This window comes from Pygocentrus nattereri, chromosome 17, assembly GCF_015220715.1.
Source record: "Pygocentrus nattereri isolate fPygNat1 chromosome 17, fPygNat1.pri, whole genome shotgun sequence".
NCBI lineage: Eukaryota > Metazoa > Chordata > Actinopteri > Characiformes > Serrasalmidae > Pygocentrus > Pygocentrus nattereri.
Genome location: NC_051227.1, coordinates 40103753 through 40246903, shown reverse-complemented (window position 1 = coordinate 40246903; position 143151 = coordinate 40103753). Strand labels below are relative to the sequence as shown.

Genomic DNA, 143151 nt, shown 5'->3' with positions numbered 1-143151 from the left:
GCGGGATTTAATGAGTAAACTTGGTCTATCCCTATCCTTTTCTGGTTCGCGCATGACCGTGTCCACGGGAGATTTCAATCGCGATCTCAACATCGCCAATAAATCCTTTAAATCACCTGTGTCTGCTCTGCTGTCTGTCTCACACGCCACAGTGGTTCCTGAGCCTCTGCGTTCCATACCACACACTGTTTGGGCTGCACATAGGGATGATGTTGGCAGGGTTGACTGTAAACCATATGAGGCTACTCTAAAAAGCCCCACTCCTGTTTTTGTTAAACAATACCCTTTGCCCGAGCACAAACTGTGTGGTATAGACTCTATTCTACAGAAACTTCTCTCTTTAGGTGTGGTTGTCCCATGTCAAAGTGCGTATAACACACCAATTAACCCAGTCCCCAAGCCGGACGGTTCTTGGCGATTCACTCAAGATTTTCAACGCCTTAATGACGCCATCGTGCCTATCGCCCCAATTGTGCCTGATGTTTCTTCGATATTGACCTCCATTCCGTGTCAACACGCATTTTTTACTGTTTTAGACGTTAGTTCTGTTTTTTTTTCAGCATTCCTGTTGAACCTGACACCCAGCCGATTTTTGCTTTTACTCATCGCCAACGCCAATACACGTGGTCTCGTTTGCCGCAAGGTTTCTGCGACTCGATTGCGGCGTTCGCCGCGTCGCTCCGAGACCTCATTTCTGACCTTTCCCTCCCTGGGGGTGCTGTGCTCCTGCAGTATGCAGATGACCTTCTGATTTCGGCCCCTGACAGCTCCACGTGCACTGAGGCATCTAAACTGGTCCTCATGCGCTTGGCTACACTGGGCTTCAAGGTTTCACTAAAGAAACTGCAGTTCTGCCTACCCCGGGTCCAATATCTGGGTCATGAGCTATCTCAAGGTCAACGCCTCCTCTCCGCTGACCGAGTGTCATGCATCACGCAGCTTCCCAAGCCCGCCACCAAGCAGGCTATGATGTCTTTCCTCGGCCTTATCAATTACTGCAGACAGTGGATTCCTGACTGCTCCGCGCATGACAAAACACTGCGTGCCTCCTTCACTCACGAACAGGCCATGACTCATCGTCTCACATGGACTACAGCCATGAACTGTGCATATTCTGCTCTACTGTCCTCACTGCAGTCTGCACCAGCCTTGGGCCTGCCCAACTACGCTCTGCCATTTCACCTGTGGGTGTCGGAGTCGGGGGGCACTGCTGCTGCGGTTCTGGCTCAGCCCCACGGGGGAGGTTTGCGCCCTTGCACATATTATTCTAAAACATTGGACGTTACGGGCCAAGGCCTTCCGTCCTGTCTCCGAGCGGTTGCGGCGTGCGCATTAATGGTACAGGATGCTGAAAAAATCATTTTAGGTCATGACTTGACCTTACACACCTCTCATCAGGTCTGTCAGCTCCTAAATAAGTGTTCTACACAGCACTTGTCTGCTCAGCGGCATGCAGGCTATGAAAACATTTTGTTGAACACCGAAAACCTCACTGTGCGTCCGCACTCCTCACTAGATACTGTCTCTTCCACTTTAATGCGTTTACTTCTGTTACCACACGACGCCTCCAGTCCCACTCTAGACGTGCATGACTGCGAGACCCGTCTGGCCGGTGAAACTTCTATTCGCCCTGACGTGTCTTCCACCCCGTTGCCTTCTGGCCTAGCATTTTATGTTGATGGATCATGTTTCGAGCCATCATCGGATGGCTCAAGACCAAGATGTCACTATATACACGGACAGCCGTTACGCTTTCGCCGTAGTTCATGATTTTGGGGGAATCTGGCATCAACGCGGTTTCGTTACTACTGATAACAAACCCATTTCCCATGCGTCGCTTATCGAGGACCAGATCAGGGCTAGCTTCCTGGTCTTGATCTTGACTGTATTCAGGCCACCGCCTCGGACTCTGATATCAAGCATTGGCTGTCATCTGGCTACGATCCAGCCGTCAAACCGCTGCGCGACGCCCGCATATTGTGTTCTGTTCCTCGTTCCCGATTTTCATGGTATTTCGTATCGGGAACGAAGAGGGGTAAAGCGTGACATGTCCGAATAGTTTTGCATTCACAATTTGAACTCTGCCGTTGATCGCATATTAGACCGTTGTCTTACATGTGCACAGAATAACCCAAAACCGGCCGGACCGCACCAAGTTCTTCCTAAACCGGAAACACCTTTCCAAGAATGGCAAATCGATTTCACACACATGACGACTGTAGGGCCGTACAAATATTTACTGGTCTTAGTAGATAAATTTTTGGTTGGACAGAGGCGTTCCCATGGAATAAAGAAAATGCAAATACAGTTGTGACAAAACTATGCCAAGAAATCATACCGCGTTACAGTGTCCCCTTAGGAATAGACTCCGACAAAGGCACACCGTTCACCTCCAAAGTCACACAGATGCTCGCGAAGCACCTGAGCATAGAGTGGGCTTTCCACATCCCCTATCACCCTCAATCCTCGGGTATGGTCGAAAGGGTTAATCGGACTATAAAAGGGCGGTTATGAAAGGCCATGCAGACGCAGAACACTACTAATTGGGTGAAGGTTTTACCTGTAGTTTTGGCCAAACTGCGGATGGCGCGCACAGACACTCTGGGTGGACTCTCGGCGGACTTGGATGTGCGTCGCAGCGAGTACACCGCAGGGTTGTTAACTGTTCTGAATGAATACTGGGAGAGGGTCAACCAAACTATCACAGACCCTCCCAAGGTCCCAACCCATGCTTTTAAGCCGGGCGATCAGGTATTGGTCAAGAAATTTGAGAGAGAGGGTTTTTCAGACTCCCCTTTCTCTGAACCCACTACTGTACTCGCTGTCACACGCACGGGGTATTAACCGATCTTTTTCCACAGTGGATTCATGCCTCCAGATGTCAGTCAGCCCCGCAGTGATGTATATACATGTTAGACGTCTAACTATTTTTGTTTCCTATCTCTAACCTGTCCTGTGTTACAGAAGTATGTTGCAACTAATATTAATCCTGTGCCTGGTGGAACGTGCTGGCGGATCCCCCATGGATAACGTTTTCTGGCAGTATGCTAACTGGACAGCCAAGCAGTACACCAATGACTCCTGCTACGTGTGTCACCTGATGCCCTCCAGTGTGAACAAGCACTCCATGGTCACGGCCCCTCAGGATGTCTCTGCTACTCTGCAGGCGGTAGCACACACCTGTCTGTCTCCTGACTGTTTCAATGTTACTCATTATGATTACCCTCACATTAATTATTCTTTCTTTATCGCAGGATTTTTGTCCTAAAACTCGCAACACTACAGATCTTGCTACATGTTTGCAGTACATTCTTAAATATGTCCTTACTAACTCCTTACTAACTCCTTATTAACTACTTACTCCTTATTTTGCCATGGCTGTCCCCATTATCTGTATGGTTTTGCTGTTGTTGTGTTTGGGTCCTTGTTTTTCCAGATGCCTCATGGAAAGGGTCTACGCGCTGGCCTCTGCGATGTGACCCCCGCGGCCCGTATACCAGCCTCTCATCTCCAGCACCAACCATATGTATGTGTGTTCTCACGCACCACAGTAACTAGCCCTGTTATGTCTCACCAGTTGGTGAGGCATAAAAGAGGGGAATGAAAGGGTTAACTCTGCTCTAACTCTGCTCTAAGCAGACTTTGCAGCAAGCATAGCTACTGTCCTTGGCAGTTTTGCACAAACAACTTGCTCCTCTTATCGGGACAACATTCTGTCCAGAACCATTTGTTCTCTTTCGTAGGTAAGATTATCGTACACAGAACAGAAGCCCCCCTCCTTTGGGCAGTTCCGGTGGTCCGTGAGTGTCAGCTTAGCATTTCATGACTGTTAGACAACTTATTTGGGTCCACCCTGTTTGCTTGTACGCAACAGGGCAGGACGTGTTTGTATAAAAGAAGGAGTGCCCTTCTTTCTTTGTGCAGAAGACTTAATAAACTCTTTGATTGATTACGAGAGTGGTTCTGTCTTTCTGCACCGAGCGCTCTTGCTGCAACTGAGACTTTCCACAGGACAGGTGATCCACTCTCTGGTTCCTCTTCATGAACGGACCAAAAACGGCCGGTCCTTTCAGCACAGAAGCTAGTGAAAATTAAAACACATTGTGATCTTTTCCAGTACACAGGACTTGCCTGCTTGTGTTATTTTCCAAAGGTAATGGAAGGGTTGCTAGGAGGAATGGATCATGTCACTGTTCATTTTGATAGTGACATGTGTGGTTGGTTAGTGTAGTGGTTAACACCTTTGCCTTCTACACTGTAGACTGGGGTTGAATCCCCCACCAGGGCAAGCACCCTCCACTATACCAATAAGGGTCATTGGGCAAGAATCTTAACACCACCTTGGTCTACTTGTGTAAAAATGATCAAATTATAAGTTGCTCTGGATAAGAGCGTCAGCCAAATGCCATAAATGTAATGATATCCTTGTGATGCAAGTCAGTTAGGAGCAGCAAAACCTTGAATAAGGTCCTGTCTAAATTGGAGGAGACTGGTCTCTGATTGAAGACGTCCAAGTGTGTCCTTATTGCATTTCGGGTGCAAAGTGACGTCGAGAGGCCTCTTACTGGAGAGAAAGGTGCAGGACCTCAGAAATGCTCCAAAAGACACCAGTGACCAGTGGGTCTATCTGGCATGTTGAATTATTACAGCTGGTTCCTTCTGGGTCTTTCCACCATCCTGGCCCCTCACACATACTGCAGAAGTCAGCACAAAGTGGGTGTGGGGCATGCTACTTTTAGGAAGTCAAAGATTCTGCTGTCATGGGAGACACTGCTGGATCACTATAATCTATCGCTTCCACTGATGATTGCTGCAAATGATTTAGCATTCAGCCTGGAAGTTGCAAGATGGTACAGAGAATCCCATCTGTGGCTCCAGCTGAAAGAAAATATGCTCAAGTGTAAATGGAGTCCTTGGTGGTAACGTTTGCTGTGAAGAAATTCTACCAGCATGTACAAGGGCATCATTTCATTGTCCAGACAGACTACAAACCTTTCCTGGGGCCACCTGCAATGCTGATAAACATTACAGCATTGCCTGCAGAGATGGTCTTTCTTTTTCATGCAATACCAGTATATTCTAGTGTACAAGCCAGGCTTCTCTATTTTCCACACTGATGGTCTCAGTAAACTGCCCTTGCCAGATGCTTCCTCTGACCCCAATGCCCCTCACAGCCCTGCTACAGATGTTATGCTTGCTAAAGCAACTTTAAACTGCATCCCTGACAAGCGATCAGCTTAAATTTTTTATCAAGGTGCCATGAAGGCAACAGCACAAGCCTAAATGTAGTGGACCAGTTTGAATGAGGCTCTAGAAGATCAGGTAAAGTCCTGTTTTGCCTTTCAGCAGATTAAAAACGCCCCTCCTGATGCACCCTTATGTCCCTGAGAGTGGCCAGAAAATCTCTGGAAGAGTCTGCACATAGATTATGTTGGCCTTTTTATGGGATAATGTTCCTGCTGGCTGTGCCAATTCAAATTTGTTTGTACTGCCTTTAGCAGCAACAGCTGCACCTAAATGCTTCCTATAACTGGAGATCAGTCTTTTTTGTCCCCGTAGAGTAATTTTGGACTGCTTGTCTTTGCAATGTTGCTTTAATTCAGTAACATTGGAGGGTTTTCAAGCATAAACTTCCTGTTTAAATTCATGCTACAGCATCTTAATGAAGTTTGATTCAGGACTTTGAGTACACAACTTCAAAACCCTAATTTTTTGTTCTTTCAAGCCATTGTCTTGCCCTGTAACCTAATTGTGCTTGAGCTTCATATCATGGACTGGTAGAATTCATGGTTGGAAAACAAACTAGAGCTAAATAGCACTTGTGATGTTCGGAGAGGCCTAAAAGACACCACTGGCTTTAACCAGTGCAGCCCTATTCCAGTGGAGGGTAAGCGTGAATGGATGAGTAAGTAAACCAGTTATTTGTGCGGTTTGACAATAGCTCCTCTCCTGCTCCATTGTGTCTGTCTCTTTTGTATATCATCAGATGGCCAACTCAGTGCCATGCAGCCACACCTTCGTCTCTGGTCCCAAGTCAAAGAGGCCAGCTTCTGAGGGTGGGCTGTAGGGGGCAGCCGGTGATAATGTGCTCGGCCGTCTGTTCAATTTCACCACACTTGTATGCTGTACTGTCTGACAGGCCCCACTTCTTCAGTGATGACCTGAAGTGGTTGACTGCAGTGCGTATACGGTTCAGCAAGGTCCACAGGTGGTGTGGGAGCTCTTCTCCTTTTAACCACCTCCTGGGTCCCTGATGTTTTGTTGGATGCGGGATGTCTCCCACATCTGTCTGCCAGCTAAGCATCCCTGGACAAGTCCTCAGGAATAAACTGTAGCATCTCTTGTACTGCCTTGTTGTAGGAATGGTGAGACTTGAGCCTGCCTGGTGGAGCACATGTTATTGTGGCTTTGTGCAGGATGTGCCAGTCATACTTCTAGGCTTTTCTTGCCAGGGTGAGGGTAGCTGCATCCTGTCTGAGACTAGCTGGGGCGATTCCAGCAAGGACTGGTAGGTATGACATAGGGGTGGGTTTCAGACAACCAGTTACTATCCGGAGGGCGCTGTTGATGGCAGTATCTACCTTGTTCACATGTTGCCTTTTGCTCCAGGCAGGGGCACAGTATTTGGCTGTGGGTAGGACAAGAGCTTGTGTGGATATGCAAAGGGTCTTGGGGGAAGCTCCCCAAGTCGATCCAGCCAAGCAGTGGATAAGAGAGACCCTTGCAGTTACCTTGGCCTTCACATCATCTAGGTGTTGCTTATAGGACAGTGTCCAGCTCAAACGCACTCCAAGGTACTTGGGGGCTTGCTGGAACTCTAGGCAGTTCTTGCCAACATACATGTCCAGCTCCCTTCTTGCTTCCCGATTGTTGAAGTGGTATGCTGTAGCCACTGTCTTGCCCATGCTGAGCTGAAGGTGCCACTTCTGGAGGTAATCTGCCAGGATGCCCATGTATCAGTTGAGACCATCTTCCACTGCCTTCCATGTTGGGTGTCGAAGCATGATGGCCAAATCGTCCACATATACACAGATTTTATATCCGGTGGGTCACAAATATAAGTGAAAAGTGATACTTTTTTGATCCCACAACCAGGGAAATTCCACCTCCGCATTTAACCCATCCATGAAGTGAAACACCACATACACACTAGTGAACACACACACTAGGGGGCAGTGAGCACAATTGCCCGGAGCGGTGGGCAGCCCTATCCACGGTGCCCGGGGAGCAGTTGGGGGTTAGGAATACTCAAGAATACCTCCTTCATGGACTGTCAACCCTGGGGATTGAACCGGCAACCTTCTGGTCACAGGGCCAGATCCCTAACCTCCAGCCCACGACTGCCCCCAACATATAGATGTTGAACAACATTGGTGAGAGGACGGAGTCTTGCGGAACTCCATTTTTCGGTGTCTGTCTCCTATACAGATTAACACACACAACAATGCCATGAGCCATCCACAGCCTCACCTTTCTCCACCTCAGCCATTCACACCTGTGACCATCAGCGACCCCTGTCTGCAATGAATGCTTCACCTACCCCCCACAATTGGAATGCCCAGTGATAGTACATCCACTGCTGATCAGGTGAAGAAGGAACTGAAAAACCTGAAGCAGAGCAAAGCAGCAGGGCCTGATGACAAGCAAGAGACTCTGCTGTATGGACGGCCAGTGGGAGTTCATTCCACCACTTGGGTGCCAGTACAGAGAACATTCTCAATGTGTGTCTTCCAGGCGCCTTGAAGGATGGCGGGTCAAGCTGAGCTGTACTCGAAGCTCAAAGAGCTCGTGGTACAGTTCAAGATTTCACCATTGCCATCAAGTCGGTAGGAGCTGGTCCATTTCTGGCTTTGTAGGCCAGCATTAGGGTTTAAATCTGATGCAGCTACAGGAAGCCAGTGAAGGGAGCGCAGCAGTGGGGTGACGTGGTTGAACTTTGGCAGAATGAAGACAAGCCGTGCTGCTGCATTCTGGATGAGCTGCAGAGGCTTGATGGCCTGCATGGGAAGACCAGCCAAGAGAGAGTTGTAGTAGTCAAGCCTTGAGATGACCAGAGACTGCACTAGCACCTGGGTGGCCTCTCAGGTGAGGAAGGGTTGGATCCTACAGATGTTGTACAGGAGAAACCTGCATGACCAAGACCGGTTCATGTGAGTTGAGAGTATGTGAACCCTCTCTATGTTACCTAATAAGAGCCATCCTCCAGATAGGACTTGAACCACTTCCACACATAGCCAGTGATTCCAAGGTTGGTGAGTATGTCCAGAAGGATTGTATGGTTGACCGTGTCAAAAGCTGCTGAGAGATCAAGAAGGATCAGGACACATGACAATTTGGCTGATCTTGCAGATTGGAGGTTCTTGGCCATTGTGATGAGGGCAGTTTCTGTAGAGTGTGCTGGTTTGAAGCCAGACTGGTTGGGGTCCTGGAGCTGGTTCTGTGTAAGAGAGAGAAAGCTGATTATAGACTGCACGTTCAAGAATTTTTGAAAGGAAAGAAAGAAGTGATACCTGTCTGTAGTTGATGACATCAGAGCTGTCCAGCATGGGTTTCTTCAAGAAAATAATTATTGACCGGTTGCACTGACATCCCGATTAATATAGACACTTGAAAAGCTGATGCTAACGCATCTGAGACTTCTGGTCAGAACAGCTCTCGACCCTCTACAGGTTGCAGGAGGCTAAGATCTTTTGATGTGTGCATGAAGCTTCCATGGCATTCTACTAGTCTGCTGCAGTGAGTGCTTTATTCTATGCTGTTGTGTTGTGTGCATCAACAAAAGTGCTCTGAGCAAATGTAACAAACTTACTAGAAAGGCTGGCTCTGTTGTAGGAGTCATGCTGGACTCTTTGGAGGTTGTGGCAAAACAAAGGATGCTCAACAAGCTGTTTACCATCTGGGACAACACCTCACACCCTCTGCATGCTACACTGGATAAACAGAGAAGCACATTCAGTGGCCGACTCTTACAGCTGCTGTGTTAAAGAGCCTTTTGAGGTGTTTCTTTCTCACTGCTATAAAGCTCTACAATGAGTCTCCTTTCTGCACAGATAGGATATGGATATGTTCTTATTGTGGAATGTTGCATTAACTATATGGCAAAAGTAATGGGACCCTTGTCTTTGAAAAAGTTCTGCTATTGGCTCATCTGTCTTTTTTGCCCATTTTGCCTCGCTGTAATGGTGAAATCATGGATGTTGACCTTATCTGAGCCGAGTGAGGCCTGCAGTTCCTAAAATGTTCATCTGGATTCTTTTGTGAGACTCATTGCTGTTCATTTGGAGGAATTCTGGTCAGCTGGCCACTTCTGGAAAAATTCACCACTGTTTTCTCCATTTGGAGATAATGGCTCTCAATGTGGTTCACTTAAGTCCCATAGAAATGGCTTTGTAGGTACATACAAATATACATTGTATATGCATTGTATATACACACATACACACTTTCTAAGCTGCTTCTCCCTCAGGGTTGCGGAAGGGTGCTGGAGCCTATCCCAGCTGTCATCAGGCAGAAGGCAGGATACACCCTGGACAAGCTGCCAGTACATCACAAGGCAGACAGACAGACATACACATTCACACACATTGTATATACATACATTTAATCATATATATACACAGGAAGATTCACTCAAAAGAGTCCCAGAATATTCTGTTATAACTCTATATGATGAAGCAAACCTTATCTTGACAACTTAAAGGATTATTTTTCTCATTTATTGTTGTACTAATCTAGATGAGAACTGTTAAAGTCTTCAAACTTCATTCATGGGTTATAATACTCTCAGTTTATGTCCAATGTAGACTCAAAATGTTCAGAAATACACAAAACTGTATGGAAACACAAAAAAATGCCATGTAGGTGTTTCTATATGAGTTCAAAACAAAGAAAAGAAGACCGTAACAAATCAAAGATCAGTTTTTGTCCCACAGGCTCAAGGTAAACAGGCTATAGGACATTTCTGTAGCCTGACAACTATAATAATATCACATTGAGAATATTACATGTTACACATCACTACACTTTGAGTATGATTATAAGAGGTGTCATAACCAATGGCAAGGTGTTATAACCATTTTTTTGCTATTATAATGGAGGATTTCATGTTGTATACCACATTTGCTTCATAACATAAGTTGCATCTTCACCATCCAAAGAAAAACAAAAGAAATGGCAACTGTGCAGATGAGAGCAGAAACATTCTTTAATTTTAATGCAAGTTAATGTAAGAATATTTTATTCCAAGCAATTCTGGATCCATTCCATTAGTCTAATCACAGTGAAATTTTCACGCAGTGTAAAGCACTGTGCTGAAAATATGCAGAAAAAAAATTTGACTTGCAAAACGTGGATATACTTATTTTTTTGGACAGTGATAAAGTAACTGTAAAAACCACATATACAGATGCAAATATAGTACATGCTCAAAAACAATTATGAATGAGGAAAGACAGTTGCAGGCAATGACAAACACAAATTCAGGGTGGGAATGCTTCAGAAGGATTATTTTTTGATCAGGCACTTGCAAGATAATTTAACAGTCCCACTTCAAAGACCCAATTCACTGAACTGCTAACATGTAGGATAAAACACGGTTGATTGTGGTACATGTGTTTCATTGTTTCATATTTCTGGAAGGTTGAAGCAAATTATACAGTAAATGCTAATTTACCATTAAAAACCCTTCTAAATCTGGCAAACTAATGATATGAAATTCTGTTTCACACAACAGGTCTATGCATATTCAATTAAACGCTTAGGTAAGTATTTAACAAGCACAGCAAGTACATTTCTAGAAGGCTCACAGTCTTACAGCAGTTTGTTTTTGGAGGGCTTTTATGGATCTGGTTCTCTGTTTTCAGAGGAGATGTGATTTTGTCTACATCTGACATAGTATGAGAGCGCAGCATAAAATTTCTCATCTCTTAGTCCATAGACAAGTGGACTGACAGCCCTGGCAATGACATTAAATGTGAAAAAGTTGAAAGAGCGGACTGACAGATATAACTCAATATCTATCTGTATGACTACTGCTTCAATGTAGGGACAAATAATCTCAATTGTGCAAAGGATAAGCTGAAGCATATGCAGTGAGATGGTGCGCAGACCTTTGCCTGCTGACTTCTTGTCAACAGAGGCCGCCCGGGCAGCGAGCACAATCATCAAATAGCAAAAGAACTCAATGAATAAAATTATGCTAAAAGAAATAATGTACAAAATTCCTCTCATTAAACGGTGCCATTGCTCTGGCGTCATGATCTCATAATGGCAGAAGGTAGGCTCTAAAAAATATTCCTTTGAGACTGTTGCAACAAGGATAAACACATCCACAAATGGCTTTATGGAGCTTATGATCCAGATGATAAGGATAGCAGTAAGAGTTCTGCTGGTGGTGGATATAGCACTGTGTCTCAGTGGCATGCAGATGGCCACATAGCGCTCCACACACATTGCAGTGATGGTTAGAGGTGTGCATGATGAGACCGTCTCCATGAGCATGCATAATGGAATACAGAATGCCATCGGCATCAGCACAGAGCTGTAGGAGAGAATGACCACTAAATCTGTCAGTATAAGAAAAATCACATCAGTCAGTAAGGTGTGGGCGAACAGTATGTAACGTGTCTCAGTTCTGAAGGACTGTTTGCTGTAGAAGGTGAAAAGCATGAGGAAGTTGATGTAAACAAAAGGCCACACAAAAATCTGAGTCATGGCCAGGGACAAATCCTTCCGCAATGGGACAGAACTGACCAGTTGCAACTGGTGACTGCTGCTGTTCGTAGTCTGACTGCTGTTACACTCTGCTGTGCACATATCTAGAAGAAAAACGAAATGCTAAAGAGGAAAAAAATTGAAGGCACCTCTACCAGCAATATAAACCATTAAACACTAGAATGCACAAGAATTACAGCTGAAAATATGGTATAATTCTGAGAAATACCACTTACGTTAGCATAACCATATATACATTTATGTTATGAAAGTACGTTAATATAATATCAAAGCTCTTTGCTTCATTAATGCATTACCTGCAGTAATAGAGTTTGCCAAATAACAGATTTTGGATAAGCGCATATATAAGGTTAACTAGACTCATTTTAATATTCAATTGTTGACATCACTGACTCGTAAGCCTTAGTGTGTGACATGCAACAGGATGGTGGGGGCAGTCATGCATGAATTTGTATAGTGCATTTGATAGTATTACATGCTATGTGATAGTCAAATTATGGCAGACATGGTCCATTTTTGAAATCTTCTATCTGAGGAGTCACTTGATGCATTACTGTGAGCTGCCTTGACTTGTCTTAATGTTTTGCTAAACATCCTGTATTAATTCAGTCTAAATCCTGGCTACTGCTTCCAGAATGTGTGAAGTGTTTTCCAGTGTTGCATGGCCAAATATAATTTACTATCATATGTCAAAGAAAACCATGCCCAAGTCTGCAGCTAATAAGAGCATTACGGATGAACCGACCAAAGAAAATCTCACTCCAGATGCTCTGGGAAGTGATAAACATCATCAGAAGGCTTGACAAAGCGAGTAGGATAATCAGAAGACACTCAGTGGCATTCATATTGGAAAAGGAGCTGGCTTGCCCACGGGAGAGACACCAAAACCTGGAGGAGTGAAGTAGGAAATCCAACGTCTAAATTGTGTGACAATTGTGAAGGTAATCATGGCAGAAACGTGAAGGCAATGATATTGTTTCTTTCCTGGAGTGGATAATTCCTGAAGCCCTTGAACATGATAACTCCATTGCATCTCCAATCATTATAGAAAGAGCCCGCAGAGCAGCACCTGCAGGTGATAAACCTCTCTTGACAAGCAAAGAATCCTTCCTGTGGTGAGATGGCAGGGAGAAGTTTACTACAAGGAGTGAGATCCACTTCTTATTGGACTTCAGCAACGAATTATGAAAAACCTTTTTTGCCACATAAAGAACTCAAAGTCAGGTGAATGGCATTCTGAAGCACATTTATACCTATGAACAAAACAGCTGTGCTGTGTATTTCAGTTGACTTCCATATTTTAAAAGTAATTACGGTTACATTGCTGTATCGAAAAAGCAAACAAGCTGAATCTCTGTGCTAGATTTTAATTTCCTGTCCTCTGCCAACAGTGATGAATTAAAAAAAGTCTACAGCCTTTCCAGCTTTTACTTGTACGGGAATTTTCAGTAAGACATCTCGGCATTTCTTATAAACAGTTATTCTTGTTTCAAGTGTGCAATGGCAGAGTGGAATGGCATTTTTGGACAGTATAAACTTTAGAAACTTTACCCTTGTGCCAGTGCCATCATTATGCTACAGCTTTAGGGCAGTCGTGGGCTGGAGGTCAGGGAACCAGCCTCATGACTGGAGGATCGCCGGTTCAATCCCCAGAGCCGACAGCACATGACTGAGGTGCCCTTGAGCAAGACATCCAACCCCCAATTGCTCCCCGGGCGCTGTGGATTGGGCTGCCCACCGCTCCGGGCAAGTGTGCTCACTGCCCCCTAGAGTGTGTGCGCTCACTAGTGTGTATGTGGTGTTTCACTTCATGGATGGGTTAAAGGCGAAGGTGAAATTTCCCCGTTGTGGGACTAATAAGGGTCTCTTAATCTTTAGAAGTTTTTACATGTATTAACATTATCACAATTCCTGGCACTAAAAAGAACCTAGTTGAATCGCACTATCAAGAATTGCTGTGGTTTCCAGGCTAGTATTTACATAGACACTAACAGAAGCCTTCAAGCAGCAAGCAAGCAAAAATGCACTGTCTTTACAATATCTATGGATTTTGCCCTCAATTAGTGAAGACAAGACTGGTGCTGTAATGTACATACATACTTTTTTTCTCTATTTTCTCTATTTTTCTGCTCCTGTCAGACCAAATAGTTTCCTATTCTTTTATTTTTTGAAGAAAAGAACTTTGGCCACACCTGTTATATGTGAAAAAGCAATTGCTCCCAAAACCGGTTGTCACAACTGCACCCGGACACTTTCTAAATCTGGGCATCAGTCATTTTTCAAAGCTGTGGGGAAATGTAGGCCCACTCTTCTTTGCAAATTATTTTTTATTCAGCCACATTCGAGAGCTTTCAAGCATGAGCTTATTTAAGGTTATAACACAGCATCTTCATGAGGTTCAAGTCAGGACTTTGAGAAGGCCACTTAAACCTTTTACTTTTTGAGCCATTCAGAGGTGGACATGCTTCTGCTTCAGATCATTGTCTTGCTGTATAACCTAGTTGCACTTATGTTTCAGATCACAGGCTGATGATGACATTCTCCTGCAGGATTTTTGTGAGAGCGCAAAATTCACGGATCCGTCAATTATGACAAGTCACCCAGAACCTGAAGCAGCCATGCAGCCCCACACCATCACACTACCACTACATTTGACCGTTGATATGATGTTCTAATTGTGGAATGTTGTGTTAGCTTGATTCCAGGTGTATCGGGACCCCTGTCTTCCAAAAAGTTCCACTTTTGACTCATCAGTCCACAGAACATTACAACCCCAATTCCAATGAAGTTGGGATGTTGAGTAAAACATAAATAAAAACAGAATACGATGATTTGTAAATCCTTTTCAACCTACATTCAATTGAATCCACTACAAAGACGAGATATTTAATGTTCAAACAGATAAACTTTATTGTTTTTTGCAAATATTCACTCATTTTGAATTTGATGTCTGCAACACATTCCAGAGAAGTTGGGACAGGGGCGTGTTTCCCACTGTGTTACATCACCTTTCCTTTAACACTCAATAAGCGTTTGGGAACTGAGGACACTGATTGTTGAAGCTTTGTAGGTGGAATTCTTTCCCATTCCTGCTTGATGTCCAGCTTCAGCTGCTCAGCAGTCCGGGGTCTCCGCTGTCGTATTTTGAGCTTCATAATGTGCCACACATTTTCAATGGGAGACGGTCTGGACTGCAGGCAGGCCAGTCTAGTACCCGCACTCTTTTACTACGAAGCCACGCTGTTGTAACACGTGCAGAATGTGGCTTGGCATCGTCTTGCTGAAATAAGCAGGACGTCCCTGAAAAAGACGCTGCTTGGATGGCAGCAGATGTTGCTCCAAAACCTGTATGGACCTTTCAGCATTAATGGGGCCTTCACAGATGTGCAGGTTACCCCTGCCATGGGCACTAACACCCCCCCCCCCCCCCCACACCATCAGAGATGCTGGCTTTTGAACTTTGCACTGATAACAATCCGGACAGTCCTTTCCTCTTTGGCCCGGAGGACACGACGTCCATGATTTCCAGAAACAGTGTGAAATGTGGACGCGTCAGACCACAGGACACTTTTCCACTCTGCGTCAGTCCATCTCAGATGAGCTCGGCCCAGAGAAGCCGGCAGCGTTTCTGGGTGGTGTTGATATGTGGCTTCGCTTTGCATGGCAGAGTTTTAACTTGCACTTGTAGATGGAGCGACGAACTGAGTTCACTGACGGTGGTTTTCCGAAGTGTTCCTGAACCCATGTGGGAATATCCGTTACAGAATGATGTGGGTTTTTAATGCAGTGCCGCCTGAGGGGTCGAAGGTCTTCAGTATTCTGTTTTTATTTATGTTTTACACAACGTCCCAACTTCACTGGAATTGGGGGTTTTATTCCAAAAGGCTTTGGGGTCAAGATGTTTTCTGGCAAATCTTCATGTTTGCTAGCAGTGGTTGTCTTACTACTCTTACATGGATACCATTATTGTCCAATCTCTTTCTAATGGTGGAATCATGAAAGCTGACCCTTTCAGAGTGGAGTGAGGCCTGCAGTTCCTTAGATGGTAGGCTGGGTTCTTTTGTGACTTCCTGGATGAGTCATTGCTGTTCTCTTGGAGGAACTCTGGTAAATTGGCCACTTCTGGGAAGATTCACCCCTATTTGGATATAATAGTTCTTACTGTGGTTTGTTTGAGTTCCAGAGCCTTAGAAATGGCTTTTGTTTATTTTAACCAGACCATTATACACCGATCAGGCATAACATAATGACCTTCTATCTGTGCTCATCTTATCAGCTCCACTTACTGTATAGCTGCACTCTGTAGTTCTACAGTTACAGACTGTAGTCCATCTGTTTCTCTGATACTCTGTTGGCCCCCTTTTACCCTGTTCTTCAGTGGTCAGGACCCCCACGGAGCCTGACAGAGCATTTACTAAGTGGGTGATTCTCAGCACACTGACGTGGTGGTGGTGTGTTGTGCTGGTGCAAGTGGATCAGACACAGCAGTGCTGCTGGAGTTTTTAAACACCGTGTCCACTCACTGACCACTCTATTAGACAGTCCTACCTTGTCAGTCCTCTTTGTAGATGTAAAGTCAGAGACGACAGCTCATCTGCTGCAGCACAGTTTGTGTTGGTCATCCTCTAGTCCTTCATCAGTGGTCACAAGACGCTGCCCACAGGACGCTGGTGGCTGAATATTTTTCGTTGGTGGACTATTCTCAGTCCAGCAGTGACACTGAGGTGTTTAAATACTCCAGCAGCACTGCTGTGTCTGATCCACTTGTACCAGCACAACACACCAACACCACGTCAGTGTTACTGCAGTGCTGAGGATGAACCACCACCCAAATTCTTCTCAAGTTTTTATTTGGTCTTGGCATCGTGAACTCCTTGTTTAGCCATTTTTCACATTGCTGGAAAGGTTATGTTTCAGTGACGTTGATATTCAGCAGGGTTATCAGTAGTAATCAAGCCTGGGTGTGTCTAGTTTAATTGATCCTAATTATCAACTAAAATATGCTAAAGGGGTGTCCACCTATATTTCTCTGCCCACATAACCAACTAACTGAGTTTTAGTGTAAGTGTGGTGGCTCTCAAAACAGCATCAGAAACCTAGAAGAATATTTAAACCTAAATGTACACAATTAAAAACAATTAAAATGACATGAATTCTTTATCTGTTTTAGGATTTTGAAGAGAGATCATGAGAATGGTAACCTAGTACTGAATGATCAGTGCATTTTGAGAAATCAGTGTAAACGTATATAAATATAGTGTAAAAATATACCAGCAGCCAGCATCAAAAACATCATAGCACCCATCATTTTATAAGTAAATATTGTACATGGATTGTTTTTCTAATGTAGATGATTATTTTAACACTTCAGTAGATTAAAATAAAAAAACAAACAATATCTGTAATAAACACTGTTCTGTCTAGAGGATTGCAAGATGTTCTGTGAGCAAACAGTGCATCAACATGTTTACAAGAGAATTATGTAATGTTGATAAGAGATGTGGGGTTATTCTCCTTGGGGTCTAATCAGAGCAAAGAGTCATTAAATGAGCATTTGTTATGTATTCTGCTTTCGTCTAATTATCAAAGGGAAACAGATGGTGTGCCGAGTCTCATATTACCAAGCAATCCTTAGAGGCATTTTCCACATCAGTGGCTTTCCAAACTGTAAATAGAACATCTAATTATATATTTGCATAAGAGAGAGTTTGTTTAATAATTTAGAGCCTGCTTAATTACATGTAATTAGCCACACAGGACATGCTCAACTAGCCATCAGTAGACTACAGTCTGAACGTTTTGTTCATTAGGTTTTATGCTTTTGATACAGTCAAAGTTGAACAAAATTATGAATAAAAACTTCAGTATTTACTGGTTGTGACAGCACAACACCACGCATTTTAGGATCATTTGAACTGTATCACAATGTATTCTGAACAGCCCGACAGCACGGCAGGGTGGCAAAAAGGAAATGCCACAGTGTGTCAAAGTCTGTATGTCTAATCTTAGAATTAGAACTTCACCTGCATGTTAAAAGGAAAACTAAGGTGAAAACTCAGTAAAGTGGTAATTAACTTAGTGGTAATTATAGACATCCATTGTCCAGTAATGGTAACTTGTCCGGCTTTAAAACGTCCATCACTAACAGCAGACGCCAAAAACATTCTTGACTTAAGGCCCAATCCCATTTCTTCTTTTTACTCCTACCCCTTGTTCTCGAGTGTCACCCCAACCCCTTGGAGCTGAGTTACGAGGGGTAGTGGTTGAAATCTTGAACCCTATGAAATGGGTCAACCCTCAAATAAAAAACCCAACAGCATCGCTTCATTAACAGGCCACTAGCGGTGCTCCGTAGGCGACCGACCCGTCTTCAGTGACGGCAATGGATAAAGTTCAGTGACCTCACTGCTGGACTTTATGGACATTTAGGGCATCATATGCTTTCAAAGAGGGGGTTTAAGACAATTATTTACCTTCACCCACCGCTAATTATTTGGTGATACAAAGCTGAAGTCAGCTATTCTCCAGCTTCTCGTTTCTTCCCGCTCCACCTTAAATGGTGCAGCAGTTACATTCTGGTGCTTCAGGCGTCTGAACTGCTGGACCATTTAAGGTGGAACAGGAAAGTTAGCTAGCTAGCTACCAAGACTTTAGCATGCTATTAGCAATTGTTTGTGCTCGTTTTCTTCATAATGACCATAATTCATTGAAACAACATTAAACTAAGATAAAACAGTGGTTATCGTAATTTAACAGAGAAAATTCGCACATTCGTGGGTTACTTTGGTCACAGCCATCTTACCGGTTTTTCTTGTTTTCCTGATAACACTGTTCAAGGCAAGGCAAGTTTATTTATATAGCACCTTTCATACACAACGGTCATTCAAAGTGCTTTACAAATGAAAAAATACAGAAAAATGTAATTAATGTAAATAAAATAAAATTTATGTAAATAAAAAAAAAAAAAAACAATTAAAACAATAGATTTAAAAGAAGTTAATCAAATTTAAAAGAAGGAGATAAAAAATTAGAATAAAAATAAGAAACATGATTAAAACAATAGATATAAAAGAAGTTAAATGAATGAGGCCGTTACAGGATAAAAGTGGATTAAACTGAGCTAAACAAACAATACTAGAAACAAAGGCATGGATGAGTTTCTCCAGGTCTGCTTTAGCCAGAAAATCTCTGAAAAGCTTCTGAAAAACCTCCGTTTGGAGGCCATATAGCCGCAACACTTCACCTTAACTACCCCTCTATCTCAACAAAAACTGGGGCGCCCCACTCCTAGACGTGTACATGCAAAACAGAGGGCTCAGGGTTAAGTGGCAGGGGCAAGGGCTGAAACGGGATTGGGCCTTAGCGTAGAGATTTTATTTCCAGCAATTCTGTATTACGGGACGGCGGGGAGGTGGACCCAAGCGCAGAACTGAAGCCCAGCAAAAACAAAAACGTAATGCAAAACAGTCGCCGCCACCACTGAAGAAGCGCCCGCACCGAGGTTCGAACCGGCACCGTTAGGGTCACTGCGCCACGTGAGCGAGTGACGATGGGCAAGGCGGCCTGAGGAAGGTGGAAAGGGACCCTGAAGTAAAGGGCAAACCAAAGAGACGTCACGGACAACGAGCTCCAACAAAAGATACTGAGAAAGGTGAAATCGGGCATTGCTTGTTGTGTTTGCTCGTAGAGTAAACACCTTTTGAGGCTTGGATTTCTTTTCTTTTTTTTTCTTGATCTTTCTCTGTTCAGTTCTTTTCTTTCCTTTTCTGTTCTTTTCCCTTTGTTAATTGACTAAGAGCCGTACCGGTCACCCCTCTACAAAGGTGGGACAAACATTGGTGTTTGCCAGAACCTTATATAACCTACGAGGGCTTTCAGGTGCGTCAATTTAGTCTTGATTGCCGGCACCTTGCCGCTGTCGCCCTCTGCTGGCCGCAGGTGGCGCGGGCTGGGTGCCCTGCTGCCGACGCCCTCTGCTGGTGGCAGGCGTTGCAGGCTGAACCCTTACATTCTGGAACATTTCAGTCATGAAAACGTTCACAAAATGTAAAGGACTGCTGCTGTGCTCAAATAATGCAGCAAAATAAAAAGTCAAGTTTCTTGGGGTGTTTGGTTTGCTTGGTTTGTCTGGACACTGACAATATTTAAAATGTAATTCCTTGTAAAAGACCTGCAAGACTTCAGTATACATTAGTATGAAGACTTGGCAAATACAAAAAGCATACAGTTTTTTCTGGTGACACAGAAGCAGGTTAGCTGACTATCAACTTTCTTCTGTGAGTAGATTTGATTACATCGTCTCCATTCTTGGCTCAAATGTCTTTTTTCTCCTCTGCCAGCAGGTTCAACACACTACAGCAAACTGGTGGTTGTGTACAGCATCGCTTTCTGTCCTCATGAGTGACGCATAACAGACTGGACAAGCTTGTTTCATGTCTAAAGCACGGTCTAAAAGCAACCCTGTTTGCCACACAGAACAAATACTGCAGTTAGGCCAAACCACAGAGGTGTCAGTTAATAATTAATGACCTCGGAAAGACGTTTACTGCCCTCTTCAGAAACTTTTCACTTTTATTTTGCATGTTAAATTCTTTACCATGATTTTTGAGGACCATACTTCTAAATGGTGTTTAAAATTTAAAAAATGTTTAAAAAGAACATTTTTAGAAGTATTCAGACTCTAGATACTTACAATGATTATGTTATGATCTGTTTCAACTCAAGGCAGTGACTGCAGCTAAAATAAGCTGCAAAATCACTACTTATGATACTTTGTGTTGGAAGTTGTGGGTCCCAAACCCTAACCTTTAAATTCCAACTTAAATAATATTGAACTTGTTTCTGTTTTTTTGTTTTTTTTTTGCTCTGTTTAACATTTAAATGAAAAAAAATATATATCCAAAAAAAGGGTTTCCCATGTTTTCAGGTCACTACTGAAACACAAAGACTCCATAGTCCATAGTGCAATAGTCCACAGGTCCCCGTCTTCCCTCCTGGCTACATGACGAGCAGTTAGATCTCACTGTTTTATAAATATGTAAATCAAAAAATCAGTATGTAGCATTTTGTAACAATTTTTACCACCAAAACACATTTTCTGCAACTGTTTTTGTGTTTTAAAGAAAATATTATTATTTTATGTGTGTCCAACTGTTCAAAGCTGTGTTTGCTAGACATGTACTGGCTAAGGTCTTTGAGTTCTGCTTAAAATTAGGAAAAAATTGTCACTTCCAAAAACTGTGTTATTATAACTGTGTTTATTTCTGCATTTGTAGTGACAAAATGGAATAATCAATAATTTATTTAAAGAAAAATATTACAGTATATAGTCACTCAAAGCAAAAAGATTTTTAATCTAACGTCCAAGTCAGGTAAAAATGTCCAAAATACGTTTTCAGACTTTGAACCAATTCAGTTGAATGATTCATATCACAATGATTCAATGTACAAACATGATCTCTAATATGACCAAAGAGTCCATATCTAACATTTTAAGAATTAATGTTGAGTAATCATAAACATCTGATGATTGTAGATGAATGTCCCATAATACCATTCAGTGCATGTGTTCATAATTAAAAATAAAGGGGAAATCTGGATTTTCAAAATGTCAGGATGTAAACAAAGTCATTCAGAGTGGTTTGACATGAAATGCTGCATTTCAGAAAAACTCAATAAAGTTCATAGTGGCAGTGATAGGAACCAGATATCCAAAGTGTGTTGTGTCTTTAAGAGCTCCTGAGAAGACGTTACCTGAAATGGTTATAAATACAGTGTGTGATGCCTGACAAGGTGTTTTTCAATGGTTTTCAGGTAAGAGTTCAGCCTAATTTTTTCTAGGTCAAAATCCTCCCCAAAAAGGATTACCTCACTTATCATATTAACCACCATTTTACCATTATCAGTATAACATACTGATAACATATAACATACATATAACATAAACTCAGAAGATATGGTTTTAATGCTTGTTAGTAAATAAAATGACTAAATTCGTGTTGAAGACATCACAACTCCTGGTTCCTAGTTTTCCGCTGTAAAGAAATCTGTGGAACCGTTTTCTACAATGAACCAGTTTTACATCAAACCACTCAGAATGACTTTGTTTACGTCTGAACGATTGAATCATGCAGGTATTTTGAAAAATCGGTCACATTCCCCTTTCAGTGGTATTTGAATAGACTGTATCTTACTCTGCACATTACTGCTTTTGAATTTCAGATCTTAATACTGATATATCTACATTAACCCTTTCAGACAGCCAGGGCATATCTTTGTATTTTTGAATGTAACTTTATGTACAGTCTATATATATAGGGCAGTAGTGGGCTGGAGGTTAGGGATCCAGCCTCGTGACCGGAAGGTCGCCGGTTCGATCCCCAGAGCCGACAGCACATGACTGAGGTGTCCTTGAGCAAGACACCTAACCCCCAACTGCTCCCCGGGTGCCGTGGATTGGGCTGCCCACCGCTCCGGGCAAGTGTGCTCACTGCCCCCTAGTGTGTGTGTGCTCACTAGTGTGTATGTGATGTTTCACTTCACGGATGGGTTAAATGCGGAGGTGGAATTTCCTTGTTGTGGGACTAATAAGGGTTTTCTTAATCACTTATATATACAGTTTATATACTGCATGGTCACATCTGATTCAGTAGAAAAGCTTCTCAATTGTAAGTTAATTAACACAAACATTCAATATGAAAGACCAAAATAGTGTGCAAGTAAAAGAAAACACAAAAAACAACTAATATTTACACGTCTTAATGCAAATAAAGGTTTACAACCAAGCAACACCCACGTGACCACTGACTGTTGTTCTACATTGGCTGTCCTCTAGTGGTAAAATGCTGTACTGCAGAGTGTGGACTGTAGTGCATATTAAGCCCAGGATTTCGCAGGGAAGTGAGAAATGCAGTAACACACACAGTCAAAGAGCTCTGCTTTTCTAGTTGTGGAAAAAATGTGTGTTCCAGTGTAAATGGAGTTCATTTCACGCCACAATTTTCAAATGAAAAAATTAAATCCACAAGCAAAGTGTGGATAATAAAATGTCCTGATGGTGCAAATGCAAATAGAGTTAAACTAAATTTTTCAGAAAGATTATTACTCATTCCTACTCATTTTTATATAAAATCTTAACTCATTTTGCCAGTCTTTGATTTCATTGTTTCCTTTTTGCTGATATATTTTTTGCTTCTGGGCTCTTTCAGCACATTTCCTGCTTCTGATGACCAATAGCCCTGCATGATTAAGCAGTTCTTTATCTTCTTCTTCTTTCAGGTGCTCCTTTTAGGGGTCGCCACAGCGGATCATCTGCCTCCATCTCGCCCTATCCACTGCCTCCTCTACTTTCACACCAACCATCTCCATGTCCACCTTCACTACATCCATAAACCTTCTCTGAGGTCTACCTCTTCTCCTTCTGCCCAGCAGCTCCATCTCCAACATTCTTTGCCCAATATATCCACTATTCCTCCTCAACACATGTCCAAACCATCTCAACCTGGCCTCTCTGGCTTTATCTCCAAACTGCTCCATCTTCACCGTCCCTCTGATCTGCTCATTTCTAATCTTGTCCATCCTCGTCACCCCCAACGAAAATCTCAGCATCTTGTGAAAAAAACCTGTGAAAACATGTCAGAGCAAAAAATATCAGCAAAATCAACTAATTAAAAAAAAATCTAAGCAAAACTAGTGGAACATGTCATCCATCCATCCATCTTCTAAGCCGCTTCTCCCTCAGGGTCGCGGGGGGTGCTGGAGCCTATCCCAGTGGTCATTGGGCGGAAGACAGGATACACCCTGGACAGGTCACCAGTCCATCGCAGGGAACATGTAATATATTTACACTAAAATGAGTGAAAATGAGTAGAAATCTTTTTGAAAAAGTTTATTTGAAACTTTTGACACAAAATTAACTTGATAAACGGAAGCTGACGTTTCCAAAAAAGTTGGGACGCTGTACCAAATGTAAATAAAAACAGAATGCAATGATGTGCAAATGATTTAAGTCCTATATTTATTTGAAAATAGTACAAAGACAACATGTTAAATGTTGATACTGAAAAAATTTACTGGTATTTGGAAAAATATATGGCCATTTTTCAATTTGGTGCCATTTTGGTAAAGGGTCAAAGAAAGTCTGAAGCTGTTTAATGCTAAAAAACACTGGATAACCGGCAACAGGTCAATAACAAAAAACATCCTAGAGAGGACACAGAGAAGGGGTTCATCACTCTTTGAAAGACTGCACGAGCGAATAGTATAACAACGTTTCTCAATATAAAATAGCAAAGAACTTTTGCTTTTCATTCAAGATTCAAGAGTTTTATTGTCATGTACACAGCAGAACAGTCAGTTGCACTGTACAATGAAATTCTTACTTTGCTGTTCCTCCGTTCACCATATAAACTCTTAAGAGAATAACAAAAAGAAAATATAAGAATAACTAAAAAAAATCGTAGTAAAAGGTAAAAGCAAAAAAAGTGTACAGTGTACAATGTTGAAATAAGATTAAAGTTACACGTGCGTATGTACAAATAAGTGGAGCAGCTGTTCATAAAGTGCATCAAGTGACAGATGAAAACAGATGTAAACAGTAAACAGTAAACAATATTACTCTGTGTAGTAATAGATGTAAACAGTATTGTTTCATCATCTACGGTACATAATCTCTCTAAAAGATTCTGAGAATCCAGAGAAATCTTTGTATGCAAGGATCATGGCCAAAAACCAACATTGGCCACCTGTGATCTTCAGGCCCTCAAGCAGCACTGCGTTAAAAACAGACACAGCCCTGTAGCGGATATCACTGCATGGGCTCAGGAATTCTTCCAAAAGTTCAGTCATCGCTGCATTCACAAATGCAAGTTCAAATTCTAAAATAAACCGGATGCCCGATGAGGTTCCTTTGTACATGCCACAATCCACTGAGGTGTTGTGAAATGTAATCACTGTCCCATCACAGCTCTCTAGCAAGTTTGACAGAAAGCTGAGAAACCAGTCAGAAATAGTCGCTTGTAGCTGTAATCCAGAGGAAATGGCATCTGTTGCAGTTGGGAAGTGATTAAATTGACTGAATCTAGTAATGCCACATGGAATTTACTGAGCAGGTGGTAATATAAACATTTTAATCCTTCCTACCTGTGCTGACGATAGTCACCCCTGTTGCACATTGTATTATTTCTGGCCACCAAACCAGCTACTGGGTGCAAACAGGAATAAATGTGCTGTCCAACAAAACCATTAGGCCATTTGCACCTGCACAGAAGCAGGGCTGTCAGTCTTAATCCTTAAGTTTGATGTTTGGCTGATAGGTCTGGATAATAGATTAGATACACTCAGTAATTAAAACGCTACAACATGTGGCTGATAATGAGCGAAGGTCATAGTAAGACAAACAGTATATAGTTCTCAATCATGAATGTTTCACAAACTCTTGTAGTAGCAACCCACATGTATCCTGTGGTGATTGAACCCCAGTCCAAACTTTACCAACAAAAAATAAATAAATAAATAATTTAAAAACCATTTAATTCACAAATCTCTGAATCACTACCTTCATTGCTTATGGCAGCTAAATGTTTAAAAAATGCAACATAGCTTATTAGTTTTGGCAGCAAACACTGGAAACATGAGAATGCTTTGGAACAATATTGGAATTGTGTTGTGACAATGGCATGAAATGAATCTGTTCCCTGAGGAACAACTCTAGACCGATTTCAGCACGATCCCATTTCCCCTCATTACCTCACATTATGGTGCTACAGCTGCTATGGGATAAATAAAACTGGCCAACCCATCTCACAGTGTCCTTTCATTCCTCTGTCGACAAACACTGGGTGGTAAGTAGATAAGGTTAGTATTTTGTAAATAATTGACTAATGATCTTCTTGCAGTGTAAGACTGGAGTTGCTTCAATTTTGATGAATTCACATTTAAGTTGTATCAGTTTATCTTATGTGTCAAACATTTAACTGAACTCACCTGGTGAATTGTATTCATGCTTGAACTCATGCCAAGTTTATTATTCTATTATTATATGCTGTTTTCTTGGTTGTGCTAATGAAGTGGTCCTCAAATTTAGACCAGAGAAAAACGTGAAATGCAGGAGGTTGCTGACGAAGATGCACTAATATTTTTTTATATATTTAGTCGGTGTCATGCAAAAACTTTGTATCTACACTTTTTAAGTTTTTTGCATAATTTGAAAACTCAGGATACACTATAAATCGCATTGAATTTCAAATTTCATGCTGAACGGACCAATAAATGGTCCAAAACCACTTGTTATGTCCACACTTCCATTACAAGTGGATTATATATATGTGCATGTCTCATAACTGCTAATAACTGAACACATTCTATACTGAAAACACACTCAAATATGCCACTTTCTGCTCATTTAAGTCCAGAGTTTCTATTTATTTGCAGAGCTGAACATATTGGGAAAAAATAAACATAAAATAAGGTCTATGCAATGTGTGTTAATGCACATTTCACATTTTTTATACCAGGATCGCACAAATCTCTTTATATTATGTGATAAATTTACTCAACTGCAATTTATCTGTATTCTCATCCTATACAGTTTTCTCTTTTGCATTACAGCATTTCATAACTAACAGCTCCGCAAAGCATTTAGGCATTATGCAAAATCTAACTGAACCTCCGGGCAATGCAACACCCACCAAGAACGTGTCCATCATTGTGAAGGTATGCGTGGTCATCCCATTCTTCTGCGTCTTCCTCTACTGCATCCTCCTGATGTTGCACACCTTCGTCTCTCACAGACAGTTCTTCGACAGCTCCCGCTACATCCTGTTCACCTACATGCTGGTCAATGACACCCTGCAGATGCTCCTCTCCGTGGTGCTCTTCCTCTTTGTCATGGGTAACGTGAACTTTCCCATCATCTTCTGCACCCCCTTGTTGTTCTTGTCCACAGCCACCTTCCAGAACAGCCCACTCATCCTGGCCGCCATGTCCCTGGAGCGCTACGTGGCCATCTTCTACCCACTGCATCGTCCAGTCTCCTGGAGACCTGAGAGAATCTGGGTCATCATCCTGAGTCTGTGGATCGTCAGCTGCATCCTGCCCACGGTGGACTTCATTCTGATGCGGCCCAAGGCGGATGTTGATGTCCTGTCCACCCCAGTGCTCTGCAAAATGACAGTCCTCAACTCCTCGCCCATTCAGACACTATTCAAAGTGGTCATGAACGGCCTCTTCTTTGCCCTGGTGGCCGTTGTTATTCTGTTCACGTACATCCGCATCCTTCTTGAGACTCGCAAGATGCGGCAGGACCGCGTGTCGGTCAGCAAGGCCCTACACACTGTGGTGCTCCACGGGTTCCAACTGCTGCTGAGCATGATGGCCTTCACCTTCCCCATCACCGAGAGCCTGATTGTCCTGCATGTCAACTGGCTGCAGGAGCACATATCTTTCTTCAACTACTTTTGTTTCGTCTTGCTGCCACGGTTTCTCAGCCCCCTCATTTACGGCCTCAGAGATGAGAGCCTGAGGAGCCACATGAAAAGAGCTGTGCCCTGCTGCAGGGCTCGAATTAGTCCTCATAAAGCGACCAAGAACTGAAATGAGCCCTCTTCATTCTTGTGTACCCCCTCAAAAAAACCTGTGCTATATTTGTTTTCATCCATGTGCAGTAAAAAAGATTGACATCAAAGCCATTATGTCACGTTATAATCATTATTTATGAGAATCAAGCAACTAAACTGAGCTTGACTGAATTTAATCATTATATGATGTAATGATGTGAAGTGAGATGTTGATATGAACAGAAACACGTTCACGTTGGAATTCTGAAGACTTCACTCATCAAATAAAACCCACTGGAATAAGTTTGCATTACCACATATGTAATAAGTTTTTATTCCCGAGAACTTAAATGACCAAAAAAACTTTGGTTGCACGTGAGGAGAATGTTGGAGAACTCAACTTCTGCTTATTTTACAAAACCATTTTAAAGGCCACTTGTCAATGACATCATTGCTCTGGTACAGAACTACAGACAAATGCTTATGTTTGTTATTTATGTGATTTTAGGTTTTTCTCATCTAAATGAAACGGTTTAAAACGTGCGCTGATGTAGGCACTCGGCACATTTGGCTGCACTGACAAAACCATCAGCATTTTAAGTATTTGCAAATGGTAATACTTTCACTTAAATATGTTACACTATATTACACTAAAATATGTTTGTAAGATCTTAATCTACCTTTAACTCCCTTTCAGTTTATGTGGTCATTCACAATTACTTTTTAATTCCTTTGTTCTAGAATATACCTAGGATCTGTTTCTGTCAGCCCCGCGACCCTGAGGGAGAAGCGGCTTAGAAAGTGTGTGTGTGTGTGTGTGTGTGTGTGTGTGTGTGTGTGTGTGTGTGTGTGTTTCTGTCGGTACATTCAGGATAAAAGGGGAAATAAGACAGAAATCAGATCCTAGATCAGCACTTATTATAAATACTGGCCCAGGACTGCTTTGCTGTTTCTCCCTCGGACGCTTAAGCATTATATTTTAGAGAATTACAAAATGAGAACAGCACCTAATAAAATATGAACTAAAACAGACATTCCCAGAGATGAGTAGAATACTTTGGAAATAGTAGTGATGGGTGAAGTAACATACTCCATTACAACACAAAGTAATTCACACTGTTCCTCACTGTTACTGGTTGGCAGTTTTCTTCATGTAACTCTTCTGTTAATAAGTCTCATGAGCTCCTTCAGAAGGATGCTTTTAATGGCCCCAACATGTCTGTTCAGCATGGACTACAGGTTAGTAATAGGAAGCAAGTGACAGTTTTCAAATGCTTGATAGTGATAAGAAAACAATCTGTAAAGTTTCTTGAAATTCTTTGGTTAATATATTTAGCTTCAGCTTGTTAACCATCGTGCTTTATGGCCTGTCCCTTTATTTTTAACTCACATGAACAAGCAACCGACCAAAACTCAATAGCCAGCTGTCCTGACTGCAGTTTGCACAACTCCATACTGTAGGTAGATATTTTCACTCCATAGCCAAGGACTTACTAATTCAGACTGCATATTATATACAACCCCAATTTTAAGAAAGTTGGGACGCTATGTAAAATGGAAATAAACGCAATTAGAAACAGAAAGCAATGATTTGTAAATCTCACAGACCCGTATTTTATTGCCAATAGGACACAGAACCCAAACCAGATGTTGAAAGTGAGACGTTTTACCATTTCATGAAAAACATTAACTCGTTTAGAACTTGGTGGCAGCAACACAAAAAAAAGTTGGGATGCAGCAACAAAAGGCTGGAAAAGTAATTTGTCATAAAAAATTAAAACATTTATTTGCAACTAACTGGGTATAAAAAGGGCATTTTAGAGAGGCAGAATCTCTCAGAAGCAAAGATGAGCAGGTGTGCTAATAACAAGCTGGGAGGTCTTTAGTTTGGATCCAGTGTCCATTATTTCCAAAACGAATTTCACAATTCAATTGGTTGGTCCACAGGGCACTTTTCCACTGTGCCTCAGTCCATTTTAAATGAGCTTGGGCCCCGAGAAGTTGGCAGTGTTTCTGGACCCTACAGCTTTGATTTGCTTTTGTGGATTGTACGACGATCTGCGTTCACAGACAGTGATGTGTTCCTGAGCCCAAGCAGTGAATTCCAGTACAGAAGAATGCCTGTTTTCAATGCAGTGCCGCCTGAAGGCCCAAAGATCACGAGCATCCAGTATTGATGGATGGTCTTGTCCCTCGTGTACGGGGATTTCTCCAGATTCTCTGAATCTTTTGATGATATTATGTGCTGTAGATGGTGGGATATCCACAGTCTTCGCAATTTTACATTGACATTTATCTAAAGTAGCACACAATTAAAAAAAACAGCATCCATGGTGTATGGGGGGAGTATTAGTGCACATGGCATAGGTGTCTTGTACATCTGTGAAGGCACCATTAATGCTGAACGAAATATACAGGTTTTGCCATCCAGACCGTCTCTTTCAGGGAAGGCCTTGCATATTTCAGCAGGACAATGCTAAACCACACACTGCATCCAACACAACAGCATGGCTCCGCAGAAGAAGAGGTTTAGGTGCTAAACTGGCCTGCCTGTAGTCCAGACCTTTCACCAATAGAAAACATTTGGCACATGATGAAATGAAAAATCAGAAGAAGCAGCTGGTCTCCTCACTTCCAATACGCTTACATACTGTTGTTAAAAGAAGAGGGGATGCTACACAATGGCAGGCGCGGCCCTGTCCCAACTTACTGGAGATGTGTTGCTGCCATCAATTTCTAAATGAGTTAATATTTTTCACGAAATGGTAAAACATTGTTCTACGTTCTATTGTGAATTAAAAATGGGTCTCTGAGACTTGCAAATCATTGCATTCTGCTTTTATTTACATTTATTTACATTCTACATAGCATCTCAGCTTTTGGGGAATTGGGATTATTTTTGGGGAATCTCAACTTCCAACCCCCCCCTTACAACTTACAAGGTCCAATATGATTGGCTGACATAGTACGAGGTCTGATATGATTGGCTGACATAGTACGAGGTCTGATATGATTGGCTGACATAGTACGAGGTCTGATATGATGATTGGCTGAGCTGACGTTACACCCCCCCCCCCCACACACACTAAATAACTGTCTCCTGTTAGAAAATCTCTGATAGTGTGGCCTCAGTGGGAGATTAGAGCAGCAGCGCCGCCCTCAGTTCGCACCCTGCTATAACAGTTAATTGTACATGTGGAGGCACGACGACAGGGATGAATATTAAAGTAAAGTATAGCTGATGACTTGAACTAATAATGTATATTCATGTGGGTGGGCTAACCTGGCCCACTGAATGTGGCTTTGAGCTGTTTACCCACCTCTGCGTTTCTTTGAAAAACGTCCTCCAACTGCTTCATTTAAACAAAAGCTCATGCCACTCCTCCACCCCCACCCCCTACTCCTCCACCCACACCCACACCCTACTCCTCCACCCCCACCCCTACTCCTCCACCCCCACCCCTCCACCCGTTTTCATATGACCTGAAATTTCAACGCGGTTAAATGTAAACAGTCGCTCTCTTGCAGCGAATAACGGAGGACCCGCTGTCCCGCTGGTTCCAGGTGGTTCTGCGTGTCCTGTTCCCTCTGAGACGCGCTGTAAGCGGTTATATCCCGTCTCTCTTCAAGCCGCTGCGTTACTCGTGTTTCCCTGCTGGTGGGAAGGTGGCGCGTGGAGCCTCAGCCTGCAGTGAGGGGAACATGCGGCGGACTGAGATGATCAGCCGCATTAAACCGAGAGAAGTCGTGGAAGAAACTCAAGCCGTCGAAGCTGTTTTTATTTTTTTCATTCCCTCGTGAAAATGCCACCAGTCCCGGGTGTCCGTCTGTTACCTGTTTGGTTTGTGATCATCACCGTGGCTGATGAATCTCTCGGGGAGATGTACACCTCGATGATGAGCGTAAAGCAGGCGATGTTATCAGAAAGGCAGCTCATTGGTTCTTTAAGAACGTACATTGATCATGAAACTCAAAGACTTGAGGACATTAAAAGGTAAGTGAACATGTTTACCGCTCGTGTCATGAACTGTAAGGTAGGTCTAAAACAGTAAGTGTAACTCACTTTAAATAACATTTGCATCCTTTTAAAGTAAACGCGAAAACTTGCAAGTGAACGAGTGAACTTTCAAGTGAACGAGGCCAAACTCACGTGCAGGGAGAATTTCCTCAATTCTTTTAGTGTTTTTTTTTGTTTTCCCACCTGTATTCCGGAAAGCCCCGCCCTTTGCTACGATTGGTGGATCAGCGTGTCTGTATGCACTTCTGTCCAATCCCATCGCACAACGAAACTCATTTGGGCCAATCGTAGGACAGGCAGGTTTTTCTAGACATGGGTGGGAAAAGTCTTTGGTCTGATTTAGAACTAGAATTTACAGCCAATGGCCGCTGTGTTCACACACTGTGACATTAGACCTCTGCACTTAACCCACCCATGCACCCACAGACATGCACACTAGTGAACACACACACTAGGTGGCAGTGAGCACACTTGCCCAGAGCGGTGGGCAGCCCTATCCAAGGCGCCTGGGGAGCAGTTGGGGGTTAGGTGTCTTGCTCAAGGGCACTTCAGTCATGGACCGTCAGCCGAGGGGATCGAACCGGCGACCTTACGGTCACAGGGCTGGTCCCCTAACCTCCAGCCCACGACTGCTGGATATTTTAGCATTATATCAAAAAACTGCAAAACAAGGGCGCCCGCGAAAGAGTCCTCAATGACAGGAGGTTTAATGGAGTTACATGGCTAAAAACCAAAAGTTAAAATAGGATCTTTTTTCAATTTTGGAACGTAGAACGATGTATTTCACTAAGCAAAGAAACGTGCCTGTATGATCCTTTTCTCTACAGCAAATGGGTTTTTAGCTGCAGGATGCTTGCGTTACTTCTGCTACGTGCTGATTGGTTGACGAGCGGCTGTTTGGCTGAGTGACTGTATTTTATAGACACTCAAACAGAACAGCGGTGTTACGTTTTATACTGTTCTGCGTTCAGGACTTTAATTCTATTCCTCTATATTAAAAAAAAGTTCAAGCATTTACAAACTATGATTTAACGCAAATGCTCCATATTAACTTTTTCATTTTGGACGTGCTCCAGAGCGCCCTCTTGTGTTTGACAAATCCCGAGGACATTATTGAGCATCACTTCTCTTGTGTAAACTGTCTGGCATTCATTTGCATGTTTTTCTTGTTAAAAGGCAAATTTGTTTGATTGTTATGAAACTGAAATATGATAAGTTCAGTATATTCTCACAGGTTCTACTCAAAGGTTTCTGCCTTTCACAATGGGATGTACAACGAACTAGCAACTGCCCTTGCTAACCCTCTGGTGGCGTTCACACTCATCAAGAGACTTCAGTCTGAATGGCCAAATTTAGTCTACAGCTATGAAGCTGAGGAAAACCTCCAAGGTGCCCTTCAAAATCTATAGCCTGCTGTTTACCCACAGATGTCTTCTTAACCATTTACCTGTCACCCCCTTCACTAGTCTTCTCCTCCTTTCAGTCATCGTTTTTGTTTTTCAGCCCTGAGGGTTGGCTACAAGCAGCTGGAAAGCAGTTTGCCCAAACTAGAAGACCTCCAAGGAGCGGCACAGGGACTGATGAGGCTCCAGGATGTCTACGCCCTTCAAGTGGAGGGACTGGTGAGAGGTCATTTCCAAAGGGTCTCTAATGGCAACACAGTTGACATCTACAAACCACCAGTGTCCACCCCTCTCTCTGGCGATGACTGCTTTCTTGTTGGAAAGGTGGGCCACGTTGAAAGAACACTGATGCTATTTGGCTTGTACTGTGTGTGAATATGGATATCAGTTGATGCGCAGTGTGGCCAGAGTTTGCGGTGTTCTCATGCAGATACATTTTCCGCCATATGTTTCCAATTGAGGTAGAATGAGATTTTAATAACACATGGGTTTGAAAATGTCTTGGTTTATACGACCATACATTTATACAAAATGATGCCCTGTACTTTCAGTAATTTCTCCTCCTTCCAGAGACTTCTCACTTGTCCTGAAACTCTGCATTATTATAGGTCACTTCTTTGACCTTAACGCTTTAAATGGCCAAGGCCCACCGGCATGTCCACAGTTCTATTACACACTGCTGTAACCCAAGAATAGCTCAACCAGTTTGCAGTGAAGTTCCTCTAGTTACTGAATAATAAGCCTGAGATTTGAAGGGGCTAAACTTGTCAGGTGTTTTACGCTGCAAACAGTGATAGTTTTTAAAATAAAATGATGTATAATTCATTCATCAGGCAAAGATGTTCATGACATTTGGTATTCTCTCCCATTTTCAGAGATATGAGGCAAGATTATATTTCCATAATCAGGTTTATAGAATCAATGGAACATTTTTATTTTGCTTTAATTTTGAAACCGAGGTTATTCCTGAAACATGTGGCATTACTTAAAGAGTCTAAATAAGAAATAAAATCTGTATTTCATTTGGATTCATCCAGATTTGTCCTTGATGTCCACACAACCACACAAAGATTATGTTAAAAATGACTAAACTTGTGTACTAAGGAGATTTTATATATATATATATATATATATATATATATAGAGATATATATAGAGATATAGATAGATATATAGATTTTATATATATTCTTAGGGAAATCCTGAGGCACTGCTAATAAAATAGACATTTCCTCACAGCTTGAAATATGTTGTGGGCCTGAAGGGAACATTCTGGACAGAGTAGATATTCAGACATTCCCATCTGAGCACACTGGAACTTCCTAATTGACATTCCATATTGAGTAGGCCCCGGTTACACGTTCTCTCTCCATCTTGTGGTGCTTTCCTGGCTGCGCTCCAGTCACCAGAGTTTAGTTTTGTGCTGAAAGCCGACGATTCAGGGATGGTGTGAAAGCCTTTCCCCCGATTCTTGTGGTCACTGGGAGAAAACTGAAGACATCTAAAATGTCAAGTGTGAAAAATGTGACACAGTAACACAGGAACACCCCATTCTCGGACATATTATTGGTCATAAAGACGTTTGCATGTTTGCAGCAATAGTGTGAAGAATAGGTGATGTTATGATCTTTGTCCTCTGAAATGATGTATTTAAACCCACCCGCCAAATTTTATTACACACTTCTGTAATGTGAGAATAGCTCAGCAAGTCCCTGTAGTTACTGAATAATAAACCTTAGTGTGTAAGGCAGTCGTGGGCTGGAGGTCAGGGAACCAGCCTCGTGACCAGAAGGTCGCCGGTTCGATCCCCAGAGCCGACAGCACATGACTGAGGTGTCCTTGAGCAAGACACCTAACCCCCCACTGCTCCATGGGTGCTGCGGATTGGGCTGCCCACCGCTCCGGGCAAGTGTGCTTACTGCCCCCTAGTGTGTGTGTGTGTGTGTGTGTGTGCTCACTAGTGTGTATGTGGCATTTCACTTCATGGATGGGTTAAATGCGGAAGTGAAATTTCCCTGCTTGTGACTAATTAGGGTCACTTAATCTAATAAGCCTGGGACTAATAAGGGATTAAAATGAGTACCTTGTGTTGGCAGGTGACATGCACTTAGGCTCTTGTTGTTATATAAGTGAGCTTCTCTTGCACTATGATGAGTAGAACTAAACTGCTATCTGTTCAGTTCATTAGTGTTCCCTTTTCCAGGTGGCCTATGATGTGGAAGATTACTACCACTCTGTGCAATGGCTGGAAGAGGCAGTGCGGCTGTTCCGAGGCATGAGCTGGAGCCCGGAACACGAGGGCACTCTGGAAGATGCCCTAGATCACTTAGCCTTCTCTCATTTCAAGGTCTGTTATTCTTAAATCAGTTTTTTTGTGGTGAAGCAGTCCTTAAGTCTGATGGTTTACATTTTTAACCCTCTTGTTTGCATTACTTCAGGCAGGAAACATCTCCTCCGCACTCAGTCTCTCTCTGGAATTGCTGCGTCGTGGTAAAGTTATCCTGTTAAATTGTCAAGAGACAACTCATAGCATGCCACGTGAAAGTGTCAGATTAAGCAGTAATTCAGCAGAAAATCACTTTTATACAGTGTATTCTTACTTTAAATGCCATCAGTTTGATAAATTCAATGCAATCAATCAAATCCAAAGAAGCAAACTTTGGACCCCAAGCGTGCCTTGGCTAATAGGCTACGTTTGGAGTAAATGTGTAAATAAGATTTTTTCCTGAATTACCTGCTTAAAACATCTCATAGAACAACTGCTGTTTCCTGAATCAAAGAATGGGATGGAGAATACAGACTGTTCGCTACGTGGCCAAAAGTATCTGGACACCTAACCATCACACCAATATGACTTGGACATTCCATTCCAAAACAAAGCATTAATATGGAGTTGGCCTCCCTTTGCAGCTATAATAGCCCACACTCATCTGGTTGTCTGGGAAGATTTTGGACTATGTCTGTGGGAATTTGTGCCCATTCAATTAAAAGAACCTTTTTGAGGTCAGGCACTGTTGGATGAGAAGGACTGGTCATCCCAAAGATGTTCTGTGGTGTTGAGGTCAGGGCTCTGTGCATACCAATGGAGTTCCTCCACGCCAAACTCATGACTGTGATTTATCACTGCTGAGAACATTTGTCCGCTGCTCCAGAGTCCAGTGGAGACAAGCTTTACACCACTCCAGCCAACACTTGGCATTGAGCATCGTAATCTTATGATAGGTGATATTTATATGCTATGTGCTTCAGCTCTTGGAGGCCCTGTTTTCATGGTCTACCACTTCATGGCTGAGCCATTGTTGCCCCTAGACGCTGCCTAGATGGGATAAATCATGCAGAGCAGAAATGTAACAAATATACACGTGGCAAAGGGGGCATCCAATAATAGTCCCATGTTTAAAGTCACTGAGCTCTTCAATGCAAGTGTCCCAGTGTCTGTACATGAAAGTTTTATGACTGTGCTTTTTTTTACTCCTGTTAGTAATGAGTGTGGCTGAAAGACCAGAACTCAGTAATTGGAAGGGCTGTCCACATACTTTTGGTCACAATGTGTAGATATTAGATAGTGGTTTCTAATGTGTCTAAAATTTCTAATATCTCTCTTATGTCATTTCTTACCATGTCACTGTACTACTGTATTGTACAATATTCACTTTGAATTTTAATCTTTCCCTCAAGATCCCTCAAACAAAAGGGTTCTGCAGAATGTGGAGAAGTATGAGAAGCTGCTGGTTGCACGTCCCAGTCTGAGCTCGGGGTCAGTGTTGAAGAGACCCAGTTCCACCTACCTAAGAACCAGGAACGCCTATGAAAGGCTTTGCCAGACCCAGGGATCTCAGGTATAACCTCAATGTGTGATAAGCAGTTTAATGACTGATTCAGTCTTCTGATCCAGGCTGCGTGCCAGTGAAAATTACTCCGGTAACCCTTTAGAGCCCATTGACATAACTAACCATGGCGTAAACGTATCATGGCAGATGGGATGGTCATGAGTTGTCATGAGTAATTTATCATAGTGTCATGAGGGTGTGAGCAATATGATATTTTGTTGTCATGGTGATAAATTACGTGTCTGCGTGGGGTTCCTCTGGGTTCTGCGGTTTCCTCCCGCAGTCCAAAGATATGCAGTCAGGCCGTTTGGACATGCTAAATTGCCCCTAGGTGTGAATGTGTCTGTCTGTCTGTCTGCCCTGCGCTGGACTGGTGACCTGTCCTGGGTGTATCCTGCCTTTTGCCCAATGAAGACTGGGGTAGGCTCCAGCACCCCCCTGCGACCCAGAAGGAGAAGTGGCTTAGAAGAAATGAGCACAGTTAGGCCAGTTTAACTGGAGTTAGTGCAGTACAATTTGTAAAATATTAATATATAACATAGTCATAGTTATAGGTTATTATTATTCTATTATTTTCATATGTGGCACTGCAGGCTCTATTTTATGTGCTCCGACTTATTCAATGTAAGAAACACTGAATATTTTGAAGCATATTGTGGAAATGTCATGATGCATTGTGATATAATATTATTGCCATTTCACCCACCCTTAGTGTTATATTACCATTACTGTTAATTGCAAAATTAGTGTGTAACATTAGTTATGATGACATAAAACACTCATGACAATTACCTGTAATGAGAACATAAAGTTCTCTTACAAAATACAAAAAAACTCAAATCTGTCATGACAACTTAACACATCATATGACATCTGCCATGACATGTTTATGGTATGTTATGTCAGGGTTGTGTAGTAGAGCTCAGGTAAAGAGCTACCACAACTTCTACATAAAACCAGCGAAAGGCTGTGAAAATGTTAGATTACGTCTGCAACTAGTCAGGCGGTTGTTTTCTTTTTATATATTCTGTTATCTATAGTGAGGATTCACTTAAAGCACATTTTAGGCCAATGAGAATATTAGTATTAAGCAAGCCGTCTAAATGAATGATAACAATGAGCTGGACTTCTTCTCATATATCCTTTCTGAAGAGAGTTCCCTCATATTCCTCCGCTGCAGGGAAAGCTGCCGGATCTAACTGGCAACCTCCCCTTTTGTGCACGTTTCTGTGGTAGAAACGACGCAGTTATATTTGGTGTCTTACTCGTGTTTAAACATCATTTGTCCATTGACAAAGTTGTTACTTTAATTATGAGGAAATGGCCATTAGTGTTCTGGCCAATTAAAACAGTAGTCCGTTTCAGAGGCTTCTTCTCACAATCCATCTTAATATGTAGATCGTAATGCTCAAGTACCAGATGAGTGGAGAATGATGCCTGTGCAGTTGTTTGTTTTGCTGCAGGGTGTGGGCTGTAAACATGTAGAGGGAGTTGAAGTTGGAAGGCTTTTTGTCGGTTGGTCTAAGATTGTGTAATTAAGGTCAGATGTATTTCTCTCCTCGCAGCCAAAGCTCTATGAAAACCCCAGCCTGTTTTGCGACTATTTCACCAATGGTAGTCCTGGTCTGCTCCTGCAACCCATGAAACGTGAGCTGGTCAGCCTGCAGCCTTATGTGGTGCTGTTTCATGATTTCGTCACGGCAGCTGAGGCCCAGAACATCAGGGACTGCGCATTGCCAGGGGTGAGTCATAGCTACAAGCAGCAAAATCTTAAAGCTGTTGATTTCTTGTTCTGTGGGGTTTAAAGAGGCATTTCGGCCAGAGAGGAACTTTTAACCTTTGATTCTTCTGTTGTAAACTTGTCTCATCTCCTCTTACTATGGGTGGGCTGTTTGAAATAGTTTTTTCCCCTCTAGCTGGCTAATGCAGAAGCCAGGTACTCTCTGTGTCTGGGCCATCGTACAATTTAAAGGCAAAGTTAGTTGCCTTAAAATAGTATTTTATTTTATTTATATAGTTTTAACACTGCAGCTAATGTTACTGCTAGGCAGCCAAATATCGCATCTGTATTTGTTAACCTCAGGGGCTACACTAGCAGTCAGGATTTCTTTATTGCGGTGGTGCAGCTTCAAGTGCTTGCTTGATATATTTGTGTAGTGCATGCTGGGTATTGTAGTGAGAGAACTGTAATGGGAAGAAAGCAAAAGAGATACATATTCTGAATTCTCTCCAATGAGCCTGAGGGATGCAAAGCTGTGCTGATGCATGTTTTAGGTGATAATGCCCATTTAAACTGGTTCATTAAGCTGCCATAGTTGCTCACAGGCATGGAATTGTATAGTGACATAGGGAAACAACTGTCAAGTTAAATTGTTTGCCCAAAAGTTTTTGTTTGTCAGTTTGTTTTGTCACATAACAAACAAAAAAAAGCTGATTTAATACACAAATGTTCAAACTCCAAGATTAGTTACCAGAAAAACAGCTGGCCTATTCAGCAACATGTCCTCCTGATTGCAGTTTGATGGCTTGCAAAGTTGGAACTCGGGGACAGCATGCATTTGTTTGTCATCAGGGAGGCATGGACTCTACAAGATCTCTGAAAGTGCCCTGTAGTGTCTGGTGACAAGATGTTAGCAGCAGATTCTTTTAGGTGTGTAAATTGTGAGGTGGAGCCGGTGTGGGTCGGACTTTTTGCTCCATTGCCTCCCTTAGATGCTGGACTTGATTGAAAGGTTGGAAATTTGGAGGCGGGGGCAACATTTTGAACCCATCGTTATGTTCCTCAAATCATTCCTCAACAATGTATGCGGGGTGGCAGGGTGCATTATGCTGCTGAAAGAGGACGTCAGATTGATGTCCATGTGATTGTCCAGAGCCAGGACACTGCCCAGAGCATCAAATGCCCTGCACGCTTGTCTTCTTCCCACACAACGACACTTCCCTAGTTAAACTGAACACCCTTACGCAACCATCCATGTGATATAACAGAAAGCAGGATAGTCATCTGACCAGGCAGCCCTCTTTCTTGCTCCAAGGTCTGGTTCCAACACTTACATGTGTACTTTTAGGTGTTTTGACAGTAGACAAAGGCCTCGCAGCACCTTACACAGCAGAGTGCAATGCGCTGTGTGCTGTGACACGTTTCTCCCATGACTGTCATTAAACATTTCTGTGGCTTGTGCCATCAAGCAGGATAGCCAGATTAATGAGCCTTGGACATTTAACATTCTGTCGCCGGATTGGGGTTTGCTCCTCCTCTGGACGCTGTCGGCAGGTACTCACCACTCCTGACTGGGAGCACCCCACAAGTCTTGCCATTTTCACCCACCGAGTCGTCTGTCCATAAGCATTTCGCCCTCGTCAAAGTCTCTGAGGTTGTCACACCTGCCCATTTCTCCCGCATCCAATACGCCAATGATGAGAACTGTTTGCTTATCGTCTCATGTATCTTAGATCTTGACCTGTGCTGTTATTACAAGATAATTAATGTTATTGGCTTCATCTGTGAGTTATTATAATGTTTTAGCACATGTGTTTATACCTCGAGAATGAAAGTAACACAGTTAAATAAGACTTATCTTGGTGTGGCTCCCACTGATGGGAGGCTAAGTGATGTGAGAGGTAATAAAATGTCATTTTTAATTTCTCAGAAAAAGTGCCAGCACAGGCAATGATGCAGCACAAACAAATAGAAAGATTTTTATTCCATTTCTGGTCATACAGGACTCTTGTAAGCATCTTGGAAGTCTAATAGATATACTCTCACATGTATTTCTGATCATTTGAAATTATTAGATGATTGTTAAATAGTGATGCTCTTATTGAATCACTTGAAATGTCCAATCAAAAGGAGTCGGTTGCCCCGATTTGATTCAGAGTTTCAGAATCTGGGTTTCACATTGGCTAAGGCTGTCAGGACCACTGGATGCATGTTTATACATTATCAGTGCAAATGTTTTAAAACTTTCACTCCTGACATTACATATTTAAGTCTGTGCATAGAATAAAATCCTTCATACATTTGGTGTGTGGCTTTGAAGGGGAGCAGACTCTATAAAGCTACTGTTAGACTGTTAATTCACATCATTCAGCTGTTGCTAAGAATCCTAAAACTCTCCTAAAAAAGTCAAAGTTAATCTCTCTCACTCTTTCTGCCTCTCTCCCTCTTACACTTCCATCCCAAATGGTGCTGACAAGAAAGAAAGAGGCTGGCATAGGGCTGCTGCTATATTTTAACCCTAACCCTAACTACCCCTTTATTAGACTGCTGCTCCTTTTCACAGTCAGTGACGGATCTGAGACTTCCAGAAAGCCTAATGTGATGATTTTTTCCTCACAAAACTGGGCTCACTTTCTTAGAAATCAAAACGTGATTGGAGGATTTCTTGGTCGCTTTGTAATTATGCTGATGGTTAATTAAAGGCTTTAGGCTTTCTCTTCAGCTCTTGAAGTTCTAACCAGTAGGAAAGATCACTTTACTATGTCTACCGAAATAACACAGATAAAAACTATTACTGACTGAGCATTTCCAGCATTTAACCCTTTTGATTCCGCCCAAAACTTACCAATGAAACGAGTAGTGCTGTAATACTTGCAGAGTTTGAACACCAGCTCAATTCTACTGAAGAAACATTTCTTAAAAATTACAAACATGTATTTCACAGAAAAACTTTGCTTTCTAACGACGCCTATTAATGGCTTTCAGCTGGCTCACTGAAAAAAAAACAAGTCATATTTTATAAAACTAATAATGAATGCAGTATTGCTGCAGGGGGCAGTCGTGGGCAGGAGGTTAGGGAACTGGCCCTGTGACCGGAAGGTCTCCGGTTTGATCCCCAGGGCCGACAGTCCATGACTGAGGTGTCCTTCAGCAAGACACCTAACCCCCAACTGCTCCCCGGGTGCCGTGGATAGGGCTGCCCACCGCTCCGGGCAATTGTGCTCACTGCCCCCTAGTGTGTGTGCTCACTAGTGTGTATGTGGTGTTTCACTTCACGGACGGGTTAAATGCGGAGGTGGAATTTCCTCGTTTGTGGGATTAAAAGAGTATCACTTAACTTAGTAAGATTGCCTCGCTTTTTTTCTGCCATCAGTATTGTTGGATACTTTCTAACAGTGTCTGTCAGTGTCTGTCAGCTGGCTCACTGAGATAAAAGCAAGCCCTATTTTGTAAAACAAACAATGACAGCAGTAAAAGGAAATAAAGAACAGTCGTGTTTACATAAATAAGAAGAGCATTTTCTTGAGGGGGTAGTGACTCACTGTTTTAACCAAATCCTACCATTTTTTTCCACCACCCATCTCCCGTTTTCCTTCAGCGTTTAGGCTGACAGATATGACCATTCATTAAAGCTGTTCACTGCAAAAGTGAACTGTGTTATCACTGTGTGAACTGTGTGGCATGCTGCTCACATCTGCCTCCGATATTAGACGGATAGAATAGACTGTTCTGTGTGTGAAATGAAGATGCTTTGTGAAAATTGAGGCTTGGACAATATGACCATAATTTTGGGATAATGGAGAAGAACAGTGTGGCTCCAAACACTCAACGAAAACGTTCTGAGCCGCAGACCATTTCTGGATGGCCTTCCACTCCATAGCTTATGGAAACTATTCATGACTAGTAATGGCTGGCCCACAACACAGAGAGAGCGACTGTTCCAAGTTTCTGTTCTGAATCCTTTACTCTGGGAGCCACAAGGAAATCAGAACAATCTTTTTTTGTTTCCTGGCCCTTTAAGAAACGCCATCATCACTGCTTTCATCATTGCGTTACCATCTGATGATGCTTCAGAGGGCTGATTGAAAACAGACGCTGTGAACGCATCAATTAGGAAGTATCAGTTGTGCCAGCGATGCCATCAGTTATTCCACTGAGTACGACTCCACTCTGTCATCTTTGTGTGGGCAGACTGAAAAAATCTCACTCCCTTTGCAGTGGTTGGGTTCTGACATTGTGGTCCCTTCCATGAAACTGCTGCACAAAGACACCTGGGAAAATCCCTTTTATATTAACCATTTATTGCACATGTGTTAGGCTCCAGTCCTGGCGGGCCAGAACACTGCACACTTTACCACACCACCTCATTAAACACACCTGATTCAGCTCATCAGCTAATTATCAAGGCTTTTATAAACTGAGTTCAGAGCAGTAGAGAAGAGTAAACACTAATCTCCGCAGCATTTTGGCCTGGAAGGTCACCAGTTTGACATGCCTGATTTACTGTTTAGCAAAAAAAAAATTAATCTACTCTTCTTCTTTAATAAAGTGACTTTGTCAAATGCATTTTCACATATGAAGAATATAATCTGACAAAGCCAAACGCAGATGCACAATTTGGCCAAAAATACATGGACAGCCCTCCTAATGACTGAGTTCAGGTGTGTCACCCACACCTATTGCAAGCAGTTGTATAAAATCAAGGACATAGCCCTGCGATCTCCATAAACACTGGCAGTAGAAGGGGGCATATTGAGGAGCCCAGTGACTTTAAACATGGCACTGCCATAGGAGACCACCTTTGCCACAAGATAGACAAAGCACTTCTTGTAAGTCGCTCTGGATAAGAGCATCTGCTAAGTGCTGTAAATGTAAACGTAAGTCAGTTTGTGAGATTTCTGTCCTGCTAGATCTGCCCTAGTCAACTGTAAGTGCTGTTATTGTGAAATGGAAATGTCTAGGACCAACAGCAGCTTAGCCATGAAGTGGTAGATGCTGAATTGCATAGCATGTAAAAAATCACATATTTTCTGTTGCATTACTCACTGCACAGTTCAGTACTGCCTCTGTAACATTAGCACAAAAACTGTTTGTCAGGATCTGCATTAAATGAGTTTCCATGGCCAAGAAGCTGCACATAAGCCTTATGTCACTGTGCATCAGCAAGTGCTGTAGTCATAGTGCTGACAGGCTGAAGTTAGTCATTTACGCTGCCTTGTATTTGAATCAGGGTGGTCAAATCTTATAACTTGTGTATTATAGTGTATTATTTAGTTGCAGCTTAGCATTCACCGCAGAAACTTCTATCTGAAATACATTTTTTTAGATTGAATAAAATAACTAATTATTATGACATGTGATTCCAAACTTCAAAATGCTAGTACATATTAAGAAAAATATCACATATAATACAAACATATATATGGCCTTTTATTAGATATATTGATCATTCTACAGAGCTGGTTCATAATCAGAGCCAAAAATACATTACAGACTTTCAACTGACTTGGACTTTAGATTAAGTCTTTTTGCTTTGAGTGACCCTAAAACGATTGTTATTTTATTTAAAAATGGTTGAACATTAAATTTTGTCACTACCAAAGCAATCATAACAAGCCCAAAACTTTTCCAAGTGTTTCACTGGTGACTGCTTTGGAAGTGATAATTTAAGCTAGACCAAAACTCAGAAACTCTAGCCAGTACATGCCTAGCAAACACAACTTTAAACAGACACGAACTCATAGAATTTTTCGTTAAAACACAAAACATAACGTGGGGCGAGGAGGCGGACGCATACGCTGAGATAAGCGAGATTTATTAAGGGCAAATCCAGGGTCGTAGTCGAGACAGTCCAGGTTCCAATAATCTACACCGAGTTGAGGGTGGACAGACATAACTAAGAACCAAGATAAACACAACAGAAAAACACAGCAAACAAATCAAAACGCGGCAAACGACAATTCAAACTACAAACAAAGATCCAAACAGGACAAGGACAAAGTCCAGCAAAGACCAAGTGCAAACACAGGGCTTAAATACAACAGGGATTAACGAGGGACAGGCGGAAAACAGGTGGGGACAATCAGGGGAGGAGTAACCAAACAAGGGGCGTTTGTTTTGGTTTTGTAACTCCGCCCCTGATTGTTTGCACCTGTCACTTGTTATCCCTGTGTGTTTGCCCTTTGTCTTCGCTGGTCGTTGTTTGCTCGTTGTGTTTGTGCTGTTTGCTCCTTCACATCCTGTTTAGTGTTTTATCTTGTCATGTCCGTCCCCCGATCGCTTCGTATTGGCTCTATGACCTTGGACTGTTGACCACGACCCTGGATTTGCCCTCAATAAAAGTCGCTTACCTCCGCACATGCGTCCGCTACATCGCTCCCCGTTACAATATGAAAACATGGGACAGTGTTTTTTTTTTTTTATAATTTTTTATTAATTTATTAAAAAATCTTTCGACTTCACGTTAAAAGAAGATCTTTCAAAAACAACATAAAATAAATTAAGTCTTGCGTTCAGAAGTTTATTGGCCCACATTATTTCACTTTGTGACCTATTCCGTTTGCAGAAACTCTGTTTCTAATTATTTTCTATTTTGCGTGATCTTCTTACTCACTTTAGCTAAGAAGATCAGTTGTGGCATCAGGAGTGAACCAGACCACTGTCGACTACCGCATCAGCAAGAGGTAATAAATGTTGATTACAAGCCTTAGTTCAGACAGTTTCTATGGGAGGGGCACTCACTGCTGTCATAATAGCATTAAACGCTACACTGCAGCAATAGATTACATGTTTAGTTTTAGTGTAATGTGGGTAAAATAACAGTGCGATTGCTGTTAAGCTAACTCATAACATTATGAGACTGTAAACAGATTATTCCATTTCAGAAACAGAAATAGTAAGTTGCCCATTAAGTTACAGAACTCACACAAAAGCTGCTTTTCTTAACACTAAACTCTATTTGTTGCATAAATATGGACTGTGAAGTTATGATATTCTGCTCTGTGCAGATTAGAATTAGTCGTGGTTGTGTCACCTTAAATGAATGAAAGCCAAGTACTGTTACTTCTGTTTTTGATATCTTCACAGTAATATTCCTCATGTTTTTGCATGTTTGACATCTTAACTTTAGTGTGTGTTAAAGGGAACTAAGTTGTACAATATATGGCCAAACGTATGTACAGTGCATCCGGAAAGTATTCACAGCGCTTCACTTTTTCCACATTTTGTTTTGTTACAGCCTTATTCCAAATTGAATTAAATTAATCTTTTTCCTCTAAATTCTACACAAAATACCCCATTGTGACCATGTGAAAAACGTTTTCTCGAGAGTTTTGAAAATTTATTAAAATTAAAAAACAAAGAAATCATATTTACATAAGTATTCACAGCCTTTGCTTAATACTTTGTAGAACCACCTTTGGCAGCAACTACAGCCTCAAGTCTTTTTGAATATGATGCCACAAGCTTGGCACACCTATCTTTAGGCAGTTTTGCCCATTCTTCTTTGCAGTACCTCTGAAGCTCCATCAGGTTGGATGGGAGACGTCTGTGCACAGCCATTTTCAGATCTCTCCAGAGATGTTCAATCGGATTCAAGTCTGGGCTCTGGCTGGGCCACTCCAGGACATTCACAGAGTGGTCCTGAAGCCACTGCTTTGAGATCTTGGCTGTGTGCTTCGGATCGTTGTCCTGCTGAAAAATGAACCGTCGCCCCAGTCTGAGGTCAAGAGCGCTCTGGAGCAGGTTTTTATCCAGGATGTCTCTGTACATTGCGGCATTCATCTTTCCCTCTATCCTGACTAGTCTGCCAGTTCCTGCTGCTGAGAAACATCCCCATAGCATGATGCTGCCACCACCATGCTTGACTGTAGGGATGGTATTGGCCTCGTGATGAGCAGTGCCTGGTTTCCTCCAAACATGACGCCTGGCATTCACACCAAAGAGTTCAATCTTTGTCTCATCAGACCAGAGAATTTTGTTTCTCATGGTCTGAGAGTCCTTCAGGTGCCTTTTTGCAAATTCCAGACGGGCTGCCTTGTGCCTTTTACTAAGGAGTGGCTTTCGCCTGGCCACTCTGCCATACAGGCCTGATTGGTGGATTGCTGCAGAGATGGTTGTCCTTCTGCAAGGTTCTCCTCTCTCCACGGAGGAACGCTGGAGCTCTGACAGAGTGATCATTGGGTTCTTGGTCACCTCCCTGACCAAGGCCCTTCTCCCCCGATCGCTCAATTTAGACGGCCGGCCAGCTCTAGGAAGAGTCCTGGTGGTTCCGAACTTCTTCCATTTACGAATGATGGAGGCCACTGTGCTCATTGGGACCTTCAACGCAGCAGTAATTTTTCTGTATCCTTCCCCAGATTTGTGCCTCGAGACAATTTTGTCTCGGAGGTCTACAGACAATTCCTTTGACTTCATGCTTGGTGTTTGCGCTCTGACATGCAGTCAACTGTGGGACCTTATATAGACAGGTGTGTGCCTTTCCAAATCATGTCCAATCAACCACAGGTGGACTCCATTTAAGCTGTAGAAACATCTCAAGGATGATCAGTGGAAACAGGATGCACCTGAGCTCAATTTTGAGCTTCATGGCAAAGGCTGTGAATACTTATGTAAATATGATTTCTTTGTTTTTTAATTTTAATACATTTTCAAAACTCTCGAGAAAACTTTTTTCACATGGTCACAATGGGGTATTTTGTGTAGAATTTTGAGGAAAAAGATTAATATAATTAAATTTGGAATAAGGCTGTAACAAAACAAAATGTGGAAAAAGTGAAGCGCTGTGAATACTTTCCGGATGCACTGTATGACATGGCTCCTAATTGGGGCTCCATTGGGGGCAGTCGTGGGCTGGAGGTCAGGGATCTGGCCCTGTGACTGGAAGGTCGCCGGTTCGATCCCCAGTGCTGACAGTCCATGACTGAGGTGTCCTTGAGCAAGACACCTAACCCCCAACTGCTCCCCGGCATCATGGATAGGGCTGCCCACCGCTCCGGGCAAGTGTGCTCACTGCCCCCTAGTGTGTATGTGGTGTTTCACTTCACGGATGGGTTAAATGCGGAGGTGGAATTTCCCTGGTTGTGGGATCAAAAAAGTATCACTTATCACTTAATCTTAATCTTAATTGTTGAGTTCAGGTGTTTCGAGCCACATCTATTGTTAACAGGTGTATAAAATAAAGCCCATACCAATGTGATCTCCATAGACAAACCCTGGAGGCAGAATAAGTCATAGTGATAAGCTCAGTGATTTTAAATGTGGCTGTCATAGGCATGCCACCTTTGCCACATGTCATTTAGTAAAATTTTACACCGTCACAGGTCATTATGAGCAGTGGAAACATGTTCGCTTGAGTGATGAATCATGCTTCACTCTCTGGCAGACTAATGGATGAATCTGGGATTGGCAGATGCCAGGAGGACTACTGGAACGCATAGTGTCAACATAAAGTTTGGTGGAGGAGGGATAATGTTGTGGGGCTGTTCAGGGTTTGGGCCCCTTAGTTCCAGCGAAGGGTAACGTTAACATTTTTAGGCAATGCTTTCATCTCTGTAAAGACATGGTTTGATGAGTTTGTGTGTAGGAACTCCAGTGGCCTGCATAGCCCTGACGTCAGCACCACTGAACACTTTAGGGATGAATTAGAACGTCAATTGTGAGCCAGGCCTTCTTGTCTAACATCAGTGCCTGAATTGAGGCTGCTATAGCCACTAAAGGGCAGGGGCGTGACCACTCCATATTATTGCTCATCGTTTTGGAATGAGATGTCCAGCAATCTCAAACAGGCGTGATGGTCAGTTGGCCATAATGCATATCTCATAGGTTGTGTTTGTTCGTCTTTCAGTGCATGGCTGAAGGACTCAGCGCATCCCACCATTATCAAGGTGGACCAACGCATCACTTTGCTAACAGGCCTGAATGTGCAGCTTCCCTACGGTGAACATCTGCAAGTAGTGAACTACGGCATTGGAGGACATTACGAACCACATTTTGATCATGCTACAGTGAGTAGGTCCTTTATCTTTAGTAAAATAGCAGAGAGGGCAATTAAACATGAATGAGATAAAGGGTTTCCATAGCTCTCTCATTAGGCCAACTTTAGTAATGACATGCCTTCAGCGGAGTCTTTTAAAAGATAAGGTTGATATTAATAGCCGTAGATTGGATCTCCTTTTCCGGGTGATTTTACCTTTCATTTTGCCTTGATTTGTTTGACCTGCCAGAAAGGCTGATAATGATGCAATGCTTTGATGATGTGATCTGTCAGTTTGTGGCAAGCATGTTCATATAAAGGCACTGACTCAGTTGTGGAAAATTTCAGTGTTTAGTGAGTGATTGATGAGATTTTCAAGTTCAGGCTGGGTAACAGATCCAGACTTGTAATGCGTTCATGCTTTTTTTCCCTTTTCATCTCCCTGCCAGTCTACATCCAGCCCATTGTACAGACTCAGTTCTGGAAACCGAATGGCCACGTTTATGATATACGTAAGTCAATGGTGTCTTATCGTCTCCTGCCTGTGCGCTCTCAGTGCTACTGTGTGCATATTTTACATATCAGTAGGAGAGCTCACTGAAGCATGTAAGATTTTCCAATAACGTAATTCAACCCAGTCTCCCAGCCTCCGACCCCCTGCCAAAAAAGTCATATACAGCCTTTTCTCCAAGGAAAACATTCCTGTCAGTGCAATGCGAGAGAGTCGGTGTGTGAGTGTTGGACAAGCGACAAGCTCAGCTGTGCCATGGGCTATATTGAATGATGTGTTTACTGAGATTAACACCGAGTGAATGAGAACATTGTGATGCATTGCAGCTCAGCTCTGTAGAAGCTGGAGGATCCACGGCCTTCATCTACGCCAACTTCAGTGTCCCTGTAGTGGAGGTACTGCAAATCTCATACATTCAGCACGTTGCATTCACGTTTAGATCAAATAAGGGTGTATCAATACATCAGTGTGCATCAGTGGAGATGGGCACCATTAGCTGCGTTCTAATAATTATGCCATTGTTTTATTATTTAAACATAAGTTAGCGTATCCACGGCAACACATTCGGTGTCATACATTACTTTCTCAGCTCCCTCAGCGGTAGATTGGGTTGGAGGTAATGCAGTGCAAAGTGACACGTCACAGTAAAGCTGTGATTGAATATTTTGTCAAATATTATTTCGAATATTTAAATATTCTGTAAGAATAAGGAAGGTTAAGGCATGTTTCGCTTTAATCATAATGTTTTTAATCTTATTGTTATTTTAAATGATTACATTTCTTTTTATTATTACTGTTATTTATTCCAGAAACTTGAAATACTACAAGGCATTGGAAAACTCTGGCACCTCTGACTAGGCTGCTGGACTGTATGAACTGAGTAACTTTTAAGAAGTAAATAATACGTTACACACGTTAGTGCTGATTTCTTATTATTAGTTTCTATAAGTTTTATTCTGCTCTGTACAGAAAGTTTAGCTCGACTCGATTTTCATTCAGAAACTCACGTTTTATTCCTACAGATTTGATTTTGAGGCAGCTGTTTTTAAGATAGATTAAATAGCATTAGCTATTCATACCCCCTTTAAATGATTGGTAATGATGATTCTGTGATTGGCTATATCTATATACTAAAAGTACTGCAAAATGTTCTTTCTCGTAGGTACAGTTGTATGCAAAAGTCAGATCAAATGACATATTTTGTTGATTTTCTAAGTGAAAATAAGCAAACACATCCAGAGAACACACTTCTGCACATTTTGAAACACGGTTACTGTTTATTTAATGAATTTAACATATGGGAATAGAAAATAAAACATGTCCTGTGCGAACCTTATATCACATTGTATGCTTGCTATAACAAATGTTAAATTTTGCATTACATTTAGCAAATAAATACAAATTACACGCTAAAATATTTAGTAAAATGCCATATTTAAGTGTGTTCCCTGTAGAGGGTTTGTTCACTTATTTTCACTTAGAAGATCAATAAAACAGGGGAGGTTCAAAATTCTACATGCGGCTGTAAATGGGTTTTATGGGATAACATGGAAGTAAATGAATGAGTAGTGTAATTTGTTTTTCTAGGATGTGATAATTAATTCCATTACAGTTTGTGAGAAGTCGCTAGGCATTTTTAATGGATGGCTTTTTGAGTAATTACACCAATTACACCACCAACGCTGATAGTAATTTGTGCAACATCTTGGAAAAGTCACTCCTGTCCTTCATTAAAGTTCATAATATTGGAAGAATATCAAATTGTAAACCAGTATTGTGACTTAAATCATAAGCTGAATGTACCTGTTCAGCCGTAACATCAAGTCAAGTCAAAATGGCACAGATTCCACCGTCTAAAGCGATGCAGGGAGATGAGCTTGTTTCTTTCGAGGCCCAGCGTTTTGAGCGTTTCATTATGGTATGTGTGGTTGTTGTTAGAAGGTATCCTGTTACACTGGAGGCTTTGTGTTGGGGGCATGAATAAGACTCTAGTAAATGAGCTGTGGCTGAAGCACTACTGATGCCTAGTGAAAATCTGACCCTTTGACCTTCATGGCCTGTGGGCTTTCACCACCTGTGGCGAAGCCTTTTGGAGATGGGTTATCATAACAGTCATAAGCACTGACCTATAATCTGTCTATCTACAAATAACTCATTTCAAAAGTAAGAAAAGACGGTTGTAACTAGTGCACGTTGTGTTGTAATGTTGCTTTTATGCATCTTTATGCTTGTGTGCCTGTCTTTCCTCCAGAATAGTGCTCTCTTCTGGTGGAACCTTCATAGAAACGGCCAAGGCAATGGAGACACTCTACATGCAGGTTGTCCAGTCCTCATAGGCGATAAATGGGGTATGGTTTCTGTGCCATAATCATTTATTAACAACATTATGATTATTACTGGGCTAATGAGGAACATCTGCACGCCGTTACATCTAGAAAGAACCAGAAAGACTCAGCGCTGTTTTAACAAAACCTCACATCTGCAAAATGATAAGTCATGTATGTTCTTTAGGGGGCCGTTTCAGCCAAACTGAAAAGGGCCATGTCTTACCAGAGCGTTATCCATTTAGCTTGCTTCCTCCACAGCCATCGCTGACTTGCACATACAGACGTGGCCTCCTGTTAGGTTGCAGATAAGTCTCTAAGTGACTGTGGTGTGGCTGTGAATTCTTACTGATTTGCACATATTTCATTTCCATAATGAATGAGAACAACATTACCATTTTTAAAGAAGTACCACTTTTTTAGATATAAGTGAAGCGGATATAATAACCTGACACAAACAGTTTGCTTCTGTTTTCTTTGGCCCCTTAATGTGTCCAGGTTTACGAACTGCTGCTGTAGAGTAAGATTTAAAGACTAAAGCCGAAAGACTAAAATTGCCACCGTTTCTGTGGCTGAAAGGGTGAAAATGTGTCTCTGGCACCCATTTTGTGCTAAATAGAGATAGAATCACTCTTTTGTTTATGATTTGTTGGATGATTATTTGCTGAGTTTAACTAAACTTTTTATATTTGGTATTTTATATTTTATAACATTTCTTATATTTATGTTTTTTCCATTACGTTAAACTTGCAGGTACATCCATTTTCCATTCTCCATCAGGGTCGCGGGACTTGCAGATACAAAAACACCTAATTGTGTTCCTTTTAGAGGATGTTCTACCTTAGTTTCACACGGACGATCATCAGAAACCTTTTAATTTGACCAAGGATGTTCAAACTTTTGCATATGACCCTAAAACAGATCCGTGCTCTCTGATCGTCTATGTTATACTTGTGTAATAAGTTTACAAAGCGGCGTGATTGCAGTCATTGCCTTGAATCTTAAGCTTCTGTTTGCAGAGTCAGCTGAACTTTTCCACTGTGTCAATCTCGCAACTCTTAGCACAGCACTCAAAATGTTTACCTAGGGTCAAACAGAGTGTAGACATGACGCAGGTGCTCCAGCAACTTTACCTGTCTAGACCTTTTAGAAAAAACATTTCAAACATTTCCACATTATTCTCGTGGTGAATAAGAACAGTTTTGTGTGTGTTTGTCTCTTTCAGTGGCTAACAAATGGGTGCACGAGTATGGGCAGGAGTTTCAGCGCCGCTGCAGTCCTGACCCCGAGGAGTGACGAGAGATTCTGGGACCGCCAGGAGTACAAGAGCCGGAGTGCACAATGGAGCAGCGCAGGTCAAAAAGGAGGCGGGGGCCCAGCCAGGAGCTGGCCTACCCGCCTGACTGTACGAGTGATTTAATGGCAGCAGCTCCAAGAAAAAGGGTGAGCTGCATAGACACTGGTGAAGTGAGTGTGAGTGTGCGTATTTGGCAGTCAGCCACAAAACCAAGCTGGCCCCTTTGCTCGTGCTCTATAGGCGGTGAGCACACATCATTTCTGTTAGCTCCACAAGCCCAGGATCACGTCCAGAACCAGTTTATTTTCTCAAAAAGCAGTGCAAGCATCTCCTCTCCCATGGAAGACAAATGCACTGTGCGTAGAACTCCAGGACACTGTTTGATTGAATGGGAAAATACACATTTATTTTCGTATTGACTGCAATATTCATCCATAATTGGAATGATGTGTTCTTTGGCATTTGGAATAATCAACAGCTGGCAAAAAATGTTAATATCATGTGTGGTTTTTATATTTTACATGTTTTACATACATCCATAGTCTGACAAACACTGCCATCTCTTTCATATTCCAGCCACGTCATGCTCCACTTTAAGCCTTAATTTAGTCAGAAGCTGTTAGAGGAGAATTCCAGTGATCTTTCAAAGTGACGTAATTATAAATGAATGAGATTTAAACAAAGTCATTCAGAGCCTGTTTACACTTTGTGTTTGTCTTGCGATGGACTGGCGACCTGTCCAGGGTGTTTCTTGCTTTCTGCCCAATGACTGCTGGGATAGGCACCAACACCCCCAGCAACACCCCCAGAAGCATTTGCTTAGATAATGTGTGTGTGTGTGTGTGTGTGTGTGTGTGTGTGTGTGTGTGTGTGTGTGTGTGTGTGCGTGTGTGTGTGTGTGTGTGTTTTCCATTTCCAGATTGTGTCTGGATATACTTTGATCAGATTCCATTAACAATTTTCACTAAAATGTGTCTCCAGTGTTACCAGATGAGATCTAACACAGTCTTTTGTGGACCTTTTCCACTGTATTGATACGAGACGACGGAGTTGAAGCCGACTCCTGCTGTAGGGAACTTCAGCCTCCATTATCTTTCAGTTCCTTGTTTATTTTCTCACCTGCTAGTCAGTATTTGGCAGATGGGTTTCCACTCATGGAATGGAAAAACAAAACACACTGTGTTTACACTCGTGTTAAATGTGGTCAAGATCACCTCCGAATGTGGTTTGAGGGGTCCGATCGTAATCCAATCTCAATGTGTCCACAGGGTCCACAGCTTTTCGTGCAGTCAAGTGAGATCCAAATGTGATTTGATCACCAAAAATGCATGTTAGTGTGAACAGGCCCTTTTAGTGTAGAGGAACCTTCTGACGTACTCGTTGTTTTACAGTGATGGTGACAGGGACGAGGGACCACGCTGTGCAACATAGCAGTGTAGCTGGGCTCTATGATGCGTCATTATTGTTGCGCATGCTAGGAGAAATTAACCCTGTGCAAATACAAAAAAGATCGCAGCCACACGTGTGCGAGAGATCGTCCTGTGTGCGTCTTCATTCTACTGTCTTGTCCAGAATTTGTCGTCAGTCACAGTCAGGACGGAATATAAATATATTTGTAAACAAAATTCCTCGCAATGTACAGAAGGCCTAGAAGTTGTTTTGTTTGGGGCTGTGATGTCATACATAAAGACGGCAATGATTTAGAGATTTTGCAGTTTGCTTGCTGAAAAAAATAAGTCAGCGCAAAAAACTTTAAGAGCTGACGCACCACCTTCTGTACCTACTCCCTTTACTACCTTTAGCCTATATACCATTTTCAGCCTGTTCATTTTTAAAGTAGCTGACTAAAATTACATGCTAAATAACACAGAGTCTTATCGTGAAATAATACACTATTTCCTGTTTTGAAAAGAATGTCTCCAAAGTGCTGGCGTGGGTTTCTGGTGTGGGCTGGTCCGAGTTCCTTTGCAGTCAAAGACGCAGAAAAAAACTGGTAATAGCGCCACATTAATGTAGAGAATAAAATATGGTCACGACTGGCCCCTCTCAGTCCTGTCCATGTGTTCATGTTGTGTTTTGGTTTAGCCCACGTCTTCTTTGTTTTGGTTTTGTAGTCCAGCCCCCTTGTTTAGTGACTCCGCCCCTGATTGTTCCCACCTGTGTCTTGTGATCCCTTGTTGGCCCTGTTGTATTTTGCCCTTTGTCTGAACTGTTGCTGTATTGTGTTCTCGTTTGATTCAGTGTTCATTTGGTCATGTCTGTCCCTCCTGCTCTCCGTGTTGGATCTTTGACCCTGGACCGTTGTGACTATGACCCTGGATTTGCCCTTAATAAACATTGCTTACCTCAGCACGTGTCCGCCTCCTCACTCCCAACCATTACAATTATCTGTACATTTCACAGCATTACATTAAAATACCTTTTACATGCTGCTTCTGTTTTTCAAATGATGGTTAACATTTTAATCCACTTATTGATATTAATATATCATATATATATATATATATATATATATATAGGTTTATATATATATAAGGTTTACTATAACACTTGCAACATTTATAGTACCAGTGCTACATGGTAAAAAAATATCATGTATTTACACCCATTTTTATATGTGATGCTGATAATGGTATTATTATTAAAACTTGTAAAATTAGTAAAAGCATTTTTATTTAGGTATTATTCTGGCTTACAATGCCCTGCACGCACCTGTCCATCATAAATGGCTTTAAAAAACATTTTAAGCCAAGACTCTCTCAAAACTATCATAAACCCATGCTTTAATTATGTTTTTTATTTTCATATCTATTTGATATAAGAATGTCCTGTGAGGAAGCTTTTAGAGGCATTCGACTTTTCGGACGTCTGGTTCCCATCAGCTTCTCTAGAGCGGTGCATTTCATCAGACCGCTCTCAATAACTGTGTACATCTTAACCATTTAATCACTGCAATTCCCCTGAAGTTTGCGTGTATTTGTAGCATTAATGGTGCCGTGTCAGTCTTGTGAGTCAGAAATGCGTCCGCTCCAGGGCAGTCTGCAAACTCCGATGAGCTGGCAGTCTGCCGACACAGACGGGACACCTGGTTCTTGCATGTTGAGATGCGGATTTTCATATGAAATAGAACAGCTGAGGGATTTAAGAGCTTTCACCATACAAAAGTGGTGGGGGTGTTTCAGGAGTGTTGAAAAGAGCACCGGGCTGCTGTGCATGCATGCACGTTAGTCTGAGAGGCCTGCACAGCTGGAATGCTGTGAGCTCCCAGCTGTATTTGGCCAAACTTTAGACGAGATTATCCATTTTTCATCACAGTTGACAGGCCCAGGATATGCTCTGAATCTGCCTGTCTATTGTGAGCAATCTCTGAATATTTCTACCATAAAAATCTTTAAAAACCTCCAAAAAAAATGTTAAAAATCCAAGTACGTTTGTCTCTTTCCTCCTCTTTTTAAATACAATTTGAATGAGCTTGAATTGCAAAAGAAGGACAGTCCCAATGTCCTCTGCACACTCTCTCTTATATAATAAGCAATGGCACCAAAGTGCTGACTGTAGTTATTGATCAGGCTCAGTAACTTTTGGGGCCACAGGGGTTGATGATTGATTTATGTACAATTTAGTCTCAAATCCCACACTGATAATCTGATAATGTGCTGTTCCATTTTCCTGTAAATGCTTCAAATATTGACCACAAACCCGACAAGCCATGATGAGTTTAACAGTAGCCTTTAGTAAAGACAACGCTAAACGCATGCTTAGAGGTTTCAGATACATTTTCTTACCGTTAATTTCATGGAAACTATAAAATCTTGTAAACCTCTAGTCTTTGAATTTAAAACAATAGCAGTTTTTCTCCAGCTTTACAGCGGCAGAATCACCACCTTGTTGTGAAATCACAGAATTGACCTTTTATTGGTTCAAAACTGGGCAGCACAGCGAGGAGGGCCTGAGTTCGACTCCCCAGCCGGGTGACCGGGGTCCTCTCTGTGTGGAGTTTGCATGTTCTCCCCGTGTCTGTGTGGGTTTCCTCCGGGCTCTCCGGTTCCCTCCCACAGTCCAAAGCCATGCAGTCAGGCCAATTGGACATGCAAAAACACACCCTGGGTGTGAGTGACTGCCCTGTGATGGACTGGTGACCTGTCCAGGGTGTATCCTGCCTTCTGCCCGATGACCACTGGGACAGGCTCCAGCAAACATAGAATATAGACGCTATGCATCACCGCACTGTGACCTGACTGTTTTCAGGAGACAATGCAAGTCAAGAAGACGTTATCTGTCCATAGAATTTCAGGCCAAGACTTATGAAAATTGTTCAAGTACAGTTTGTAAAGCTTAGAGAAGCACTTGTGTTCTTTTAACCTGCCTTACTGCCATCACCTTCTGACTTTATCCACTCTTGAGGTAGAATAACTGCGTCCTTTTGCCTTGTATTAATTACACTTACTTCAGCTTCAGCCGTCAGCAATCCTTCAGCATGGCATCCAGAGGAGCAGAATAACATGAAGATGAGAGGGTCAGTTACAAAATGTCTTCATGTCAGACAGACTGGGCCAGGATGGCCACCCCTGGGACGGTATGATGCTGTGCTAAGCTTTCTCTTCTTCAGACTATATGGCACACAGGTCACTCCCCAGTCCATTCAGCTAAACTCACTGTTCAGCTACATTCACTGTTTTTGTCATATCACATAAAAAACACTTTATATTTAAAAGTTTCTTATACATCCTACAGCAGTTTGGCTCCGTCCATTTATTCTGAAGCCGTGGGCTGCAGCACAGTACAGGACAGGCGGTCATTTAAACAGAGCTCATTCAGAGTGATCCATCTTAAAGGAACTAAAGCAGCCTGTTTAATGGTAGAGAATAAAGAGAGGTTGTAAAATGTAATTATTAATTATTATTAATTTTCTAGGTACATAGAAGCACAAAAACAATAAATGGAACACATTTATAATAATACATGAAAAAAAAACATGAAGAATGTACAATATGGGCTCTTTAATGCCAGGAGACCTTATGGCTTCTTCTCTGAGCCCCGTGTTTTAAAATTTAAAAATTAACGATTTAAAATTGATGTGTTTACTGATCGTATATGATCATGCTTGCTGATTCCCTCTCCCTCAAGCTGTAAGCATTGCTTGCTCAAAGAAATGAACTCAAATACACACACATATTATGCAGCACTGCCCTCTAGTGATGGAGCTGCAGCAGAGAAAACTCCAGACAACACAAAGTAGAGCAGCACTTATCCAGTTGTAAGGATATTAAAAGATTATAATAGAAACAAGCAGGTCATTTTGCTCATTTTAAGAAAAATAGAAAATTAGGGATAAAGTAACAAAATGAGTCGCATAGCAGTGACTACTGATGGAACCTTTCCCTAGAAGTAATAAGTAATGTACAGTAATTCAATTACAGTTTGAGAGAAGTAATTAGTAACTGGTAATCATGACCTTTTTTTCTGACACAAAAAAGGAAATCAGCTTCGGGAGTGAAGCTCCTTTTCCTTTCCTCATTTCTCTGCTGCTGTACCGAGAACTTTATTTGATTCTACTTCTCAACACGCAACAAAATGTAGATTATCAGATAAATGCTTAGTTCATATTGGTCTGTTTTCATGCAGCTGTGTCATTACATAACAACTTAGATTACACCATGAACTGAAATGACTAAAAATATTAAAAATAATAATAATAATTAAAAAAAATTAAATATTAAAAATAAAATTACAGCTATTTTTATTACGTACAGTGCCCTAACCTCTAACCTCTATTTAAGGTATAATGATTGAAAGAAAAACTAAACCTTGTCATGAAAAATATGTCATGTCCTTAAGTTCACTTGAGTGATTAGGAGCACCTCACTGAGCAGATATTCCTGTAATATTAAAAAAATGAAAGCATTTGTGCACTTTTTTTATGTTTAGTAGCTGATGGTGTTTGCCAGATTAGCTTCATGACGTATTCGTAAAGTGAAAGAAAAAATAAAAATCACATTAGAGTATTTTGTCTTTGTATTCATTCATTTCATTCATTCATTCATTGTATTTGTTTGCATCGTTTCCAGTAATATTTATTTATTTATTTTATATTTATATTACATGCCAGCCTCACACACTGTATGTACTGAGTCGCCAGTTTATTAGGTAGCCTACTTTGCATCAGTGCTCACTGGTCATTTTATCAGCTATACACACCATAGAGATGTACTTTGTAGGTATAACACATCTTTTCACCTACAGATACACAAAGGCCTGAGTAAGATCACTGGGCCTTATTCACCAACAGTTCTTAAGAAGAGATTAAAACACAGTTATGTATTATATATTTGCGATTTGTTTGTGGTTTAAGAAGACGTCTTAATTTCTTAGTACCTTTCTCAAGAACAAATTTAAGAAAAAGCTTGTTGGTGAATGAGGCTCATTGTTTAAAAAACATTAAATAGTTAAAATAATGTGGCCCTCTCATTTATCCATCCATCCATCCATCCATCCATCCATCCATCCATCATCTTCCGCTTCAATTCCCTCTCATTTACTCTTATCTAATTATGTACCTTACACATAACGTCTTGCTTCACCCTGACATATTGATAGTTAAACATATTTTTTAATCTATATCAGTAACTAACTGTGCTCCAGCCAATTCCTTCTTGCTGCTCAATTCTGGAATAGCAGAACAGCGTGAAGCATTCCGTATTCTGCCATCATCCAGCAGGTAAGAATCATCATCCTTCTTTTGAGCAATAGCCCTGGGATGAGCAAATTTACGTTCCCCTCTCTGTTCCATGCAAGGTTTCATAATTCAGACCAGATCCCTAGAATCTGGAGGGCTTGTGTTCCTTCTGTTATTTGTGTACTTCATTCTTTGCTTTGCTCGGTTTAATCCTTTGAGATCTCATTTGTATTCTTTGCAGGCAGGTCCATAACTTGTAGTTTAGGTACAGCATCTGTGGAGCAGCTCTGAAGCTGCTACCGCGGTGGTTGCACGAGAAGTAGCTCTGTTGTCCTAGAGTAAGGTTTGAAGGAATGACTTCTAGAAGTGTTCTTGGATTGAGGCTGGCTGCAGGCAATCTTTCAGGAAGCTGTTGAATCTCTTGGCTTCCCCGTTTGAACAAGAGTAATAAACAGCAGATTAGGTGTGCAGAATACCTCTTGCTCTCAGGAAGGCCGAGAGACAAGCTCTTTTGAGCGGCCACTGTCGAGAAGACAGTTGTCAGGAATTGTATGACAGTAGCTGCATCAGCTGCACACTTAACTTCAAGCTTCTTGCTAAAATAATCATCTAGACTTGTAGCATACATACAATCTCAAACGTCCCCAAAATGTAAGGGACATCAACTCAAGAAGAGCAACATGTGTAACAAAAGATTTGTCATTCTGTCCACGTGTAGCACAGTTACTGTCTCTGTCTGGTGTTTATTTTGGACACCAGTGGAGTTTCCTTACACCTTGTTGTGTCTCCTGGCAAGGCTTACCAGTCTTTTCTGTACAGACTTGGGCACCACTAAGCAATGCATGTCTCTGATGAGACAACCATCAGTGACAGCAAGTTCAGAGGCAGGAATTGGAAGGTATGTCTGAAAATCTAGATCAGCATCCTTCAGTTTGATTTCGTCAAGGAGTCTGCAGTAGGCATACAGCAGTTTGTGGCAAGCTGACTCAAAATGGTCCACAGAAATGTCACTGATTTCAGGTGAAATCATGGCAACAGACTGTTTTAACATAATTACTGTCAATTTCAGGGAGTGCGAATCTTGATACCCGTAGAAGATCAGATCATCCAAGTAGCACTGCACCCCTTCAAGGCCACTGAGTATCATCTGCCTCATTTTGGAAGGTGCCAGGTATTGAGATGAACCCATATGGTGCCCTACAGAACTGATGCAGGCCTTCATGTGAGATATATGCAGTAAGCCTCCTGTTCTTTTCATATAACACCACTTGGTAGTATGTACCTTTGAGATCAATCATGAAAAAGATTACTGATCAGTGTAACTCAGTATGTCAGTATGTGTTCAGTCAGGGTAGGAGTGTGTCTATCTGGATTCCTAGAGGTCATCACTCAAGCGAACTATATTAATCAATCTTCTGCATTTAATTTATGTTCAGTGTCTTGAGTTCCTCTGACATAGCTGAGTGTACTGCCAGAGGGAAGCCTGACTGGCTTCTTCCCTGATTGTTTACTTTTTAACTTAGTTCTTGGCTCCCACCCAGAGATCTTGAGACAGAGGTCTTGAGACTTAAATAAATATTGGAAGGAATATATAATGCCAGTTAGTAGTGTAGTAAATCATTCCCCAGCCTGTATGCAAACCTTTTGTACACGCCCTTTTTAATCTAAGACCCAATCCACCTTTTATTCGTATTTATGCCATTCTTACACTTTTCTTTCTGAGTTATCCACCTCTCATCTGAGGTTTCTGAGTTATCCACCTCTCATCTGAGGCTTCTGAGTTGTCCACCTCTCATCTGAGGCTTCTGAGTTGTCCACCTCTCATCTGAGGTTTCTGAGTTATCCACCTCTCATCTGAGGCTTCTGAGTTATCCACCTCTCATCTGAGGCTTCTGAGTTGTCCACCTCTCATCTGAGGCTTCTGAGTTATCCACCTCTCATCTGAGGTTTCTGAGTTATCCACCTCTCATCTGAGGTTTCTGAGTTATCCACCTCTCATCTGAGGTTTCTGAGTTATCCACCTCTCATCTGAGGTTTCTGAGTTATCCACCTCTCATCTGAGGTTTCTGAGTTATCCACCTCTCATCTGAGGTTTCTGAGTTATCCACCTCTCATCTGAGGTTTCTGAGTTATCCACCTCTCATCTGAGGTTTCTGAGTTATCCACCTCTCATCTGAGGTTTCTGAGTTATCCACCTCTCATCTGAGGCTTCTGAGTTATCCACCTCTCATCTGAGGTTTCTGAGTTATCCACCTCTCATCTGAGGTTTCTGAGTTATCCACCTCTCATCTGAGGTTTCTGAGTTATCCACCTCTCATCTGAGGCTTCTGAGTTATCCACCTCTCATCTGAGGTTTCTGAGTTATCCACCTCTCATCTGAGGTTTCTGAGTTATCCACCTCTCATCTGAGGTTTCTGAGTTATCTACCTCTCATCTGAGGCTTCTGAGTTGTCCACCTCTCATCTGAGGTTTCTGAGTTATCCACCTCTCATCTGAGGCTTCTGAGTTATCCACCTCTCATCTGAGGCTTCTGAGTTATCCACCTCTCATCTGAGGTTTCTGAGTTATCCACCTCTCATCTGAGGCTTCTGAGTTATCCACCTCTCATCTGAGGCTTCTGAGTTATCCACCTCTCATCTGAGGCTTCTGAGTTATCCACCTCTCATCTGAGGCTTCTGAGTTATCCACCTCTCATCTGAGGTTTCTGAGTTATCCACCTCTCATCTGAGGCTTCTGAGTTGTCCACCTCTCATCTGAGGCTTCTGAGTTATCCACCTCTCATCTGAGGTTTCTGAGTTATCCACCTCTCATCTGAGGTTTCTGAGTTATCCACCTCTCATCTGAGGCTTCTGAGTTATCCACCTCTCATCTGAGGCTTCTGAGTTGTCCACCTCTCATCTGAGGCTTCTGAGTTATCCACCTCTCATCTGAGGCTTCTGAGTTATCCACCTCTCATCTGAGGTTTCTGAGTTATCCACCTCTCATCTGAGGTTTCTGAGTTATCCACCTCTCATCTGAGGCTTCTGAGTTATCCACCTCTCATCTGAGGTTTCTGAGTTATCCACCTCTCATCTGAGGCTTCTGAGTTATCCACCTCTCATCTGAGGTTTCTGAGTTATCCACCTCTCATCTGAGGTTTCTGAGTTATCCACCTCTCATCTGAGGTTTCTGAGTTATCCACCTCTCATCTGAGGCTTCTGAGTTATCCACCTCTCATCTGAGGTTTCTGAGTTATCCACCTCTCATCTGAGGTTTCTGAGTTATCCACCTCTCATCTGAGGCTTCTGAGTTATCCACCTCTCATCTGAGGTTTCTGAGTTATCCACCTCTCATCTGAGGTTTCTGAGTTATCCACCTCTCATCTGAGGTTTCTGAGTTATCCACCTCTCATCTGAGGCTTCTGAGTTATCCACCTCTCATCTGAGGTTTCTGAGTTATCCACCTCTCATCTGAGGCTTCTGAGTTATCCACCTCTCATCTGAGGCTTCTGAGTTATCCACCTCTCATCTGAGGCTTCTGAGTTATCCACCTCTCATCTGAGGTTTCTGAGTTATCCACCTCTCATCTGAGGCTTCTGAGTTATCCACCTCTCATCTGAGGCTTCTGAGTTATCCACCTCTCATCTGAGGTTTCTGAGTTATCCACCTCTCATCTGAGGTTTCTGAGTTATCCACCTCTCATCTGAGGCTTCTGAGTTATCCACCTCTCATCTGAGGTTTCTGAGTTATCCACCTCTCATCTGAGGTTTCTGAGTTATCCACCTCTCATCTGAGGCTTCTGAGTTATCCACCTCTCATCTGAGGCTTCTGAGTTATCCACCTCTCATCTGAGGTTTCTGAGTTATCCACCTCTCATCTGAGGTTTCTGAGTTATCCACCTCTCATCTGAGGTTTCTGAGTTGTCCACCTCTCATCTGAGGCTTCTGAGTTATCCACCTCTCATCTGAGGCTTCTGAGTTATCCACCTCTCATCTGAGGTTTCTGAGTTATCCACCTCTCATCTGAGGTTTCTGAGTTATCCACCTCTCATCTGAGGTTTCTGAGTTGTCCACCTCTCATCTGAGGTTTCTGAGTTATCCACCTCTCATCTGAGGTTTCTGAGTTATCCACCTCTCATCTGAGGTTTCTGAGTTGTCCACCTCTCATCTGAGGCTTCTGAGTTATCCACCTCTCATCTGAGGCTTCTATGCTGATCAGTGACAGTTTATACTGGTCTGATCCTGGTTTAGCTTTACAGCATGCAACACCATGCTTGCTGACCAGCATACCAGCACCAAAAACACAACCTGGTTATTCTGGTGTCTAGACAAGCTGGTCCATGCTGTTGTTTCTAGCACAGTCATAGCAATTAGACAGTATATTGGATCATGACACAGCTTTATATGCTGAAGATCAGAGTTCAAATCTCTGATTGAGCAGAAAAACTAGTACCTTTGGCTGCCTTAAGGGAAAAACTCTATGGACCTCTATGTTCACCAATATCTTGCTAAGTTTTTTCTTAAATGTGTTCTTGACAAAGCCCTTAAGAAAAAGTTTAAATCAGATTCATGATGTGTCCTTAAACCACAGAACTGTTCGGACGTTTGTGCTCTCGAGTGCTCGGGTGTGCGTAGATTCTGTTCTTACTGTTCTTACCTAAGAACAAATCCCAAATAAGAAGCGTCAGTGAATATCAGAATCTTCAGGAAAACGGCCTACGTGGGCATTTCTTTGCCGCTGAAACATGATCGCACTGTCTGTCTTGTTAAGCGGTTGCAACGCGCTGTAAATTAGATTACGTCTGTGCACAGGCCTCAGAGGCAACAGTTAGAGGAATGGCCAGAGTTCATGGACAGGACAAACAAAAACAATATAACCTTTGCAGTTATTCTCCAGATGGGCCTCATCTTCCTGAGTTTGCTTTTAATTTTGTTCTTGAGAAAGGAGCTAAGAAAAAGTCTTCATCAGATTTCTGACGTGTTCTTAAACCGCACAACTGTTCCCACCTAAGGACAAATCAGAAAACATTGATGAATGTCAGAACCTTCACGAAAAATACATAAGAAGGTTCTAAGAATCAATTTCTTCTTCAGAACGGTTGGTGAATGAGGCCCAATCTTCAGAAAAGGAATTGTGAACTAGAGCGAATGGATGGAAAACAGTCAAATGTGATTGTGGCACACCAGCTCAATTTGTGCTTGTTCAATGTTCATAATTGTTCTGAAGATGAGGGTCAGACCTCTGACTCCCAAGCTCCCTGTATGAAGCTTCTATAATCTTTCCTTTACCTGTGTTTTGTGACTGTTTGTCTTCTTTTCCCTGGAACCTGAATGGGAAATTCAAGTGCAACACTGACGTATAAAACATTTAAATAAATTAATTCAAGAATACCCTTAAAATAAACAGCTGCATTCATTTGCCTTTAGATTTTCACATAACACACTGCAGATGTAATTACTTCTGAAGAACGAGCACAGACGTCTCTGTGATATGTTAAGTACATTGTTCCATTTTGACTATTCAAATGCACGTTGCCTGCAATCCACACAAATAAGTCACGCATAATATGGAAATAAACAAGTTTAATCTTTTCAATCATTTACTATTCAAATGTTGATAAAAGACATTGAGATAAACAGTCTCACGAATGAAACACCAGCCATCCGTTTCGAAAGGGCCTTAACACTGTAGAGGCAGAGGAGCTGGAGGGTAAAGAGAGAGGGAAGTTGCACTCAGTGGCCTCTTTATTAGGTGCTGCTAGGGCTGCCATACCTTTATTAAATCAAGAAAAATGAAGAAAGATATGGTTGCCACGCACTGTTACAGACATTAGTAATAATTTATGATACCAGTGTTGTATCCAGACGTTTTCAGTGGCTTCAACAACTTCACTAGTTCATTATTTTCAACAGTTACAGTAGAAGTAATTCATTTTAATATGCTGCTGTTGTTGGAACACAATTATAACTTTACAGGAGAAGGAAAAAACCTACTTTGCTTTTAATGTAAGTCAATGGGACCAGAATTTTTCCCAAGTAATTTTGGGCCAGTTCATTTTGTCCATTCATGAAATTGTCCCCCAGTGTAAAAGCCAAGAGGCGTTTTCAAATTATGTCAAAAAGTAAAAAAAATAACAAAAATAGAGATTTTATTCCGACAGCAGCGATACATTTGTGCAGAGAGTAGATGCAAAACATAAGCCCAAACTGGAGTATAAGAAATTATTATAAACTATAATAAAATTATTTATTATAGAAGTTAAATAGAGGAACTGTGAGTCCACGCAAAGCCACCTGCTAGACCACCAAACTGCCACCATCAAATGAACAGTACTTAAAGCTTTCATCTCTGAGACAGGGGAGAAAATCAAGCTCCACTCTTCCTGAAAAATCCACAGGTGCTTCTGTCCATCCTTCCACTGTGAGAAGGGTCTGAAAGGACATGAAGCTGTTAGAAAAGAAACAGACAAAGCCCAGGCGCAACTTTAGATCAGACATCTGAAATAAACCACACAGCAAACTTAAAAACCTGACCATCGTATGCTAAAGCACATTGCCATGCTGGGCATGATGTGTTTTTTGTTGTTGTTGTTGTTGAAACCGATTCTAAGTCAGGTGAGAGTTTTACATTGATTTTATTATTTTATTTCATTTAACCTCATATTGACACAGAATAAAACTGTTTGTGAATTCCATAGAAATCAGAGATCTTTACAAAATTGCAAAAATAAAAAACCCTCGCTAGACGAGGAAGCATGGTGATGTCCGGCTGTGCCCCCAGCAGCTATAACAGCCCAAATGAACTCTGAGAGATGTAGGAATCAAGCTTTACAGGTTGTTGAATAAAAAAGATAATTATTTTTAAGAATATACTGCAAAATGTAATGATTTTTGTTGCGAATGTTTATTAGAAGGCTGGAAAGTTGATCAAGGCTATTTGCTAGCGTGAGTGGATAGACTGAAATTTTGCAACCGCTGATTTTGTTTTCGTATTTAACTCCATGCACAAGATTCCCTCATCGAAATCAACCACTAATGTGGCTCAGGCAATGCCTCACTTTGCATGTGGCATCCATTCATCTCTCTATAAGACAATGTGGCTCCTGTGTGTACTTGGTTAAACTCAGTGGAGGGACATAATGGCCTCTGGAGTACTCATCTGTGCTATAATGGCTGTAAGTGTAATGGTGTGTGTCGGTGTAGTGTGGAACTCCTTTAACCTCATTATGACCATCCAAAAGCAGCTGAAGACCAAGAGTGTTCAAACCATGAGCCTCATCATAATTTCCATCTCCATCAACAACAATACTCTGGTACTGTCCTGTTTCTTCATGGTGGTTATTATTAGCCTAAATCCATTGTTTATTTGCACTACGGTGGCTCAGCCTCAATATCTCACGTTACTGTTTCTGTGGATGAGCAGTAGTTGTATGAGCTTCTGGTCCATGGCATGGCTGAGTGTTTTCTACTGTGTGAAAGTTGTGAACTTTTCTACCGAGTGTCTCAGAGCACTAAAGAGGAACATCTCCGTCATCACTAACACTGCGCTCATGCTGAGCTGTGTGGGATCTTTCATCCTGTTTTTCCCTTTCTTCACGCTCCACCTTCCTGAAGCTGAACCAGGAGCCACAAGTGGGACATCTGGTGTGAACAACACCTCAGATCCATCCTATTTGACATGTAGTCTGCCCGTGTTCTCTCCACTGATTATAGCAGATGCCTATACTGTGAGTTTTATGTCTTTCCTCTGCCCTCTCCCTCTGGCGATCATGCTGCCAACATCCATCAGAATGGTGATCTATCTGTGCCAACACATGCTGACACTTCGCAAGAACCAGACCCAAGTGCAGAGTTTAGACTCTTACCTGTCCGTCTGCAAGCTGAATGTCTCTCTAGCAGGCGTATATCTCATCACCCTGCTCATTGTGGCGCTCTTCTTTGTCTTGAGGCTAATTGGGTTAAATGTTAGTTACCTCCTAATAATATTTGGCTTCTCTTTCTATTGCATCATGACTGCTGCCCTCCTGACCGCTTCCAAAACGTACCTGAGAAGGAAGTTCTGGAGCATGTGCTGCTGTAAGAAAACCCAGGAAGAAACCATCAGTGAAATAACGCAGATGACGAAGACTGAGGTAGCTTAAAGCCTTTGACTCTGCAACCCTGCTGTCTTGTTGATGAGCTGAAATTCCAACGTGTCTTTCGGGAGAAATATGCAGGTTTTTTTCGGTGTAATAGCCTCTCTTTGTCAGTGTGGACCTTTTCCTTTTACCATAAAAATCCTGAAAATTCATCAATTAAAAACTCGATTTATTTGAATGTCTTCTTACCCTAAATGCAGTCAATCAACCAAGATGATTGGTGTTGGTTTCTTTAGTTTACAACTGGAGCTAATAGTGCAAACAAACACTGAAAGTAACAACAGCTTCTACAAATACACGCCGAAATCTTCATATATTTTCTTTAAACTTCATTGATGAACTACATAAACTTACTTATAAAAAAAGAATTTGGGAAAATGGTATGGACAGACATTATGTACCGAACAGCTGACACTGGGTCTCCATTGGCCCAATCCCATTTCACCTCTTGCCCCTACCATTTAGCTCTTACCCTTCTTTGTGTTGTGCACTCATGCCTAGGGCTAGGGTGTCCTGATTTTAGTTGGGGTAGAGGGGTAGAGCAAAGGCTCTGGGCTATGTGGCCGTCCAAATGGACGTTTTTCAGTGGCACATTCCAAACGCTTTAAAAGTGTTGTGAGAAAATGGCAAAATAGCTGCACATGAGACCAAAGAAACCCACAAATGTAAGGGGGGCCTGGGTTCGATTCCCCGGCCGGGCGGCCAGGGTCCTCTCTGTGTGGAGTCTGCATGTTCTCCCCGTGTCTGCGTGGGGTTCCTCCGGGTTCTCCGGTTTCCTCCCACAGTCCAAAGACATGCAGTCAGGCCAATTGGACATGCTGAATTGCCCCTGGGTGTGAGTGACTGTCTGTGTCTGTCTGTCTGCCCTGCGATGGACTGGCGACCTGTCCAGGGTGTATCCTGCCTTCCGCCCGATGATCGCTTGGATAGGCTCCAGCACCCCCCCGCGACCCTGACGGAGAAGCGACTTAGACTATGTGTGGTGTGCGTGTGTGTGTGTGTGTGTGTGTGTGTATTATCTTAGTTTCTTTCTATAATTCAGCTTCACTGAAGAATTAGCAGTGGGTGATAATAAACAAATAAATAATAACAACAAATAATTTATTTATTAACAATAAATAAATGTCTTTTACCCCCTCTTTGAAGGCGTATGATTCCCTAAATGTAACTAAAGCCCAGCAGTGAGGAGCTGAACCTTCCCCCCCTCTGCTGTCCCTGCAGACGGGCAGGCTCGCCTACAGAGCGGCGCTAGTAGCTGATAATGAAGTAATGCTCTTTTATTAGAGGGGCTCATTTTGTAGAGGAAAATTTCAATGACTACCTGTTGTAACTGAAGGTTTTTCAAGGTGACACTGGAAAACAAGGGATAGGGGTGAAAATAAGAACTGGGCCATTATCACCTGCTTCATGTTCTACTTTCTGTTACTGTTCCACCTTCAGGTTCTATGAGGCAGTAGCAGGTATACAGCGTTCGTCATGCCTAAGACTTCCTTACTGTGAGTTAGAACCAAAGTCTCATTTCGCTTCAAAGAAGGGAATCTGAGGTAACAGCTGTTAACAACCAGGTCTGTCTTCAGTTTTTTTAGTTTGTCTTTTATTTTTATTTTATTATTATTATTTTTTTTTTTACTCTGATCCTTGAAGGCTTTTCGTCTCTCTAAGCATCATCCTCACTATATGTGAAGACAAAATACACTTACATCTTCCAAACAGGTTCACTACCACTCTGGTTGTTCTAAACGTCTTATTTATTTTCTTATCAGTGGATATAAGCATTTTCAGGTGTGTAGCTGTTTTAATATCCTTTGCCTGATTTTTGAAGATCAACACACTTTTGTATTTTAGAATCTTTCACACAGATTAATGACACTTCGTAAAAACTTAAAGGTTGTATCTTTTACCTGTATCTTCAGACGAGCTACGAGATCAGCCACTGATATCTTCCTATTGATGAAAATGCGCTTATCCTGTAGAAATGTCTCTGCAAAGAGCTTAAAGATCATATACACACATACAGAATGTGGACATTCTCCACTGTGCAATATGTTCCTATGTTCATAAGTGCAATACAGATTTCTATGCAACTCTTTTTTATTTTATTTTATTATTATCCTTATTTTCCTGTAAATAGTCGAGATTTAGCTTTAATTTTTATTATTTATAATGTTTACACTGTTTCCCGTTTCTATTACTGAGTGTCTTACTCCTGTTACTCTGCTACTGCTGTAATACTGTGAATTTCCCCGCTGTGGGACTAATAAAGGATCATCTTATCTTATCCTGATGTTCTACTGTGTAGTCCATCTGTAACTTACTGCACTCTAACATAGTTCATTACAAACATTAATGCTCCTTAATGCGTACCAATGTTCACTTAAATTACAGCCATGAATTTGTTATTTAATATCACGTTCAGTCGTGCAGTTTGATTATACACAGGTGATTAAAAGGGTTATATTAGTTCAGTTACATTTGTTTTAGATGTACATTTATGCTTGACTGTGTTGTACCTGTTATTTGTTGTTTACTAAACTACTAAAATGAATAAATGCCTTAAAAAGTATGTTATTACTTCTCCATATCCATTTATCCAGGTGTTCATTTCAAATCTGTAGTTTTTGTAAGGAGAAAATTTCCAACTTTAAGGCCAGAAACTTTAAAGCGATGCTCTTTCTGAATGTTTACCTGTTGAGCACAGTGCATGCAGAGACCACACACACACATAAAAGAGCTTTCAAGGGGTTCATTTTCAAATCTTCACATCAGGGGTGCCCAAACCTTTTATTTTGGGGGGTGGGGGCAAAGTTCAATGTTTGTAAAGGCTCAAAGTAATGGCTTTTCACACATTAAGAAGGCATGTAGTTTTTTAGTAGTATTTATAGCTTAGTAGTATTTTTATTACATTTTTATGATACTACATCATTGTTACCAAATTACCTCACAAATACAATTTCAGTATAAGCGATATATAGTTTAAAATATAATATATATATTATGATACATATACATTAAAAATGATATATAGTATAAAAATTGTGTAGGGTATCCTGCTGGTGGGCCAAACCAAACGTTTTTGTGGACCACAGTTTGGGCAGCCTGTTCTAGGCCATAGCAACAAACTTCTAGATAACGTGAAATAAAACAGAAATAAGAAATAATGCAGTGATAACATGTTTAGGAACACTTTTTAATCGTGTTAAGTCTACTTCAAATGACTTCCACTGCCTTGTATTCAAATGTAATGTCTATGCAGAGATGAGCTGTGTTTCCGTCCGAATAGGCTGGGCAGTCGTGGGCTGGAGGTCAGGGAACCAGCATCGTGACCAGAAGGTCACCGGTTTGATCCCCAGAGCCGACAGTCCATGACTGAGGTGTCCTTGAGCAAGACGCCTAACCCCCAACTGCTCCCCGGGCGCTGTGGATAGGGCTGCCCACCACTCTGGGCAAGTGTGCTCACTGCCCCCTAGTGTGTGTGTGTGTGTGCTCACTAGTGTGTGTGTGGTGTTTCACTTCACAGATGGGTTAAAAGCGGAGGTGGGGTTTAAAAAGTATCACTTCACTTATTTTGTGCATATTTTTAAATTTCAACGTGGCCTGACTTGATTTTTCACAGTTTACTCATTTAAAAGGTATAAATAAATAAGTAAATAAATGAGCAAGCGTTAGTGAACTCTAAAAAGATATAGGTGTGTAAAAGGTGTTTATTCTCCACTACAACAAACACGCTCCCACGATATAGGACGGCAGGGAACCCGCTCGCCCGGCTCGGAGCTCTGCCGGTGGCGCGTCCTTCCTCTGGGCGGCGGTCGCGAGTGGCGGAGCGCTGTGCCCGCATCCCCGGAAGAGGCGGGCCGAGCGGGAGGCGGTAGCGGGGGTTTGGTTGCTGCGCGGCAGTGGACGCGCCGCTGGACGCGCCGGGCGGTGAAACAGACATGATGACCTGATCGGCGAGCTTCACGCAGCGGCTTCTCTGGGCGTCGAGGATGAAGGCCAGGAGGACGAAGCCTGCCAGGCTGGGCAGCAGCAGGAGGAAAGGTGGTTTGGGCTCCGAGCTCTCGGGGTTTTGCTGCGCTTTGTTGGCGGTTAGCGCTGCTCGCTAATCCGGCAGCCGCTGCTCCGACGGCCCGGGTGGGGAATCAGCGGGCCGGGGCTCGTTCTTAGCCCGGATCACCTTATCGGTTAGACATTAAGCTCAGTGGTGGACAGTATCTGAGTATCTGAGTAAATGTAATTAGTTTCTGTACTTTAGTATTTTTGGTGTATCTGTACTGAAGTTTCTCCGTTCTGGACTTTTTCGTTTTGACTTTTCGTTTTGACATGTGACGTTTTTATACACACAGAAACCAAAAGGAACGACAGATTTCTCAAAATGTAGGAGGAAAAAGTCGGATATTAGACTCTGAAATGTAGTGGAGTGAAAGGAGAAAGTCGCCCAGAACGGAGAAACTTCAGTACAGATACACCAAAAATACTAAAGTACAGAAACTAATTACATTTACTCAGTTACTCAGTTACTGCCCACCACTGCACACTAGGGGGCAGTGAGCACACTTGCCCAGAGCGGTGGGCAGCCCAATCCACGGCGCCCGGGGAGCAGTTGGGGGTTAGGTGTCTTGCTCAAGGACACCTCAGTCATGGACTGTCGGCTCTGGGGATCGAACCGGCGACCTTCTGGTCACGAGGCTGGATCCCTGACCTAAATAATTGTCATTAACAATTTAATTGTCTTTTCTTATTTATTGTCTACAGTTATGAAAGTGCAAACCTAAAATTGGCAAATTGGCTGATTAGCCACCTAAACATCCCCACTAGCTGTGTTTACTTATTAGATAACACTGGTTGTTGCTTCAGTCGAAGCAAAACACACACAAACGTCCACAGTTACACACAATAACATACAAGTTCTTCTTCATGAGAGTGAAAATATATGCAGGACCCTCACGCGGTCAGCCCACACGCGGTCAGCCCTCACGCGGTCAGCCCTCACGCTAAAACCGTCTGAATTAGAGCTACACCGCTTTATGTTTGAGCTCAGTGAACGAATGAACCTGCTGCTGCTTTCATTTGCGTTTATTCCCCTCAGCCCAGCACCACCCGATTCACAGTGTGGCCTGATGTGACTGTGAAATCTAAGAAGTGTGAAAAATGAGAGCAGTCATTTATAATCAGTCAGTAAATAATCAGTCTTCCTAAATAACTGCAGTCTTCCTAAAGAACTGCAGTCTTCCTAAAGAACTGCAGTCTTCCTAAATAACTGCAGTCTTCCTAAAGAACTGCAGTCTTCCTAAATAACTGCAGTCATCCTAAAGAACTGCAGTCATCCTAAAGAACTGCAGTCATCCTAAAGAACCGCAGTCATCCTAAAGAACCGCAGTCTTCCTAAAGAACCGCAATCCTAAAGAACCGCAGTCTTCCTAAAGAACCGCAGTCTTCCTAAAGAACCGCAGTCTTCCTAAAGAACCGCAGTCATCCTAAAGAACCGCAGTCATCCTAAAGAACCGCAGTCATCCTAAAGAACCGCAGTCATCCTAAAGAACCGCAGTCTTCCTAAATAACCGCAGTCATCCTAAAGAACCGCAGTCATCCTAAAGAACCGCAATCCTAAAGAACCGCAGTCTTCCTAAAGAACCGCAGTCTTCCTAAAGAACCGCAGTCATCCTAAAGAACTGCAGTCTTCCTGAAGAACTGCAGTCATCCTAAAGAACTGCGATGAAGCACTGATGTAATGATTGTGAAAGGCCCCGGTGAGCGCGTACTCGGTAGGACCGCTCGATGGGTTGGAGAAATGGTTGGAATCCTCCAGATCTTCAGTCCGTTATAATGAGAAACGTATTTCCTCTGTTAATAGAGACGTGGCTGTAAAACTTTCCTGGATTACTGGCTTGTTCCGTGTAGTTCTCATGTGCTGTGCGTGAAGTAATGTGAAGTCACTGTTGGCAGTTTTCTCAGAAATATGGGCTTTTAAAGAAAGATGCAGCTTCCATTGACTGTAGATCTACAGCCAGTTTCAGAATCTAAGTACTGCAGTGAAACCACCGGCATCCTCACTGCAGTGCATTAAAATTAAAGAATAATTTCAGCTTTAAATTAAAATTGTGAGATTGTGTGTGTTCAGTTCCCTTTGGGGTCTATCACAAGATAATAGCGCATTGGAGAAATGCTGTGCCATGATATTGATGTATTACACTTTCTAAAACACGCCCACCCACCCTTCTAAGCCGCTTCTCCTGCTGGGTTGTGGGGGGTGCTGGGCCTGTCCCAGCGGTTGTCGGGCAGAAAGCAGGATATACCCTGGACAGGTCACCAGTCCATGGCAGGCAGGTAGACAGACAGGCAGGTAGACAGGCAGGACATTTTGATGATCTAAGCTCTGTGGACGTACTGGGAGCTTCCTGCACTGTATCTTCCTTTAGAAGCAGATATTTCACCAAAACTGTTTCAGAAACTCTGAACACTGAGGAGCAGCTGAGAAGTGTTTATTAGGCGAGACGTCGCGCTGTTTCTGTAATGTTACGCTCGTTTTGTCCCAAGCTTCACAGATGTTTTACAGAACCCAGTAATCCCGGAAATCAAGACTGGAAGAGTATGAAGTCTCATATGCAGAATGAGCAGAAAATTGGGGATGTAATGTAATTAATTTCCTCAATTTGGTCAAATTTTCTATGCAGAACAAATTAGTGGAAGGAAAATGTGCTCAGTTACTGTTAATATTTCCATTTTCAGTTCATTAAAGCTTTCAGGATTATAAAATGTATTTGCAGTATTTTTTTAAAGTTTGTACTTGAATGAAATTTGGTTTATAGTGTCCGAGTCTGTTGCTGTAGCACACGCTGATTTAAACACACACGAACAAGCTAATCCAGGCCAACAACACGCTGCAATGTGTCGTATGTTTTTACATCCCTGCTTTTATAGCTATGTGTTGTGGCTGATTGCAGATGTGCCAAATTGACAGATTAGATAAACAGTGCCAGTTCCAGTGCGGTCAGGACGCAGAAACGCTCCCAGGCACTTCAGCAGCAGGTTAAACTGAGAAATGACACTTTTCTTGTTCAACGTGTAAAATTTTGCTCCCAACTTTAAAAATGTGATCTTTGGTCGGGTCATTGCGCTGCTTCTTGGTTAAAATTCCAACGCTTTGTTTTTCAGTCGTCAGTGACGTTTCCCCTTCCACAAGCATCCCTCCTCTTGTGGAGGGTCAGGTACGATGCTTCTTAAGGGTCACAGTAAGCAGAGTGCTGTGGACAATAAGCAAGCCTCCCCCGCTGACCCTGGTCCGCTTGCGATGGTGGGGCGAGTCGACCGGTGGGACGCTCTTCTGTCCCAGAGACGGGGCCCACGCTCGACAGAAAGATGTGAAGTCCACAAGCCGCTTTCCAGTCCGATGTGGACCCAAGCAGTTCACCTCGTATTTGACAGGTACTGAAATCAGACGGCATTTCTGCATAATTACAACAGAATTGTTACAACACTGATCATGTTGAGATTACAGATTTTGTCCTTCAGTATCAAATATTCTCAAGTAATAATTACACTTTGAAAATTACAAATCAGATATTACTGATTAACATATTTTAATTAAGATTAAGTGACCCTTATTAGTCCCACAACGGGGGAATTTCACCTCCACATTTAACCCATCCATGAAGTGAAACACCACATACACACTAGGGGGCAGTGAGCACACTTGCCCGGAGCGGTGGGCAGCCCAATCCGCAGCGCCCAGGGAGCAGTTGGGGGTTAGGTGTCTTGCTCAAGGTCACTTCAGTCATGTGCTGTCGGCTCTTGGGATCAAACCGGTGACCTTCCGGTCACGAGGCTGGTTCCCTGACCTCCAGCCCAAAGTGGTGAACCTCGCCCGTCCCTGCTTGTGAACGACTGAGCCTTTCAGTGATGCTCCCTTTATACCCAATCATGACACTCACCTGTTTCCAATTAACCTGTTCACCTGTGGAATGTTCCAAACAGGTGTTTTTACAGCATTCCTCAACTTTCCCAGTCCTTTGTAGCCCCTGTCCCAACTTCTTTGGAACGTGTTGCAGGCATCAAATTCAAAATGAGTGAATATTTGCAAAAAACAATATTTGCAAAAATATTTGCAAAAAACTGCCCCACATAATTCATGTTAATACATAATACATCACATATAATTTAAATATGTATAATGAATAAAAAATGCACATTAATATATTACAGTTCAGATGTTTAAAATTAAAACATTGAAACCAAAATATTACAAATGATTATGTATGATTTATGAAATATTGCCAATAATAAATGACAAATAGCAGAAATCAAATGTTAAAATGATGTTGAGATGTCAGATTACAGATGCAATAATACTTTAAAAATATATTTTTAGTGTTTCCTGTGCAGTTTTTTAAGCATGTAGGTCTGTGTGTTCACAGATATGGGCTCCTTGGTGTTGGATGTTCTTACCAAGCCTGATCACTTACCTGTAGCACGGGTTCAGATAGCTGGGATTGCTGGACTGTCGCTTTCACATTCCATCAATGGGTTTTTTACCCTTGTTTCACCAACATCTGAAAAACTCGGGGAGCTTCAGGTGAGTGAACAAATAAACTTTTCTAATCACTAATATCTGATTATTTTGCCTTTGTTTTTGTTTTGCACACATTAAATGAAATCCTCTGTCAACATTGTTTCAAATATTTATTATTGTTGTTTTAATAGTTTCAGGTATGCCTTGGAAAAAACGTTAACCAACGTTAGAGAAATATATAAATTTAGACCGTTTATAGTAGATAAATGCTCTAGGAATTCTCAAGTGGGAGAATTCCTGCTTGGGACTGTGTGGGTATGTCAGATCGCATAATGACTCGCAGTGCCGTCTTCCAGGCAGCGTAAACAACCCATGACCCCACCTACTTGTGTGGTTCTTGGTGTTTTAAGTCCCCTAGCAGGCAAATGTTCATTTTAGAGATGTAAATATAATTTATAACTTATAATAAATTATATGATTATATAAATTATATATATGTTCAAGCGCTCAGACGTTTATCCTTCTGAAACCGAGGCCTCACAAGCTCCCGTTGTGAGGTAGAATGGTCATATTTGTGGTCATGGTGGAGATTCTTTTGTAGGCCTTTTTGTGCTCCAGGCCTGCAGGGAAACACAGTGAGCTTTGATGTTGGGAGGGGGGTAAATTAACATAATACTAAGCTAACAAATCATTTTATTCCTACTGTTAAGGTGGACTGCCAGCTTTTGCAGGCTCATAAGTTGGTGGTTAGTGTAGTGGGTAACACCTCTGCCTTCTACGCTGTAGACTGGGGTTCAATCCCCCACGAGTGTAAACACCCTACACTACACCAATAAGAGTCCTTGGGCAAGACTCCTAATACTACCGTGGCCTCCCTGTGTAAAATGATCAAATTGTAAGTCGCTCTGGATAAGAGCGTCAGCCAAATGTCGTAAATGTAAATGTAGGCGTCGTCTAGATATGCAAAAAAGAATAAACCTTCAAAACAAGCACCATTAACACGTTTAGGAAAGCTGAAATGAGCTGCTGGGAGTTTCGATCGGGGCTCTGACCTCCTGTGCCAAGTTTAGTTCCACCCAATTGAAATTGAACTGAAAAAAATGGCAGAAAGTCATTTCCAGAATCTTTCAGTACAAAAGACCAGTGGTTTTCTTTCTGTGCCAGTTCAGAGTAACTCATCACAAAACTGTATATCAGACAAGGGCTTTAAAGATGAGTTCCATGATTAGTTCTGCGGATTATAATGCTTTTGGTAGATACATTTTCTGCAAAATATTTGAATGTGTGTTCTCTCTACAGGTCACGCTGGCCCTCGAGCCACTGACAGAAACTTATGACAGCAGCAGCTCGGTGCCAACCACAGATATGAGCATTGACGCCGCATTGTCTGCTCCTGGACTAATATCTGACCAAAACATGCAGGTGCCTCCATTGTCCCACTATGGACAAAGCAAAAGTGGGAAAGAGTCAGTTGGAGGCAGTTCCAACAGCACACCGAGGTTTGTGTGTCTGCTTTTCCTTTTCTTCTTGAATGATATTTGAGTGTTTCACCGTAAAATCATTCAGAACGACTTTGTTTACATCTTAACTTTACATCTTTAAATTTTGGAATATTCATGCAATGTTTTGGTGGAATTCCTCTTTATCCAAAGATGAAGCCGCCATAGTGTGTGTGTGTGTTTTAATTGCACTCTGTGATTGTTGCATTAGAGGGAAGGACCACCTGTACTTTCAAGAAAGGGGAAACCTCCCCGTCAGAAGGCGGTCACCCCCGAGGCCAGATGATATTATGCTGCACCAAAAACCATCGTTTGGTGGATCTCGTGCTGGAGCAGGAGCTGCCGGTACCGCAGGTGTGCAGGAGAAAAGTGAACCAGATGCCCACAAAGCCTCAGGAGACAATCGGGCATCTGTTGATCTTCTCTCTGGTAATGTTTCATAAACTTTTTTTTAAATTATATTTATTTGCATTTGACGACAGCAGTGCAAAACATCCACTTTACACAATTTCCTACCTACAGATCTTTTCTGTAAATACAGTAAGTAGACACTTACTGTCTTGTTGTGTTATTGTGTTGTTTAAGTGTTCCCTTTATTTTTTTGAGCAGTGTATATATATAATTTTTTTTCCAAGCTATTCCTTCACTAAGCCAGAGTGCTAATGTGTCATTGTGGATGAAGTCCAGTTGAAATGTATTCCTTTGTTCTTTCCTTCCACAGTTCTTCTTGAGCGTGGTAGCAGGCTTAGAAATGCCATGGTGGTTTCGGCGCTGAAGTCCGACATGGATCCCGACATTCTGAAAGATTCTGCTTTGCCTCTGCCAAGAGACAACATTGGTGCTGCTCCTTTACTGTATGTCTGTGTTCTTTGAAACTTGCATTATAATCTGGCGGTTTCTTGCTATCTTAATTTAAGTTATTTATTTTTTTCTCTGAAGGCCACTACTGCCCTCATCAGGGCATTTGCTACAGAACATCCTCCACCCAGACCTCCAGCACTCATCTCAGGACCCTGATCTCCTTAGGCCAGAGTATAATGCAGATACTCATGATGCAGCTGTGGATCTGCTGCTGGGAAGGTAGTCTAGATTAGCCTCTTCTTAAGTGTGGTGAAATTTGCCAATATTCCATGAAAATGCTCGTTTATGTTTTACAGATTCTCAGTTTCACTTTTAATTGGGTTTAAATTGGTGATACATTTCTCTGATTTGTGATAAATGTCTGATTTTCACGGACCTGCTGTGTAATCGATCTCTAAACTCTGACACGTGGTGTGAAAATGAAGTGTTGGTAATCTCTCTGTTTTCAGCGTAAATGGTTCTGTGCTTCCCGTATGGGATGGAGATGGTTCCCCGCCAGGCTCTCTCTCGGGTTGCAGCAGTGTGCTCCTGGATAGTGAACTTGGTGATCCACAGTATGACCAGAGCCTTCTGGAGAACTTGTTTTACAAAACACCAGTAAGTCCTGCATTCTGCAGCACAGCACCCACACTTGGCAAACCTCATGTCCGCTGTATTAGACTGATGCAGACCGATTGCACTGCACAAGATTTTAACTCTGATTTTCCGTACTGGGACCGTACCTGTCACAGTGCCTGTCACAACGGCTTGCATTCCGAGACATGATGTTGGACTGTGACCATTATTCCGAATGTTTGGAATGATCTGTGATCAAACATTTTGATTATTACTGTGATAAATCACTGGTAGAAAATGAGCAACAGGTAGTAAGACCTGCAGCGAGCGATAACGAGTGAGTGTGGAGAAGAGAAAGCAGGAACAGCCAGAGGAACAGAAATCATAGTGAAGATGGTCACAGAGGGAGGCCGTTAGAACTCTAACAAGAACCTGAAGGGCATTTTGACACAACCCCACAAACGATTACAACTTCAAAATAATTACTTATTGATTTTTTTTTTATATATATTTAAAAATAATCTTATTTGCTGAAAATAATGATTTAATGTCAAAATATCCACACAGTTTCTCAAAGAAATATAACTTGTACTTGTACTTTAGTCATTATTTTGACCCTTAAACAAAAATCTCGGCAAAGTAAGTCATTATTTTAACCTGATGAGTTAGTTTTAACCAGAATCAGTGAATGATTAAAATGTTTTGGCTGCATCCCACACCTCAAACTTCTGCACTATTTTTTACACGATGTATTTAACAAAAAACATTATAGTTTATGATTATTACCTATTGTTATTAATGGTAATTTTGGAGTACATGTGGCACTGCATGCTCTAAAGTGTCTGTTCCGACTCCAACCCATGGAAATGGCCTGCCATACAAAACACATGCAGGTCATGTGATTATATCGTGCTGGTCTTACAGTGCTGTGCGAAAGTCTTAGGCATCCAGAACACATTTTCAAAATCTATTTATTTGTGTAGGTTGTTTATTTGCTGATAAGTGTTAATGTTTGAATAATATAAACAGAAATCATAGAATATTAATTAATAATGAGATATATATATATATATATATATATATATATATATATATATATATATATATATATATATTTTTTTTTTTTTTTTTTTTTTTTTAAATATTTTTATTTATATAGTTATTTTCGTTTTGAGTGTGTGTGTTTACCCATCTCCAAGCCTCTCCTCGAGGAAGTCCAGTATTATATGTAGTTATAAAGCAGCTCCTGGTTTGACCAATCAGTGCTCAGTAAATTGAGCTCATGATGTCATTGATGATATTAACGAGTCTCTGTGGCGGCTGTGAAGGTGTCCAGGAAAAATATGGACCCGAGAAATTCTTGTTACTGTTTATTGTTTTTCTGTTTATTTGAATTATGAATACGACTTTATTCTAATGTATATTGTGATAAACTCACTGCTGAGGTCAATTGTTTAAAAAATTGCTTAGATCCTAAAACTTTCGCACAGCGCTGTATATGAAGTTGCCTCTGTGTTTATTTGCTTTGAAGTTCTTTGTAGATACGTTGCAAAATTGGCCACCCCGTCATCACAAAGTGTCGGCAGACTGTCGGAAATGAACGCTTCTCTTAGTAAATCTGGTTCTTAGTCTGAACGCACATCACATAGCGTGAGGAGTACAGACGGTCTCTACGTGTGAAAGTCCTGCAGTGCCATTTAGATTTAATTTACTTTGGATTTTCTAATTTCAGAAGTCTGACAGCTGTTTGGGTGCAAGAGAAGATGATTATGAGAGGAAACCAAGCTCGGAAAAAAATAACAGGTTAGTTTCATGGACATAAGCGCTTGGGCAAAATGGTCAACTGCTGAAATATTTAGTATGTGACTAATCACAAAGCGTGTTCACAACATTCCCTTAACTGCCACTGTTAAACCAATCTTTTACTTATCACATATTAGTTCAGATGCTGGGCAGCATGGGGGACCTAAAGATGTGTTCCCTGGACTCAGCGTCGATAGGATTGCACTTCTTGGAAGCATCCGCTTGGCCAGAGTTATCATCCTTCAGTTAACAGTGCCCACAGACTGTAACATACCAAGGAAGCTCTCAGGGAAAGGAAGACCACCTCGACCTCTTACTACCAAGAAATGGTACGCTCCAGATAGCAGTTTGTGTGCTTAGTTTCTTGTGGAAATGATTGTTTGTATAAATTATTCATCTATTTCATTGTCTGTCTTCTGTAGCTCATATTTTGTGGAATATCTCTTTCCACTACCACTTACTACTAATGAAGCGGGGATGGCAGCGCCTGCGGAGGTCACACGAGTTGTCTCCAGTAAAGCTGTGGAAGGAGGTGAGCCTTATTTTTCGTTTGAGTAGTGCATAAAACACAGTGACATTGACCAAATAGGAAGGACATTATATGAATCTTCTCTTTTCAGTGGTGCACTTTCAGCAGCGGAGTGTCTTTCCAGTGCACTTCAGTGGGCCCACTATTAAACGATGGTGGGACACAAGTCTCACATTCAAAGTGTACTGCAGGAAAAGCTATCAAAAGAAAGTAAGTGGGACATTCATCAATTTTCAGTGTTAAATAAAAGGAGTCTTCCCTTTTTATGCTGTGGACTGTATGTGACTTTATATGCTGTTTTAGCCTGTTCCCATAGGAATAGCCATGTTCCCCTTACGCACTTTACTTGAGAGTGACCGGCTGACTATCACCACTGCTCTTCCTGTCCAAAAGTTGGACTCGGGCGCAGACATACAGGATGTTGGGCCTCTCAAGGTAATATACCCTTTAGCATCCATTTGACCAGAGTTCTCATTGAACATGCATAGCGATATCAGAATCTTAATGGCAGATACTTACTTTGAAATAAATTAGACAAACGTTTAGATTCAGGCAGTATTTTAATGATATTTGTTGTACTATGGAAGTGCAGACAGTTTTTCCTAGGTGTTGTTAATTTTACTGCATTAATAACCATATTAAAATTAATTTTATATTTCTCCGTGATGCTAATGAATCCAGGAAGATGTAGTCCTGATGTCTGCATTTTGTAATTTGCCATTGGCAGATATGCACATGAAAAATATTGGATATTGACACTGGCCCACGATTCCTATATTGTGCATCCCTATAAACTGCAGTGTTTGGCCATAATAATCAGCGCTATGCCACCCCAGCTGTGAAGCATGGAGTGGCAGCATCATGTTCCTGGGCTGTTTTGCTGTAAAAGGGACTAGTGCACTTCAGGAAATAGATGGCATCAAATGGATTTATGTAAAAATACTGAAACACCTGAGAACATCAGCCAGAAAGTTAGAACTTGGTCACAGCTGGGTGTTCAAGCTGGACAGTGGGCCTCATTCATCTTCCAGTTTTTCTAAAATTTGTTTTTGAGAAAGGTCCTAAGAAAATGCAGAATTGTTCACATCTTCGTGCTCTTGAATGTGTGTAGATTATGTTGTTACCTAAAGGCAAATCCTAAGTAAATATTGGTCAGAATCTCCTTAAAACTGAGTAAGTGGTTTTTAAGAAGAACCAGTGGTCCAGTGCATTCCTCCAAAGTCGTGACAAAATTACTTGAAGGTAACAAAGTGAGAGAACTGGCATCAAAACTATCCAGAAATGTTTCCCTGAAGGTCTCGTTTGAGCTGGCAGCAGACAAGAAAGACTTCTCCTCCAAAAGCAAATCAGGAAAGACGGCATTGATACCAGGGGCGTCTCCACGGAAAGCTCCTGCCCCTGACGTTTCTACTGGACCACAGATTGATGAGTGCGGTGTAGACTTTCCACCTATCTTTGAGAGTGACCGCAGAAGAGACCCCTCGCCCTCAGCGGTTCCTCAAGTCCAGAATATCCTGATGCCCCGAACTGGGCCTCAGTCCACTTCCCCCCGAAGCAGAGTCCAAAACTCGCCCCATAAACTCTCTCAGAGCGCAGAGGAGGAAGAGAGTGACATTTTGCTTCATACTCTGCTCGTGGTGCCAGATGGGAAGGATTTCAGCTGCGCACCCATGCAGCCCAATGTCTACTTAAACTGTAAGCTGTTTGGATCTGAGGAGACAACACGGTCTGTAGTCAGCTGGGGTCGTGTGCAGCCGACTTTCAACTTGGTTCAGGTGAGTGCATTTGAGAAAAAGACATGCCGTTCCTTGCCTTTGAACAAATTAGGCTTGCCTACCTTTACAAAATATGTAATACAAATAAGTGTGTTTTATTTATTAGTTTCTGATAACTGGAAAGTTTTAATTCAAGTCATGATTGAATTTACACTATATTTCCAAAAGTCTTCACTCCCCCATCCAAATCACTGAATCCAGGTGTTCCAGTCACTTCCATGGCCACAGGTGTATAAAGCCGAGCCCCTCGGCCTGCAGACTGCTTCTACAGACATTAGTGAAAGAATGGGTCGCTCTCAGGAGCTCAGTGAATTCCAGCGTGGTGCCGTGATCGGACGCCACCTGTGCAGCAAGTCCAGTCGTGAAATTTCCTCACTACTAAATATTCCACAGTCCACTGTCAGTGGGATTATAACAAAGTGGAAGCGATTGGGAACGACAGCAACTCGGCCACGAAGTGGTCGGCCACGTAAAATGACAGAGCGGTCAGCGGATGCTGAGGGGCATAGTGCACAGAGGTCACCGACTTTCTGCAGAGTCAATCACTACAGACCTCCAAACTTCATGTGGCCTTCAGATCAGCTCAAGAACAGCGTAGAGAGCTTCATGGAATGGGTTTCCATGGCCGAGCAGCTGCATCCAAGCCTTACATCACCAAGCGCAATGCAAAGCGTGGAATGCAGTGGTGTAAAGCGCCGCCACTGGACTCTAGAGCAGTGGAGACGTGTTCTCTGGAGTGACCAATCACGCTTCTCCATCTGGAAATCCGATGGACGAGTCTGGGTTTAGCGGTTGCCAGGAGACGGTGCTTGTCTGATTGCATTGTGCTGAGTGTAAAGTTTGGTGGAGGGGGGATCATGGTGTGGGGGTGTTTTTCAGGAGTTGGGCTCGGCCCCTTAGTTCCAGTGAAAGGAACTCTTAAAGCTTCAGCACCAAGAGATTTTGGACAATTTCACGCTCCCAACTTTGTGGGAACAGTTTGGGGACGGCCCCTTCCTGCTCCAACATGACTGCCCACCAGTGCACAAAGCAGGTCCATAAAGACGTGGAAGAGCCAGTTTGGTGTGGAAGAACTTGACTGGCCTGCACAGAGTCCTGACCTCAACCCCATAGAACACCTTTGGGATGAATTAGAGCGGAGACTGTGAGCCAGGCCTTCTCGTCCAACATCAGTGTCTGACCTCACAAATGCTCTTCTGGAAGAACGGTCAAAAATTCCCATAAACACTCCTAACCCTTGTGGAAAGCCTTCCCAGGAGAGCTGAAGCTGTTGTAGCTGCAAAGGGTGGGCCGACATCATATTAAACCCTATGGATTAAGAACGGGACGTCACTCAAGTTCATATGCCTGTGAAGCCAGACGAGCAAATACTTTTGGCAATATAGTGTATATTAAATGCATTTAGTTGGAGCTTTTGAGTGTTTATTTGACAACTTAAGTTGCACTTAAGTAGATTTAAGTATGTAATTTGTAAACGTAGCTGTTATTAAAATTAGAATATTATTAATATGCTACTGAGTGTACAGATACACTTCAGGGCTACTTATTGAGTTTTATTGCCACTTAAGTGCACATTATATTTCAGTATCACTAAATATAATTACATTCAACAAATAAAACACGTTTAACTGTACATTTCTAAACCATTTCTAAACGGATTTTACAGGGTATTAATCCTCTCTTGCCTCAGACGGCTGCAGACCTCGCGAGCTGAGCATATGAATGTAAAGTAAGACGGAATTAGAAGTTTTTATATTGGAACTTTGCTTCTGAGGGTGAATTTTAGCTGGCCATATCGCTAGCTACCGAGGCTCAGCTAGCTGGAGCACATGTCCGAGCAATAATTCAACAAAATAGCATCTCTAATCAAAACCACACGCTAAGATTACCACATGCTCATATAATGTGTTAGAACAAAGTTTCAGAGTTTTTTCCTCTATATGAACTGAATTAAACTATATATTAATGAGGAACCACAGCAGTTACACACCGTCCATCTCAGAGCTCTCACTCGTCTGATGGAGGTACGGCAGCAGCTGAGGGACATAGTCTGCAGTGATGTCACAGCAAGAAAAGAATAGCTCCCTAAAATATTTGTAAGGTTTTTTTCCTTTTTATATAAAAATATAAATAACTTTTTACAATTGTTCTTAACCCTTTTTACAAAGATGGAGTTTTGGCGAAACTCAATATTTTATCAACTGTTTAATTTCAACTCCGTTACACAAGTTCGTTTCTATTTGAAATTGAAACAACTTACATTGCATTGAAGTTAACTGAAGCCAGGGGTGTCCAGTCTTATCAGAGGCCGGTGTGGCTGCAGGTTTTACCTCCAGCAGGAGGTCACCTGATGAAATGTTTGAAAACTAAGACAAACTGATTAAACAAGTAGAATCAAATGTGCTTCAGCTTGTTTGGAGTGAAAACCCTTTGTGGGTAAGATTGGACACCCCTGGCTTAAGCAATTGGTAAGAAACCAATTCTGCAATGCATGAAATGTATTTTAGAGACGTGCTCTTGGGTTTACCAACGCTCAGGTTTGATTGATATTTAGTTTGCGTTACATTGCAACTAATATGCAGTTAAAACACTTATAAGTCATTGCTTTAAAACATGATTCTGAATAATACAGTTATGTTGATGTCAATTAAATATTCCTCTGTTTAAGAATGCTACACGTGTTAAGAAATCGATTTATTCAGGTATATGTTCTTAAAGCCTACTAAAAAATAGAAATATTGAAAAATGCTGAAAAATTGATTTTTCAGATTTCCTTAAAATGAATGAAACTTAAGAGAATACTAACTTTGATGTGCTTAACTTCTTTTTCACAAGGCTTAAAAGAAAATACCTCCAAGTTCTGAAATTATAAGGAAAAAAAGATCAAAGTTTTGATGGGCATTTGATTGTAAGTGTGACTAACGTCTTACGTATTGCGTCCTGCAGGTTGCGCCAGTGACACTCAACTCCCGACTGTTGGAGAGGATGAAAAATAATGTGATGGTCATAGAAGTTTGGCTCCGAGCAAGTACCTCTGATAATGATAAACTGCTTGGGCTGGTCAAACTACCCCTTCACCAGTTCTACATGTCATTCAGGTCGGCATCAGGATGATGAATACATGTGATAGAGATTGAATCATGTAAAGGCGAGAGTGATACCTAATGTACACGCTGACTAATCCAATCCATCACATGCATTCAGTTGTGGGATTTGGCCTTTTCCTTTATGCAGAGATTTCTCTGGATTGCCTTAATCTGTGAGTGATGTGATGTGATGGTGAAATCCCTGATTTAATGCAGTCTTGCGTTGTGAAACGTTCTTAAACTGTGGGACTACTCGCTCATAGGACTGAGTGATTTGGGGAAATATCTAATTGCGATGTTTCTCAGTAGTGTTACTGTGAATGAGAATTGCCATTATCTTCTATAAATTGCTGTTCAGGCCTTTTCAGAACAAAATATTCACCTTTTCTGGCTTGAGGTTCGACCCCTGACTGTAGTGCGTCAGACTGCCTGTAAGTTGTGGTTATGTCACAACACATAGAGGTTTGGTTGCCTCTGATTGGTATAACTCATCCACAGGCAGTTCACCAGCTCTGTGTTATATAATTTTTAATTATAGCTCTTGCAAAAAAAATGCACTCTCTTTAATTGTGATTTCGATGTAAAAGCAGTTAATCTTTCAGCCCTAATTTCTGACACAGTGTCGACTGAACCTTTCGTGAATGCTTTATATATATATATATATATATATATATATATATATATATATATATATATATATATATATATATATATATATATATATATATATATATATATACCCTCCCATCGACCCACCACCGATGGGAGGGGCAGTAGTAGGGGTGCGGTGCATTGTGGATCGGGCAGTGTCCGAAGGCGTGGACCTTGGCGTTCTGATCCTCGGTTGCTGAAACTGGCTTTTGGAACTTGGAACGTTACCTCACTGGCGGGGAAGGAGCCTGAGTTGGTGCGCGAGGTCGAGAGATACCGGCTAGATATAGTCGGGCTCACCTCAACACACAGCTTGGGCTCTGGGTCCAATCTCCTTGAGAGGGGCTGGACTTTTTTCTTTTCTGGAGTTGCCCATGGTGAGAGGCGGCGGGCAAGTGTGGGCTTTCTCATAGCCCCTCGACTCGGCGCCTGTATGTTGGGGTTTTCCCCGGTGGACGAGAGGGTAGCTTCCCTACGCCTTCGGGTTGGGGAACGGGTCCTGACTGTTGTCTGTGCTTATGCACCGAACAGCAGTTCAGAATACCCAGCCTTCATAGAGTCCTTGGAAGGGGTGCTTGAAAGTGCTCCTCCTGGAGACTCGATTGTCCTACTGGGGGACTTCAACGCTCACGTGGGCAACGACAATGAGACCTGGAGGGGTGTGATTGGGAGGAATGGCCTCTCCGATCTGAACCCGAGTGGTGTTCAGTTTTTGGACTTCTGTGCAAACCACAGTTTGTCCATAACGAACACCATGTTTGAACACAAGGATGTCCATAAGTGCACATGGCACCAGGACACCCTAGGCCGCAGTTCAATGATTGACTTTGTAGTCGTGTCAGCGGACTTGCGGCCATGTGTACTGGACACTCGGGTAAAGAGAGGAGCTGAGCTGTCAACTGATCACCACCTGGTGGTGAGTTGGATCAGGTGGTGGGGGAAGATGCCAGTCAGACCAGGCAAACCCAAACGTATAGTGAGGGTTTGCTGGGAACGTCTGGCAGAAGAACCTGTCAGATTGATCTTCAACTCACACCTCCGTCAGAACTTTGACCAGATATCGGGGGAGGTGGGGGACATTGACTCAGAATGGGCCATGTTCCGCTCCTCCATTGTTGAAGCGGCTGACTGTAGCTGTGGTCGCAAGGTAGTTGGTGCCTGTCGGGGCGGTAATCCTCGAACCCGGTGGTGGACACCCCAGGTGAGAGATGCCGTCAAGCTGAAGAAGGAGTCCTACCGGACATGGTTGGCCTGTAGGACACCAGAGGCAGCTGGCAGGTATCGACAGGCCAAGCGATCTGCGGCTTCAGTCGTTGCCAAGGCAAAAACCCGGGTGTGGGAAGAGTTCGGTGAGGCCTTGGAAAGTGACTTTAAGTCGGCTCCGAAAAGATTCTGGCAAACCGTCAGGCGACTCAGAAGGGGAAAGCAGTGTGCCACTAGCACTGTATATAGTGGAGATGGTGTGCTGCTGACTTCGACTGAAGACGTCATTGGGCGGTGGAAGGAATACTTTGAGGACCTTCTCAATCCCACCAACATGTTCTCCAGTGAGGAGGCAGAGTCTGGGGACACGGGAATAGGCTTGTCCATTACTGAGGCCGAAGTCGCTAAGGTAGTTAAAAAGCTCCTTGGCGGCAGGGCTGCAGGGGTGGATGAGATCCGTCCTGAGTTCCTCAAGGCTCTGGATGTTGTGGGGGTGTCTTGGCTGACACGCCTTTTCAACATTGCATGGACATCGGGGGTGGTGCCACTTGATTGGCAGACTGGGGTGGTGGTGCCTCTTTTTAAAAAGGGGGACCGGAGGGTGTGTTCCAACTACAGGGGACTCACACTCCTCAGCCTCCCTGGTAAGGTCTATGCAAGGGTACTGGAGAAGAGAGTCCGGCTTATAGTCGAACCTCGGATTCAGGAGGAGCAGTGCGGGTTCCGCCCTGGTCGTGGAACACTGGACCAACTCTTTATCCTCTCCAGGATTCTTGAGGGTTCATGGGAGTTTGCCCAACCAGTCCACATGTGCTTTGTGGATCTGGAGAAGGCATTCGACTGTGTTCCCCGGGGTATTCTGTGGGAGGTGCTTCGGGAGTACGGGGTACATGGCTCTTTGCTACGAGCCATTCAGGCCCTGTACAAACAAAGCAGGAGCTTGGTTCGCATGGCCGGCAGTAAGTCAGACTTTTTCCCAGTGAGAGTTGGACTCCGTCAGGGCTGCCCTTTGTCACCGATTCTATTCATAATTTTTATGGATAGAATTTCTAGGCGCAGTCAGGGGATGGAGGGTGTCCGGTTTGGTGACCTCAGGGTCACATCGCTGCTGTTTGCAGATGATGTGGTCCTATTGGGGACATCAGGCCGTGAACTTCACTGGATCGGTTTGCAGCCGAGTGTGAAGCGGCCGGGATGAGGATCAGTACCTCCAAATCCGAGGCCATGGTTCTCACGCGGGAAAGGGTGGAGAGCCCTCTCTGGGTCGGGGATGAGCTCTTGCCTCAAGTGGAGGAGTTTAAGTATCTCGGGGTCTTGTTCACGAGTGATGGTACAAGGGAGCGGGAGATTGACAGGCGGATTGGTGCTGGGTCAGCAGTGATGCGGGCTCTTTACTGGTCTGTTGTGGTAAAGAAAGAGCTGAGCCATAAGGCAAAGCTCTCGATTTACTGGTCGATCTACGTTCCCACCCTCACCTATGGTCATGAGCTTTGGGTAATGACCGAAAGAATAAGATCGCGAATACAAGCGGCTGAAATGTGTTTCCTCAGCAGGGTGTCTGGACTCTCCCTTAGAGATAGGGTGAGAAGTTCGGTCATCCGGGAGGGACTCGGAGTAGAGCCGCTGCTTCTTCACGTTGAGAGGAGCCAGTTGAGGTGGTTCGGGCATCTTGTTAGGATGCCTCCTGGACGCCTCCCTTGGGAGGTGTCACTGGCAAGTCCACCGGGGAGGAGACCCCGGGGAAGACCCAGGACACGCTGGCGTGACTATATCGCCCAGCTGGCCTGGGAGCGCCTCGGAATCCCTCCCAGGGAGCTAGTGGAAGTGGCTGGGGAAAGGGAGGTCTGGGCTTCATTGCTCAGGATGCTGCCCCCGCGACCCGAACCCCGGAGAAGCGGAAGATGATGGATGGATGGATGGATGGATATATATATATATATATATATATATATATATATATATATATATATATATATATATATATATATATATATATATATATATATATATATATATATATAATTATGGTAGCAACACCTGCTACCTAGTCTTTGCCCCTCTTCTTTGGAATGTGTTGCAGGCTTAAAATTTGGAATTGATGTATATTGATTTCAATTAAATACCTGTAAAAAAGTTTAGTAATGACTGCTTTCTGTTTTTTGCATTTCCCCTACTGTCCCAAAGTTTTTGAAATTGGGTTTGTGTAGTCTGATGATGGTTAAGCTGTGAATGGTAAACATATTAAGTTGACTTAAGCCGTTCACATTGTTCACTAAGAAATGCATTATTCTATTTTTCTCCCATAGAGACCCCAAGATTTCCCAGCTGCTCCTGAAGGCTCAGTATCCAGTGTTGGCAGTGGACAGCTACATGCCGGTAGTGGACATCTTCACAGGTGGGACTCGTGGGAGCCTGAGGGTGTGCCTGGCCATGGGCCTGGCTCAGCAGATCACAGCTCTCCAACGCATGAGAGATGAGGAACTGACCTCTGTATCTCAGCTGCCCAGACCTGTCCACTTGCTGGACCACAGACCCACTCCAGACATGAAGGTACGATCCGGGTCAGACTCCTGTCTACGGATGGGCATTTTAACTTGTGCTATTTAAACGCAAAGATTGAGCTTGAGTTGAATATTGTAGCCAGAAAATATTTTGTATCCAAAACCGGACAATGATGAGGTTTCTTCAGTTCCATTAGAGGTCATTCAAATGACTCTTTCAGGTTAATTTAATGATATATCTTTCTTTTTGACTTGACCTCTGTGTCGCCCAACTTCAGTCTTCACAAATTCACCTTCTTTATTTCTGTACCTCCTGTTTGATGTTGCTGTTTTCCTTAAAGGGGAATTAAATGATTCATTTTTTAGATGTAAACAAACTTATTCAGAATGTTTTGATGCAAAATGGTGCGCTGTAGAGCAGACGTACTGAGTTGGATTCCTTATGAATTTCTTTATCGGTCACAGTGTCTACACAAACACTGTCATCTCTAAAATAATCAATCAATCAATCAATCATTCAATCAACCTTTATTTTGACTCGGAAGTACATTGAAGGCAACCCTCATTTTCAGTGTAGCTGAGCATTTACATAATCAGGGATTGACATGAGAAAGAAAATAATAACTACATTTAATCATTTTAAATTAAAAGAAAATTTAAAATAACAGTGAATAAAAGATAAAAGTAGATAAAAATAAAACTTGAGATTTAAATGGTAAGAAATTAAGATCAAAAATAGATAAGAAATTAATAAGGTAATAATACAATATCCCAAATTAAAAAAGTAATGATTAAAAAAAAACTTAAAAATAAAATGAGCGGAAATAAATAAATAAATAAAAAGACATAAAGAACTAAGGAGAACTAACACAAAAATAAAAGTTACGAATAAATATGAAGTAAAACAGGTGCAGGCTGTCTGAAGGTGGTTTGATATTAAAAGTTTAAAATGACTGAGTGACGCCAGTGAGCCGAGGTTTAGTGTGTCCTGTAGTGAATTCCAGCTGGTGCTGTGACTAAAAGCAGATAAACAATGCATATAATGATTCTAATGTTTCTCAGAAATATTTGAAGAAATTGCTTACTATTAATCTGATAGAAATTATTCCTATAAGTGTCTTTTTATTTTAAATAGTGTATTCTTTCAAAACCATTTGCCACAAAACTGAAGGATATTTTTAATCGAGCAAAATAATTTTGCATCTTTGGGGAACAAAAAAGCTCCTAGTCTCCAGGATTTCCTTTGTCTTTTGATAATGTCCCGTTTCCCTGGGGTATAAATATGAGATTACAGTCATGTACAGTTCCCTTTGTTGTCCGTCGACATGGTTAAAACGAAAGAGCTGTCAACTCAAACGAGACATAAGGTTGTCGACCTGCGCAGACTAAGAATTAGTCTTGGAATTGCCATTAAGCTCAATCAGGCTGTATTAAAAAAGTTTGAAAAGCGTAGAACAATTGAAATTTTGCTGCCCACACACGGCGAAGAGGCTGGTAGGAGAGGCAACAAGGAACCCAAAGATAACGGTTTCAAACCTGGACACGCCCTCTCCACGAGCAGAAGCTTCATGGAAAATGTTCACGATAGTCTTTCCTAGGTGCGAGCTGCAGTGTGCAGCCCCTGCAAACTGTCAGTGGAACTACAAATAAAATCATGTGATTTGGTCAGATGGTACAATATACACAACACTGTCATGGCCCCTGCAGCACATCCCATGTTTTAAAAATGTGTCTTAGGCCAAAACCGTTTCACAAAAGTTTCATAAGTTTGCAACTCTTATTTTATTTTATTTTATTATTATCCTTATTTTGTTGTAAATAGTCGAGATTTAGCTTTAATTTTTATTATTTATAATGTTTATACTGCTTCCCGTTTCTATTACTGAGTGTCTTACTCCTGTTACTCTGCTGCTGCTGTAATACTGTGAATTTCCCCGCTGTGGGACTAATAAAGGATCATCTCGTCTTATCTTATCTTATCTTATCTTATAAGACAACGTCTGGGATATCACGGTAAACATGTGTCAACACGTCATGTAATAACTTTCAGCGAAGAGGCTTTTAGAGGCATTAAACTCGTCAGACGTCTGGTTCCTGTCACCACCACTGTGAACAGTAGTGAATTGGTGTGTTTCTCTAGAATGGAGCGTTTTACACCCAATCATGCTGAATGACTTGGTGTGCCTGTAAAGATATGATGAAGTTTGATAGACAGTCATTAAATTGCGTCAAATCGGAGACAAACAAGTTTCTTTTTGGTTGTGAGGTGAAATGAAATGAATGCTGACTCTTATTGTTGCGCAGGCGAATGATGCTCCTCCTCCTGAGGCTCTGAGTGAGCATGTGTTTCTGGTCAGGGTCGAGAGGGTGAAGGGACTGACGCCACTACAGTCCACTGTATGGGGAGAAGCAGACTGCTACGTCCAGTACGCATTTCCCGCTCAGGAGGAGGACGCCAGTGAGGACGTCGACCCACATGTTGTGGAGAGCAGTAAGCAGCTGTCTAACAGTTTGAAGCTTGATCAAAAACAAAGAAAATAAAAATGCTAACGTTGGCAATGTCAGCAGGGGGAACGGCATACCTAAACCAGGTGACCGCCCGGGGGCAGTCGTGGGCTGGAGGTCAGGGATTCAGCCTCGTGACCAGAAGGTCGCCGGTTCGATCCCCAGAGCCGACAGCACATGACTGAGGTGTCCTTGAGCAAGACACCTAACCCCCAACTGCTCCCCGGGCGCTGCGGATAGGGCTGCCCACCGCTCCGGGCAAGTGTGCTCACTGCCCCCTAGTGTGTGCGTGTGCTCATTCAAGGGTCACTAAAACTTAAATGAGCCTTCAGATACTTCAGATATGACACGCTTTTATCTGTAAAAATGGACCAAGATACAGACAAAATGAGACTGGATAAGTTTGCTGCTACGAGTTTTTATTTTTATTTTTATTTTTTTTTAGCTTTGCCAGCAGTTCTTTGTATATAGTAGCATGTCGTACAGTGTTTTAAATCCGTTTGAGATTCTTTAACACCTCAACACAATTTGAGGCAAGTGTTGATGCTGATTAATTGCTGGCTACGTTTGGTTGGCAGCTCCTGTGCAAAACTAAAGCAGACACTGAAAATAAAAACGTGTTAACTGGTCTTTTACATTAAACCACCCTGAATTGCTTTATTTACAACTTAATGATTTAATTATGCCGAAAATTAAAGATCAGCTCAGTTCCCCCTCAGCTCTGGACCCATGTTTGTGGACTGGAGAGCAGAAATCTTTTTATGTATCACAAAATGATCTCAGTTGTGTTTCCGGTCTCAGGTGTAAATCTGAAGTCATGGCGAACTGCTACCACGCTGTGTGTGCCTGATCCTGTGTTTGGACACTGCGAGACCCACGCGCTTTTGACACCCCCTGCTGTTCCAGTACAGAGACTGCTGCTCAGCTGTCTAGCCAGCCGGGGTCCCAGCAGCGGGGGAGGAATCCAGTTTGAAGTGTGGTGCAGGTAAAGAATTCGGCAGGGTCACTGACAGAAAGAGGCCTTTGCCCAAAGAGTCCTGGACAAACTATAAAATGACACTTTTAAATGTAAACATTATGATTATTATTGTTGTTATTATTGTTATTATTATTATTATTATTATTATTAATAGTAGTAGTATTGTTATTATTAGTTTGTCTGTGTAATAAAACAAAAAGAAATGAGAAATGCACTGAGTGCTCTTGTGCTGAAACTTTGGCAGGTATTACTACCCGAATGTTCGAGAGCAGCTGGTAGCCAGAGGGGTTCTGCCTGTGGCCAAGCTGTGTGCCATGGTGACGATGCAGAGACGGGGCCAAACGGAGGCCCAGCTTTTCTCCCTCCCACTGATACCAAGAACTGACCGGCCTGCCGATGTCCAGCCTCAGCCCTCAGGTCTCTTCTTGTTTCATTAATAATGTAGCTTTTATAATATATCTTTGTATATTTGTGTGTGGGTGTATATATTGTAATGAACATGTAATATATAATGTATAATATATAGTATATAATGAACTAAAGCATAAGCAGTTAATCTGACCAGTGGGCATTTATTTGTTCAGAAAGAAACACTAGAATTGGAATAGATTTAAATACTATTACTAAAATAACTTTTATTTATTACTTTTAGTTATCATCCCTAGTTATATCACACCTAGTTTGGCTGATGAGCGCTTTTTATGTAAATCTAATGTGCTGCTAATGGATTTGAACAGATTCCTGTGATGACTAGAGGTGTCCAGGAGAAATCTGGAACCAGACTTTTCCTTCAAATTAACTTGGATGTCAACCTACGTTTTCAAAATAAGACATTCTTGGCATTCTTGGCATTTTCACTGTGTTTGTGTTTGTATTCTTGTTATAATGATGTGGTGAAAGTGAAAACTGTTAAAACTTCAACAGAAAACAAGACGTCTTCGAATTCCTAGGGTTAGGGTTCGAATTCCAGCGGTGTTGGTCCATTTGATGTTTCGCTGGATTCTTTTCCATTTTTTGTGTTCTTACAAAAGAGGAAATAAATATGAATTGTGGATTTAAATTGCCAACAGTACAGTTCAGAAACCTCATACTAATTCACATCATTAAATTGTAATGACGTAAACAGTCGTTTAGAGACGTTTGCTGTGAAATGCTTCGTTCTAGAGAAACTTATCAAGGCAGAATTACTCACAGTGGTGGTGGTAGGAGCCACAGTGGTGGTGGTAGGAGCCACAGTGGTGGTGGTGGTAGGAGCCACAGTGGTGGTGGTAGGAGCCACAGTGGTGGTGGTAGGAGCTGGTGGTGGTGGTAGGAGCCAGACCTCTGAGGAGTTTAATGCTTTTGAAATCTCCCTCATAAGTTCATGAAATGGGTAGGTATATGCTGCCCGATGTCTGACACATTGTTTTATGTTTTTGTGCTCATTTTAGTGTTTAAAACGTATTCAGTCCATTTATTTAAATTCATTCGTGGTGGAGCGGCACATGCAGAGCATTATAAAGCAAAATAGTCCCAAAAGAAGTCTTTTTTCAGATTTCCGACGCTTTTGTCTTCATCAACATTTCATATTAAAACTCAGAACGGTGTTAGTTCACGGTTTTATTTGTGCTGTAGACATTATAAACCCTGGTTCTCATCCCCACCTCTATAAAAATCAGTGTCAGTAAGTTTCTCTACAGTGAAGCATTTCACATCAGACCACTCTGAATGGCGCTGTTTGCATCTCAGGAACCAAATTATTCAGAAATTTAAAAAGAATGAGTAGAATTCTCCTTTAACATGAAAAGAACAATATTTACTTGTAGGGCTACTTGACGTGAGTGTCCAGTACAAGACACGGCCAGTGAGGAGTCGTGGTTTGAAGAGTGGCGCTGTGGCGTCCCGTGTGGTGAACCTGGTTGTGCAGGTGCACAGAGCCACTGGACTGCAGGCTGCAGCGCGGTAAGCCCCTCACCAATCACCCGCCATCCTGTCCTGCGCAGCATGCCGCACCAGTCGACCGAATCGCTTACTCGACAGAAATAATATGACGAAACGATCACAATGTGAGATGATAACTAGTTAAAGAAATGATTGGTTTGTGTGACTCTAATCCATTGCCTTTTAATTGACCCTTACTCTAATTAATATTGTTCAAATTGAAAGAAGCAGCATTAATGTCACCTGTGTTAGCTGTGAGTCACCCTACAATAACATTATAAAGTCAGAGGTGTCGGGAGTTTTTCAGAGGACGTCTTTATGTTACGGGGTCACATGCACAGGCTTAACGTTCGCTTGTCAACTGCAAAAGTAAAGCATCATACCGATGATCATATGACGACAGCAGCAGGTGATTCACTTGCATCCTCGGAAGACGCGTCGTCTTGACGGAGCTCTCTTTGCTCCTTCGATGTGCTGACACTCATCAGATCCATCTGCTCAGGGATCATATCTGATACACACATGACATTTCAAAATGTTCTTCCAGACAATGTGTGCAGTTACACATTTCCACCAGAGAGGTCACCAAATCTTGCACGGTGTAGCTGTAAACGTAATTACATAATAAAGCGCATAGTAGCCTTCATAATGAATTACACCTGTTTCAATTTACACTCTGTATTAATAGGCTTGAGTCTGCACTTCTGATTTCTTAAGAAATTCCAAAAATTCCAGCAAAGAAACAAAACTGTATGGACAATAATGACTTTAGCAAATTCAAATAAGAATAAAATGTCTCCCAGTGTATTTCTGAGTGTCAGGTGAGCAATAATTCATATGAAACTCTTTGTTGGGGGTGTTGTGTTCCACTGTCCCCTAAACGTCTCTCTTTGTTTCTCGGTCTGTGCAGAGCTCTAGCACTGCAGTACTACTCCGAGGTAGGGGTCAACTCCTTCGTCACCGTGCAGCTGTCCTTGCTGTCGGAGAGGGAGAGCCGGAGCACGCGTGTGGCCGGCAAGAGCTTCTGCCCAGACTTTGAGCATCATGCAGAGTTCTGCTGTCAGCTGCTGGTGCAGAGGGACACAGGCGAAAGTGTGAGTCTGGCCGAGCTGCTGCAGGAGGCTGCGGCAGTCTTCACCGTCTACAACAGAGACATGCGCAAGGGTGAGCAGTCTGAAAACACTAACTCACACTCTATAACACACAGTGCATTGTTTATTACAGTATTCATAGAAGAACGCAGCAGGCAACCGAACACTGCTCACACACGTTAATGTGAAATTTGTCTATTGTAGCAAGAAACTAGCAAAACTTCCTGAGTACTGAGAAATTATTCAGCTGATTCATCACAGAATGTCTTTATAGAAATCCAGTTAACAAATGTAGTTCATTTTGAACAAATCCCAGTAACGCAGGGCAAACTTACATTAGTTAAACTGTGTGTTTGACTGGTACTGAGTCGCATTGTAGAGAAGTGTATTTGGCATGTAACGTCCATAGGAGGCAACCTTGTTGCCTGTTTCTCTATTTCAGCAGATCGTAATAAACCAGTGTAATAAACCAGTGTAATGCCTTTTATAACCAGCAAGTGGCACAAATTCTACATTCAACGTTTCCCGCTAAAGCACAAGTTATCCTTATGTCCAGCCCAAGTAACAGTGATCGGAGTTTGGTGCTATTGTAGCACCATATGGTGTTTTTCAAAGCTGAAGCAGCCTGTACTTAATTCTAAACAAGTCAGACCAGTTGACCTTTGTAGAGCAGCATAGAAACCTCATGCGTTTCTGTGTGTTGTGTCTGCGTTGGTCATCAAAAGAGAAACATGAAGGGCTTATTTTTAGATGTTGTTGGAGTTAATATTAAATGTTGGTGCTGATTGATTTGGATTCATTTCCAAGCTTCAGTTGACGTATGTTGAAAGTCCACTTTGACTTTATTTAAATAAAACCGTATAAAGACCAGATACATCATGTTTTAGCATTATCATTGATGATCATTGAAATATATGTTTGTTTTGAAATTCTTTTCTGCAGCACATTCCAAAAATGACAGGGGCAGTGTAAGGCTAGGAACGTCTTAAACAGGTGATATAGTTATACTTTAAAAATATAAAAATATTAAGCATGAAAAGAACATCCAGGAGAGGATTTGTCCTTTTTTGAGCAAAGATGGATTGAGGGTCACCACTTCGCCAAAAAGCGCACGAGCAAAGCATTGGAGCGACATATGCTCCCTTTGTCAGGGACATCCGTGTTTATTTCATCATGACCACGTGAAACCACATTGTGCACGGGTCACAACAGCATGGCTGTATAATAGAGTGCGGGTGCTAGACTGGCCTGTCTGCAGTCCAAACCCGTGGTGCATTACGAAGCACAAAAAAGGCCCCATATGGTCGAACAGCTGACTTGTGTAATGGAAAAGTGGCAGTGCTTTCAGAACTGGGTCTGTTAGTGTCTCCAGTCTCCAAATGATTAGTGAGTGTTGTTAAAAGTGTAAAATAAGTGATGGTGATGATGATGATGATGATGATGATGATGAACACAGTGAGCATATATTTGACAAAAAGTTAAAACATTAATAAAACAAAGTTCTAGTTTTTTTAAGACGGATCTATTTGAGTTAATACATCACTACTTTTAGTTATTATTAGCGTTTCACAAACTGTCCCAACTTTTTTGGAATTAAGGTTTGTAAATAAAATAAAACGGTGATGTCCAACAAAATAGTGATGAAGCGTATTAATGTGATCACACTGAAGTTTAGAGCGGAACTAAATAGAACTGAATACAGAGCAGCCTGGTGTTGTCATTGCTTTATATTTCCATATTCATACTGAAGTGTCTGTCAATGTTTGAATACAGTTGTTTGTTTTGCCTCGAAGCTTGTTTGTGTAATTTCTCTTGTCAAAGTATTTGCTGGATCTGGGTAGTAGCAGTGCCTCCTCAGTGCAATCCTAACATTTTCTGTTTTGGAGCAGTGGATACATCAAGACCTAAGGACAGTGTTTTGGGCTCGGTGAGAATTCGTCTAGCAGACCTGCTCCGTAAAAGAACAGGTGAGATGTTTAAAATGATTAAGCAATAGTAATGTCTTGATTGTGAGGCATGAGAGGAGTAATACGTGTTGTTTTCACAGGCATATCTGGCTGGTTCGGTCTTTCTCCTCCGCCGAACATGTCGTCACAGTGCAGCCTAACCTCAGTCGGGGGTCTTGAGCTCTCCATCCACTTTGCCCATCACACAGACAGAGAGCGAGTCCTCAGTTCAGCCAGGCTCATGGGATGGGACGCTGATGGAGACAGTGAAGAAGAGGAAGCTGAAGAGGAAAGAGACTTTTCTTTAGAGACATGCCAGTCAATGGTGTTTTCGATCTCCATGCCAAGAGCCTGGCTGCCTGTCCATTGCCTGCTGCTGCCAGGTCACAGCGAGCTCCAGCGATCTACCTACTGTTATTACAGATACAAACTGTATGACCAGGAGGCCTTCTGCTCCGAGCTGAAACACCCAGCCCTGGGGGGGGGCGAGGAGGACTCTGGTAGGGCTGGCAGATATTGCCCAGAATCACAATTTGTTATTCGTTATCATTCAGTGTCACTAATTAAGGATAAGCCATACACGCTTTTCCTGTTGCTCAATTATAGGAATGAAATATGTTTTCCAGCTTATTTTGGCTGCTGTAAATTACCACGGGCAATCATTCAAATACATTTCTCTGTACTTACAACAATAAAAACCCATTTAGTTTAAACGCTCTTACAGTACAAGCATCTGTTGAATTCTGTCAGTAGAGGTTTATGCGAAATGCATTTTATAGAGCAGCTTCTCCAGTCAGTGGTGTTTGTAAATCAAGCTGCAAATTAGCAGGAAAAACTATTTTCTCATAAGGACAAATCTGGTAGTATGACAAACTGTGGTGTAGCTGAAGTTTTGCTGTCACTGCAAATGAAGTACCAGAAAAGCTAAAATAGCAAGAATTCCTTTTTTACTGTTTTCTCCTTTGTTTGAAAGTCTCCAAAAACTTTCCAAGTACTACAGTATTTCTCATTTCATTGTAAAATTTTGAAAAGGGTTCAATTCTTTAATTCTTTAAAAAAATATATATTTTTTTTACCCCAAACGTGCATCATCAGTATCAATTAAATGTGTTATATCAAATACACGAAACACTTTTTACAGAAACAGAATTTCCACATTAGTATCTAAAGTGACCAAAGACTGTAAATGTTTGATCTTTATCTATTTATTATCCTGACCTAGACTCAAGCCTGGCCACAGTGGCATTTCCAGGTAACTGGACCATTGAGCTGAGGAGGAGTCGGCCCCTGCGCTGGTACCTGAGGGAGGAGAAGCTGGAGGTGCAGCTTTGGGTCTGCTTTGGGAAGGAGAAAAGAGTAAGGCCTCATGACTCCGATCGCCTCGTGGGATCAGCCTTCATGGATCTTTCAGCGCTGGCAACGGCTTCAAAGCGCAAGCAGACAATAAGTGGTACAGTTTTATATGATCAGTTTTAGTTCCACAACACTTTGGACAATACCTGCTGTATATAGAGTACTCAAGTACCCATGAACCCCTAAGAAATATCAGCGCTGGATTAGTTTCGCCAAAAATCCTTCTGTAATGTACACAATTAATTTAAAAAAAACTTGTGATAGAAGGAAAAATAAAATAAAAGCACCAAGATTTGAGAATCATTTCCCCTTCATTCACTTGAAAATGGTTAATAAGTGAATAAGCTTTTTTCATCTTTTACCTTTTTCTTTCAAGTATAAGATTGTGAAGTTTACAAATCACTGCTTTGTGGTTTTATTTACATTTTACCTACTGTCTCAACTTTTTGGAAATTGAGTTTGTAATTTGTTAGAGATTTGACTAATGAGTCAAAACAGAGGCTGCCTCAGATGAGTTAATGAGCTAAAACTGCAGCCAAGCTGGATGCTGGTGGAATCTTGTCATCTTTAAGGTGTTTTTGCCTCTTCGGTGGATGATGTGCAACCTTGTTAGTTTGTCAGAGAAAAATATTTTGAATGTTTCTGGATTTTACATCAGCCACACTGTCTCTGCCTTCACAGCAGTGTCCTTAACAGCATGTGCTTAGCAATGTGCCCACGTTAAGGCACTCACATTTCTGAGTAGCAAAGAATAACACAACACCATAACTCACATTTTATGGTCCGGTTGAAACGTAAACACAGTGAATTGTTGCTTTTTGGTTTTTTTCTCTGTTTACCCAAATCCCAAATAGAAACGCCTTTAGTGATTTCACTGTCTGAATATTGCCACCTCTAAATTTTAACAGAGTACTAGTGTCTATTATTCATATTTGTCATATTACGGTAAGATCAGTTAGGGTTAAATGACTTGTAAAAACTATTGACATGGCAGATTGACGCTGGATCTGGTCTGTAATAATGTCAGTTACAGCACATCCCCAGGTGAAACTATTACAGCCTGTGCTGGACAGTATTAGACAATATTAGTATAGCGGTCTGCCTGGATGGGGAATCTAGTCATCTGTAAATGTAGTGTTGTCCACTCTGATATCCAGTCATTGTGTCACTGCTTGGCAGGACTTGGTAATGATAGTTTTTTCTTCTGTAGGTGTGTACCCTTTGTTTAAGCGTTCTGCTGCTGATCTTGGTGGAGCCGCACTAAGAGCCCACATCACTGCCACCACAGTGTCTGCCCCACCCTCAGGCCCAGGCTTCACTGAGGAGGAGGACCATCTCAACAACCCAGAAGAAGAAGTGGAGGAAAGAGATGGACAGTCCTGTGGTCCGGACAGTGGGTCAAGACGGTCTCGCGTCTCTAGCAGACAGCACACCAAACCAGCCATGAGCTCAGAGCCAGCAGCTCCATCCCTTGGTACTGAGCTTAGCGATGACGACTCCTTCACGGCCACTGTCAGTGTGGAGAGAGCCATGCACCTCAGTTTGAAAGGTAAGATACTCCACAACTGATCAAGGAAAAAGGTTGTGAAGAAGGACTGACACCTAATTGTAACCTAGTGCTTTATGATATGTAAAGTCAATGATTAATCATATCATAAAATTAGTTTTTCTGTAATTTTACCTCAAAATGTAATTCCTGCCTGTAAAACACCGTGAGGTTACATCACTGTGCACTAGTAATTATATCATGTTTAATTTCCCACTCACACAACCAGCAGCTGTTGGCGCGTCACCTGAAGGAGATCAGATAAACGAGGGATATGAAAAGTTGGTGGCATTGCTCTTTAAGTGTTTTTGTGGTTTTTTGTTTGTTTGTTTCATCTACAGGATGTCCTCTAGCTGAACGTAGTGGTGGTCTCCCCAGCTGCTGTGTCTCTTACGCCACAGCTGATGCCTCAGGTACAGCGAGCACAGATGTTGTGCGGGACAGTGACTGCCCTGTGTGGGACCACCAGCAGGAATGCAGGTAGGACCCTCACTGTAGTCTTACACTCACACTTTCAACTGTCTACACATTGTACTACAAATAATAACCTTATGTTTGCCGCAGGCTTTCAAAGGAGCTGCTTGTGGATCCGCAGCAGTCACTGGTATTCAAAGTCTGGCACAAAGGAGGTACAATCTCTGCTCAGACTCCCAGTTCAGTTCAGATTATATGCGCTGTGCTTTTGTGCAGTCAGCACTCCGTAATGAGCTCACTGAGAATTTCACCTTTTATAATTAGTTGCTCTTTTTTTTTGTTTTTCTGTTTAGCAGACATGGAGCGAGTAATAGGCTTCGCTTCAGTGGACCTGTCCCCACTTCTCTCAGGCTTTCAGTCCGTGTGTGGCTGGTACAACATCACAGACTTCAGTGGACAGTGTCAGGGGCAGCTCAAAGTGTCCGTGTCTCCTCTGACGGGTGTGCATGAGCTCCGGGCTCAGAGACAGGCTCTCTGTGAAAACACTACCACTGACTCCAGCGTACGTCAAAAACCAAATTTGCACAAATTGATTGATGTGTGGACATCTACCTGCTCAGAAACAGGGTGCCAGCTGTGAAGTTTGGTGGAGGAGGAATAATGATGTACTAATATTAGTTTTTACAGTCTAAACTTGTTTTAGCAGGGCATCAATTAGTCAGAATCAAACTTGTACTTAAGTTTACTGTTAATGGTCAGACGATCAGGCTGCAGGTGCAAACACCATGGAACAGGTTTAATTGATAGATGTTTTGACATTTATTGAAAGATGGCTTGAAAATTGTGCACTTATTTGGTGACAATGTAAGTGAGCCAAACATTTTGATTATTTTAAAATAATGAGATGGCAGAAAAGCAACATAAATGCTTTTATATTTTATGCCGCCCTCCTTGTATGAGACACTTCACTTCCATTGAAGGAAAAACGTAACGCTGCAGCCTGTCGTTCTGCAGAATTGCATGCTTTGAACGATGCTTTAAGAAAGGCCCATTTCCGTTTGAGCATGACCAAACACACTGTTGGGTCTGAGAAGAAATTGTTTGCTAAGTGTAGCATGGGATATTTACAGGATTGCAGAGCCCTAACTTCATCCCCATCTGACACCCTTGTAGCTGAAACAGCGAAAGCATCGTCAGCTGTGTTCCAAAGTCTGATAGGGGACTTACTCCATATTAATGCACGTTGTATTGGAATAAGATGTTCAGCAAGGATGTATAGATGTAATGCTCCTGTTTCTACATGCCGTTGAAGAGAAGAGTTTTTTGGTGCTGCTGCTGATGGTGATGGATTATGTTTCTATTGCAGTCTCTGTTTAGTGCCTTGCCACTGTATTATCAAACCACAGCTGTGTACAGCAACTTCCCCAGCCATATCAGTCGGTTTTCTGAGCAGAGGATCAGCACTCCTCCGGAACACCTGGACAGACTGTTCTCCGCCAGGTAACTACAATGAAGAAGGATGGCTTCATTTTTTGTGACGCAGTCTCAGCGTGTCATGTAATCTGTAGCTGTTTTAAAGAGAGAGTTTGGTTAAACAGTGCTATTATGGATGATGATGAATGAAAGATGTTAGCCACATCACCACTGTCCAGCTGAACCTGCTTTGATTTTGTCAAGTAGTAGTGAGCCGAAGAGGGTGAGTAAGGCAGTCGTGGGCTGGAGGTCAGGGATCCAGCCTCGTGACCGGAAGGTCACCGGTTCGATCCCCAGAGCCAACAGCACATGACTGAGGTGTCCTTGAGCAAGACACCTAACCCCCAACTGCTCCCCGGGCGTGTGGATTGGGCCGCCCACCGCACCGGGCAAGTGTGCTCACTGCCCCCTAGTGGGTGTATGTGGTGTTTCACTTCACGGATGGGTTAAATGCGGAGGTGGGACTAATAAGGGTCACTTAATCTTAAGAAAAACATTGAAATTTTCCGAGCTTGGGAAACTGATTAATATGACTGACAAATAAATGAAAGCTCATTCTGCTCGTTAACTAGCAGCACCAGCATTCATTCACTGTTAGTTGTGTTGTCCTGTTTAATAGAACTAACTCTAATCTCTGTCGTTGCTTTGTAAGGTCTAGTGTGACTGATCGTCACGATGAGCACATGGACAACATTCGCCGGTTCCATCATGCCCTGCAGGAGGCTGAGAGCGCCCCACTGCCATCCTCTGCTGGAGATGCCCACCCGTCCACCTCTGTCCTCTTCTCAGCCCTCAGGTACTGATTCCTGCTGTTGAGAACTGAAGTGCAACTCCGGTTCTGCTGGAAAAAAACTTGAATTATTGCATTAGGCGTAAAGAAACAAGACATACTTGCCTGATCAACTTTAATTCATACTTGCTTCTTTAGTTTTACACTGGAGTTGTGAGGCATAGCATACCTTACAGGGAATGAAGCTGATACCCCACCAATTAGCATAGTTCAAACTGCATACCTGAGCCGTCACACACTTGACTGCTTAAGTGCTTAAGTGGCTTCTGAAACTGTAAAGCATATTATTATCTATAAAAAATGGATGAAAATATGGAAGTATCAGACTTTTCAGTTGCTAATTACTACTGTTTTTAGTTCATGTACTTTTGCCCATGTTTAACTGAACTGAAGAAGCAAACTACAGACAGCTGGGGCCAGAAACTTCCTCTATATATTCATCAACAAGTTAAGACCTCACAAAGTCAAGAAATTTATATTAAAGAAGCAAATCAATTTAGGAATTATATCATATCTTACAGCATCCTATTGAATGTCAATTTAGGAAATCCTTAACTAATCAAGGTTGATAATTGATCGTTACCAAGCAACCAGTGATCTGCACAGAGCTCAAAACTAAAAATGCAGTCAAAATAGTAATAAAAATGTGTTACTTGGCTACTGAGTGCAATGAACTGGAAGTTAGAACAGTGTTAGGAACACATGACTCTCACACCGCCGTTGTGCAATATAAATAAATTTGCTGTCATAGTGATTAGAGTGTTATCTGTCTCCATCGCCTAATTATGATAACATTTTTTTGTCAGAAGAGCTAATGGTGGAAATGGGAGGTTAAAGCAGAAGAAAACCACTGGGGTTGTCTTGAATTTGGAACAGTATTTAGTAAATTAGTCTAGTTAGGCTGCCTGATTTACTTTCTTCTTATCTGGAATAGGGCTATAATTATGCACTTACAACCTATTATTCTGTAAAAGCTGTTGTCATTAATTCAGTGCTAACTGAAGTTGTCATGGTAACCGATAAGAGAAGATTTCAGAGTTAGGCTGTGTCCATAGTATGACCCCTGACCAGTATTTGGGGGAAGGGGGAAGGAGGAATAGTCTAAATTTGATTTTAAAAGTTGACGTATTTGAATCTGACTTTGTGAATCATGTGTTCTTCTCTTTAAGGAAAAACCTCAGTGAACTGGATGATATCCAAAAGTACTTCAGTCGCAAGTTGTCCACTCCAGTGTTTTCAGGGCTGGGCGAGCAGGGCCGAGGCTCCGGGCAGGAGGCGCACAGAGACTCTGAAACGGGCTCTGCTCATCTTCTGCTCAAGTCCAACCAACTGGTGGGAGAAGTCAACAAAATTATTAGAGGTATGCCTGCCGCTGCATTTCCCGGATTTAATCACAGCAACACATTAAACTTTTTATGGATTATTGATATGATTCACACATTTTTTAGGTTTAAGGGAACATCAGACTGAAGCAGCATCTTCAAACGCTTGGCAGAACCCGTCCACACCTGCTCAAAAGGACGGTAATGTTTTCTCTGCTGTGGATCGTTTAACACTTGCGGAGTCGGAAAGCTGCGACACGGAGATCTGCTCTCCGAAAGAGCTAGAGAGCAGAACGGAAGGCATCTCACGCCTCACCACTCCTACTTCAGAAGAACCTCGCCATTCCCCTGTCCCTGAGGCTGACGAGGTGCACCAGGTACACATGGGACAGTCACTGCTAATGGCATACTGCACATTAAAACCCAATAATACTCGTGAGAGGTGCCATGATACCGCTTGTCTTTGCCGATACCGATACTGATACCTTGAGTACCATCAGATACCGATCCGATATTTCTGAGCTTACAAGTTAGCTGTTTTAATTAAAGCATTGGGTTAGGGTTAGCATGACTTCGTGTGCTCTAACTACTCAAACTCTCCGTTCCACATGCAGAAATACAGAGTCACACAATGTCACGGATATTTCAGGATAGATTTGTTACAGGTTTCATTCTTTTTTGCCTCCGATATCTAACACTTTTAGCATTTAACTAATATTCATCAGCGCCATCTCCAAAAATCTTGGCTGTCTTTGTTTACCTTAAATTGATTGATTTATTTATTTAATTAATTGATGGTGGAAGTAAATAGCCTACCGCTGCAGTCTCAGTGTTTTTCCAGGCTCCTGGCCGAGGGTTTCTTGGTGTGACAGTAATATGTCTCAGTATTAAAAAATTATGCTGGTATATAAAAATAATATGTCAGTTTCTATCTATCTATTTCAGTCTGTCCACATATTTATATTTTAGAGGGGCTCACTGATGTGTGCTGCTGAAAGACAGACAGACAGAAAGACAGACAGAAAGACAGACAGAAAGACAGACAGACTCCGAGCCAGGAAAGACCTCAGGAAAACGCTTGCTTTCAGCTTTCACTGTAACACTAGTCGCTTGCCTTTGGTTTGATTGTTTTGATTGTCACGCTGCTTTCACAGCTGGTGATCGTGGAAATGAACTAAGCATTTTTGAGTATTTGTGATTTCTAAATCACGCAGAATGCCACGTCACGAGAGTGACAGGTTTTTACTTCACTCGCAGCACTTTTTATTGCTGTATCAGAGAAGAGTCTCCTCACATGCTACAGCTCAGGAACTGCTGTGTGGGTTGACTGGATCTTGTGGAGCACAATCCAAACACACAAGTGAAAAACTAGGCTTTGGTTTTGATGGACAGTACGACGTGGATCTAGAGCAACCGGTGTGAACCAAAACACTGAAAAATGAAAGCATTTCTCTTCCGTATTGCTGTATTTAGGTGTGAAGAGAGTACCGGTAGTTGTTCTGGTTAATAAGTGCTATTCGGACCAGCCCTGCTTCTCACAATACCAAGAAAATATTCAATTTATCATCATTTTGGTCACTGAAATGATTTTCATAACATTTTCACACAGTCCTGTCCCTACCACCAGGGCAACCGGTCAAGTGATGAAGAGGATGGGCGTAAACAAGAGAATGAAGCATTAGAGGAGGAGGAAGAAGAAGAAGAAGAACAGTTTGAGGAGACGTTGGTAGAACCTCGACCGCTGAACGAGGTCACCTCGGTCACAGACAGGACCAGCCCCTGGACTAGTGTGCTGTCCGATCCCGATCTCAGCTCGTTGGAGAGTCTGGAGGTGGTGGAGCAGCCACTCTGGAACTGTCCCAGCATTTCAGAGAAGAAGAGAGACGGTGCAGCTGCTCCCTCACAGCCTTTTACTGCTCGGTCTCCTGATGACTCTGAGTTTTCTGATGATTTTGAATCCGGTGAGGATGCAGAGGCAGCTAGAGATGTGCAGAGTGTTTGTGACGAGCGCAGTGATGAACAGGAGACTTTTGCTGATGGTCTGCATGAGGATTCTGCTCAGGGCACCAGGCAGATAGCAGGTCATGAGCAGCATGACACGTCTGACTCTGAAGAAGACTCACCACAACCTTCCAGCAAGGCATTTAGCACAGAGGCAAGCAGTGGTGAAGGTGATGACGTGAAAACAAAACCGTATCCTTTCTGGACCATTTAAAATATTCAAGAGTTGCCAGTTTATTAGGTACAATAGCAGCCTCATACCTGGATTTATAATATAGGGGCACTTTAAAGGTTTAGTTATTGAATCTAGTCAGTGTGTTGGTATCAGTACAAAGAGAGGAAAAAATATTGCTGAGATGTTTGCACCATATTTTCAAAGGAAGGTTAGCAGTTTATAGATAATTTTTAGTTTTATTAGAACGCTAGATAAATGTCTTACCTGTTTTTGTATATTTTGTCATATAATATTATAATAATATTTTTAATATTATATTGTCTTAACACAAAAAATAATTTAGTGATTGTTTTTGCACTTTTTTGTATTTGTATTTTTTGTGCTTTCCAGTTGTAGCTGTAGAACGTGGCTTTAAACACTGTAAGATGGGTGGATACATTCTGCTCAAACGAAAACTGCAGCATTTCTTCTGCACGTCATGCTTTGTGCCTTTACCTGTTTATTTCAAGCTCTGAATCTGTAGAGATTCCAAACTTCTTCCTTCCATCTCACCACTTGGAGGCTTCTATGAGAGCTTTGCGTTTCGCTCCTGTCTTCCCTTCAGCTTCCTCTGATGCAGTAAGTATCGGCTGCCACTGGGTTCCTCTTCGTTTAACTACTGTGAAAACCACCGTCTCTTTACGACGGCAGGCGTTTGATCAACTGTTTTAATGCTTTAATACAGTATTCTGTTCAGTCTGTAGAGATCTCGTGCTCCTCCTTACGGTTTAAAATGGCTTGTTTTAGGAGAATACGCCGTCTGATGTTCCGTATCATAGAGTGACTCGGCCGAGGCCCAACATCCCTCCGTCATCAGCGAAGAGAGAAGAAACCAAAAGAATAGCGAAAATATTCGCTTCACATTTTACAGAGGAACGTTAGCAGTTTTATACTTTTCACTCTTGCCTTTTTATGTTTGTGTATATTTGTTTAATTATTTGGTGTTTTTTTTATTTATTTATTTGATTTAATAATGTCCAAAGTTCAGACATAGTAGCTGGGTAATGTGATGAATAAGTAAGGCTGTTTGTTTGCGGTATGAATGTGTTAATTGTATTTTTCTAAATAAAGAAATTTGCGTTTGTAGGAGCTTGTGGTGGAATGACTGAAGTATACAATTTGCTTGCACTCAAACTTGTATTATTGATGTGGAGGATTGAAGAGCCCAATGGCACTAAGCATTTGGCTGACAGACGAGAAAATTGACCAATTTGAGTTGCAGAGAACAAAGACGGCCACTGACAGTGATGTAACAGAAGGCTCATCCAAGGACAAACAAGTGAACAGGCAAACAAAAGCCCCTGCCCCCTCCCCCTTCTCTCCATCGCTTTATCTGCTCTAATGAGAGTGATGAGTTTGATCAAGGAGCTGGACCCCTGGCTGACCTTAATCTGGATCAGGTGAGTTCACTCACAGGCTCGTTGATCTGCACAGGACGAATGTCTAAGGAGGGAATCGCTTGATGAAAATGAGTAACTTATTAATGATGTAATCAGCCATTAACAATGCGAGGGTGAACAATGAGAGTGATGATATTACAGTTAACAGTCATGTCCAGTGACAGGGAACAGGGAGGATGCCACAGAAGTTCTGGGTCCAATATTCCAAGTATCCTCGCTCTACCATTGTAGTAAGATCTTGGTGCTAAGAGGCTTTCAGGAAGCTCATCTTGCTTAGTTGCTCCTTGGACAAGCATTTATCAGTATTTATTTGATGTTTTTGTTGAATATAATTTTCATACTTTCATTCACAAATACATTGATTTGATAGAAATCAGCAGACTTAGTAATCAATAGTGTGTAAAAGATCAAATTTAGTACAAGTGATAAACCTTTTTTCATGTGGTTTGGTTGGATTGATTCAAAAACTGTCTTTGTGGTCAGGCAAGCACAGAAAATATGTCAGAAAGTTTTGAGTAGGTAAACTTCCAGAAAACATCATTTTATTAAGGGATACTTTTTTTAATCCCACAAGTGAGGAAATTCCACGTCCGCATTTAACCCATCCATGAAGTGAAACACCACATACACACTAGTGAATACACACACACACACTAGGGGGCAGTGAGCACACTTGCCCGGAGCGGTGGGCAGCCCTATCCACAGCGCCCGGGGAGCAGTTGGGGGTTAGGTGTCTTGCTCAAGGACACCTCAGTCATGTGCTGTCGGCTCTGGGGATCAAACCGGCGACCTTCCGGTCACAGGGCCAGTTCCCTGACCTCCAGCCCACGATTGCCTCAAATCCATTATTAAATCCATATTTGAAAAGTGGTGATCAAATCTCACGGCAGATAAATTATCAATAAATTGCTATAAAAATAAATAATTGCCATGTCGTTTGGAATTATATATTTAGAACTTACCTAAATACTAAGCACCTATTTTATATATATATATATTTCAGTCTGTTGTTCAAATACACCACCACAACAAGTGACTCCATATTTGTGAACAGTATTACAGACCACCTTTCATTTCATGTCCAGTCAAAATGGCCATTAAGTACAAGTGCTTCGTTTTCCAGATGATGTTTCTGAGATGATGTGTAGTGAAAGGAAAACGAGTGAAAGAATGGGTTTCCAGACCTGGAATTACAAAAACTATATATTAAGATATATTGAGAAAATGGGACTTCTAACAACCATGCAAGACCTGGTAGACCACCAAAACTGCCACTTCAGATAAACAGTGCTTAAGCATGCGCGGCTATCAAGAAGCTCTTACTGAGAAAAAAAAATTGCTGGTGTTCTCGGAACAATGTACTAACCACCTCAGAGTCCAGATCTCAACATCGTTTAATTGTTTCATAGCAAGAGGCCGACCATTTGACCAACTCCTAAGACTGAACTGTGGAGGTGTTCATGGTGAAGATTTTGGTCCACGGTCTTTAGTTTCCTTCTGCTGTTGTAAATGCTCCAGTCTCTGCGACCAAACTCTCATATCTTCTTGTGACTGACCAGGATTAGTCAGAGGTATAAAAGGTGTCCACATAGCACCACCACCGTGGTGGTTAAGAGGAGGCAGGTATGAACGTCCCATTACAGGGAGAAATGTGCTGGGTAGCATAACCGGAGGGAGGCTGTAGAACACGTTCACTGTATTTGCTGAGTGAAAGTATTTGGGAAGTGTCTCTGTTCTCGGTTGTTCATGTGTGCTGAGGTCCTGCATCTTCTCCACCTGAACCAGGTGTCTATAGTAGAACTTCCGAGTGCTTCGAAACGATTCCAGAAAATCCACCGGCAGCATGTTGCCCTCTAAGAACTTTTGCCAAAGACTCTGAGAAATGGTAGAAACAAAAATGATGGCCTTCTCTTTCTTCTTCACATTTAAATTTCATCATGAATAAAACATTACCTCAGATTCGTTCATGAAATGAGCAACCTTCTGCTTTAGGAACTGCCGGGTGGCCTTGAGCCTCAGTTTTCCATGCAAAGCATCTGTAGATCCAGACAATAAAAAGACGGAATACCTAGTGCTGGAACACTGATAGAACACTGGTAGATGCAGTTCGAGATACTCACCCAGCTTCCTGTGTTTGCGTCTTAATGAAGACATGGCTTGGCCAAGAAGCTGATACTTTTCCACTAATAGCGTTTTGCTGTTTTTGATGTACGGCTGGTAGGATAAATTTTGTTCTGCTAGCCTGCGGTTGGAGGCCCATTTAACCTCACTCTGCTTCTGAAGATCCTGGACCTGTTTAGAGAATGCAGTATAAAGAAAACTGGACAAGTGTGGTCAGCAAATGTTTCATTTCAACCAAAGGCAATGGACTTCACAGACTTAGATGAATGGAAGTGAATGGTACTAGATACACTCTTGGCTAAAAGGGCTCTATAACTAACAATCGTTGAACCCTTTCTGGGTGCTGTACTTTTATAAGGTTATTTAAATAGCATATACAGCAGGTTTTCCATTGCAGAGAAGAACCATTAATATATTCAGATGTTTTACGTATAATTACTGCCTTAAGTTCCCCTGAACGTTTTTTATGGTGTAGATCTTTCATACTGGCCCCTCGTGTGCCTTAATGCAGCGTGTCGTTCAAGCCTCTTGAGAAGCCACTTGAGATGCTTTTCCAACATCCTCAAAAGTTCAATCAATAAAATCTTTCAAAAGGCCTCATTGTCAGTATTATGCTAACTCAAATAGATGGAGACCAGCACATGCACACGCTCAAAAAATGGATCTTGCAATTGTTCTAATTAGAACCCTGAGCCCTAATTACCCTCTTTGCATGGTGAAATGGTTCTTCAGAATGATGGAGAATGTGTTGTATACAGTTATGTATAGACCCAAAAAGGGCTCTGCTAAGTTTGTAACAATGGAAGACCCCTTTTTGGTGCTATACAGAACCATTTTCAAAAAGGAGAGACAGGAGAGGTACGGAGACAGGAGAGACACGGAGACAGGAGAGATAGGAGAGACAGGAGAGATAGGAGAGACACAGAGACAGGAGAGACAGGAGAGATAGGAGAGACACGGAGACAGGAGAGATAGGAGAGATAGGAGAGACACAGAGACAGGAGAGACAGGAGAGATAGGAGAGACATGGAGACAGGAGAGATAGGAGAGACATGGAGACAGGAGAGATAGGAGAGATAGGAGAGACACGGAGACAGGAGAGATAGGAGAGACACGGAGACAGGAGAGATAGGAGAGATAGGAGAGACGGGGAGACAGGAGAGATAGGAGAGACACGGAGACAGGGGAGACATGGAGACAGGAGAGGTACGGAGACAGGAGAGATAGGAGAGACGGGGAGACAGGAGAGATAGGAGAGACGGGGAGACAGGAGAGACAGGAGAGATAGGAGAGACATGGAGACAGGGGAGAGATAGGAGAGACATGGAGACAGGGAAGACATGGAGACAGGAGAGACTGAGTGTTTGCGGGTGGAAGTATGAGGCTATACCTCCACCAACTCCTCAAAGCCCCTCGGCGAACACGAGGAGGTGCTGCCGTCCCTTTGCGAAGCCTTTGGCCACAATATTGCGACCTTTCCTGGTATTAACGCCACTTTAATGCCGTAATCCTACGACTTTGTATTACTGAATATTACGACTTTGCGACTGTTTCTGTTTCCTCAACAGCGGCTCTAAACGCCGTCGTGTGTATAGCGCGCGACACTGAGCGGAGGCGAGTCTCTACCTGTCTGCTGCTCCTGACGGCGCGCAGTAAAGTCTCCTCATCTTCCAGCAGCTCCCTCAGCTGGACAACGCCTAACCGCCTGACGTGCTCCAGGCTGGCGCCACAGTCCCAGCTGTGAGGCATTCCACTCCTCTGTTCGGCTGTTTGTCGGAGGTTAGATGCCGCACAGCGCTAAAGACCGAAGTAGATGAACACACTTCACTGAGAGTCTGTGTGTGTGTGTGTGTGTGTGTGTGTGCGCGTGCGTGCGTGTGTGTATGTGCGCCTGTGTGTGTGTGTGTGTGAGAGAGAGAGAGAGAGAGAGAGAGAGAGAGAGAGAGAGAGAAAGAGACAGAAATTAGAAATGACAAGATTAGAAATGAGCAGATCAGAGGGACAGTGAAGGTGGAGCAGTTTGGAGATAAAGCCAGAGAGGCCAGGTTGAGATGGTTTGGACATGTGTTGAGGAGGAATAGTGGAGATATTGGGCAAAGAATGTTGGAGATGGAGCTGCTGGGTAGAAGGAGAAGAGGTAGACCTCAGAGAAGGTTTATGGATGTAGTGCAGGTGGACATGGAGATGGTTGGTGTGAAAGTAGAGGAGGCAGTGGATAGGGCAAGATGGAGGCAGATGATCCGCTGTGGCGACCCCTAAAGGGAGCGGCCGCAGGAAGAAGAAGAAGAAGCTGAAGCACGTTTACTGGTTGTGAGTTCAGGCCGTCGCTCTGCTGTAAGTGACTGGACTTGTAATAAAAGGTCCAGCCGCATTAAAAGCAGGAGAAGCCAGATGAGAAGTTCAGCACCGTGGACAACGCCAGGCAGCTCTGGTTACAGGGTCTCCGTGTGGTCGAGTACTTTGTATGTAGACCACAGCCGCCCCATTCAGGTCTTAACTTAGTCTATGACTCCTCACACTACGTCAGCCTGCTTCTGTAACGTGATAAAATGATCAGTCGCTCTGATTAAGAGTCTCTGCCAAATGTGTAAACGTTAAACAGGGAGCCTATGGCTGAATTAAACATGGGTGTCCTAGACATTTAATGCCCTACCTGGTTTTGATGCTCTATCAGAATGTAGCCTTTATAGCCTTTAACATAAGACAAGTACTGGGAATAAGTCTTCAGAATACAGAAATTAAGTGTTCAGAATACAGTTACTCGTTATACAATATATATATATATATATATATACACACACACACACACACACATAAACTTACCGACCACTTTATTAGGAACACCCTGCTAGTAAAAGGCTGGACCCCCTTTTCCCTTCAGAACTGCCTTAATTCTTCATGGCAGACTTTCAACAAGGTGTTGGAAACGTTCCTCAGAGATTCTGGTTGGTTATTTGAGTTCCTGCTGCCTTTCTATCATCTGGAACCAGTCTGCCCGTTCTCCTCTGACCTCTCACATCAACAAGGCATTTTCGTCCACACAACTGACCGCTCACTGGACATTTCCTCTTTTTCGGACCGTTCTCTGTGAACCCTAGAGATGGTTGTGTGTGAAAATCCCAGCAGATCAGCAGTTTCTGAAATACTCAGACCAGCCCGTCTGGCACCAACAACCACGCCACGTTCAAAGTCCCTTAAATCCCCTTTCTTCCCCGTTCTGATGCTCGGTCTGCACTTCAGCAAGTCGTCTTGACCACCTCTACAGGCCTAAATGCACTGAGTTGTGGCCGTGTGATTGGCTGATTAACTATTTGTGTTAACAAGCAACTGAATAAACTTAATAAAGTGAGTGAGTGTGTGTATGTGTGTGTATATATATATATATATATATATATATATATATATATATATATATATATATACATTGTAGACCATTATAGACTCGTTATAGCCAAAGTCGTTATGTTGGACTGATTGTAATGAAACTCTTCATATGTAGTTGAATGGTGGTGAATGGTGAGCGATGAACCAGATATTAAGGCTTCATTACTGTTACAGTGTTTTTTACAGCTCTAAGCGCTCTGCAGTACTTCTGTTGTGATCATCCTTGGCCTGAGTAATTGGGGTGCAAGATATTGATCAGTGCAGAACGTCCATAAGGATGTTATGTAATGCTTGAGCTGCTGTCCTAGATGGGCAGAGTTAAGAGGCTGTTACTCTAACCCCCAACAAAGGGGTCGTGTTGAAGTGCGATTCTCATTTGGCAAGTACAACCCTCATAACTCTCATAACTCTCATAACTTTAATTTAAGCCATAAGCATGTGGGAATACCACACAGATCCTGACTTCTGACTTGACTGTAGCTTGTGTACTTTCACTGAGACGTGCTGGTGTAACCAGTCCTTTCATACAGATTTAGCCACCGTGGACTATATGTGGCCGTAGGCACTGACTAATCCTCTTTGTCACAGTGATCTGGTATAGACTGGATCCCCAGGTCTCCTTTCAGACGCAGAGGTGTTTCTAACTGCTGAGCAGGTGGACAGACCATGAGACACACTCACAGCAACCAGAGATGTGGGTTGCCACTGCTGTATGTAAGTAAGCAATACCATCTTAACAATAGACCTATTACAGTTTATTGCTTACATAGATATAATGTTTAGGAGTGGTATTTATCAGAATGCTGTTCTTTACTGTCCATAAGGTAGATCACTCCAGAATATCCTGTTGTTTTTAGGATCTCGTGACTTTTATTTTGTTATTTCATTGATGTTTATTATTTTCCCATTGAACATTCATACTGCATCTTTCCTCTTGGCTTGCTTTCAGGAAATATACAGTAGACCTATGCTTATAATGTATGCTCATTGGCTAACATATGAACTGCTTTAAATCCAGCAGGGGCTATTGTCCAAGACTCATGACAAAGCAGTGATGTGAGGCATCATGGGCTGTTGTCCAGGACTCACTAGCTAGAGGACTCCGAAAGTTACATAACAGCTGTTTACTTGGGAGACCTCTGGTATTTGCATGAGACAGCACATGTGATTAAGCAATTAACAGCAGACATCAGTTCAGTCCTATGACGCACAGTTATGCTTGGTCTTGCATCGGTCAGCACCAAACCATTCAAGGCCTTTAAACTGTTCTCCTTTGACTGCACAGCACTACAGAGCTCGGTTCTTCTTCCTCTGAAGAAGCTGGAGTACTGGGATGTCCACTGTGACATTTGCTTCAACGTTTCAAGCAGCTTTGCCTGAGACAAGACAATCATGAGCACAGAGGCAGCCTGCAGGCCACAGGAGCTGGATTCTGAGTATGCTGAATTGGCCGATATGGTAGCTGCCATTGATGTAGCAGCCAGTAGGGTGACCCCACCCAATGGCCACAGGAGCCCCCCTCACCGCCTGCTACTCTCCGACCGCAAGTTCTCTTTGCAAGAGCGCGGGAGTTACCAGAACGGGACGACTCCCAGGATAGCCAGGAGGCCGACCATCGAGTCCAAACGGGTGTCTATCTCAGATGGCGAGGTGAGTGGAGCAGAAGCTGGGAGCCTTTTACGCCCAGGGGTTATTAAGTGGTTCTTGGTTTGGTGCAATTTTTAATTAGTATAGAGCAGAACTTTTAGGCCCATTAGTCCTCCGATTATCTTTGGGGTCAATTTGACCCCATTTGGTGTTTAACGTCTCTAAATAATTGACCTTAAGCTGTTTTAGTTGTATAAAACAGAAATATTAACATTTTATACATATTTGTTTGGGTCATTTTGTGTGATATTGAGTTCACTGTATTATGCGATTTTATAATGTTCAAAACACTTCTCTCTGCCTCTCTATGACTTACATCTTATCGACTAAATTATGCACAAAATTTGACAAATCAGTGGAATTCCCTTTCCGAATAGGTGGCCACGGTTGTCTGTCTGTGTTTGTAGTACAGCGTGAACCTTAACTAACACATTTCAATAGTCTACATGACTAATTAAAGGGCCCATATCATGGAAAACTAATATTTTTAATGAAATAGTTTGATGTACTATGTAAATATAGTTAAAGTATCAACATGTACTGGTCACTCTCGAGTCCAGATATGGAGAATTAGCTGAAATAACAACTCATTTTTCAACAACCCAGAGTTGTCATGATGTCTCAAAAGCCAACACATCACATTAGTTTAGCACTGCCCATTCACACTGATGTAATAAGAGCATCTCAGTTCAGACTGCTTTTAGATTGAGGCATAACACAGGACAGCCAATCCAAATATAGCTCATTTACATACATCAGTCTTGAAGCCATAGTAACAAAAACAGCCTGTTCAATTCTAGAGGATAGAGAGAGGTTGATAGAGAATACCTTTTCTGATGTTTTTGGTACATGAAACCACTCAAATGGTCAAACTGAACCTCAGGGAAAATAAAACAATACAAGAGAAATCTAAGATACGGGCCCTTTAATGCTTTCATTAAAATTAAATTCAGTTAATACAGTCAAAACTCTTTCTTTCTCTTTGTAGGACTGTGTCCAGCTTAACCAGTACAAATTAAAGAATGAGATTGGAAAGGTAGGTCATACATGCTTAATTATTTAGTGGCTACCCTTAAAGGAGTTTATGATCATGTTTGAGATGAATTGTTGTAGTGACTTAAGCAGTGGTGACTTTTTGATGCTACATAGAACCCTTTGCGAAAAGATTGTGTACAGAACCACATCGCATTTTTCATCAATCTGTAGAACCATTTCAGTATGCAAAGAACCATTAAGCATGGAAAAAGAACCTAAATATGACCATTTCCTATACTCAAGCGCCCTTGAAGAACCATCTGTTTGAGTGTGCTTAATGACCTCTTTGACTAGAAATTAAATACCTGAAGGCTGGTCTCTTTGCATTGTACTGTACCCAAGACAAAAACTCTAATGTTGTTGTAAATCCACCAATTGACCTTCAGCATCATGCAAAAAAGAGGAGATGTCATTTATTGTTAACCACATTTAAGTGTATAGTAAGTTTCTCCATATGCCTTTCAGGTACTGGAGACTCTATATACACGCTGACCACAGCTAGACTTAAACCCTCTACTCTCACTGTTTACACAGCAGACGACTCTCCTCCCCCGTCTATACTGACCATGCTTGCTGCATATTTTGCATGTTGTAAAATGAAACTAATGACCTTTGCCCTGCGTCATTGCCCAGGGCTCATATGGTGTGGTTAAACTGGCTTATAATGAAGATGACGATCAGTACTACGTAAGTAAATATAGTATACAGGGTTTTCTAAAAAGTCTTTTTTTAATCTTAGATGGATGTTAACGCCTACATATACTAAACTTTTGATCTTATTAACTTACAGGCTATGAAGGTGGTCTCCAAAAGAAGGCTAATGAAGCAATGTGGATTTCCACGTAGGTCATGATAGTGATTTTGAAGCATTACTCCATTTATTCTGTGTGAGTTAAAGAATAATAAGGTTGTGTCATTTTTACAGGGCGTCCGCCTCCCAAAGAAAGTGCTGCCTCACAGGGCAACCGCCCGAAACCGTTCGGCCCTTTGGACAGAGTGTACCAAGAGATTGCCATCTTGAAGAAACTTGACCACCTGAATGTCGTCAAACTAGTGGAGGTGTGTTAGATCTCTGAACGAGACAAGGCTCATTCATTATGCTCCTGGTTTACGTTGTACTGGTTTATAAATGCTTTGGTCCAGTGCAGTTCAGAGCAACATCTCACCTTTACCGTTTGTAGGTTCTCGACGATCCAGATGAAGATAGCCTGCACATGGGTGAGCAGTCAAGCGAACATAAATGATAAAAACCTCTGATTTATTTTATACAGCTTGCTGTGCTGTGACGCGTTATACATGTTTGTGTCTGCTTATATCCTCTTTATGATTTTCATAGCCTTTGAGTTGGTGCCAAAAGGGTGAGTATTTGCTCCTTTGTTCTCCAATGTTAGTGCTTCACTGTACTTGCACTGCACTTGCACTAGTGTTTTCCCTGCTTACAACCTGGCTCAACTCATCAGCTAATTAAACGAGTTATTCTAGTAGCAGGATTGGGATGCACTGTTATAGGGAGGGGTTGGTAGAGTAGCCCGAACTCAATGTCCAGTGAAAGTATTGCTATTTAGATCAAATAACGACTCTAGTAAAAGTACCAACAGACAGCCTGTACCTGTTTTACTTAATCATATTTATTTGTAGCTTTTATTTTTGTGTTAGTTCTCCTTAGTTCTTTATCTCTTTTTATTTATTTATTTATTTCCTCTTTTTTTTATCATTACTTTTTTTAATTTGTGATCTTAATTTCTTACCATTTAAAGTTCTCAAGTTCTATTTTTATCTACTTTTATCTTTTATTCACTGTTATTTTAAATTTTAATTTTAATTTAAAATGACTAAATGTAGTTATTATTTTCTTTGTCATGTCAATCCCTGTTTTGGTAAATGCTCGGTTACATTGAAAATGAGGGTTGCCCTCAATGTACTTCCGAGTCAAAATAAAGGTTGATTGATTGACCTTGAGTTCCCTATAAATCTACCATGGAATGTCATAGTTCATCCAGCCTCGAACAGCAAAAGGACTATTTATTACACTCTTTTCATTCTTTTCATCTTTTGTCCCCCCTTTGAAGAAAATAAATCATAAAACTTCAAAAGTCAGAGATGTGACCAATGACACAGTGGTCCAGACATTGTGACCGATGTAAAAGCCAAGTTGCATTGCTTTTCTTGCATTTACTCAATAATAATCTTTAGGATGTAATAAGCCTGGGAAAGAGAATTCCTCCGATTTTTCAAACTATCTGTGCAGTTCAGTTTTTGAAATGTGAACAAAGTCATTCAGAGGGAGTTGAAATGAAATGTGAGTGAAGTGGTTCATGTTACGAAACTTACTGATCCAGATTCAGGGTTCAGTGTTTACAATGCACATATAAAAATGTTCAAGAATTTAACCATTATTTTGGCAAAACAGCTTATTTATATTTTATTCACGTTTTACTCCACGTCTGACCTGTATATGTAGTGCTGATCACTGTAAAAAGTAAAAATAAATAAATAAATAAATAAATAACAGGGAAGATACGTTTTCTGTGGAGACCGTTTTGACCTGAACATGTATAAAAATGTTTAAGGCTGAATCCTAAGGGCAAAACTATTGTTAAAAGAATGTCTTGGGCATTATGCAGTTATTGCCCATGTAATAACTTTCCACAATGTAGCTTGTCTCTAGAGCAGAGCATTTCACATCAAACCGATCTGAATGACTTCACGCTTACATCTTAATGATTCAGTTATGTTAAACAAGGAAAAAGTGACAATGTTGATGGCGAAAAGATAAAATAAGTAAAGTAATTTCCTCATAAATGCACCTGTGGTTCAAAGCCAGTGAGTCTCTTGCATTTACAACAACTGTCAATTTATGACCCAACAACATGGGGCTTAGACGCGATGCTAGACTGTCTGTATCTGTGGTGTCCAGCAGAGTTTGGTGATTTGCTTTTTATCTAACTGCTAAGTAAACCAGGTGTGTTTCAGCATAGAAGTCACCAAGCTGTGCTGCACTAAAGCCCTTCAGGACTAGATCAAGACTCTCCTCGTCCATATTGTTTACTTCTGTTTACGGTGTTACGCTCCTCTCTTACTACACCTCTCCCAATAGACACAGTCTCGTCATCTTTAATTTCAAACAAATGACCAGGATGTACTGTAGAACCCACAGGAACGATTTGTCGTGTTTTTCATTCTTTGTTTTTGTTTTTTTTTGTTTTCCATTCTTCATCAGCCCAGTGATGGATGTACCCACAGATAATCCCTTAACAGAAGAGCAGGCCAGGTTCTACTTCAGAGACGTAATCCTGGGCATCGAATACTGTAAGTTTTCTGAATGGGTAAGGTGTGTGTGTGTGTGTGTGTGTGTGTGTGTGTGTGTGTGTGTGTGTGTGTGTGTGCATTCACAGATTAGACACAACATTATGACCTGTTGACTGGATATTGTTGGTTGGTGGACTGTTCTCAGGCCAGCAGTGACACTGAGGTGCTTAAAAATTTCAGCAGCACTGCTCTGTCTGATCCACTCAGACCAGCACAACACACACTAACACACCACCACCATGTTAGTGAACAGCCCACTGAAGAACAGGGTAACAGAGTATCAGAGAAACAGATGGACTACAGTCTGTAACTGTAGAACTACAGAGTGCAGCTATACGGTCAGTGGAGCTGATAAAGTGGACAGTGAGCGTAGAAACATATATATATACATATAAAACAATCAAATGTAAGACCATTTTATTTGAACACTACAGCATCACTCCGCTATGAGCTTTTGGACATCACCATGGTTGTCCTCCTTCACGGCTACAGCTGCCTCCATTCTTTGGAGAAGCTTTCTATAAGAGTTTGGAGCGTCTATAGGAACGGCAACTCAGCCAGTCAGCAGTCTAGGTTTTGGAAAAAGCCTATTGGCTCACAAATGCTGAAAAGTATGTTTACACATTATTAGCTAGATCTCACCTTTTAGTCTTTAGCACAATATAATTCATAATATTATCCTCTTCATTAAGTGCACTATCAGAAGATCATACATCGAGACATAAAGCCTTCCAACCTGCTGCTCGGAGACGATGGCCATATTAAGATCGCAGACTTTGGAGTCAGTAATGAGTTTGAGGGCAGCGACGCGCTGTTATCAAACAGTGCAGGAACACCAGCCTTCATGGCACCTGAGACTCTCACTGACCAGGAGCAGAGATTCAGCGGAAAGGTGAGGATGCCCTTAACATTTATGTTCATGTATAGGTTTAATAAAACATCTTAATGTGCTCATATATCATAATACAGTCACATGCAAATTACTCTCCAGTCAGATTACATGTTTTGTTCATTTTTTAAAGTGACAATAAATCAACAAAAAAATAAAACATCAAATAAAATGTGCCATAACTTTTTCACAGGCCACATTTTATGTTTTTTTTTTTCCAATATGTTAAATTCAGAAAATAAACATTTATTCATATTTTCACTTCCTCACTTTTAGTTTCACATTTTCAACAAAAACGTCGTTTAATCAGGGAGTAAAAACGTTTGCGTTTGACTGGACAATGCATGACGCAGCAAAGCCGTTAGAGCTTGACTGGTGACTGAAAGGCTGGTGTTACTAGTTTTTAGTACTTTTTTTCCCAATACTATCAAAATATTTAGGTGCTGTTTCCAAAACAAACAAATTTTGGCATATTTCATAAATCCTTTTCAACCTGTATTCAGGTGAATCCACTACAAAGACGAGATATTTAATGTTCAAACAGATAAACTTTTTTTGCAAATATTCACTCATTTTGAATTTGATGCCTGCAACATGTTCCAGAGAAGTTGGGACAGGGGCGTGTTTCCCACTGTGTTACATCACCTTTCCTTTAACACTCAATAAGCGTTTGGGAACTGAGGACTTCTTGCTTGATGTACAAACAAAGTTTCCAAAGTTAAATTGCAGTTTCTGAACTGTCCTGTCTTTCAGGCTTTAGACGTGTGGGCGATGGGAGTAACCTTATTCTGTTTTGTCTTTGGGAAGGTAAGTTATTTTCATACCGCGCCTGAAATGCTGGTGTTGCTGCTGTTAGATAACAAAACCTGTGGTCAGTGTAGCAAACGGAGATGTGAATACGAGTTCGACGTGTTTCCGCTGTTCTAACATGAATGTTTCTGTGTTTACTCAGTGTCCTTTTGTGGATGACTACATTTTAGCCCTGTACGAGAAAATAAGGAATATGCCAGCGATCTTTCCAGATATGTGAGTTACTACTGCAAATCCGGAAAATGAAGCATGCCAAATAAACAGGGGATTAGATGTAGCCTTAAGCTGTCTTTAACACTAATCTATTCCAGCATGGACTGTGAATGGCCTAATTCATGCTAATTACAGCCTCACCTCAGTGGTGCTTCCTTTCTCTGATGCTTATGTTGCTTTTCACAGAGCAGATGCTACACAGCCTTCTAACTGGCTCTGCTAGATTCAGAGTGTATTACGGCAACTGCACTATTGGCCTTTATATATTTGGCCTTCATACACTTCCAATCAATAGTTTGGACACACATGGGGTCCTTTCTGAATATTTTGGGGTTTTTGGGATAATATACCTGGGGTTGTTAGTTGCCAAGCTCTTATATCTAACACACTGACATTTTTATTAAGTAGTTATATTGTGACATTAGTATATCGCTGCTGTAAGAACAAAACCTAATATCTCCAAAACGGTCACTTTACAGGAGAGGGGGAAAACATGCTTTACTTTGAATGTAGGTCAATGGAGCCAGATGTTTTCCCCAACTCAATTTAGGTCATTTCTTTTGCGTCATTCATCATGAAATTTGCATAAAATTTAAAGGGCAACAGACATTTTCAAAATATGTCAAAAACTGAAAAACAACAAAAATGGAGATGAAGTATGAGGTTTTATTACTCATAATTGAGTAATGCAACTCATGAAAACAATTCTTGTATTTGTGACTGTAACAACTTTAGTGATGGGTGGAGGAAGGATGCCGGGGGCAGGTGTGAGGACGGAGAACCTTTTATTAGGATTTATACACAAACCACTTGGCTTTTCAGCCCACAAAGTAAGACAAGATGTTCGCTGGGACGTTTCAGTCCTTCCTTTCTCTTTCTAGCTCAGTTCAGCTCAGCTCAGTTCAGCTCAGTTCAGCTCAGCTCAGCTCAGCTCAGTTCAGCTCAGCTCAGCTCAGCTCAGCTCAGTTCAGCTCAGCTCAGCTCAGCTCAGCTCAGCTCAGCTCAGCTCAGCTCAGCTCGGCTCGGTTCGGTTCGGTTCGGCTCGGCTCGGCTCGGCTCGGCTCGGCTCGGCTCGACTCAGCTCGACTCATCTCAGCTCAGCTCAGCTCAGCTCGGCTCAGCTCGACTCAGCTCGACTCAGCTCAGCTCAACTCAGCTCAGCTCAGCTCGACTCAGCTCAGCTCGACTCAGCTCAGCTCAGCTCGACTCAGCTCAGCTCGACTCTCACACCCCCACAGGTCTCCTTCTCTCTCTGGGCTCTGGCACCTACTGAGGAAAGAGATGACTATAAGTAGGCTGGCAGAAACATGATGCACATCATCAGCTACTAAGCCCGCTGATTCTACGTCCTGTATTCGACGCTTGGCCACGCCCCCTTCTCCCCAGTAAACTTATCTAAAAAAAATTTAAATAAAAAGGGATAAGACAAAGGAGAGTGGGAGGGTCACAAAATATGGTTTTTGGTATGCGTAAACAGGGCTTATGTGTTTCACTTCTTTGTAGAAATCAAACATGTTAATAACAGACTGCATTGTTTGTGCAGGCCTCTTATAAGCGAGGAGCTGAGGGAACTAATCACCAGAATGCTGGACAAAGTTCCTGAAACAAGGATCACCATTTCAGAAATAAAGGTAGGGCTGCAGAAGTGCTTGACGATCAGTCAGCAGGCCTGGATCATCAAGCGATGGGCCCCTGGGCACCAGTGTTTGGTGGGCCTTTACCTGGCTACATTTTTGAGTTGTAAATGATTTTGAGATGATATTCCACAGCATGTTAAAGACAGACTATGCAGCACGTCACCACTATGAACGCTTCCCCCCAATTATGACCAAACAGTAATTAATTAGAACACAGGTTAACATAAACTCAACAACCAGGGCAGCATTTCCCACTAAATCATTCATCATGTCTTCACAAGCAAAACATTGGCCCCAGTGAAGACGACATAAATTACGACTGGACAGCTGAAATGTGCATAAAGACAAAAAAAGCAACAAACTAAAAAAAACAAAAACTATTGAGCAGACTAGCTGAGATATACTTTATAGCATTTAGACAAATGAGCAACTTCTTCTCTGCTGGAGTTTCAGGCTTTTACTGGTCCCTCAGGTACAACCCCAATTCCAGTGAAGTTGGGACGTTGTGTAAAACATAAATAAAAACAGAAAACGATGATTTGCAAATCCTTTTCAACCTACATTCAACTGAATCCACTACAAAGACGAGATATTTAATGTTCAAACTGATAAACTTTGTTTTTTGCAAATATTCACTCATTTTGAATTTGATGCCTGCAACACGTTCCAGAGAAGTTGGGACAGGGCCGTGCTTCCCACTGAGTTACATCACCTTTCCTTTAACACTCAATAAGCGTTTGGGAACTGAGGACACTGATTGTTGAAGCTTTGTAGGTGGAATTCTTTCCCATTCCTGCTTGATGTCCAGCTTCAGCTGCTCAGCAGTCCGGGGGTCTCCGCTGTCGTATTTTGAGCTTCATAATGCGCCGCACATTTTCAATGGGAGACAGTCTGGACTGCAGGCAGGCCAGTCTAGTACCCGCACTCTTTTACTACGAAGCCACGCTGTTGGAACACGTGCAGAATGTGGCTCGGCATCGTCTCGCTGAAATAAGCAGGACGTCCCTGAAAAAGACGCTGCTTGGATGGCAGCAGATGTTCCTCCAAAACCTGCATGTACCTTTCAGCATTAATGGGGCCTTCACAGATGTGCAGGTTACCCCTGCCATGGGCACTAACACCCCCCACACCATCAGAGATGCTGGCTTTTGAACTTTGTGCTGAAAACAATCCGGACAGTCCTTTTCCTCTTTGGCCCGGAGGACACGACGTCCATGATTTCCAGAAACAGTGTGAAATGTGGACGCGTCAGACCACAGGACACTTTTCCACTCTGCGTCAGTCCATCTCAGATGAGCTCGGGCCCAGAGAAGCCGGCGGCGTTTCTGGGTGGTGTTGATATCTGGCTTCGCTTTGCATGGCAGAGTTTTAACCTGCACTTGTAGATGGAGCGACGAACTGAGTTCACTGACAGTGGTTTTCCGAAGTGTTCCTGAGCCCATGTGGGAATATCCATTACAGAATGATGTGGGTTTAATGCAGCGCCGCCTGAGGGGTCAAAGGTGTTGCAGGCATCAAATTCAAAATGAGGGAATATTTGCAAAAAACAATAAAGTTTATCCGTTTGAACATTAAATATCTCGCCTTTGTAGTGGATTCAATTGAATGTAGGTTGAAAAGGATTTGCAAATCATCGTATTCTGTTTTTATTTCTGTTTTACACAACGTCCCAACTTCACTGGAATTGGGGTTGTACATCCCTTAAATACCTGGAGCTTCAAATTCAAAGTACATTCACAGGAACACTTGCTCAGTTCTAAAAACCTGAAAGCTTGAGCGAATTAAATCACGCACCACAAATCACACAGGATGTCTACCTGCACTGGAAATGTCAAAACGTAAACAAACCACACACCTATCAAAAGTTGGCAGCTTTACTGACCACGATAAAGCTTCCAAAACAGCTGTTTAGATTTATAATCACTCAGTCACTCGCCAGGGTCCCCCTAACGGCTTAGCCCCTGGGCGCATGCCTATAAACCCCGCTGGATGATCCAGGCCTGGCAGTCAGTGAGCTAATGCGTAGTTTTAAGCTTTACAGGGTGTAAAAGTTAGATTTCTTGTTCTCTCTGTGGATCTTCCTGTGGTTTTGGTAGCTGCACCCATGGGTGACACTGAATGGTTTGGAGCCGCTGCCCCTGGAGGAGGAGCACTGCACGGTGGTGGAGGTTACAGAGGAGGAGGTCCAGAACTCCGTCAAGCTCATCCCCAGCCTGTCTACTGTGGTACGCACCATTAATTTACCCTGTCTCATTCACATTCTGCACGTTTTAATACACAATTGCCGTTTATTTGCTGAATTTAACAGATATAACAGAAATCATATAGGTGCACTTTAAATGTATACAGTTACTAAACGCAGCTCATCTCCTGTGGCATTAATTGTTCAGCCCTCTTGAACCCTTTCCATCGATGGAAAACGACCACCAAAGGACCACCTCTGAACTGATATTGTTTGGATGGTGGATCATTCTCAGCACTGCAGTGACACACACTTATGTGGTGGTGATGTGTTAGTATATGTTAGTGTGTGTTGCGCTTGTACGAGTGGATAAGACACAGCAGTGCTGGCTGGAGTTTTTAAGCACTGTCTTCATTTGCTGTCCATTCCGTTAGACACGCAATTTTGCATGCAAAGTTATATTTGTATATATATATATAACATGTTGTACATCTCCTGTAATTCTATATTTATTTAAAAAATACATTATATATATGTATGTATACACTCACCAGCTGTTCAGTTGCTTGTTAACACAAATAGCTAATCAGCCAATCACACGGCCGCAACTCAGTGCATTTAGGCCTGTAGAGGTGGTCAAGACGACCTGCTGAAGTGCAGACCGAGCATCAGAACGGGGAAGAAAGGGGATTTAAGGGGCTTTGAACGTGGCGTGGTTGTTGGTGCCAGACGGGCTGGTCTGAGTATTTCAGAAACTGCTGATCTGCTGGGATTTTCACACACAACCATCTCTAGGGTTCACAGAGAACGGTCAGAAAAAGAGGAAATATCCAGTGAGCGGTCAGTTGTGTGGACGAAAATGCCTTGTTGGTGTGAGAGGTCAGAGGAGAATGGGCAGACTGGTTCCAGATGATAGAAAGACAGCAGGAACTCAAATAACCAACCAGAATCTCTGAGGAACGTTTCCAACACCTTGTTGAAAGTCTGACACGAAGAATTGAGACAGTTCTGAAGGCAAAAGGGGGTCCAACCTTTTACTAGCAGGGTGGACCTAATAAAGTGGCCGGTGAGTGTATACACCCAAAGAATAGAAGTACAAGCATTTCTTATTTCTCTACTCCTCAGATCCTGGTGAAGTCCATGCTGAGAAAACGCTCTTTTGGGAACCCCTTCGACTTCCTGAGCCGCAGGCAGGGCAGGTCCATGTCTGCCCCAGGAAACCTTATATCGTACGTTTTGAATGGACTGGGCACACATTCCTTACGTACTCCAGCTAACACATCAGTGCTGACCCTGTCTTTTCTCTGGTTATTGTTCACAGCGACACGTCGTTGTTCCGCGCCTCTGTGAACATTCACCCATCATTAAGGTAACATTATGATACCTCTTTGATTCTTGCCAATCCCTTATGTGACCTCATCGCTGAGGTGGTTTCCCCTCACATAATGAAGCGTTCAAGACTTTCTTTAAATGCATAGATTGACTAAATAAGACACTGTGAACTGCTGCTCAGTGAGTTTCTATGTATTCTATGTATGCAGTAATCACCCTGTTTTTATTTTAAGTTGGCTTGGAAAACAATAGGAAATGAATGGCGGAATGTTCAGGACATTCAAGGGTGGCAGTAAATTTAAGGTAGCACTGAATTTAAGGTAGCAGTGCATTTCAGGTAGCAACAAATTTAAGGAGGCATTGGATTTAAGATATCAGTGGCATTAAGGGAGCGGTGGTTTTAAGTCAGCAGTGTATTTAAGGTGGCAGTGAATGTAAGGTATCAGTTAATTTAAAGCGGCAGTGAATTTAAAGAGAAAGTGAAAGAGGACGGCACATGCCTGAATGCACAGCCCCTACAATGAGAGAGGCTGGTAGCCCTGTTATACTCTGGAGGGTGTTCTGCTGGCATTGTTTGGGTCCACTTATCCCCTTAGAAGGAAGACTAACTGCAAATATGAAGTTATTCTAACTGAACTCCTGTGACAATTTATGGACAATCATCTGATCAAACTGCCATTTGAATGAATATCTTTTGGAAATACGGCGTTCCATCTCTCCAGTACCAGAGACTTGTTGATTCTATGCCAAGGTGTACTGAAGCCCTGATGGTGGTCCAATATCATACTATGGTTTTTCCTTAATTTGCCACCTGTCTCTAGGTGCACTTTTGGTATATACACACACACACACACACACACACACACACACACACACATATATATATATATAGTTGTTGCTGACTGTAAGCCATGTCTTGCTGAAAAATGTGTGGGTAGGATTGTGGTACATTGATCTAACACCAGTGACTTATTGCACTGTATTACATCTTATCATTGCATTTCTAACATAACAGGCCTTGTTTCCCTCTACAGCAGAGCGAGTGATGGGAGTAGAGAAGGAGAACTGGAGGACCTTTATGAGGATGAAGATATGTGAATATGTAACTGCTTTGCCTTTGCCATTGATGAATTCTGTATGTTTTTGCACAACTAGATAGCAGAAAGTATGCATCCAATAGTTTATATTGATTTAATGTGCATTTTCAGTTCAAACTTTTACCAGAGCAACACATTGTTACACAATATGAAAATAGAATTTGTATATGTATATGTATATGTATTTGTATATGTATATGTATTTGTATATGTATAAAAGGAGACATATTTTGAGCCTGCAAACCGCTGCATTGGCCCCTTATCAGCAAACAGGATCCCAAAGAGCTTTAGTGTTGGTCAGTTAAAGTGCAAAGCACACATCGCCGCTTTCTGAGTGCCAAGAGTAGAGATTATTAATGTCTCATTAAGAGATAATTACAGAGGAGTGATTATTAATTGCATAAATATAGGTTAAGATCAGAGCACATACTTGAAAACTTACAGTGCTAGACGTTTTAATATGTCCATCTAATTAGTAATAACATTGTGTCAGGTTAGATGTTTGTATATCACGTTGTTTTTAAGGTTATTTACCATCTTACTGCACTGCTGCTGTGATCTCTTTGATCTTCTATAGACTACACATTGCCCACAAACTGATTGCATAGTTGGCTGAATGTTCTGTAGAAAAACAATAAATATTTTTGTTACTTTTTGCTTCAGATAAAATAAATGAATGTTTCTAATATTCGATGCCCATCTTATTTATATACATTTTGTATATTTCATTTGTTTGATATGTACAGAGTAATTCATTTTCTGGCCCTCTGTGCAGGTACACAGTATGAGATACCTGTACAACAGTGACCGCTTGTGGTCACTCTGGGAGTAGCATCATTCAGAGTTGCTCTTTCCTCTGTTCGGATGGTTATTGTTCACAGAAACACTAACAGAGCGGATTTCTGAGAGGCTGAGAGTGGAAGTGGTCACTTTTCCTGTCCAGTTTTGAAAACATAGCTTTGCCGTCATGAATGTATCTTAAAGACCTGGTATTAGTAAAATATTAAGCGAACTACCTCAGAAACTAAGAACTACCAAAACTGCTCCTGCTTAAAAATCCAACTTAGACCAGCTTTTGTTTGTAGCTGGTTTCACATGGTCCAAGCTGGTCTTTGGTGGTCTTGTAGGTTGACAAGCTGGACATCTAGCTGCCCTTGATGAAAACATAACTGTGCTATTCAACCAGCTTATTTGGTTGGCCAGCATAAGGTATGCTTTTTTGTTTGAGTCATACAGGTCAAACAACTTGGTCATGCTGGTCATGCTGGTAAGTAAAAACCACATCCTTACATGTTTCTTGTATTTGACTTTTTTCCTTGAGCTTCCCTGCTTTGGTGTTTTGTGTGTCAAAAACAGTTGTCATTAATTTTGATGTGACCATTTCCCAGCATCTTTTTACCCTCCTTAGAATAAAACAGCCTGTTTTTGTTATTGATCTGTTTAATGATGTCGGTTCTGATTGGCTGAGCTGTCAGTTTATAACAATTTTCAACATAACAGGTTTTTGAAATTAATTAGCTTTGGCATAATCATAAAACACACACACACACACAAACACACACATTTTCTAAGCTGCTTCTCCCTCAGGGTTGCGGGGGGGTGCTGGAGCCTATCCCAGCGGTCATAAGGCGGAAGGCAGGATACACCCCGAAAATCATAATATAGAATTAATATTTATTTTATGTGTATTTCTTATAAATTCACTCCCACCAACTTTTAACTTGAATAAGGGAATTCCTGAAAGTCTTCTGTAATACATTTCAGCACAAAGCCCTTCCCTTATCACATGGACACCACTTTTTTATCTTCTTTTTAGCACTTTTAAACCCGTTACACTGCTGTGAGATGTGTGCACCGGAGAATGAGGCGTTACTGGTCAATGGCATTTACAGGCTTCTTATTCATCTTTATATGTTAATATACACTCACCGGCCACTTTATTAGGTACCCCTTGCTATTAAAAGGCTGGACCCCCTTTCGCCTTCAGAACTGTCTTAATTCTTCGTGCCAGACTTTCAACAAGGTGTTGGAAACGTTCCTCAGAGATTCTGGTTGGTTATTTGAGTTCCTGCTGTCTTTCTATCATCTGGAACCAGTCTGCCCATTCTCCTCTGACCTCTCACATCAACAAGGCATTTTCGTCCACACAACTGACCGCTCACTGGATATTTCCTCTTTTTCGGACCGTTCTCTGTGAACCCTAGAGATGGTTGTGTGTGAAAATCCCAGCAGATCAGCAGTTTCTGAAATACTCAGACCAGCCCGTCTGGCACCAACAACCACGCCACGTTCAAAGCCCCTTAAATCCCCTTTCTTCCCCGTTCTGATGCTCGGCCTGCACTTCAGCAAGTCGTCTTGACCACCTCTACAGGCCTAAATGCACTGAGCTGCAGCCGTGTGATTGGCTGATTAGCTATTTGTGTTAACAAGCACAATTAAAGTGGCCGGTGAGTGTATGTCCGAAGAATGACTTATTATAGAAACTTTATGGGAGAAGGAAAAGTGTTTTTAACTTTAGGAATATAAAGCGACTTTCCCTGCTGAAAAAACAGCTTAGACTGGCAAGGATACAAGGAAGCTGGTCTAGTGCTGGTTTGATGTTGGTTCAGTTGGTCATCCATCATAGTTGTGCTGGTTGACCAACATACCAGCAGCCAGAACACAATATATGCTGGTTTTGCAAGTGGCCAGCCATGCTGGTCTGTGCTGGTTTTCTAAAAGGGTTGTCAAGTCATTTTGGGTCATTTCTAATAAAACGTTCACTGTTAAGGGCAGCTGGCACTTTCAGAAGCTGTGAGTAAAACCAAAGAATTTGAGTTATGATGTTTTGATGTAACTGTATGAAAACATCTCTGATAATTCTCTTAGGAGATGCAGTTGTTTCCCTCAACCAACCTTTCTTTCGTTCATTTCTTTCATTCAACAGCCCAAACAGATGATTCGCCTTCTCAGTGCTTGTGTTCTGGTTGAATGGTTATCTAAGAGAACACTCACTCTCAGACTCTTACTCACTCTTACTAAAAGCTGTGGTCTGTACCCCGAAAGGAAAGCTGAATCTGCTATTGTCCAGCCGTGAGACTGACAGTCCCTTCACGAATGCATTTAATTATCCACTCTGTGTGTCTTTGTGCTCTGCGCTATGACAGAAAGGCCCGTTTCTCCGTGGAGAATAAGTGAGAGCTGATGTTACTGTGGCAACAGTTGCCACGCAACGAGGTGACGGCATATTGTTTGGTGTGTTTTGGAATTCACTCCGAACTACGTTACCTTTCATTATAGTCCATTATCTGCGGGCTATGCTGGAAAACCACAGCCTAACAGACAAAACCACAGGCTAAAAGACACAATCACAGGCTAAAAGCTATTTTTATTTCATTATCTATGTAATCAGGTTCATTAACATTTTGTTTTCTAGTGTGACTGAGGGGCCACTATTTACCCAGTTTACTCAATCTAGGGCTGGACGCTTTGTTCAGTTCAACATCACAATACTTCAAGACATCTTCATGATATCTAGAGTTTCTCTGAAGTTTGAAAAAAGAGGGAACAAAAACAAGAGACAGTAGTGCCGCATTTTTAAAAAATGCTATAATTTACTATAATAAAAAATAATTACAGTGATTTTTCTGCAGAGTTTCACATACAACGCAAATGAAACAAAATTAAATTATTTTGGCTCTCTTTGTGAAACATGCAGTCTTTCAGTGCTCTATAAATACTGAGATATCCACAAAATGCTTAGAAAAACATGTGACACAATGTGACTTAAGTGTCACATTGCCCACTCCTAACTCCTTTTTTTGCTATTCATTTACACTATATGGCCAAAAGTATGTGAACACCTATACATTGCACCCATATAAGATTGTTGGACATCCCATTCTGAAACAGTGGGCATTAATAAGGCTTCCCTACTAATTACACAGCTTTCCAAAGCACTACAGCTGTATGGAATTGTTTTTCTGAAAAATGTAACTCACTGGGAAGACGGGTCAAGAATTCTCATAATAAATTCTCTGATATGCTGGCTAACGATCTGAAATTGAAGCATAAATTAATGCATACAAAGCAAGGGAAGGCTAAAAAAGATGTCAAAGAACTTCCAGTTGCAATTTCCACTGTCCATAATGTCCATAAAGAAAACGCTCAGAAAGAGCTACTTATATGCTAACCAGAAATGCAAAGCAAAACCCCCACGTGACAGAAAACCACAGGGGGCTTTAGGTGACAGGAATAGTGGTGCACCATTCTACAGTGCAGCGGTGTTGACTTTATTAAAAAAGTCAACATCTGAAGTAGAGAAAACAACATCTAGATAAGCCATATGAATTTTAAAAACAAGTGCAGTGGACCATGCTGAGATGACTTGATTTATCAGTCTACTCAGGCTTTAGCAGAGCTCAGTAACGCTGAGATTAATAACCGATCACATTGATTTATCAGTCTACTCAGACTTTAGCAGAGCTCAGTAACACTGAGATTAATAACTGATCACATTGATTTATCAGTCTACTCAGGCTTTAGCAGAGCTCAGTAACACTGAGATTAATAACTGATCACATTGATTTATCAGTCTACTCAGGCTTTAGCAGAGCTCAGTAACGCTGAGATTAATAACCGATCACATTGATTTATCAGTCTACTCAGACTTTAGCAGAGCTCAGTAACACTGAGATTAATAACCGATCACATTGATTTATCAGTCTACTCAGGCTTTAGCAGAGCTCAGTAACGCTGAGATTAATAACCGATCACATTGATTTATCAGTCTACTCAGGCTTTAGCAGAGCTCAGTAACACTGAGATTAATAACTGATCACATTGATTTATCAGTCTACTCAGGCTTTAGCAGAGCTCAGTAACGCTGAGATTAATAACCGATCACATTGATTTATCAGTCTACTCAGGCTTTAGCAGAGCTCAGTAACGCTGAGATTAATAACCGATCACATTGATTTATCAGTCTACTCAGGCTTTAGCAGAGCTCAGTAACGCTGAGATTAATAACCGATCACATTGATTTATCAGTCTACTCAGGCTTTAGCAGAGCTCAGTAACGCTGAGATTAATAACTGATCACATTGATTTATCAGTCTACTCAGGCTTTAGCAGAGCTCAGTAACACTGAGATTAATAACCGATCACATTGATTTATCAGTCTACTCAGGCTTTAGCAGAGCTCAGTAACGCTGAGATTAATAACCGATCACATTGATTTATCAGTCTACTCAGGCTTTAGCAGAGCTCAGTAACACTGAGATTAATAACCGATCACATTGATTTATCAGTCTACTCAGGCTTTAGCAGAGCTCAGTAACACTGAGATTAATAACCGATCACATTGATTTATCAGTCTACTCAGGCTTTAGCAGAGCTCAGTAACACTGAGATTAATAACTGATCACATTGATTTATCAGTCTACTCAGACTTTAGCAGAGCTCAGTAACACTGAGATTAATAACCGATCACATTGATTTATCAGTCTACTCAGGCTTTAGCAGAGCTCAGTAACGCTGAGATTAATAACTGATCACATTGATTTATCAGTCTACTCAGGCTTTAGCAGAGCTCAGTAACACTGAGATTAATAACTGATCACATTGATTTATCAGTCTACTCAGACTTTAGCAGAGCTCAGTAACGCTGAGATTAATAACCGATCACATTGATTTATCAGTCTACTCAGGCTTTAGCAGAGCTCAGTAACACTGAGATTAATAACCGATCACATTGATTTATCAGTCTACTCAGGCTTTAGCAGAGCTCAGTAACACTAAGATTAATAACTGATCACATTGATTTATCAGTCTACTCAGGCTTTAGCAGAGCTCAGTAACACTGAGATTAATAACCGATCACATTGATTTATCAGTCTACTCAGGCTTTAGCAGAGCTCAGTAACACTGAGATTAATAACCGATCACATTGATTTATCAGTCTACTCAGGCTTTAGCAGAGCTCAGTAACGCTGAGATTAATAACCGATCACATTGATTTATCAGTCTACTCAGGCTTTAGCAGAGCTCAGTAACGCTGAGATTAATAACTGATCACATTGATTTATCAGTCTACTCAGGCTTTAGCAGAGCTCAGTAACGCTGAGATTAATAACTGATCACATTGATTTATCAGTCTACTCAGGCTTTAGCAGAGCTCAGTAACGCTGAGATTAATAACCGATCACATTGATTTATCAGTCTACTCAGGCTTTAGCAGAGCTCAGTAACGCTGAGATTAATAACCGATCACATTGATTTATCAGTCTACTCAGGCTTTAGCAGAGCTCAGTAACACTGAGATTAATAACCAATCACATTGATTTATCAGTCTACTCAGGCTTTAGCAGAGCTCAGTAACACTGAGATTAATAACTGATCACATTGATTTATCAGTCTACTCAGGCTTTAGCAGAGCTCAGTAACACTGAGATTAATAACTTATCATCACAAATTTGTTTCTGGAAGAACGGTCAAAAATTCCCATCAACACACTCCTAACCCTTTGTGGAAAGCCGTCCGACAAGAGTTGAAGCTGTTATAGCTGCAAAGGGTGGGCCGACATCATATTGAATTAAGAATGGGACATCACTCAAGTTAATATGCGTGTGAAGCCAGATGAGCGATTACTTACAGTGAACAGAAGATGGGTAAAGGAGAACGAAAAGTTAGCGCAAACCGCCTGTATGGCCACATAATATTACATAAACTGCTCCTCTATGCTGTTTATAGTGTGTTGCATCATTTAAACCTCTGCTAAGGACCCTGAAGAAACCTCAGAGGACAGATTAGTCAAATCTCAAATGGTAGACAGGCCAGTATTAAGCTGTAAAAGCAATTCAGCATCTTCATTACATTATTGTTCAACTGCTTAAAAACTAGGGCCCACCAGCAGGCCCAAAGTTTTATCATATTCTTCTATACCCTAAAAATAGCTCCACCCGATTGCTCTGAAGCCCCTGTAGTAACCGAATAACAAGGCCTGGTATGTAACAGTCCTGCGATGTTAAGAAAGAGCAGGTCTGTAAACAGAATGGAGCTGAAGTGTGTTTACCTACACGGCAGTAGCCACTATGTGCCGTAATCTTGGCTATGCTACCTCCTACATATTCCCTCATGTTCAATGTCTCCCCCTAATGTACCAAACGTTTGGCATGTGTAAAAATATATCCAGACAGTGACTCAGCTTACATTCATGAATGTTCTCTACACACATGACTGGACTGTCCTCTAAAGCTTTTAATGCACAACAGCAGCATTCATACTCGACTCAAAGGCCTGCCAGGCCTGATGTCCCATTACTGAAATACTCCCAACCCGTGCAGTTATTCAGAGGACATCCTGCACGCTGCCCTGGGGGGACACTGTGCCTTCTTTTGAAACGTGAATTTCTCAGAAGTAAGAAAAAAAACCCTGCAAAGGTTTTGTTACCGTAAAATGGCTATGTATATATGTATGTATATATGTATGTATATGTGCATGTATATATATTTGTGTGTACAATGCTGTCTATATTTTGCAACACTCTGTTCACAAAGGTGTCCTCCTTGGTATGCTTAGCAGATTTGCCTGAGATACAGTACTGTCCACACATCAGAGACCCCCCCAGCCCACTTCATTTATTTAGTTTCTAGCCAAGACCATTATAAGTGAAGCTATGCTATTCATTTCTAGTATTAGGAAAAAATAGCTATAGAAAATATAAAAGTAGCTATATATATATATATATATATATATATATATATTTACTTTTATATATACTTTTATAGAACAAATTGAATAATTCATTCAATTTGTTCTCAGAATAAACATTCATTTGTTGAAGAAAAATAAAACTCTGAATGTTCATTTTTATTAATACTGTATTAAAAGGGTTTTGGAGATGCTGAGATAAATACATAGGCTGCATTTCTACAGCTGCTGTTGGACTGCATTAGCTCTTCTGCTGACTGCAGTCTGTTCTGTGATACTGAACAGACACTGACACTGAGACTGTTGACAGTCAATTGAGCTATGACCATCTTTTCTCGCGACTTCCAGGCTAGTGGTGTCTCCTCATCGGTCATTCTAGATCTTTCTAAAAATATCCAGCTGGAGGTAGCGGAGGGGAAAGAGAAGCATTTATAAGGCCCATCGCCAACAAGAGTTCCACTTGTCCTTGCAGGAGCAAAGTGGTTGACCACTCCGCAATGGCTGAGAGACAGATTCCCTTCACAACGCTGCGCCAGCCTAGCTGGGATCCTTTCCATGACTGGCAGCACAGCAGCCGGATCTTTGACCAGGCCTTCGGGATGCCAGTCTTGCCGGAGGAGCTCTTCTGTTGGCCCGGAAGCCACTGGGCAGGTTATCTCCGTCCCCCAGGCTCCATGATGGACGCTGGACTCTTCCCCCAAAACCCATTTGCACGCACGTTGGCCCGCCAGCTCAGTGGAGGCCTGGCTGATGTGAAGCAAAGCCAAGACCAATGGAAGGTCAGCATGGATGTCAATCAGTTCACCCCCGAGGAACTGACGGTCAAAACCAAGGATGGAATGGTGGAAATCACTGGTAAGTGTGAACACTATTGTTCAAAAGTTGGGAATCAGTGTTTAATGTAAAACTGTTTTTCGTTTAGATGCATTATAAAAGGATTCTTATGCGGCAACAGTACTTCAGATATAAAATCAGACATAAAATAACAAAAATTATTTATAACAAGTGATTCCAAAGTTTTGAATGTTAACCTATTGATTGTGTCCGAATAAGAAATAACAAGACTTGACTCAAAAGGCCCATATCACTCACTCACTCACTCACTGACTCGCTCGCTCGCTCGCTCACTCGCTCACTCACTCACTCACTCACTCACTCACTCGTTCACTCGCTCACTCACTCGCTCGTTCACTCACTCACTCACTCGCTCGTTCACTCGCTCACTCGCTTGCTCTCTCACTCACTCACTCGCTCGCTCGCTCACTCACTCACTCGCTCACTCACTCGCTCGCTCTCTCACTCACTCGCTCGCTCACTCACTCGCTCACTCACTCACTCGCTCACTCACTCACTCGCTCACTCACTCGTTCACTCACTCGTTCACTCACTCACTCACTCACTCACTCACTCACTCACTCACTCACTCATCATCTTAGCTGCTCTATCTCTATCTAAGCCTATCTCAGCGCTCACTTGGTGGAAGGCAGGACACGTCGCTAGTCCATCATAAAATGACCCATATCATGGAAAACTTAATTTTCTTTAGTTTTTTTAAATAAAAGTTTCAAAACATGCTATTCGCTCCAATCGTGGAAACTAAGCTGTTCAAAACAGTCCATTTTTAATCTGCTGTTTTTGTGATGTTTCAAAAGTCTGTTTAGTCTATAGCAGATTAGCTCCACCCGTGCACTCTGAAGTTATAAGGAGTGTTTCAGCCTGGACTGCTTCTTGAATGAAGCACAGTGAGGCAGTCAATCCAAACAGAGCTCATTTACTCATCAGGCTCACAGGCCCAGCGACAAAAACAGCCTGTTTTGTTGTAAAGCAGGAAGAAAGTTTGGGAAATTCTGATTGTGTTCAGTGTCTGGGCCTAGATGAATATCAGAGCTAGACGTATGCAGGACATGAAACAAAGCTGAAGAAACTGACCAGAACAAACAGACTATAACTCTGTTAATTTGACTAATCAGTGCTTTTCATTCCATGTCCCAAAATTGCCAAGGCAGAAGAAACAAACTGTCCCTCAGGTGGAGAGTAAACAAACACTAGTGAGAGAAAGTCTTTCGCCCAGTGTTCACTGTGATTTAGATGTGATGGACGTCTGTGATAGATATAGATGTGTTTTTATCATCAGGCAAACATGAGGAGCGCAGAGACGAGCATGGATACGTGTCCAGAAGCTTCACCAGGAAATATACGTAAGTTACAATAGCATCACATTAAGGAGATAACTCTGACCGCTCAGTAGGACTGTCAGTGATGAGACAGAAACGACATTAAGCTTTTCTCCCACTGCACAGTCTCCCTCCTGGAGTGGACGCTGAGAAGGTCACCTCCTCCCTCTCTCCTGACGGCGTGCTGAACATTGAGGCTCCTCTGCCTAAGCCTGCACTTCAGGGTGCCGAAAAATTCATCCCTGTGTCTCAAGCCAAGAAATAAACACAAGAATTAGCCTCTCCATTAAGAACATAATCATCACAACAGCGGTGGTGATGCTGATGATACTTTGAAATAACCCATTAATTTTTGTTATTCAAAAGCCTGTAAATAATAAAATGTGTTATATTTAAATGAAGACTCTTACCAAAAATCTGTGTTTTAATATATTTTTTAAATTTTATGTTATTTCTATTTTTAGTTTATTCGCTATTTGAACGTTAACAGTTTTAATGAGAATCTTTGGCAAAAATCACAGATTACAATTAAACAATACTGAGTAACACAACATCTTTTGAAAACTTCGTCACCAGTCATTTTAATGAATGAGTCCAAAATGAACGGGTTACCATGGAACAATTGAGCAAAGTCATAGTTTGTAAACACAAACATTTTTATACTGAAGAACGCATTGATTTTCTGAACACAGAACAGCACAAAACATTTAAACATCGCTGCTATATTTTTGTGCTCTTTTGTTCTCCCTTTATAGGGCTTTATAAAGGTGCCTGTGTATGTTCAAGACATCAGTGAACCACTTCACTCAGCCAATGAGCTGCTCCGTCTACCAAACAGTAATGCCAACCAATCAACACTCAGTAGCAGTGATGCCAACCAGTCAGCTCTCAGTAACAGTAATGCCAACCAATCAGCTCTCAGTAGCAGTAACACAAACCAATCAGCACTCAGTAGCAGTAATGCCAACCAATCAGCTCTCAGTAGCAGTAACTCTAACCAATCAGCTCTCAGTAGCAGTGACACTAACCAATCAGCTGTCAGTAGCAGTAATGTCAACCAATCAGCTCTCAGTAGCAGTAAAGCTAACCAATCAGATCTCAGTAGCAGTAACACTAACCAATCAGCTCTCAGTAGCAGTGACACTAACCAATCAGCTCTCAGTAGCAGTGACACTAACCAATCAGCTGTCAGTAGCAGTAATGTCAACCAATCAGCTCTCAGTAGCAGTAACACTAACCAATCAGCTCTCAGTAGCAGTAACACTAACCAATCAGCTCTCAGTAGCAGTAACGCTAACCAATCAGATCTCAGTAGCAGTAACACTAACCAATCAGCACTCAGTAGCAGTGACACTAACCAATCAGCTCTCACTAGCAGTAACACTAACCAATCAGCTCTCAGTAGCAGTAACACTAACCAATCAGCTCTCAGTAGCAGTAACTCTAACCAATCAGCTCTCAGTAGCAGTAACTCTAACCAATTAGCTCTCAGTAGCAGTAACACTAACCAATCAGCTCAACTCTAACCAATCAGCTCTCAGTAGCAGTAACTCTAACCAATCAGCTCTCAGTAGCAGTAACTCTAACCAATTAGCTCTCAGTAGCATTAACGCTAACCAATCAACACTCAGTAGCAGTAATGTCAACCAATCAGCTCTCAGTAGCAGTAACACTAAACAATCAGCTCTCAGTAGCAGTAACACTAACCAATCAGCTGTCAGTAGCAGTAAGACTAACCAATCAGCTCTCAGTAGCAGTATCGCTAACCAATCAACACTCAGTAGCAGTAATGTCAACCAATCAGCTCTCAGTAGCAGTAACGCTAACCAATCAGCTCTCAGTAGCAGTAACACTAACCAATCAGCTCTCAGTAGCAGTAACACTAACCAATCAGCTCTCAGTAGCAGTAACGCCAACCAATCAGCTCTCAGTAGCAGTAACACTAACCAATCAGCTCTCAGTAGCAGTAACACTAACCAATCAGCTCTCAGTAGCAGTAACTCTAACCAATCAGCTCTCAGTAGCAGTAACACTAACCAATCAGCTCAACTCTAACCAATCAGCTCTCAGTAGCAGTGACACTAACCAATCAGCTCTCAGTAGCAGTAACACTAACCAATCAGCTCTCAGTAGCAGTAACGCCAACCAATCAGCTCTCAGTAGCAGTAACACTAACCAATCAGCTCTCAGTAGCAGTAACACTAACCAATCAGCTCTCAGTAGCAGTAACACTAACCAATCAGCTCTCAGTAGCAGTAACGCCAACCAATCAGCTCTCAGTAGCAGTAACACTAACCAATCAGCTCTCAGTAGCAGTAACGCTAACCAATCAGCTCTCAGTAGCAGTAACGCTAACCAATCAGCTCTCAGTAGCAGTAACACTAACCAATCAGCTCTCAGTAGCAGTAACGCCAACCAATCAGCTCTCAGTAGCAGTAACACTAACCAATCAGCTCTCAGTAGCAGTAACACTAACCAATCAGCTCTCAGTAGCAGTAACGCCAACCAATCAGCTCTCAGTAGCAGTAACACTAACCAATCAGCTCTCAGTAGCAGTAACACTAACCAATCAGCTCTCAGTAGCAGTAACGCTAACCAATCAGCTCTCAGTAGCAGTAACGCTAACCAATCAGCTCTCAGTAGCAGTAACACTAACCAATCAGCTCTCAGTAGCAGTAACACTAACCAATCAGCTCTCAGTAGCAGTAACGCTAACCAATCAGCTCTCAGTAGCAATAATGCTAGCATCCTACTACCCAACACTCTTTGCTGTATATATATAGGAAATGTACTGGTTAGTTTTAATTGTTTTTAGTGAAATACACCCTTCCACTTTCCAGAATTAAAGAAAGGTCCTGGACAAGTGGTCAGACACTATTTTACCTGTTCAGCTTCATTTAGCACCTGGCCCTGGGTGCACTCTGACCCTGGGTGCACTCTGGCCCTGGGTGCACTCTGGCCCTGGGTGCACTGGGTGTTCGTCAGTTATGTTTTTGATATAACGGGAGAAATAAGAAGTGGCCACACTCTCCTTGAACCAGCTCTGATGTTACCAATAGCTCCAATAGCAATAGCCGTGCATGAGAATGATGAGATGTCACTCTGAGTCATTGTGGGTCACTTTGGAATTTAGCTATAGATGCCTTTGTAAAACCATTCTTTTTTTTTTTATATACAAACTAATCTAAACCAGTAGAACTCCAGCTGTACAGACAGTACTGCAAATGTTTTTTCGGACAGTAAATCCGACTCTAGGAAAAGCTTAGGAGAGACAATGAGGTATTTATTGTATCCTAATGGCTTTTCAAAAGCCCCATTTTAACCCAGTGCTTTAGGAGTAAAAGTGAATAAAACATTATGTGTACATAGTATTTAGAATTATTCGTTATGGTTTTTATCCTGAGATAATATATCCAGTCACTTTAGCCCGACTGTTTTGCTGCAGCGAGTCGCACTGAAAGGTTATAAAGTACGATGCAGTAGTTTTTGGTTCTTTTTACTCAAGCTAAACTTAGCGTGAAGTGAAATAAGCAGAAGGTGAAGAGCCGAGGGACAGATAAAGATAACATCACAATGCATAGCAGACAGAACCAATAGCCTGGGAAAACTGGGAAAACCTGCTTTTATTCACAGCACCAGCTGGAATTCACTACAGGAAACACTAAAACTCAGCTCACTGGCGTCACTCAGTCATTTTAAACTTTTAATATCCAACCACCTTCAGACAGCCTGCACCTGTTTTACTTCATCTTATTTATTCTTAACTTCTATTTCTTGTTTTAGTTCTTCTCTTAGTTCTTACTTTTTAACTTATTTTAATTAGTTTTTTATTAATCTCTTATATCTACTTCTGATCATAATCTCATCAATTAAACCTCAAGTTTTATTTTTATCTATTTTTATCTTTTTTCACTGTTATTTTAAATTTTCTTTTCATTTAAAATTATTAAATATAGATATTATTTTCTTTGTCATGTCAATCCCTGTTTTTGTAAATGCTCAGCTACACTGAAAATGAGGGTTCCCCTCAATGTACTTCTGAGTCAAAATAAAGGTTGATTGATTGATTGATTGATTGATTGATTGAATGAATAGGCAGGTTACAGGAACCTTAACAACCACTTTCACAACAGATATTTCAAGCTGCTTAGTGGTAAGTTAGTCCTACATAGAGCTCTGTCTGTTTTTCACAATACTGGACTTAGATATATTAAAGAGTATCTTAAGATAAATAGTTTTTTTAAGCTACTTAATGTGAGTAGGATCCCCAAGTCCCACTCAAATGTTGGTAGCAGTACTACACGTGGCTTTTTCTTATTGTTCACACTTTTTGTCAGGATCTTCTCCGACTAGAGTTCTAAACTAGGTCACGGGAAATACTTACACCTACAGCGGCTGTAACAGCTAGAGCCAGCTTTTAGATCAGTGTCTGTACATACAACTAAAAACCGTCCTGCTGGAGTGTGATATATTCTAATACAGTCCACATTATGCGCGAAACAGTGGTCTGTTAAATGTGGGTTAATGATGTTTTGGAATAATTAGGTCAGTGAGCGCC

General features: G+C 42.0%; 8 protein-coding genes across 17 annotated transcripts; 6 read left to right on the top strand and 2 right to left on the bottom strand.

Annotated features, from left to right (window-relative positions):
• Nucleotides 1-10836: 10836 nt before the first annotated feature.
• LOC108410843 (odorant receptor 131-2-like) lies at nt 10837-11814 on the bottom strand. Its single transcript, XM_017682129.1, has one exon. It carries the CDS (start codon nt 11812-11814, stop codon nt 10837-10839), a length of 978 nt encoding a protein of 325 aa, XP_017537618.1.
• Nucleotides 11815-26248: 14434 nt separating this feature from the next.
• On the top strand, nt 26249-27324 carry or129-1 (odorant receptor, family H, subfamily 129, member 1). Its single transcript, XM_017682130.2, has one exon. The coding sequence runs from the start codon at nt 26380-26382 to the stop codon at nt 27322-27324; it is 945 nt and encodes a 314-aa protein (XP_017537619.1). The 5' UTR covers nt 26249-26379.
• A 3457-nt stretch (nt 27325-30781) lies between these two features.
• On the top strand, nt 30782-54705 carry p4ha3 (prolyl 4-hydroxylase, alpha polypeptide III). Of its 4 annotated transcripts, none has more exons than XM_017682139.2 (13): nt 30782-31281; nt 32540-32694; nt 32809-33032; nt 34912-35055; nt 35147-35198; nt 36387-36547; nt 38104-38280; nt 44877-44941; nt 48103-48262; nt 48681-48743; nt 49069-49137; nt 50994-51090; nt 52292-52482. In XM_017682139.2, exons 1-13 carry the CDS (start codon nt 31091-31093, stop codon nt 52360-52362), a joined length of 1629 nt encoding a protein of 542 aa, XP_017537628.1. In that variant the 5' UTR covers nt 30782-31090; the 3' UTR covers nt 52363-52482. The 4 variants fall into 4 exon arrangements, with proteins under 4 accessions (XP_017537628.1, XP_017537630.1, XP_017537627.1 ...); XM_017682141.1 differs by lacking the exon at nt 52292-52482 and adding an exon at nt 49552-49636 and having other exon boundaries at nt 50994-51079; XM_017682138.2 differs by lacking the exon at nt 50994-51090 and having other exon boundaries at nt 52292-54705.
• Nucleotides 54706-66155: 11450 nt separating this feature from the next.
• On the top strand, nt 66156-67157 carry LOC108410845 (taste receptor type 2 member 103-like). Its single transcript, XM_017682132.1, has one exon. The coding sequence runs from the start codon at nt 66156-66158 to the stop codon at nt 67155-67157; it is 1002 nt and encodes a 333-aa protein (XP_017537621.1).
• A 3858-nt stretch (nt 67158-71015) lies between these two features.
• c2cd3 (C2 domain containing 3 centriole elongation regulator) lies at nt 71016-108763 on the top strand. Of its 6 annotated transcripts, none has more exons than XM_017682144.2 (35): nt 71016-71189; nt 74304-74573; nt 75563-75720; nt 76957-77156; nt 77368-77585; nt 77878-78010; nt 78096-78236; nt 78467-78614; nt 80305-80375; nt 80513-80704; nt 80798-80907; nt 80996-81114; nt 81208-81339; nt 82200-82679; nt 85626-85777; nt 89926-90169; nt 92425-92611; nt 93427-93610; nt 93849-94021; nt 95410-95545; nt 96435-96688; nt 98505-98582; nt 98663-99061; nt 99784-100011; nt 101125-101463; nt 101802-101940; nt 102025-102089; nt 102231-102436; nt 103241-103374; nt 104000-104143; nt 105307-105497; nt 105586-105836; nt 107069-107652; nt 108145-108253; nt 108422-108763. In XM_017682144.2, exons 1-35 carry the CDS (start codon nt 71138-71140, stop codon nt 108554-108556), a joined length of 6756 nt encoding a protein of 2251 aa, XP_017537633.1. In that variant the 5' UTR covers nt 71016-71137; the 3' UTR covers nt 108557-108763. The 6 variants fall into 6 exon arrangements, with proteins under 6 accessions (XP_017537633.1, XP_017537631.1, XP_037402614.1 ...); XM_017682142.2 differs by having other exon boundaries at nt 102228-102436; XM_037546717.1 differs by lacking the exon at nt 71016-71189 and adding an exon at nt 71808-74177 and having other exon boundaries at nt 107087-107652.
• Nucleotides 108764-109860: 1097 nt separating this feature from the next.
• LOC108410849 (vacuolar protein sorting-associated protein 37B-like) lies at nt 109861-113079 on the bottom strand. Of its 2 annotated transcripts, XM_017682137.2 has the most exons (4): nt 112822-113077; nt 111195-111366; nt 111028-111110; nt 109861-110949 (listed from the first exon to the last, which is right to left on the bottom strand). In XM_017682137.2, exons 1-4 carry the CDS (start codon nt 112942-112944, stop codon nt 110533-110535), a joined length of 795 nt encoding a protein of 264 aa, XP_017537626.1. In that variant the 5' UTR covers nt 112945-113077; the 3' UTR covers nt 109861-110532. The 2 variants fall into 2 exon arrangements, with proteins under 2 accessions (XP_017537626.1, XP_017537625.1); XM_017682136.2 differs by having other exon boundaries at nt 111028-111366; nt 112822-113079.
• camkk1b (calcium/calmodulin-dependent protein kinase kinase 1, alpha b) lies at nt 112853-129416 on the top strand. The gene is made up of 19 exons (XM_017682149.2): nt 112853-112974; nt 115168-115293; nt 115598-115721; nt 115865-116229; nt 117215-117262; nt 117895-117948; nt 118052-118103; nt 118187-118320; nt 118443-118479; nt 118598-118619; nt 120482-120570; nt 121263-121462; nt 122213-122266; nt 122412-122485; nt 124026-124113; nt 126216-126344; nt 127427-127530; nt 127623-127670; nt 128668-129416. The coding sequence occupies exons 4-19, from the start codon at nt 115972-115974 to the stop codon at nt 128729-128731; spliced, it is 1455 nt and encodes a 484-aa protein (XP_017537638.1). The 5' UTR covers nt 112853-112974; nt 115168-115293; nt 115598-115721; nt 115865-115971; the 3' UTR covers nt 128732-129416.
• A 7455-nt stretch (nt 129417-136871) lies between these two features.
• On the top strand, nt 136872-138994 carry LOC108410846 (heat shock protein beta-1-like). The gene is made up of 3 exons (XM_017682133.1): nt 136872-137274; nt 138554-138617; nt 138720-138994. Exons 1-3 carry the CDS (start codon nt 136917-136919, stop codon nt 138856-138858), a joined length of 561 nt encoding a protein of 186 aa, XP_017537622.1. The 5' UTR covers nt 136872-136916; the 3' UTR covers nt 138859-138994.
• The last annotated feature ends 4157 nt before the right edge of the window (nt 138995-143151 follow it).

Coding starts and splice junctions, on each gene's coding strand:
- LOC108410849 (XM_017682136.2), bottom strand. CDS start 112,944: ATGCCTCACAGCTGGGACTGTGGCGCCAGCCTGGAGCACGTCAGGCGG. Junction 111,367..112,821: donor CCGTCAGGAGCAGCAGACAG/GTAGAGACTCGC, acceptor TTCTCTAAACAG/GTCCAGGATCTTCAGAAGCA. Junction 110,950..111,027: donor ATTTCATGAACGAATCTGAG/GTAATGTTTTAT, acceptor ACCATTTCTCAG/AGTCTTTGGCAAAAGTTCTT.
- p4ha3 (XM_017682138.2), top strand. CDS start 31,091: ATGCCACCAGTCCCGGGTGTCCGTCTGTTACCTGTTTGGTTTGTGATC. Junction 36,548..38,103: donor GCCAGACCCAGGGATCTCAG/GTATAACCTCAA, acceptor CTCTCCTCGCAG/CCAAAGCTCTATGAAAACCC. Junction 48,744..49,068: donor TGGCCACGTTTATGATATAC/GTAAGTCAATGG, acceptor GATGCATTGCAG/CTCAGCTCTGTAGAAGCTGG.
- LOC108410843 (XM_017682129.1), bottom strand. CDS start 11,814: ATGTGCACAGCAGAGTGTAACAGCAGTCAGACTACGAACAGCAGCAGT.
- LOC108410845 (XM_017682132.1), top strand. CDS start 66,156: ATGGCCTCTGGAGTACTCATCTGTGCTATAATGGCTGTAAGTGTAATG.
- or129-1 (XM_017682130.2), top strand. CDS start 26,380: ATGCAAAATCTAACTGAACCTCCGGGCAATGCAACACCCACCAAGAAC.
- LOC108410846 (XM_017682133.1), top strand. CDS start 136,917: ATGGCTGAGAGACAGATTCCCTTCACAACGCTGCGCCAGCCTAGCTGG. Junction 137,275..138,553: donor TGGAATGGTGGAAATCACTG/GTAAGTGTGAAC, acceptor TTTTATCATCAG/GCAAACATGAGGAGCGCAGA. Junction 138,618..138,719: donor AGCTTCACCAGGAAATATAC/GTAAGTTACAAT, acceptor CCCACTGCACAG/TCTCCCTCCTGGAGTGGACG.
- camkk1b (XM_017682149.2), top strand. CDS start 115,972: ATGAGCACAGAGGCAGCCTGCAGGCCACAGGAGCTGGATTCTGAGTAT. Junction 118,321..118,442: donor ATGTCGTCAAACTAGTGGAG/GTGTGTTAGATC, acceptor TACCGTTTGTAG/GTTCTCGACGATCCAGATGA. Junction 127,531..127,622: donor GCCCCAGGAAACCTTATATC/GTACGTTTTGAA, acceptor TATTGTTCACAG/CGACACGTCGTTGTTCCGCG.
- c2cd3 (XM_037546714.1), top strand. CDS start 74,093: ATGTGCCAAATTGACAGATTAGATAAACAGTGCCAGTTCCAGTGCGGT. Junction 74,178..74,303: donor CCCAGGCACTTCAGCAGCAG/GTTAAACTGAGA, acceptor TTTGTTTTTCAG/TCGTCAGTGACGTTTCCCCT. Junction 105,498..105,585: donor AGTCAACAAAATTATTAGAG/GTATGCCTGCCG, acceptor CACATTTTTTAG/GTTTAAGGGAACATCAGACT.